This window comes from Apis florea, unplaced genomic scaffold (genome assembly GCF_048593485.1).
Source record: "Apis florea isolate Af1SG1 unplaced genomic scaffold, ASM4859348v1 contig_1794_pilon, whole genome shotgun sequence".
NCBI lineage: Eukaryota > Metazoa > Arthropoda > Insecta > Hymenoptera > Apidae > Apis > Apis florea.
Window position 1 is genome coordinate 1,486,429 of NW_028256482.1, and position 121,896 is coordinate 1,608,324.

At 23.0% G+C, this 121,896-nt stretch overlaps 1 protein-coding gene and 1 long non-coding RNA gene across 3 annotated transcripts; one reads left to right on the forward strand and one right to left on the reverse strand.

Annotated features, from left to right (window-relative positions):
• Nucleotides 1–23,802: 23,802 nt before the first annotated feature.
• On the reverse strand, nt 23,803–61,048 carry LOC147658637 (uncharacterized). Its single transcript, XR_015293497.1, has 5 exons — nt 60,778–61,048; nt 58,648–58,708; nt 26,006–26,099; nt 25,211–25,920; nt 23,803–24,862 (listed from the first exon to the last, which is right to left on the reverse strand). It is a non-coding gene; the product is annotated as an uncharacterized LOC147658637 (long non-coding RNA).
• A 7,027-nt stretch (nt 61,049–68,075) lies between these two features.
• LOC100871893 (F-box only protein 43) lies at nt 68,076–121,443 on the forward strand. Of its 2 annotated transcripts, none has more exons than XM_086912840.1 (2): nt 68,076–69,181; nt 87,287–87,552. In XM_086912840.1, the coding sequence occupies exons 1-2, from the start codon at nt 68,354–68,356 to the stop codon at nt 87,353–87,355; spliced, it is 897 nt and encodes a 298-aa protein (XP_086768966.1). In that variant the 5' UTR covers nt 68,076–68,353; the 3' UTR covers nt 87,356–87,552. The 2 variants fall into 2 exon arrangements, with proteins under 2 accessions (XP_086768966.1, XP_012343973.2); XM_012488519.3 differs by lacking the exon at nt 87,287–87,552 and adding an exon at nt 118,205–121,443 and having other exon boundaries at nt 68,137–69,181.
• The last annotated feature ends 453 nt before the right edge of the window (nt 121,444–121,896 follow it).

Sequence of the window (121,896 nt, forward strand, 5' to 3'; positions counted from 1 at the left end):
ATAAATTTTTTTGTTAAAATATTCATTGAACATATTTCAAAAATTTGTTTGTCAATATTTTCATAAATTTGTTCATTAAATTGCAATAAAAATCAAATCAGCAGATGATTTCATTAGCAATTAAATTTTTATTTTAAAAGATCTATTTCGAATATACCAAAGTATTCTTTAATCATTGCTATCGATTTTCAATAGAATTATGATATGTCATGCCATTCTAATTTCTAAATTCTAATCTTTTCTAGTTTTATCTATCCGAAAAATTTCATTAATGATATGAATAAATGAGTTTCAAATTGCATAACTTTATCTATCATGATAGTTAATACTATTTTAAATCTTAAGATTATTATAAATATATAATTGTTATTATCTCTGCCGATCTGTTATAAGAATTGTTTCAGATGATATTATAAATATATCGAAATTTTTTTGATAGAAGGAATAAATCAACTAGAACAATATAAATGATCAAATCTTCTATATAATAATATCTGTTATTTTGTTAACATACTATGCAAGAATTCCTTCTTTTTAAAGTTCGATACTCGAAAAGAAGATTTTAAATTTAAAATCATTTGATTGATATTCTAACTTTCGTTAGAGTCTACAATTAACAACGATGAAAGATCCTATCTTAATAGATATTTAAACGAACAATGAAGCCATATATTCATTATTCATTAATCGATGATATATTTTATTTATTTATTTATTTTGAAAATCTCTCTCTATCTCTAAATCATTTTTATCAAATTAAACATTTTTAAAAATTTGATGTTTTTGGATCTCAGTGATCATTTAAATAATAAATTCCTCGAAAAATAATAACAAAAGTAATCGTTTTAATTTTACATTTTAATGGAACATTATCCAAATGTCTTTTTTTTTTTGCAGGTTCAATTTTTCTGTAATTTTAATATTTTGGAAAATTCTTTGATCTATCGATTAAAATAACAATTATAAAATAATAATTGTATACCTTGTCAAATAATGCTGTATTATTATTTTATTATTATAAAATAGCATTTTTATTATTATATTTTTTATTATTATAAAATAGCATGAAATAAAAATTCTTTTTAAATATATAAAATTCATATAAAATTAATTCGTCCAAAATCCGAAAATTCTTTTAACTCTTATGCGTTATTGATAAAATGTTTGTATAATTTTAAATTTAGTTCTTGGGATTTCTTGATTCTTCTATAATTAATACATATGACAATTTATGATTTTTTTTCTTACAAGCTTCCATGTATATTAAAGACCTATAAGATATTAATATAATATTAAATCTTATTTTTTTATAAGTTTATCATTGATATATATAATGATATATATAAAATATTGTAAATTAAACATTTATTTATTTTTTTTAATTCTTTACAGAAACAATAATAGACTGAACAAACTCAAAATCATTGTGTTCATATAAAGGCATAAATGTGATAAGGCATAATGACAATATATGATTTCAATTTCTTTTAATAATTTGATATTTGAAGGTTTTTATTCTTTTTTTTTTCTCCTTTTTTTTCTTCTTAATGATTCCGATCAAAAAGTATTGGTCAAAATTAAAAGAGAAAATGATTCCTTAATGCACTAAAAAGAAGACAATATAGGCTTATGCTAATGCTTTTAACATATTTTAGTTTGATTTTTTTTTTTGCAACTTCTTTCTGAGTCATCATATCTTCATAGAAGAAATATTATTATGTAGCTTTACTTACTTACGCAATTTTGTAATTTTTTTTTAACAAATTTTAATTTGTCTATAGATTATTATGTCATATAATTGAACCAATGGTCTAGAATTTGCAGACAACAATTTTAACAGTACAAATGCCATTTTCTTTATTATTGACAAATAAATTATGATAGATAGTACATTTCTAAATTTGATTATTTCAAGAATTGATTAATAGAAGAAATTTTTCGTTGATAATTTTATATAAAATATTTTATACATATTTTTATGTTAACTTATCTGATTTTTTAATATACAAATATATTTTTATATTTTATATTTTATTATTAACTCATCTATTTTTTTTTTTCAACTGATCCAAAATTTCTGCTAAATTTTCCCATACAGGAAATATGTAGAGTTTACAGTTTATTACAATATTATTATTGTAAACAGAGTTTCATATGAATAATATTGTAATAATCTTTGAAATATCTTTCCTTAAAAAGAAAGTCTTTTCTCCTTATCAAATTGTGAAATAAATTTTATCATTTTATAAAACTTTTTGATGAATATATTAATCTTTATTTATATTTGCTCTTTCATTCATACTTACTAGGTATTCAGACTTCTTTGAATGCATAGGTTTATTGATTAATTCTTCTAGATTATTTTTTCTTCTCTGCTTTTATTGTATTGTATTTATTACTTTTATTATATTTTATAATATCTCATAATATCTTTTCTTTTTAAAAATTTGATGCCTTTGATTGCGATGACCAATGAATAATGGAATAACAGATAATAAAGGATGATTCTTCATTACACTTCAATAGAACATTATCTGAACATCTTTTTTTTCTGCAAATTCAGACCATTCGTTCATTATAAAATCTTCTAAAAATTTATATTATTTACTATATATTTATAATTCAATTCATTATTGTCAATAAAATATTTCTCTGTGATTATTGTATATTCATTGATATATTCATATATAATTGAAATTTTCAGAAATTTATTCACTCAGATATTTTCACAATTTATCATTATATCATTGTTATAATACAACAAATAGCTTCATCAGCAATTAATTTTTTCGAATATGTCAAAATATCTATTAATTGTTGCTATTTTAATAATAAAAATTATTAAAGTTTTTTATTATATTATTATTGATTGATTACAATCACTTACGAAATATTAAGATGCATTTATACATATATATTAATTAAAATACATCTGAGAAATATATGTGTATAAATGTTTCTGTCAGTTTGAAGTCAGAGAATAGAACAAAATCAATTATTTTCAATTAAGGATTAGCTATCAATAATATTTTTAGAAGAAAAAATGAAATAGTAAAAGAACAAAAGACAATTTATTGTGACGAAATCATAAAAAGGAAAGAATTTTAACTTTACAAATAATTAAGAGATCTCGAACAAAAATCAAACAGTGGATGTTCATAATGAAAAAGATCTATTTTTGCAAGAAAGCCATTGTCTGCAATTATTCCATAAACTACTTTAATAATCGATCGAATTTTAACAAAAAATTGATCATTACATTGTTTGATTATCAATTGAAGGCTTATGTTTTTAAATATAAATACATTGTATCTTCTAAATATATCTGGAAAAATATATATAGAATGATTAAAAAAGAAATCTAAGATTTTAATGGATCATTATACACTTAGAGAACTAAGAAAATTTGTTATTCAATTAATGATCCTTAAGTTCTCTAAGTATTCTTAAATTTTCATCTATTATTTACGAATAAAAGTTTGGCATGTAAGCTTTTTCACAACACATTTAATTTAAATATAGAAATTCATTCAGAAATACATTAACTTAAAATTAGTTAATACAAGATTATTATTAATATCAAAAATTATTTTATAAATATAAAGTACAAAGTTTTAGTATTTATTTAATGTCGAATATGGAATTCTTTTAAAAAAAATATTGTATTTCTTATGCAAATGACTAATTTTTATTTTTTGGTGATTATTACGATGAAAAATGGAAAAATATTTTTTCTTTATTTATCACAGTTCAAATAACATATGTATCAATAATATTTTTAAATGATTCATTTTTATTTCAACAGATTGTTAGAAAGTTACTTTTTATTCCAATTATATTTTATGAACAAAAAGAACAAAATATATTTGTTCAATCAATCAATATAGAAAATATTTTATATTATTTTATTTATAAATGATGTAACTTAAAACATAGAGCAATATTCTGGTTTACAACATAGTATTTGCATTGATTCAATATAAATTGCATAGTTTTGACAATATCCTTTTTATTAATTTATTAATATTTATTAGTAGAAGCATTATCACTAGAATAAATAATATATTTATTATCCCATCTTATAGAAATATTTACATTTTATAGAATATGTGATAAAATTAAAAAAAGTAACTTAAAATAATAATTTTCAAATGTATGTGTATAATATATAATATAAATAAACCCAATGTTGAACAATGAAATATAAATATTCTTAATAATGTTGAAGTTTTTATGGAATATAAATATATTCAATTAAATACTGTTGAATGTGAAAATGCATTTTGGCTATTAACATTGTCAATAAGAATATCTAATTTATTATTTATAGAAAACAGAAAAATAGTTCATATTTTAATTCCAAAAACTTGATCATTGTTTGTACGAGTTTCATATAATACATACATATGCTAATTCTAGATGATCATGATTTGCAATTGATAAAGAAGACAATTAGATTTCTAAAAATAGTGAAAAAAAAATTCAGAAATAAGCATTCAAAATATTTATGGATATTATGGATTTTATTATTGGTTTATTTAATTTTTCATGAGCAATTATTATATTCATATCATTTTCAATGAATACAAATTTAAAATTTCTGAATTATTCGAAGAAATTGGCATTTGATTCAATGAACCAAAATAAAAATATAATGAAAATCCTTCATTATCGATATCATTTCCAAGAAATAGAATTACAAATTTTCATAATAGCCAATTACAAATCATAATAGCTTGAAAAGTGTTGTATAATTATTATATAGCTCTGTTATAAGATAAAAGCCTAATCTTTGCAGTGAAAAATTCGATCACGATCCAAAATAACACGCAAAAGTTATTCAACTCTCAAGTTACTCAAGATATTCACTGTTTTTTTTTTTTTTTTTTTTTTTTTATCAAAAAGATATCGCCATGTATATGTTCTACAAGCTTAAATAGTGAGCAAAGAGTATTATTTAGAAATTTTAAAACGATAATAAAGTAAGAAGGAAATAAGAGGATGTGAAGAAATAATAAATGGATATTTCTTCGTTTTTTCATTGAAAATTATCCAGCAACTCCTGATGAAACATGGCATCATGCAATTTTGTTAATATATTTCCTATAATGTGATATGGCTCATTAAAATTTTGGTGGTTCAATCAAATTAAAAAAATCCTTTGAAAAGGACGAAGATTTAAAAACATATAAAATATTAAAAATATATAAGGAAATAACTATTGATTGATAATTATGAAAGATGAATTTCAAAAGTGAATTTTACAAGTTGGAGAATCACTGGAAAAAGATTATATTTTCTAGAAAGAGAAATAGAAGGAAACATTATTGTTATTGATAAAGATTAAAAGATCTTTCTCCTTAAAAAGAAAAAAAAAAGTTTGTTGAATAGACCTTGCATACGTGAGAATTGTAAGAGATGATTCAATGTGAAGAATTTTTTTTTTAAACAAAATAAAAAGTTATTGCTATTTTAAATAAATAATTTATTCGAAATTTGATATACTTTCTATGTTCGACATATGGTTTTAATATGATGGAGCAATAAATATTTGAATCAAGCATTCGATGAACAGTAAGAAAAACGAGAAAATGAATTTTTTTTATAGAAATACGTAAAAACTTTGATCTATTTGTCATTTATAAACAATCTGGTAAAATTATAATGAAAATAAAATACAATATATATAAAATTTATAATAAGAAATATTTAAAAATATAAATTGATTTATGATATGAATTTTGTATTGGAAGGAAGACACGTCAAATGTTTATTATAACAAAAAAAGTTTTTATTTCATGTATAATCTTGTATCGATAATTTTAACTTAATGTATTTCTGAATTTTTGTTTTTACATTCATACATATGAAAAAATAATTTGTTCAAATTGAACGGTTTGAGATAAATGTAAACTTGAAATTTTGTGAACCAATGTAAAATCTAAAATCATTTTCTTATTTTCATCTTATTGTTTGACCTTATCAAAACCGAGATGAAAATTTAAATGTTTAATGTATTACTATTAAAAAATTTATTTATGATATTGAATATATAAAACATAAATTATAAAAATTGATATTACATCTAAAGATTGACCTTTTATGTTGATTGAATATTTTTTATTCTTCCATAGTGACATGATATTTCTTAGTGAATATCACGAGTCATTAAAAACCTCTTTTTTTTTAATATCCCGTATATCTTCCTTTTTTATTAAACTTTATAAAAATTTACATCATTATTGCCTTTTCTATCTGTTTATCTTATTCTAATCTATATTCCTGCTGTTTTTCATTATATTAATTCTCTTATGCTTTCTATTTTTACATCTTTCATTTAAAAATTATGAAGGCATTTTAGCATTTTAGCATTCTATATTGAAAACTTGTTGCACTTTTGTTTCCAAACATACATCTTTATAGCATCTTTTGAATGCTTTACATTTTTTTGAATAAAAGGTCTTCCTTGAGAATGCTTAATACCCCATCCAAAAAAGGATTCGTCGCTGAATACTACATCATTTCAATCACATTTATTATTTTCATCAAGCATATCAGATGATCTCTATTTTTTTTTAAATCAATATTTTTTTATTAATTTATAAAATGATCATTTTGAAATTAAGTAGCATTGTTATTGATTATTTTAAAAATTTTTCTGAATCATTGAAAATTCATTATGATAGAAAAATTGATTATTTATTATGAATTACCAATCTTCGCATTTTCATCAAAATCGTCTATTTTATCAACTTATATTTTGTTTTTTTATTTGATTGTTAAGAGATTGTTTGTTTTAGCCACGATCAGTTTCTTTTCATGTTCTTTACGTATTCTTTCATAAACTAATTTAAATATTACTAATTTAAATAGATATATATATATAAATCAAATTATTATAGATATTATATAAAATTTGTTGCATAGTTATAATACAAAACTTTCAAATGCATATTCAAATGTTAAGATTATAATAAATCAGATGGTAAATAAGATAATAAGATAAATGGTGATGGAATTTGAATTTTCTCTAATTCATAATCTTCTAATTAAACAATCTCAGAGAATCAAATCAGAGAATAGAACTTGTTCTTAAAATTACATTACATTTTAACATTGATTGTATTTGTTAGGATTTTATATGAAATCTTTTAATTTTTATTATATTGATAAAAAATTTAGCATTTAAAAAAATTCTTTCATTCGATGAATTCCATCCTTGTTTTATTATATCAATTCCCATTTTATATATATATGTATATTGTTTTTATCATTTCAAATTTTTTTCAAAGCATATATACGTATTGACATTCCACTTTTTAATATTACATGTACTTTTTCTTTGATGAAATACACAAAATATCATAATTGATAATACAACAAAAGAAGATTCTATATGAAAAAAAAAAAATTGAAAAGATAGAATAAAAATTTTTCATTTTCGGATAAAATAAGACAAATTTTTAAGTACAATTAAATGATATATTTATATAAAATATTATTCCCGATTAGATACGAATGAACTATCGATTATTCTATAAAAGTAAGCAGAAAAAAAAATTTGGAATAAAATTTTATTCTTTAAATTCTTGTTTTTAAGAAAATTAAGATTAAATATATATATATATATATAGTAGAATAAAGAATTAATTAGAAATTTTCAAATAAAAAAAATTTATTTTACATTTTTTGCTTATTTTCACATATTGAATAATCAACTATCGAAAATTTGTCAAGAAATCAAGAAATAGTCAATTGCATATTTTTGATTTATTTCCTCAAATCATTTTTTTCCAATTGCAGTATTAATTTTAGATTATAAATATCTTATATATCCTCGTTCGTCAAATTCAATGTGGTCTAAATAATTCCTTTTTCATTGTGGAATAATTTACTGCCATGCTCTAACGAAATATTTGAGAGATGAAAATTTAAAATTCTTATTAATTCGTTTATTTACAATGCAAGACAGATTGAACTTTTTTAGAAATTGATTTGATCAAATTTTGATTTTAATTTTGATTTGATATATTAATTGAGATAAAATCTTATGCATGTTTATGCATTGCACATTGCATGCTTTTGTTCTCGCAATATATTTGAAAATCATAAAGTATTATATGTCAGAAATAGCATAATCAATAAGTGGTTTTGAATGATACACATATCACGGGAATGGAATTAAAATTGTAAAATTTAAGAAGAGGATAATTATACCGTCCTAAAAGATATGATTTCCGAGCTAGGGTATAGGAGATAATAGACTTTTTCTGAAGAGAAGAAAGAACCAAATGTTCCTTCCAAATATTTCAATAGAAAAAGAATCTGATATAAAAAATTTAATCGGTTGCGTTTCATTCATTATAAATTAATAATTATTTTTTGTGATTGCTTAACCACTGATAAAATTGTATTTTAATGATGATTCGAAATTCCTCATTATAAGTTTTATAAGTGCAATAAGTTGAGAAGAGACAAAATCAATACGTCATTATATTTTTTGCTCGCGCATTTAAACTTGCGATTTTCATTTTGAAAGATTGTTTGGATCCTTTTTGTTTTTTCCTCTCATTGCGTTTTATTTAATTTTAGATAAAAATTTAAATCTCATTTTCCAGATCGTTATGTGTAATTATGTTTTTTTTTTTTTTTTTCAAAATTAGTAAATGTGATGTGAAGTTTTACAATAAGAAATGTTGATACGGGAAAGATGAAATTCACAGAATAGAAGGCAATAACAGATAATTGCATAGTCATAACAAAATGATGCCCAATAATTGAAATCTCGATTATTAGGTAGTTTAATTTTTTTCTCTCTCAATTTTTTAAAATAACCTTGGATAAATCGCCATCATCTCTATTCGTACGATTGAATATTCATATTCTTTTTTCCTGATTATTTCTGGATGAATACGAATATAAATATACAATAATATAAACTTCCAACTCTCTCTATCCTCTTTCACGAGAATGCATTGGAAGATGTCCAGGAAAAGTTGTATGTAGCTGTTTTAAAGCAAAAAATAAATTTCGATATATTTTCTTTTAAGTTTTCTTGATTCTTTCTTTTTTTAAACAACTTGTTGAAGTTATCTTTATTTCTGATTAGATATTATAAAAAGTAAAATTTAATACAAATAAAGTGAATTACTTTTTGCTAATGGACTAACATTCAATATATTGACAATAAAATTGCACAAAAGTATAAGACACAATAGTGAACATAAGATAAACTAACAGAGCCAGAAGGATAAAATATTTTCAATGTGATTAATATTTGAATAACAAAGAAGAAAGAAATGCCGAACACGAAAAGTAACTCGTATAATAAATATTCAAGCAAGTTTTCGTACTTACCAAATAAAAGTAGAATGAAATTTAATAAAAATATAGATTTAAATGACATATAGCAAAATTTCACTTGTAAATTTGAATGATTTTAATAAATTTAACTATGTATAATAAATATAAATATACATAACATACATAGTAAATACAAACAAATAGTAAACTAAATAATAAACATAAATTATACACAACAAAATGAATAAAAAATAAAAATGGTTTAAAATATTTTAATGTTCACTCTCGTACGGTCCTGTATCAACTGAATATAGTTAGAAAAACTTAGTCGAAAGTATTTGCGATATAGCATAAACATTTGAAGTATCTATAATCTTAAGAGTTATTTACAAGAGTTTGTAAACATTCCTTGATAATGAATGTGACCGATATGAAAATGATTTTTGCATGATTGTATAGAAGAAAGTATATTGAGAATGTTTCAATTTATTTAAGAAACTTTGGCATTATTTAAAATTCCAAAAGATATTTCTTCTCAATTGTTAAATTATTGTATGCATTATGAATATTAATAAATAAGTTAAAAGTCATTTTATTATATTTCATTCTTATTAATTCTTTTACAAATCTGAGAAGATATTGTTTTTTTTCAATTTTCAATATAATATAATATATCATCTATTTTTTTTTTCTTCAGTGTTTCAACATATTTGTAATATTTCTTCCACGTAGATTTCTACGACAACCTTAAAATTCTATCATTTTTTGCAATTCATTAAATGATAAAGTAACATATTATTTTTTCTTACTTATTAACAATTCTATTGAATAAAGTTGACATATAATAACAAAACTTAATATAAAAAATCTATATAATTATCTATTATTTCTTAATTATTTCTAAACCAATTTATTAAATCATTTTCTCAAAAATCAATCTATTAAATAATCTTCTTGATGTATTTCGTTAATGATTTATCTACTTGTATAAATAGCATTAAGGATATTATCCACATTGGATTATAGAACATAAACATCGATTTAATATAAAATAGAATATATAGTTCAAAAGTTTCCAAATTACAACAGATATATGAAAAATATTTCATAGATTTTTTTTTAATGTTTCAGAAAAATTATTTATTAATGGATCTAAACTTATTAATAACATTGTTAGTAGATCAAAATTTAATCTAATCTTTTCTTGCTATACTATGATCAATTTTAACGTGTAGTATAATTTTGCAAAGTTTTACGAATCAAATATATCATTAAAAAAAAGTAGAAAGTTTCTATTTTTCATTTATTCAATATATTTAATTCTTACTGCAATGATATGGAGCATATAATAATTTTTAATATGAATTGACTTTACATTAAATTTAATAAAGTTAATAATTTACAAAAATAAACTTATTGATAATTCATATTTAATTTAAATTAAAATAAATATCTTGAGATGTTATATCCATCATAAAGTTAACATTTAAAAACTTTTTAATAAATTTATACAATATTTTTGTCGATCTATTGAAATATCATAGTCGATCAATTATCAATTAATTATCTGTCTACAAATTATATTTTGTCCAAAATATTTATATAACTTCAAAAGAGAATTTAAGATTTTAATGTTATTAAACATTATATTAAAACAATTAACCTTTTTTTTGTTTTTTTTTTTTTTTTTTTACATTTGAAAAATAATTTTGTTCAAGCAATACTTAAAGCATTGTGCGTTGAATCAATGTATCTATCGTTCCTTTCGTTGCACGGTCATCAATTGATCGTTTGTAATAAAAAAGTGAAAAATAAAAAGAAAATTGAAGCTTAGAATTATTCTTATGTTAAAAATATTATTAATTACGATTGATTTTTCTCCGTTAAAATATCTGTTATCGATTTCTAATCTATCACAGTGATAAAATGAAAATATTCCTTATTAAATAAATATTTTTTTTATTATTAAATTAATTATTAATTCATCATTTTCTCTTGTACTCATCTCAGGTGATTAATGTTTCAAGCAACAATGTCATCTTCTTTTACCATCGACAAAACATTGTCAACGGTCATTTGTCCGCCATGCTACTGTGATGGCATTAGATTATTCATATTGCAATGTCTGAAACTCTTTCATTATTAATGTGATGGCTCAGATATGTAATTCTTAATATCATTAAGCTATTTCTTTAGGCTAATATATTAAAATACTCATTCACATGATAATTGTACACTAAGGTAACCATGTTGCTGTGGGCATTAGATTGTTCATATTGCAATGTCTGAAATTCTTTTATTATTAATGTGATGATATGTAATTCTTAATATCATTAAGTTGTTTCTTTGGGCTAATATATTAAAATAGTTATTCGCATGGTAATTGTACACTATGATAACCCGCACGTTATCAACGATTATTACTTCCATCCTCCATCTTGCGAATATTAGACTATCCATGTTGTATATAATTCCCGAAACTTTTTGCAACAATGTGATAGCATTGAATGTAATTCTTGATATTGTTAAACGGTGCTAATTAAAAGGGTCAATTACAAAATCGATATGCAAATGAAAATAGACATGTGAATTTATTAAGTTGTCAAATTCTCAAAGTTTGAAAATGAAAAAGCTCTAGTTAGTTAAAGAAGTTCTGATTTTTGTTAAATTTATAAGGATAAGAAATCGAAAAATTGTAAATAATTTGGATGAAGCTTTGCGATAGATCATAAAGAAAATTTCATTTAAGCTTAATTCTTGCAGTTTTAAGAATTTGTATCCATTGTTCCTTGCATTAAGGATAACATGATTTTTAGAAACTCAAAGATTTATGATACGATGCACGCTATTGAAATATAGACACAATTGAAGGCTAAAAACTGTTTATAATTTATGAATTGGATTATGTTAAATTCCATATCATGCATTAGCATACGAATTTTTAAAAATGGCAATCAATCTTACTATATCGTAAACGTTTCTAATTTAATTAAGTCTAACATGTTGAATAAATTTTTTATAAAGATTATTAGGTTTATTTTATAATCCAATAATATAACTAAAATAAAAAAATTGACCACATCATATTGCAGATATTTGACAACAAAATGAATGAACTCATCATATTTGATACATGGACTGATCAGAAAAAAATCTTTTTATTTTTCAACATGTTTCTCTTAAAGAAATGAAGCTTCCTCGTATTTGAATAATAAATGTTTTTATTTTTAATAATTTTAATAAAATTATTAAAATCCTTAAAATGAAAGAAAAATCATTTCTAGAGGAGAAGTGTGAAGAAATCTGAACATTGAGATATATAGAACGTAGAATGCGCGTAATGCATATGCTGTTGTCGCTATCAAGTGAATCAAATGGAATATAAATCAAATAAAAAAAAAGATATGAATTGATCTGAATTTCCAGTAAGAAATAATGAACAATTCAAAGATGATACCGATATGATAATTTTTATACTTTATAATTTTTATATGATGATTGTGTACTTTAATTCTATTAATTCATTGAATTATTTTTTTTTAATTTAATAATTTATGATTCATTTCTTTATTCCAAATATATTATTATTTATTGTTCCTTTGTTAAAGCTTTATATTTATTTTTTAATGTTATCTATTATTTTGCATTATTTATTTTGAATCACAAATTTGATTTATTTGTCCATCTGCAAATAGCAAATATATAAGAATTAAAAGAAAAAAAATATTCAATAGCCTAGAAATTAAGCAGCACAAAAAATAAAATATAACAAAAATTGATGTAAAGCATTGCTTTTGTATTATGAAATTAGTATTGTTTTACTTATATAAATTTGATGTATATTTTTTTATGATATTATATTTATATATAATTATTTTATTATAATACATTATTTTCATTTATATTTTTATTATGATAAATAACACTCTTTTATTTCTCCTACTTGTTTTAAACTAATAATTTTTCGTTTGCTAATATTATACTTATTTATATCGTGCCATATTATTTTGCTTTCTGTTTTTGCCAATAATTCATTCACGATGAAGAAGATATTCGAAAATAATTAAAAAATTTGATCAAATTTTAATTCTTCAGATACAAAACTTTGAAGATATTTTTTTCAAAAATTAATAGATTTTGACAAATATATTTTAAAGATCACAATTTTAATATTAGAAATATATGAAATCGAAAATTTTTAAAAATACTTTATTTTATGAATTGTATTAACTCCTGTCATATTGACTCCTCTCACTATTCAATGAAAAAAGTTCATCTCCGTTTTTCCCATATAGCGCTATATTTTGCATATTATCGACATCTGATAATATTGATTTCTGTAAACCGATATTTACAATAATGTTTTGCAAACTTAATTATTGGCCATCTCGCAGTGCTCTGATTTAAAATACAATTTATCCTTTATCTAATTGTGGATGATTAAGATATTTGTTAATTTAAATAATCATTGATATGTAATATAATATATGTAAATTAATGATATTGTTACGAGCGTTGATAGTCACAGTATGGAACGAATGTTATGACCAATGAACATGAATCGCGGCACTGGAAATGACAACATCGATTTTCATTGATATCCAAAATATAGATTTAACGAAATCGATAATTCGAATACAGAGCAAAATGGACATGTTGCTCTCTGTTGCAAAAATATTATTTTGTTTAATAAATTTATTAGTTTTGTTAAAAATCTAACTTAATGAGACTTTGAATATTGCATAAATGAGATGTTTAAACTGAATGCTCAAAGGATCACTTAGTTATGAGACTGTACAATTTGTGCTTCTAATTTAATCTATATCTATCTATTGATTTAATCTGTATTCTATCTCAGCTGAATTCTAACTAATATTGGAAAACTTGATTTTTCGTTTAATCATTATCTTCCGCGAAAATACAAACTAAAAGAGAATTAAAGAAATCAATAATTGCGTTAGAAGGCGTTTTCAAGAATAAGACTTCGTGTCGCAATACATGGAGGTTAATTCTTTGCACTTGTATTTATATAAATTAAAGAAGGTTACCAATCAAATAACAAAAGTCCCTAGAATGTAATTATGGCGGTGTATCGCAAGATACATATTTGGCGCGTAAATATGATTTATAAAATGACCATCGCTGTTATCTCACTTTTGATTATTATTGAAAATCTGGAAAATATTAGCAAACTGTCTATCCGCTTATAAATTATTATTAAATCTAAATTTTTATAAGATGCTGTAGTTATTGAAAATAAAATTCAAATTGTCTGACCGCTTTAGAAATTAGTTTTAATTTTATCTGCTTTATTAAATCGCCTGAAATCACTGGCGACTTTAATATTGATCGATAACGATAATCGGATCATTTATATTATATTTTATGACTAAATTATGACTGAATATACTATAATATATATATATAACATATTAATGCTGATACATTAATCTTAATTTTATAAAGTGTCTCTGTATCATTGCACACCTATGGCTAGATGTTTGCAGAACTGTGTTCTTAAATTCGATATAATATAAGAATTTTATCTTATATAAGAGCATCATTCTGAGTCATAACAATTGCAATTGTTATTTTTTAATAACATATATTCTATCAATGTTAATATAGTCATAATCAATATTCTATTGACATATTTAAATGTATATATTTGTTCATATGTCATAATAACCCAAGTATCAATTACATGACATTTCCTACAGTAATGATATTATATCCTGAGGGATAGTCAAGATATTTCAAAGAAATCTGGATCCAACATATTTTAAGAATATTAAAATATGTCATCCTTATTTGTCACTGTTTTATATTCTATAATTTGTTTACCCCTAATTCGTTTGAAAATCTATGCAAGGGTGATATTCCTGCAAAGTTGAAACTGAAAATCATCTTAATATATTTGTCTGGATCGTCAATATTCTACATGCCACTTGATACTTCTTTAATCTTCATGTCTTCACTGTTCAAATGATCTCTTTTTACATTTATGGAAAGTGAGAATAGTAGGCCAATAGAATATTTGTGAAACATGACTTTTTTATTATATTTGGCCTCTATATCATACAATTTTGTAGTTAATTGCCACATCATATAAAAATGAAATAGTTTAGCAAAATTGCTAAACTCAAAACATTGAAAATGAAATGAAAATGAAAATGAAACTATAACTTCATAAATCAGTCTTGGTTTTTATTCCTAATAAGATATAATTTTCTATAGCAAAAGTATCTTGCGATTTTCCAGTATCCTTTTATTTATATGTTTGTATGAAGAAGTATGTTGAAAATAAGTGTCACAGAGTGACAGAGGAGCAAAAAAGTTTCTCAGTCTTGAATCATCTATCTCCATCTTTGATATTTTTGGAGATTATGCTTTAATATCATATGCTATCATATCCACGATTCTGTTCGAAATCGTGGATTTAAAAAGATTTTATTATATAAATAAAACAATTATTTTCATAATTACGAGTTTTAAATGCATCTTATCATATTGTTCTTCTCTGTCACGAATTGGTATATATATCCATGTTGACAAATAGAGCTCTAAAAAGAGCACAAAAATACGTGTAAAAATACTTTATCTCCTACTCTGATCAATCAGACTCGTATTCCTTTCATAAGATTTCTTTCCATCAGTGAACAATATCTTTTTCGATCAGTCTCTGCATTTGCCCAATCAGCTGTAAGTGCGTGTTAGTCTCAATTTTTAAATTTAAGACTTTATACATTTACAGCTTTTTTCAATAATTTATGAAATAGTATATGAATTCAATATATTTAAATTTATTATATATATATTTAAATTTATTTAAATATATTGAATTCATATACTATTTTATATATATATATATATATATATATATATGTCTTAATTATTTCAAATAACTTAAAATATTGTAGCATTGTATGAAAAAATTGTTTATACAAAAATAGAGAGATATATTACGTAATACTTATATTTTTTTTTATAGGTGGAGGCTGAAGCTTTGAAGATTTGAAAATCAACCTGGTTTTTTTTATAAATGAAATGGCATTTTTTGTATTATAAGTCGATCAAATATTGAATTGAATGAAAATGTGAATATTTTCATATTTTTTTAATTAGTTACAAAATAATTTTTAATAATATAGATTTTACTATCTGGAAAAAAAAATAGATTATCGAATTTACTTCTATACAACGCGTTTATATATCTACAGAAATTTATTATTTATTACAATCATTTTGTCATCTTATATTTATTTATTTTCAAATTAAAAAATATATTCGACATACAACACATAAATATTCATCCACTTACCGCAATCATAGAATATATATAAAAAAAAAAATTAAAAAAAAATATATTTAAAATTTAAATAAAAAATACAAAATTACTTTACTAATTAATTAATCTTTATTGATATAAAATAAAATGGTATTTTTCTAAAATTCATAAATATTGTACATAATGAAATATCATAATGTATCGAACGATTTAAATGCAAAATTATTCAAATTATTCAAATTATTATATTTATAAATTAATTAAATTATTGTTACATAAAATTAAAATTTAAAATTTCTTAATATTTAATAAAATAATACTTAGATCTAATTATAATTTCTAAACACTTTAATATTAATTTCACTAATTTCTATTAAATCTAATGATATCTTTTTTTTAATTGTTGTATAATCCGAAATAAAATGATTTAGGCTTATATTTTTATTTCTGCTTCAAAAATTGACAAATCATTTTATCGATTTGTTCTTCTAATTCTTTTTATCACGTTTTTCATGTCAAATTCTTCACATTTATATCAGTCTTTAATTTATTCATCTATCACTTCTTTATCAATCTAATCACATATAAAATCTTTAATCGGAAAAAACTGTTTTAACATTATTTATAGATTTGAGATCATAATATAATATTATTGTCTTAATTACAACATTATGAAATCAAAAATTTTAACATTTAAAAAATCAAAATAATCTTGATTTTCTATCCAAATAAATTTCTTTCAAAATTTTAAATATATTTACAAACATTGTTTAACTTCTGTTTGAAACATTTTTTCTTCAACTTTTGTAGAAACATTTAAAAAATTTTCTATCAAAAAGAAAACTGGAAAAATTTATTTTTGCACATAAATTATACGTATACATTGAAATAATATATATTTTAAAAATACTTCTAAATTATTATCAATAATTTTCAGAAAATATATCCGATGTTTCGATCATTATGATCTTTGATAGTTAATTTCTGTGTAGAAATGAGATTTAAGTATAGAAAAATAATATTTTGAAAGAAATATAAAATTTTTTTGAATATGCTATTGATTTTTTTTTGTACGATCTCATATTTACTGACAAAATGAAATTTAAACTCAATAAAAATCAATTAATAGCATATTAATGATTTATACTTTTTTGCATAATTTTATTTATATATAATAAAAATATTTGTTTCTCGCTTCTGCAGCATCTTTCGAAAATTGTCCAATAAAAAAATGACATTTTCAATAACAAGAGGTCCATCAATTAATATTTTATAAAATGTGGGACTCGTAGAATGCCAGGAATAATTTAAACATATATTTCAGTAATTTCTTTGACAGATATTTTTTTTTTTTTCATCTATTTTTTATATTCGTTTGAAATAATTTCTATAATTATAGAAATAATTTCATACGAAATATCGTTTGAAATCTATAAATTAATTTTGTATTAATTTTTATTATGATGATGATTCGAAAAAAAATATTCTGATACCTCATTCTGATATTATTCTAACATATATTTCTGTAATATCTTTGACAAATATCTTTTCTTTCTTTTTATTTATTCTATCGTTCTATCCGTTTGAAATAATTTCACATGGAATATCATTTGAAATTTATAAATTAAATTTTATAATAATTTTTATTATGACGATTCGAAAAAATATTCTACTGCTTTTTTCATTATTTCTTCAAAACAAAAATTCTGTCTGAATTTTTTCTTTTTTTTTGTTCTTTATATTCTTCTTAGTTTTTGATCTTGTTTTTTATGGCAACTTGTAAGATAGATATTTTATCCTCATTCTAATATACATTTCTACAATATCTTTGACAAATATCTTTTTTTTGTAATCTATCTTATCCATTCTACCCGTTTGAAATAATTTCATACGGGATATCATTTGAAATCTATAAATTAATTTTATAATTAATTATATAATTATCATTAAATATTTTATCCTCATTCTGATATGTAGAATAGATAAACCAAGCTCTAATGAATCAAGATTAATTTTTCTTGATTGTTGTTAAATTATTAAATTTTTTAGATGTGGTTTCGCATGTGTATTATCACAATAATAATGTATAAATATACAATAACATTGTATCAGTCATGAATAACATAATATATTTAATTGATATTAATTTATTTTTTTTAATTTTAGATTTTCTTGCTTGTACATAATTAACCTCTTCATTTATAATATTGCCCGATTCGCAACAACATTGCATGATATCCTAAACTGCTATTAATTTTTTTTTTTTTTTTTCAATTTTTCTTCCTCTTGATTAATTTATTTTTGCTTATATATAATTAACTTCTTCATTTATAATTCTTTAACAAATATTATCCGAAACTGTCAATAATATCGAGGAAAAGATTTAAGGAACAAATTAATTGTAGTGATTATCCAGAGAATTTTAAAATATATTTGCATCTAATTTATTTCGAATTATTTTATATTTTATATTTTCCATTTTCTACAAACTATTTAATATATTTTCTATGGACGATAATAAATAATATAACTATATGATTTAATAAATCGTATAAATTTATTTCAACACTAATTTATAAAATGGATAATAATGTTATTCACAGATTTTTTGTCTTTATATTTGCACAAATCACCAAGAGATTTTATTGTTCGCCCAAATTAAGATTTTTTAATTGATATTTTCTATATTGCTCTTATTTTGAATCTAATTTTATATTTTATATTTTGTTTTAAAAGTTTCTTCGTTACACACTTACAAACAATTATCTACATTTGAAATCAAATTTTATATAAAATATTTTATATTGAAACGTTCAGCGTTAGATTAATATTTTTTATTAATATTCTCAACGTTTTCACAATTATTTTAAATAATTGTTTTTGCATTATCAATTTAATATCAGAACCTTACATCAAGGAACTTATCAACACTTTGATATTCTTTCTACCATTAAAAGTGATTTAATTTTTTTTAGCAGAAACCTTGTCACATGACATATTTCTGCTTAATATAATTGTCATGTAACGTCATGTATTCTTCTCATGTGGAAATTCATCACAAGAGAATGGAATCACTTTTAATAATTCAGAGAAAGGGCAATACTGTATCTCGATATGTATTGTACACTTTGGTATTCTAAAGAGGAGGGGGGAGGGAAAAAAGGATATTGCGTATTAATTATTTTTTATTACTGAAAAACTTTCTCATCATTTACAATCATGAATGTTTCCTTGCCTTGACTAGGTTGTTTCTTATCTGGATTATCATGTATCATCTGATCAATAATTCAATTCCATTGTGCAGTCGTCATAAATATACAGTGGATTATTGCTAAATTCGTATATTATGTATAAAAATATGATTCATTTAATAAAAAATTTCACAAATATATAAGGAAGAAAAATAAGACAAATACATATTGTAAATATATCTATATTTATTATATAGTAATAATAAAATAGTAATAAAGAAAAAAATGAAAAAAAATAAATTTACCTAAATACGAAAAAAATAAAATTATAAAAATTCAGTGAAATATTTCATAGTTAAAATCGTTTATCTTTAAAAATATTGTTTAAATTAATACAAATTAATATGTTATTGTAATGAATACATTGAGTTTAATAATCAATATTATAATACTAATAATTAATATTTTGTTGGATGATTTTGATATTCTAGCATGCAATCTTTTCGATATTAATTTGATATTTATTAGTTTTTTTTTCATAAAACCAGGATCAATTTCTTTTCTATTCTTCTATTAATTTTTTTTGAATCATTTTTAATTGAAATCGTGTATTTTTTGTTGTCTTTGCTATTCTAATTTTTAATTAATTTCCAATATTTTCTATAACATCTTTATAACATTCTTTAAAATTATGACTAGAAGAACAAAATTGAGCTTGTGTTATCGATATGTAAAATTTCGAGATAATCTTTCGTTAAAATCATTACCTATGTTACTGGATTTATTCAAATTTTCTTGACATATAGAAATTTCTTTTATTAGAACCTGAATATACAAACATATCTAAAATATATATACTTAGTTTTACAATCACATGCAATGAAGAATTTTATGTCAAATCAATTGCGTTTAACGAAATAAATTGTTTAAATTATAAACGATCCTTTCTAATCCTTTCGCATAGTGATTCCAATAAGAACTGGATACAATTTTTTCTTATTTTGAGCTGTAATTAAAAGAGATTTAATTTAAAAAAAAAATAGTGCTTTTTACAATTTATTATTTCATTAAAAATATATATAACATAAAAATATGATTAAATATATACAAAATATATTTAAAAAAATGAATATTGCATTTAATTAGTATAAAATAAAAAATAAAAGATATAACATAACTTAAGATAAAGAAAAACAATTAATAAATACTTAACTTTAAAAAATGAAAAGAACAAAACAAAATTACATTTTTTTTAAATATAGACTATAACATTAAAAATATATATTAAAATTAAAAATGTGCTGTTTATCAACCTTATTAATTAATTAATAAGATAATTAACCTTATTTTTAAATTGTTTCTGTATAATTTTTTTTCTTTATCATTTCTTACTTGTTATCTTTAAACTTTAAACTAATATTAAGTAAAGATTTGAATGTTTTAATCCACATATGTAATGTTGATAATCCAGAATGATAATTTTTAATATTTATATTTTCTTTTGATGGACATTATTCATAAGTTTTGGACTTGCTTCATCATTAAATTTCTTGTTGTAAGTATATTGCAAACTTTATTGTCTATCATAATTAAGAAGAATTTATAATTTATTGTGATTTCTTTGTCAATAAATAATTTCATGGGTTTTATATTATTAATTTGATTGTGTATTTTATTTATTTCGGTTTTTATAAGATCATTTTCTTTTTAAAAATATAAATTTTATAAATCAGCAATATCTATAATGAAACATCAATGGATTATAACAAAATATATTCGATTTATTATATAATTTTATCGATATAAAAAAAATTATGAATAGAAATTCATCAATTACTTTCAACAGATTTGAATTTTTGTTTATATGTACTATGTCCTGAACTTCCATCGTAATCCTATTTGCAAATGAATTTTAATTTATTTCTTTAAATAATTTTAATCATATTATTACTGAAACTTAACAAACGATTTATTTAATGATCTACTTTGTTTGCATAATAAGTTCTGCAATTGACTTAGTTATTTTAATAGCATTAGGAGGTAAACAAATCGTTTAACTTTTAATAAACTATAATATGATGGATATTTTGTGCCTTAAGCTTAAAGACTTTTTTCTAAATTTATGTGAATGTGAAGTACTTTTGGTATCAATATATAAGCTAAAGTCTCATCAACTATCATAGATTTTTGTTTCAAATTTTTTTTTTTTAAATTCTTTATTTTTTTTGCAATAGATATTACTAATTAGATTACTAATCAGATTAGCAGTACTTTTACAATATCTTTGACTTTTTAATTTGCTATAAGTTAAGTTTTAAAGCAAAAGTTATTTTCTCAATGAAATTTTTATTTATAATTTTTGTTACTTTACATTTTTTATTTTTATATGATAATTCTTCAGAAGATTTAAAATCCTCTCTATAAATTATCAGATATGGATCTAAATAGTGATAATTTAACTCTTTTTAATGCTTTATTTTAAATTTACTTTAATTGCTACTTATTTTAACAATTTTTTTTACTAATTAAATATAGCTCTCAAACTTTGTTGTAATTTATATTTGTGGGACTTATATTTGTTTTTAACTTAAAAATAAGATATTTTAACCCCTTGCTTTATGAAGTTCCAATAGAGCACGTCATAAACAAGAATGTCGGTCACATGTCAAGCCATTTCACGCTTTGACTAAGCGTTCGAAGTTGTTCAAATCACATCATGTTTTTTGATATGAAAAATCCATGTATAAAGTACAACTAATTTTATTTTACAAGATGTTTAATAAATAATTATTATCAAATAATCATTGAATAAGAAAGATTTATTATTTTGAAATGAATAATAAATCATATAATAATATTATTTTTATTACAATTTCTAAATAAATACATATTTTAAATTATTATTAATGTCTTGATAAAATTTAGAAAAATTTTAATAATCTTCGATCGTGTAGTATTTTTTAAAGCATATTGATACATGTAATGCAACTTTACATGTTTTGCACGTTGTTTCGCTATATTTTTTATGTTTTGTACAAACTTTACTTTACTTCTTTATGTAATACTGACTGTAATCTTTGACCACATTTTCGAATGCATTGTCACTAGAATTTATTTTATCACTATCAATGTATATTTTAAAGTCATAATAAACTCAATTTTGATTCACATAATTTATAAAATTGCACATAGAATAGCGTCCCTTATATTTCATTAACGATTCATCGATAACAATGTCCTCTTTCATTGTATATAATTCTTTAAATTTTTGATTCAAAAAATTTATCACAGATTTTACTTTACATAATTTATCTGTATTGTTATCTACAAAATGCAAACATCTACTTATTTCCAGAAATCTTTTGAACGGCATCGTTTTCCTGAAAATTGCAGTTTCTATAACTCTCTTAGACCAATTCATTTGAATTGTTGGTTTTTTAACTTCAGCCATTATTATACATAATGCAAAATATATTTTGATTTTATCATAATCTACAAGAAACCAAATTTCGTCTATTTTTAATCTTTTATTTTATTGTTTATTTAATTTATCGATTCGTCTCTGTGACAACATTTTCCCAAAATATATTATCAAATATTATATTAAAAAAGTCTAATTCTTTTTTATTTTCACCTAGTTGATTTAAAGTTGCCACAGTTCTACATTTTTACTTCCTCTTTCCAAATCCATAAGTCTGATGATCTTCATCTTCTATAACCAATCGCATACGTTTTCGTAGAGGAAATAAAATATTACTATTATCACTATATAAAATATTAAAATTACTTTTTGCAATGTTAGCAAAACTTTCACTGTCATTAACATTTAATTAAATGTTAAATATTAAATATTAACGTTTAATATTCTTTTTGACGACATTTTTTTAATATTTTTTAATATTTTTCAAGTAATATCTGTACATCGAATCCCAAGAAAATTAATAAACATTTGTTGCGCGTAGTCCGTTGTATCACGTCTCTTACACGATATTGTAATAAAATAAATAAATAAAGGAGAAATATATATAAAAATCCGTTTTATTTAGATTTTGTAATTTTCAATGTATTACATCTTTTGATTATCTTTTGGATAATTTCCAGAATGCAAACTTGATTTTCTTTTGCATGTTTCACAAAAGAAATTGATCTTTCTTCTTGTATTACAATAGTGATAAAATATATAAAAAAAACAACTGAAAGATCAAAGTAAAAATGATACAAATAATGTTGAAAAAATTACATATTATCATTACAATTATATTCAATAGTTTTGCATTGCATGATGTAGTTAAAAAATCCTCAATATGTAATCTGGTTTACGAGTACATGTATTGCAGATATTCTTGTTTCATGTCTCCCCATTTTTTACTTTTCGCTTAGAACATACTAGTCCTTCTTTCCCTCATTTTGACACAAAATGTGCAATTTGCTCTTCTTTGTCCGACATTGATATTATTATATTACAAATCAATTTTTTATTTTTCAATAATAATTTTGCAATAGATGCTATTACAATAATTATTTTGATAAACATGAAATTAAATATTAAAAAATAGTAGAATGTATCACAAAAGTTGTATTCATAATTCATCTTATTTTTATAAAGCATTTTCTCTTGGAATCTAATCATGGATGCTGTTAATTTTAACCTATTCATGGAATTATGGTATATAATAATAAAATTAATTTATTACAAAATTCTATTCTAAACCGGTCAAAAGCAAAGTGTTTATATGTCAATAAACGTTTACGTTTATCACTTAATTCACAACGTTCTAAAATTTTTTTTTTATTTATTTTAGATTATAAGATTCAAAAGTTTGGAAGATTCTAAGATGTAAAATTTTGAGATTTTAAGAAGTTCTGAGATTACAAAAGTTCTAACAATTCAAACAGTTCAAATAATTCTAATTTTGAAAGAATTCTAAGGTTCAAATACTTCTGAAATTCAAAAGTTCTCTCAAAAACTCGTATTCTCTAAAACCCCTTCCATGTTCATCTCGTAGATCTTCTAAGTGAAGTAAACAAACGGCCAATAATATCATGGACCAGTCTTCTGATTGAGCGGCCAAAAAAATTCCTAGAATCAAACTAAGAGGCTATACCATTTCCAGGAAATTGAGGAATGTTTGCAACAATTCTTCTCAAATAAGATGATGCTGGTTGCCGTTGAAACTGGAATGGTTGGAAAATGGTCGTGTCAAGATCACGTTCAGACTTCAACCATACCAAAATGTTTCCAACAAATGTACAATTCCAAGAGTCTTTCAAATTCTTCTCTCAAAAACGGCATTATGGTCGCAGCATCATCCTGTACTATCCTTTAAATATTTTAACAGATACTCTCCAAATTTTTTCAAAATATTCATAATATTATATGGTTATTAAAACTATTGTTTTTTTTATTACGTTTTAATTCTTTTATTACCTTTGCAATATCGTCCACTTCAAGTTCATCTTCAATTACAATTGAATTTGTTGAGAGCGTTTTGATTACACGTTGTCGTTCGGTTTCAATGGCTTTATTTCAATTTAATGATGCAAAGTCTAGTTGAAATAATGGTGGTCTATTGTTACGAAAAAAAATAATTATTGATAAATAAGTTTTATATTAATATTGGTTGATTCTGTTCGAGATTGTTCAATTAAAGTGTCAATGATTGATAATTTTGGAAAACTAATCGAAGTTTTTTTTCATATTTTACATTTTCTTTTGCATATCCATTTCTCTCTAACTATCGTATCGAAAAAATTATCATATAATTTATTCCAAAACATAGATATGAATCATTTCATTCTAATCTTCGTAAAACTGAAGCATTTCACTGAATTTATAATATTTTCTTTTACATTCTAATTTTATTCATCCTCTGCCATGTCAGAATCACACTTCTCTTGCATATTTATGAACATTACACGTTGAAAGCAATCACTTTTAATTTGAATTTAAATAATCAATGATACGAATAAATTTTACGTTTTCAATTTCATTATTTTCATTATTCGAATAGCCCATTAAATTTGCACAATAGATTCAATCCAGACATGTTGTAAGGATTATTTCTATTTCCCTGCGTCAATTTTAAAGAAACTTCATCTGCCAAGCATCCTGGTTACACTCCTGATCTTTATCTGGATCTAAAATAGGAAATAGCATTTTCATTAGTATGGTTCTGAATTCAGTCTCACGAAATTCAGCATCAATATCCATAGTTTTCAGTACTAGATCAAAAGAAAGTTCAAAATCACCAAGAAATACATTAAGAAAGTATTTTCCTCATCAGTATTGAGTCACTAAACTGCATTTCCGCCTTACTCTGAAAACAACAGCATAAGTCATTATTATATCGACATATATCCTGAAAAAATTAAATTATATTACCATGACGTTGATCATTTCTTATTTCCAAATTTATCCAAGTTTATTATTTATTATTTATTTTGATTTATTATTAGATTTCAGCATACAGAGGCTTATTCAAGAATACGGTTGTTGAATGAACGCAATTACATCCCTCTCTCACTAAAAGTGATTCAATTCCTCTGTGACGAATTTTTAGAGAAAAATACGTGACGTCACATTATCCCCACTATGAGTGTTAAATTAAACAGAGATATGTCACATGATCAGACTTTCACCAAGCCTAAGAGCATTGAACCACTTTTAGTAATAGATGAGATAGCATATACTTATTTGTTCGATAATTTTAATATGATCATTTTGAAAACTTATCTTTAGTTAAAAAAAAATTTAAGAAAGAAAAATCGATTCTTAAGAATTTTCAGAAAAATCGAATAGTGGAAGATCGATTCCAAAGATCGAATCAAAATCGATTTTTTTATTACAATTTATAATAATTTTTATTATAATTTAACCAAAAGAATCGAATCAAAATCAAACATTTTTAATGGATTAGAAAAATAATAAGTATTTAATTTATAATTATTTAAATTAATTTTTCTTTTAATATTTACAATATTTAATATATTAATAATGTTTAGTTTATTAATTTATATATAATAATGTTTTACTTATTTTTATATTTTTTATTTTTTATATAATAATTTATGTTCTCAACATTAGTGCTAGTTTTATTGTAAAATTAAATAATAAATATATTAATATTGTGGAATCTCACAAAAAAAAATAATATGGCTAAAAGAAAATCTTTAAAATATAAATATATATTGAAGATATGGTTTTTGCGATTATCCCGAAGGAAAAAATAATATTTGGAATAAAAAAAAAAACAGTATTCAAAATCTGAAGAAGATCAATTATTATTGTATCCGGGAGAAACACGAACTTACAAAAAAATTGATAAAAAATTTTATCTTAAAAAAAAAACATAGTGCTTATTGATCCAAAATTATTAGCAGCCAAATTAAAGAAAAAATAAATTTCCCATGAAAAATTCATATAATAGTTTATATGATATTAAAAAGTAAAGATTTCAAGTGAGAAAAATGTAATAATAGAAAAATATTGATTAAAAGACTGAATATCGTTATTTGAAAAAGAAAAATATTTGAAGAAAGAGCAAAGATAGAAATAAAATAAATAAAATAAAGAGATAAAAAATAGAAATATTGTATATATCGATGAAACATGGATAGATGTAACACAATGAATGTTAATAATAATAAATAATAAATATTGGCAAAGAGGAAATAATTGTGTTAAAAATATAAACTCTATTCAAATTTATTATAATGCAAATATAAAATAAATTAATTCATTAAACAAGCTCAATTAATTTTTTTAATTTGAAATCTAATCGTAGATGCTTTTCAAATGTTCTCAACATATTCATATCTATTGCATACTTATCATAATTATCTTTTACTATGTTCTTTTAGTATCTTTTTAACAATATCTATTTCAATTTCATTTTCAATTGCAACTGAAGTACTATATAATATTAAATAATATTTTTTATTCTTCAAAGAGTTTTTGTTTGTATTTCCAAAGAATTAATTTTTAATTCATTTGTTATTCAATGTATCGCACACTGAGAAACGTTGACTATTTAAGGAAATATCATAATTATTATTATACAATTTGCTGTTGATTTAAAATTACATTGTATATCAAGAAATGCATACATATTTGCTAAGAAAACATTATTATTAAATAAATTCTTTTTCCGAAATTTCATGATTTCAACGAATTTTTTTGTCAAATGCTTTTATTTTTCATATTCAATAAGAAATTTTCTTTTAATTTTCTCACCAAAATTAAAAAACGTATTAAATCGCCAATTCACATTTGTGGATGTAAATAATAATCTTTTGTCGTAACAAAATGTCTTTTAATTCTAAATTTTAACATATTCAATATTAAATGCCAATTTTAAATACGTTTAATAATTTATAATTGGTTTATTTTTGCTTTTACATACTTTCTTAGCTTCAATTACTGTTGCAGTAATTTTTTATATTTTTTAACACATCTGTCACAGCTAGATGCAATACATGTGCACAGCATACAGATCTAATTCGATGTTTTGAAAAATCTTATTATCTTCATATTCATTAATAATTTCAAGAAATTGGAATCATTCATTTGTTCAATAATCCTCTTCCTTCTGTCATAAGTTTCGAAATGATTACAAAGAAAAATAGTTTCATCGGTGGTATGAAAGAAAATCAGTATTCTTTAAACAATACGAGATTAATGACATTCTAGCAACTACAACATTTTTTTCTTTTTCACTTACAAATATATTATTCTAATTTCGCTATTACAACAGTATCATATATATATATATATCGCTTTAAGTCTAAAAATATTACGAAAATTGCATTGATGTAATAAAATAAGAAAATCGAGAAAATTGATATATCGATTTTTTTTCATATATCATATGATGACATCATACCGATATTTCGATTTCTATGAGGGTTATGTAAGTATAACTGAAATATATGTAATATCGATTTTATATTTCGATATAAGTCCTTGACTAATTATTCTCTTATAATTCTCTTAAAGAAAATGGTTTGAAATATCAAATAAATTCGTCTATCTTGTATCCAAAGCCTTATAAGACATGATTTTATCAGTTTAACGAGCAATAATTTCCTCGTTGATTTCCGCTAACTCTTTTAGCGGAGAAAGTATCACTTTTATGAATATTGATTTTGATGAATGGCTACCCCATTCGATCGTATTAAATCGATCTTGCCGATTAAAAATGAAGGACAAATGAAACAATTTCCTCGGACTCATATGGCTCAACTACACACTCTATAAAAAAAACAGGCTAGAACCTTTTTCCAAAATGCCAGGATGCAATAAATTTTGTATGTACAATATAAAAGAATGCACGAACAAAAGAATATGCAGCAGGATATCATAGAAAAATTTGTCTTCCTAAGAAGATAAAAAGATGAAGGTTATCATCATGAAATATCGAAAAAAAAATAGAAAACAATTCATGAAATGAAAACTCGAAATATTGTACAACAGATAATTTGAAAATGGGTAAAAAAGAGGCAAAAAAGGAACAGCTTTTTCATGGATACAGGAAATGAATCTTCGTATAATTAAATACATTGGGGTACATCAGTCTCATCAATAACTAGAATTCGGAAAAAAGATTTAATTTTTAAAAAAGAAAAGGATATCAAAACTTAATGAAGAAAGGAATAATAAGAGAACAACAAATTTCTCTGTTACAATTTTACAAGTTAATAATAAGAAATGCTATTTATGAATTTTACACGATGGATAAAATCATATTCGTAATTATTAATGGTAATGCATGGAAAAATAGCAATTTTTCTAAAACATACTTTAAATTATTTGGTAACATTGATGGAAAAAATATATAGATGGAAAAAAAATAATTAAAAAAATTTTGATTAACAGGCTAAATAGCTTGACCATTTAAATATTTAAAACACATATATAATCAAAATAGAAATATAATTTACATTGGTAAGACATCAGATCGATAATACATTGAGTTTTCACAAATATTGGCAATAAAATGAAAATATAAAGATATTTTTAAAAATATATCAGTTTTCATATTGATTTATCAATATGATTCAATCAAAATCAATAGAAGAAGTTAAGATTAATTTTACAGAGTATAGATAAAAATATAAGATAGATAATATAATATGTTTCAAAAAATGGTGGCAAAACGAATATTAAGAACTTAATATTAATTAAGTTCGAATATTAATTACAAGATAGTTTGCCAAATCGATTTGTAATTGCAATATTGGAGAAAGAAACGCTTATTAAAGGTGCAGGATTAATTTTTAAATATCGGAGAACAAATTAGATTATTTAAGATTATTATGATTAAATGAATTCGAAAAATAGATAAATGAAAAATTAATATCATTGTCTATTACAATTGACTATCATTGAATATTTCATAATTATTCAATAAATAAAATTCATCCAAAAAATAAATATTTCACAAAAAAAATATGATTAATAAAAAATAATATTATTAATATAAAAATTAATATCGTATATAGATATTGTTAAAAAAATTCTCATTTCGAACATCCATAAAAAAAGTTTTTGTGCTTAATTTTATGTAAATATTAAATATTATGTCACAAATAAACAATCATTTAATGTTCAGGTCGATTCATTTTATTCGATTATTACTTTAATTGTTATGGAAAAATGATTTTTCGAACAGCATTTCGATTCGAAATAAATTATTTTATTTTTATATTGTTGTATTATTATATTATATGCGTCGAATATATTATATTCTTCATAATATATAATGCAATATATTATATAATATATATTATTAAATATTTATTATATATTCATAATTATAAATTAATTGTTTTTATTCTAAAATAAATTTTAATTTATAAATTAAATCATTGTTATAAAATTAATATAATAATAATTATTCAATATATACTTATTATAAGAAACAAAAAATCTTTGATATTATAATGCTATTTAAAAATACTCTGGATTCTATGTCTTGATAACTGATAGCTTGCAAGCTAAAATTTTTTTCTTCATTCCAGTGAAACGTGACATTATCTCTATTTGCTACAGCTATATCAAATAAAAACGTATCAAAGATCGTTTTTACAACTTTTATATCTATAATAAAAATTAAATTATATTTTAGTAGATTCAGATGGAAAAACTATAAAAAAAAGCTTTACTATTTTTTTCGTTTGATCAATTAAAATTTCTTAAAAAAATTTTTACATTTCTAATTTAATTGTAATTTTTCTAACATTTCAAAAAAAATTCAAATCCATTTAATCCAGTTTTTAAGAAGTTATTCCGTTTTAATTAGTGAACTTTACTTATACTTTTTTATATTGTATATTGTAGAGGAATTATGGAATGATGAGAGAATTAACTGATAATGGGAGTCGAAAAACGACAACGGGAAAGAAGTTGCCCAGTCTGAATTAACGCGAACTAATTCCCTCACGATGGATTATTTATATTCCCATTAATACTGTACTTTATTCCGCGTGAATAAGACTATAAATATACAATAATATAGACTCCTTCAGAGGAATATGAATATGGGAAATGTCCAGGAATAGGGAAAACGTCACATGCGACTCGTAAATGGCCAATTGTTTAATACTGATAATCAGTACATTAGTTTTTCTACTTTATTTCATTCCATATTTCTTTATATGTGCTTTGCATCGGCAAATATATTATTCACTGTTAGAAAGAACTCTCGCGGAAGAAATGTGATGTCTGATTGGTCAAAGTGGAAGCGTCTATTTTCACACGCATTTTTGTTTCTAAATTAGAAATGCAATCTGACTTTATAATTGGAAATAATTGTTTTTTTACAATAGAATTTCTTTTTTCATGACTTTGAATATTCAAGAAAAATTTTCTGTGATATCAGAAGACGACTAAACATGTGGTTTTTAAGAGCGATGGGAATAAGTAATTTCTCTTGTTTCTTTGCTGTCTCATTTTTTTTTTCAACAGTGAATAATATGTGTGACCGATGTTGACAAATAACACAATGTTAAAAATAAAAACTGCATGTGATAAATATTCCTCTTTCCTCTAATCAATTAGAATAATAAATAGTAAACAAAATTAGAGTTTTATTTTAAATATAATAAATAGTAATAATATATATATTTAATATATATTTTATATATTTTTTAACAATCAATCTTCTTACTTATTAAATTATCGTAATTGATTTGAATTTTTTTTTTAAATTTTTATTCCTTTATATATTTGATTATTTTTAATGGAACTATAGAAAGTTTTGATTTGTTTGTATTGGTAATAAATTTAAAGAATAGCACAAAAGCGTAAACTATCTTTTAAGATTTTATTTCTATTAAATTTTTAATTTGTTGCTTGTTTTTAATAAATGTAAAAGAAACATGTTAAAGAAGAAAAATTTGATTAATTTTAATATTTAAAATTTATTTTATCTACATTTATAGTTTTGTATGAGACTTGTATAATTTACAATTCTTATACACGTTTGCTACTTCTATACATTTCAGGAAATCCTAAATTTATTACATTTAATAATTACAACCCTAATTCTTTTCTATTTGGATATTTAGATAAAAATAAATATAATATGAAATAATAATTAGAACAGATATTCTAGCTCCATATTTAAAAAAATTTCAATTTTCTTTATTTTAATTCATTTCAGAATTCCTTACACTCTAATGGAAGTAATTTCCCAAAAATGTGGGAATTCGTTAACTGGAAATTCTTGAGGTAATTTCAAGCAATATTTTTCTTTGCAAAAATTTCTATTTATCTTTATTGTTTCAAGAAAATAAAAAAAAAAAAATTCGTACTTTTAATATCTTTTGTCTCTCCTTGTCTATTGTCTATTTTGCCTTATCCTTGCATCTTTCTGTGTATTTGAAAAAAAATCAAAATGCATGAAATTGATTTTTTCATGTTTTTTGAAGATGAAATTTTTGTTGGTAAAAACTATCTGAATAATAATATTCATATAACTTTCATATATGAAAGAATTTTAATTTTTTTAATAATAGAATTTTGTTTAAAACATAGATTTTTATATCATTCATATTTTTCGAGATATTTGAGCAATTTAAAACTTTTTTAAACTTGCAAAACCATTTTTAATGAAAAATTTTTTAATTTAGAAAGATGCTTAACTTATTCTTTCATTTAAACTAAAGTTTTTATTACCAAAAAATTTAAAATTAAGATGAGAACAAGTTGTAAATATATTTAAAATTAAAATTAAATATATTTTTAATTTTATATAAAAAAAAATCATATTATTTATATAATTCAATATTTCAGATTGAAATCATAAAAATGAATTTTTATGCGGATTGAATTACTCAAGCTATTTATGTATCATATTTTAAATAATTATTTTATATTTTATTTGTATTAATATGCTTACAATTCATTTTCAGATATCATAATTGACACTTCATAAAGCCAAAAAAAGGATATTGCCGACATCATGAGAAAAAAGAAAATAATCAGAGTTCAAAAGTAAACTAAATAAGTTAATTTTTATAATTTTATATATAAACATGTGGAATATTTTCATGTGTTTGTAAATTGTTTTCTCTCTGAATTGATAATGAATATGGGACATTTAATGTGGGCAAGTTAGTCATTGACAAATAAATATTTTATTTAAACAAAAGATTGATTTATTTACTAATTTTCAATCTTTTCTTTAAATAAATAATTATTAGAAATTATATTATGATTGTCAATGATTAATTTACCAGCAACAAATTTTTAATTCACTGTCTTTTGATACAGTATTTGATACAGTAAAACAAAATCACTGTTTTTGTATTTAATATATATATATGTAACATATAATAATATACATATAGTATATATGTAGTATAATATATAATATAAACATATAGTATAATAATAATATATAATATATTTAATATATAATAATATATATAATATATATAATATATTTAATTCTAAATTTCTTCCATAGTGATATTCTGTGCAATTTTCACAACATTTTCACAGGAATGTATAAACCATTTTCTATCAAAAAAAAAAAAAAAAAGAAATATATATAGAATTTTGACAATTTTTTCCAGAACATCAAATGATTAATTTATGTGATGACTGTGAATAACAACATAATGAACATCTTCAATTTTATTACTTCTATCTCTTTTATCTCCAAATTCTATTCAAACAATAATAAATTATATTACAATTATATTACAATAATTATCCAGATAAATTCATTACTATAATTATTTATTTTTTTTAATTTATTGTACAAAATCCATTGTCAGCCAACTAAAGTTGGATACGAAATACATTACTTCTTTTACTATTAAAAATATTTCTTTGCTGCGAATTTCCACGTGAAAATACATAACATCATATTATTTTCATTATTATTGTTGCACTAGCTCATCTCACGTGATCAACTGCTGCTCTGCTTTCAATCAAAACCAAGTATTACATCGTATCGTATGATGTATGCTTAATAAATCATACTCTGCTTAATATAGGCATATGGAGTATGAAATATGAAGATAATATGACGTCATATATTCTCCTTTTATTGAAATTCGTCGCAGAAGAAACAAATCATTTCTGAATCACATCAACAAATAATTCGCTCACTTCTTCTTCACTCCTATGAAGTGAAGAAAGAGGAAGAGCTAGAAAATATTGTATATATATATATTTTTGTATATTATTGTATATGTATATTCATGTCAATGCAAATGATAGGAAAATATGGAATAGTTAATAATGAAAAAATTCAAATAGTGAGAGAAGAAATTGTTTAGACTTGAAATAGATAAACTTATATTAAACCTGGGCAACTAACAAACTTCATTTGATCCCTTTCCTTTCTATTACACTCCTTGAAGAAGAATATAGAAATTAGAAATCCATATAATTTTATACATATATATTTACAATCACGTGAAAATTGGCCTGGATAATTGAAGATTCATTAACTATGTACGGCTTCTCTTCCTATCTCTAGTTCCTCTCACTTTCCATAATCCTTGAAAAGGATAGAGGGAACGATAGAAGTCTATATAATTGTATCTATAAAATCCATATAAGTGTATACATATATATTTACAATCACGTGAAAATTGGCCTGGATAATTGATAGATTCACTATGTGAAGATTCACTAATCCTTGAAAAGGATAGAGTTCTAAAGATAGAGGGAACGATAGAAGTCTATATAATTGTATCCCTAAAATCCATATAATTGTATACATATATATATTTACAATCACGTGAAAATTGGCCTGGATAATTGGAGATTCACTAATCCTTGAAAAGGATGGAGGGAACGATAGAAGTCTATCATATATTATATACATATTATCTATATAATTGTATATTCATAATCATTCATAAGGCAAAATAAGATAAAAAAATATAGAATGATTAATAATGGAGAAATAGGAATACGAATTTTAAGCCAATTATCTTATTTCTTGTTCTCGAAAAGACTCTTAGTTATTTAATCTTCCCATCAAGAGTAGATTTAATCATTACATATATATATGTACACAAGATGTCCAAAAAAAACATTGGAATATCCACAAACTAGAAATTCTTAAAATTTTCTTTCAAGCAACATTTTGCAAAAACTTTTGTTATGGTTTTGTTAACGAGTTATTAATCAAAAACACTGGCAAACAATCAATCTAGTCGAGCGACGATAAAACACGAATTTAGTCCAAGCAACATATCTCGAAAAAAATGTGTTGAATATTATATTTATTTATTTATTCATTGTTCGTGATATAATTTGATGTAATTTTTTATCAATAAAAAAATATGTTGTTATGTTACAAAATATGTTGAATTTATTCGATTAATATTCGGGAAATTATTTAGAGATATCGTGAGGACTGTTCTTCTATGATTCTTTTGAAAAGACGAAAGCGAGTTGTTACATAGCCTTAATATAAGACGAGTAGGAGAATATGGAATAGTTAATAGTGAGGAACCGACATACTAATCTAATATTAGTGTACTAAGTCATAAAACGATCACGGGGAAGAAGTTTTCCAGGTTTGGTTTATGTATATCGATTGCTGAAAAAGTCGTTCGTGATCATCCATCACGCTGCGAATTTGCACTCTGAGTGCATTAATGAAAGATGCTATTCTTTTTTTTAATATTCAAATTTAGATCGTAATATTGAGAAATTTAAAATTAATCAAATAAAATAAACGATTGTGAAAAAAATTATAGAAAGAATAGAAATTAAAAAAGGTGAAGAATAAATATAGTATTCTATTTTTCGATAGTAATTTAAAAAGTAAAATAATTTAAAAATATAAGAAGAAAGCTTTCTAATATTTAGATGACTTGAAGAAAGTACAATACAATGCACGGCATTCTTAAGTTTCATCTTTCAAATTTTATCAAAATCGTTTTTTGATAATTTTTATTTATTTATGATTAAAATTTATTTGATATACTATTAATTAAAATAGCAAAATTTAAATGAAAATTTTTGTCCTTTTGATAGAAAATTTGTGTCCTTTTATTCGACGAAGTATCAATTTAATAAAAAATATTTTAATCTTTATTCGTGTATATATAATAAATAATAAATGTATATTAATAAATAAATAAATAAATTATTTACAATTTTGAAGATTTTTAAAGAATAATATGATAAAGATAAAAGCAATTTACAAAAACATGTAAAGTTGAATAATTTTGGCAAGATGGAATATAAATTTATGATGTAAGCAGAGAAATGAAAAAATGTTTTTTTTATATATATATATATTGTTTATTATACAAATTGAATAAAAATCAGCTTCATACTGTTAATTTTTTTTGCAAGAATCTCAATAATTTGAAGAATATCTGTTCGTAATTCTAATCCAAACAAGTATGCCATTTTTAATTTATATTTATTTCGAATTTATTATGAATTGGCCAAAAATTAATTACATTTTTTTTTCAATAGATAAACACACATGCTAGAAATGTTATTAATTTCATTTTAAATCACATTCAAATTCATTATGTAATCTAAATTGACAGGCTCGAACTTGTTACAATGATATTAAAATATTTTTTATGATAAGAAGCTTATTGTGAAATTGAAAACAAACAAGAATATTCGTTGTTTCAAGGATTGGTCAAGATCAATTAATCATTACATGTATTAGATATTAAATCTGAAATTTAAAATATAATAAAAATATAAGAATAACTTATAAATTATCTGAAAATATATAAAATCAAATATTTTGACAAAATGAAATGTAAATTTGCAATAGTGTAATTGTAAGCATGAAATAGAGACATGTTCTTTCCGCTATATATTGCTTATTATATAAATTGCATGAAAAAAATCATAAAACTCTCAATAATCTGTTTAATTTCAATAACAAATATGGCTCATGTAATTCTATTCCAAACAAGTGCATCATTTCTAATTTATATTTATTCCAAATTCATTATTGGATTAATTAAATTAAAATATATTTACATTTTTTACTGATTATTCAGTTTGATTGTACAACACTGATATTTAAGAATTCATTTTTATAATTAAGAGAAAATTTACTAAAAATTGGAAATAAGAGAGTAAGAATATTGTTGTTTCAAGGATTGAATCCAAAATCAATTAATTTTGGAATTTATAGAACAGAATTAGAATATGATAATTAGAGTATAATACAAGCAACTCACAAATTATCTTAAATATATATAAAACCAATATTATTTTTACTATTTTTAAAATGAAATGAAAATTTGCAATACATATATGTAGAGAAATATTTTTTTTATAATAAAAATTTATCATAATTATAACATACATTAAATAATCTGGAATTTATATTATGACAAAAGTAATTTACAAATCATATTAAAAATATATATATAATTAAAAAGTATAATTGAAATGAAACGTAAGGAAAAAAATTTGGAAAAATGTTTTTTCCATTAAATATATTTCCTAATGTACAAATTGCATGAAAACTATACTGTATTTCATATTACTAGCTTTTGTGAAACTTTCATTAATCTGTTTAATAATTTGAACAGATATATTCATATAATTCTATTCCAAACAAAATTGCAGTTTACAATTCACTTAAAAACATATTATAAACATATAACATAAAATATATATAAAATCAAATATTTTCAAATGAAATGTAAATTTATAATGTGAATAAGAAAAAAATTTGAGAGAAATGTTTCTTCCGCTATATATACTACCTATTGTACAAATTGCATGAAAATTACAATTTTATTTTAAATCACAAATTAACGATGTAACCTGACAATTGATTGCCCAAGTTTGTTTGTATGACAATAATACTCAAGTATTTGTTTTTATGATAAAAGACTTGATAATTGAAAACAAGAGAATATTGTTATTTTCAAGAATTAAAATCGAAATCAATCATCAAATATATTAGATAATATTTTGAATATTAAATATTTTGAAATTCAGAATATAATAAAGGAATAAAAATAATTTATAAATTATCTAAAAAAAATATAAAATTAAATAATTTTGACAAAATGAAATATAAGTTTACATTACAAGCATTGAGTTTCTTCCACTTTATATATTACTTAATGTACAAATTGCATAAAAAATACTATACTAATTTTTATAAAAATTTTAATCTTTAAAAATAATAATCTCTTTGAATAATACATGTTCAAATAATTCTATTTCAATCAAGAACATTATTTTTTATTTATATCTGTTTCAAATTCATTATTGATCAAATAATTGCTATAACTTATTTTTTAAATCACAAATTCATTAAGTAATCTAATAATTGACTGCTCAAGCTTGTTTATGCAGCAGTAAATGCTGATATTCAATTGATCACATTTTTTAAAATGAGAGATTTATTTATTTGGAAACAATCAAATCATTTATTATTTCAAACATTGAAATCAAAATCGAACAATTATCAAATATTGGATAGTTCTTACAAATTTTTTACAGAATTGCAGTGACAAAAGTATAAGTAATATAAACATGGCAAAAAAAGATTTATTTTTTATTTGATTGTTTATATTTATTTAAAAATACCAAGAATAATTTATATTGATTTCCAAATTAGTAATCCTCGGTTATTTTCGTCTTTTCATGGAATTTAAATACAATATAATAATAAATATAATAAATATATATAATAAATATAATACAATGCAAAAGCAACTTACAAATTATTTGAAAAAGGATATAAAGGATATAATTTTGACAAGATGAACTGTTGCGATATAAATTTACAATATAAGTAATAATGAAGAAATGTTTCTTCCGCTATGTATATTATATAAATATTATATTATACATAAAATTAAATTCTGTGAGACTTCATGCTTATTTTAAAAAAAGAAAAAAGAATTAACAATTGTTTAATTGCCAATTTCAAAACAGAAAATCAAAAAAAATTTTTTCATTCATATCTTATTGTATTTTTTTCAAAAAAGAAAAACCGCTGAATTCGTAAAAAATTATCGACAATGAAATGAAAATTTGTTTTTCCATCTGGAAATTTGAATCACGCTAATATAACTTAATAAATTAAAAAATGAAACGCATATGTCGAATGATTATCGATGCGAAATGTAAATACATGCAGCTTGAATATGAAGCATCCATTTCAAGCATTCTTAAAAGTATAATCATCGATGATAAATTAAGCATCGAATTATTTCGCAGAATTAAATTAAATTGATCATATGTATATATCCTCAATCAAAATATCCTAGTTTATTGTTCCGCACAATAAATTATCAAATCAATGATTAATAACCAACTAGAATTGCTGCCGAACGAACACAATGTGGAATTTCTAACGAATTTATAGAGAAAAAGATATCACTGTCACGTCGAACAATATCACGTGACCAAGCGTACCTAATATGGCGGCAATGGGGATAAATGTGATGTATTTTCTTCGTATAGAAATTCGTTGCAAGGGAATTTTTAACGATAGAAGCCAGCGTACCATGATTATCCAATAACTTTGTGACCAATTATATGTGTAAATTATGTTATTCACTGCCACGTCGAACAAAAGTATATCACGTAACCAAGCATGCCTAATATGGTGGCAGTAGAGATAAATGTGATGTTACGTATTTAAAAAATAGAAATATCATATAGAAATTTGTTGCAAGAGAATTTTCAACAATAGAGGCAGCGTATCGTGATCATCCAATAATTTTGTGATTAATTATATGTGCAAATTTATGTTAGTCACTGCCACGTCGAACAAAAGTATATCACGTGACCAAGCGTGCCTAATATGGCGGCAGTGGGGATAAATGTGATGTATTTTCCTCGTATAGAAATTCGTTGCAAAGAAATTTTTACCGATAGAGGCAGCGTATCATGATCATTCAATAACTTTGTGACCAATTATATGTGTAAATTTATGTTATTCACTGCCACACCGTGATCATCCAATAATTTTGTAACCAATTATATGTGTAAATTTATATTAGATCTGAATAATGGTGGTTTTCTCCGCTCATCACATTTTGAAAGAAATTGGACTCTATATTATTGTATATTTATATTCGTATTTACACGAAACAAAAATAGGAAAATACAATGGAAGAACTGATATACTACTTACGATAGTAAGAATCGTAAAGAATGGAAGATATCATTCAAGGATGATATAATAGCACTCTAAATTGAAATATATATATATAAATGCATTCATGCAATTTTGATATAATGTAGAATAAAAGGCGCCATTTTTTGTGATTTCTCATTTAAACAGATAATCAAAATGTGTTAAAAAATTTCATTTCAATTCTCCAAATGCATGATAGCGTATCGGAAAATTCTCAGTTTAGCTATCAAGAAAAATATGATATTGAATTTAAATAGCATCCGTAATAGAAATTGCAGAAGTTATTTAAATATTGTATTAATCTAATGCAATATTAATTAAATAATATATATGATAATTTATATTATATATAATAATATAAAAATTGTATCGTTATATGTAATAATACATATTATATATAATAATACATATATAATAATAGCGATGAAATTTTTTTCAATATCCATTAAATGACTTTCTTATATAAAATAAAAAGAGATATTGATGTTAAATATGGAAATGTACATTTAGAAATTGATTATGTAATATTATCACAACGTTCTTAAAAATATTTATAATAAGATATTTCATTATTATAAAAAAAAAATATATAAAAAATATAAAAAATCTTAATGTGAAAAATATTTTAATTAATTATTTAATAAAAATAAAGAATTTCATCAAAAAAAAAATAAACATCGAATTCTTTATTTCTGTACATATATATCTGTAAACTATGTCGAATAATATCTGAAGTTATAATATAAAGCATAGCTAAATTTATTTGTTAAAAATTTATTTATTGAAAATGAAGTGTAGTTTATTAAATAACACATTGTAATTAATTAAATAATAATTGTCAAAATTTATTCAATAATTATTATTAATATTTAACACAAGATACAATGTAGTTGGATCAACAGCTGAAATGCTCTACTTATAAGAGCTATAAAAATTCAAAATTATAAAATTTATAAAAATTAATGTTACATTATTTAATTATGTATTTATAGAAATATAGCTTTTAGAAACAAACTCAGCAACTTCTTAAATATAAGATTCAGTTTCGATTTTTGATCCATACAATCCCGTAAATTGACTCTTTTTCTTCGACACAATATTATTAATAGTATTAATTTCAAAATTCTTTAATTAATATTTTTTTATGCAAAAGATATTTAATTATAAAATATTATATTACATTGTTTAAGAAATTCTTTTAATCTTTAAGAAATCATTTTATTTGAATCATGATATCAAAATTGTCTCTACTTCTATTGTTATTTAGAAAATCTTAAAGACAATTAAATCTAGAAATAAATATATAGGAAAATTTCAACATTACTTGAGAATCATTATTAAAAATTAGAAAAAAAAAAAAGTTAGCAAATTAGAATGTACATATTTATTTATTGAAAAGAATAAAACATAATGCTTGGCTATATCAATAAATCATTTCAAATTTAACGATAGAAATATAATCTATCCTTATTTCTAAAAAAAATATTATTTTTATATATATATTGACACAAAAAATAAATATTCAGTACGATAATATTATCCATAAAATCCGCAGAATTATATTATGAAATTCTAAGATTGCAAGACGAAGTTCAAAAATATCGTCCAACTTTATCAACTATTAAAAACTCGTGCAGCACTACTTATTGAAGAAAAGTAAAAATAAAAATCACAATAATTAAAATGATAATTAAAAATTTTGTCACATTCTTCTCCTCAAAGATCTAACATTGCTTTACTTCTTTAATCATTACAAGAAAAAAATTTAATAATAATGTGGTGTTTAATTTTTTTATGTAAAATTTCTTTTAATTAAAAGATCATTTTTATTCAAATGATATTAAACAATTATGTTATAAAGAAAAAATTTAATAATATATGGTGTTTAATTTTTTTATGTAAAATTTTTTTTAATCAAAAGACAAAAACTTTTCGAATGATATTAAACAATTATATTACAAGAAATAAAAAATTTAATAATATGGTGTTTAATTTTTTTATGTAAAATTTTTTTTAATCAAAAGACAAAAACTTTTCGAATGATATTAAACAATTATATTACAAGAAATAAAAAATTTAATATGGTGTTTAATTTTTTTATGTAAAATTTCTTTTAATCAAAAAACAAAAACTTTTATTCGAATGAAACAATTATATTACAAGAAATAAAAAATTTAATAATATGGTGTTTAATTTTTTTATGTAAAATTTCTTTTAATTAAAAAACAAATTTTTATTCAAATGATATTAAACAATTACATTACAAAGAAAAAACTTAATAATAATGTGGTGTTTAATTTTTTCATGTAAAACTTTTTTTCAATCATGAGATGAAAATTTTTATTCAAATAGAGGAATGAAAAAAAAATGTAAAAAATGGAAAGTATGTTTTTTTGAAACATAGCTATTTGGAGGAGTAAGCAAAAAGTTTTAAAAATGAATAAGAAGAGATATAAACATAACAGAAGAGACATAAAAATAACATGTAGAAAATAAGAAAAAAATAAGAAAAAAATAAAAGCTAAAAATAAAAGATGAGAATCAGAAAACTATTAAAGAAGAGTGAAAGAGAAAAACCAGTAAAGAGTAAATAAAAAGAGAAAAGTAAAACAAAAGAAAAGAATAATAATGAAAAAAAGAAAGAAGAAAAAATACAAAAGATAAGACTAGATTAAAATAAAAAAAATAAGGATAAGAACAATTTTATTTTAAAAAATGAAAAGAGAAAGTAACAAAAATAGTATACCTTTCTATCATTAAATATAATTCAATTCATCTATAATAATTTTTTATAATAAAAAAATACATAACATCACATTATCTCCTCTATCCTTGTTAGATACACAGGACATACGTCAAGTGATTAAATTTTTACTTGTCTAGCATCGTATCGTGTCACGTGATGTGTCTGTTTACTGTGCAATAATATAATATAACGTCAAGTATTCTTTTCATGCAAAAATTTATTACACAATATTTTATTTTTTAATGAACGATAATTATAATTATATCGATGTTGATCTTATGTTGAACTATTAATACATTCGAAATCGAACTAAAAATCAAGAGAAACTCTCAATGGCAGATACTGATTTTCTTTTTAAATACAAAAAATAATTATAAAATGGCAATAACATTCAAAATAGATGTGAATATTTACAACAATACTTGTATTGTTCATAAAAAGAAATGAGTGATTCTATTATACAAATAAAATGTAATTATTTTCAATTACAAAGTCATGTAAAAAATTACTTGTCATCATTTTCAGTAAATTTATTGCCTTTCTCTGGTATAATTAATGTATTGTTGACAAAAACGTTAGAAACAAAAATGTATAATAAATAATAAAAATATGTATTAGTCTTTCATTTTGATCGAGTCATTCCTTTGATAAATATTCTTTCCAGTGGAATTTTTTTCCAACAATGAACAATGTGCACGAAAGAAAATTCGTAGAAAATGATTTTTCTTACACATTATTTGGAAATACTTATGCGTCAATTGTCATATAGAATAGGAAATCTCTATATTGCGTCATCGTTCTCGAAAATATTAAATGAACGACGAACTTAATGTGCTTGTTTGAATTTCAGATATATCGAATTGTCTCTTATTAATCATTATATGGTGTATTATTTGTTCCACGAATATCTTATTGTAAGTTATGTTTCAAAATTTATAAAAAATTTGAATATTTATCGATGCTTGTCAATAACACAATTCAAAATATAAATTTTAAAAAGTCTCTTCTTCAAAATATTAAATATAAGTTTTATTAATTGTTATATACAATTTAATTTTATTTTAATTTTTTATTGATTAATTATTATGATAAATTTTTGGTAAATTATTATACTTTTGGTAAATTTATATAAAAATAGAAACATAATATTACACTTTGTATTCGATAAAAGTAAATTTGAAATTTTTTGAGTTCTGTCATTATGTTAACCACTATTCATTGCACTGATTTCTTCCACATTTATTATATTTAATATTAAAATCATACAGTATATTTCCTTAAGAAAGAATGCTTTCTGTTATTAAATTTATTATTGTAAAATTTTTTCTTACTTAAATTTGAATTGATGATTCAAGAAACATTTTGTCAATAAAAAAAGAACAATAAAAAAGATTAGTAAAACTTTTTTTACTTATTCAAATAATAAATTATAAAGTATATTTTCACACATAGAACAGGATTTGTTTGCTTTTTCTATTTGCATTATCTAATATAATCATATATTTTATATAGAAATATTTTTTATCTTCAAGCATTTGAATATAATTTATAAATTATATCCATAAATAAAACATGAGATAATAGATGAATTCCTTATATATCTTTTTGCTTTCTATTTATTCCACAAATAATAATAAATTTGTCAATATAATAAATAATTATGACAATTTTCAGAATATCTGAGATAGATGAAGTTTTCTTATGTTTCAGACATATGTATTTTTGATGATTAAAGATAAAGCTATTGTTATTATGAAAACTATTCTTCTTGAAGCTATGAGAACTTGTATTTTTATTGCTTTCAGAAAGAAATGAATATCAGATAATTCAAATCTATAATAAAAAGAAAATATTGAGTCTCAAATCTTCAATGATGATCTCCAATATTTTGTAAGATTATAGTTTCTTCGTTTGTATATATTGTTAATATCCACATGTTATATAACATTTTTTTCATATGTCGTCATTTGAACTTGAATAATCAATATATATTATTTTAAATTTTAAATTATTGCTTTATATGAATAAAATAATACATTGTCATTGTCAAGACCAATGAAATGCGTTTGCCATTCATGTGGAAAATATAAAAGAATATCATTGTCATCAGTGTAGAATATTGGAACACAATTATAAATTTGTGAAATTAATAATAATTGATGTTGAACTTGAGAAAGTTTTCAAGATCACAGATATTTTTCAATATGCAGCTGATTAACATCCTTCTCATTGTTTCTATTTGTGAAATTCATTTCTGAAATGATAATGTCTTGAAAATTTCATCAATCAATTGTGGAAATTTGCTTACAGATGATACTAGCAAATATATTAATAAATATTCTCTTTTTAATAAATTATTTGATAAATTAGTAATATCCATAAATAGAATTTAAAATAACGAACAAATTCTTTATTTATCTTTCTGCTTTTCATATATTTATTCCATGATAAGATTCTTCGTATAAGAAATGATCATTTTAGTATATAACAAATATCTTCTTCGCCTTAGAAAAAATATTTTTTCAAATGAAAAGTCAAAAGTTATTCTGTCTTTGGATTTAAATTTACAATTAGAATGTAGTAATCATTGTTTGAAATATTCTTGAAATTGTGACATGTTAGACTTTTTTAATAGTTTAATTTCTTGATAATACTTCATATCGATGTCAAAATTATTTGCAATTCTTTCATTAAGTGGTTGAAAATTGATATTATTACTCTTCTTTAACTTCCATTAGATATCATTTGATAAATTGTTAAAATTTGTATTTTGTGGCTATTCAACTCTTTGTTTCAATGACTTTTAATGTCAGAAGTTTCTAATGAACACGTTATAATGTTATCATCTTAATGTCATCAGTTAATCATTTTTTCACACATATTTATTGTCAATAAATTTCTTCATATGCTAATATCTATTTCCACATGCTAAATCTTCTTCATATTAAAAGTTCATTGTTTCATCGTTTTAGTAATTATAAAAAGTTATTGAAAAAAAATTTCATTGAAGATGTTTTTTAATTAGCTTCACAATAAAATCACTTATAGATATAGCAATACAATTTCATTAAAAAATATTTTTTATACATCATCTATCGTGGAACATTATGTATAATAATTATTGACAATTCTATATGTTTCATAATTTAATAGCTTTTGTAATAAATAAAAGTATTGAATTTATTTATAAAATATTGAAATTATATATTATTTGATTAACATTGTTCCATATCCTTATCCTCATATTCTTGTATTCTTTTTATCAATCAATAAAATTTTTTTTTTAACTTCAATTATTAAAATTAATATTCAAATGATCATTTTAATATATATGTATATTTCAATAATAAATAAAAAGCATTTGAAATTTGTTTTATTTATACATTTTACTGTAATGATCATATTACTTATGGACATTATTGGATTATTAATATAAATATCATTATAGATACAATTAAGATTATATGATAATTACATTATAAATAATGCATTCATTTATCAATAATTATGAATATCTTTTTTTTAAGAATATATATCATTCTTGTATTATAATTTTATCAAATTTATCATTGGTATGTCAATCGTGGATTATAATTTTTTCAACAATACCTTGATTTCATATTGTTAATATTTATTTTATCACAAATTATATCATTTCCATCATGTTCTAAGTATGAAAACAATTTAAAGTGTATCTTTTCTTCAATACATTACAATCATTATTTGTATGAATTTTTTATTTTAGTTTATAATAAATCCACGATTCTTTGCGTCTCATATAAAATAAAACTACTTTTTTTTAACAACAGATACAAATCATTGACAAATATTTCTTGAATATTACAATAATTTATATTCATATAATAATATTACAATAATTACAATAGTTCAGAAATATTATAATATTAACATTTTTGCAAAAGTACTAATTTAAAACAAAATTTTTTTTTTTTTTTAATTTGCTGTAATAATGACGTAATTCAAAAACTACAATTTTCTTGTTTTATAGAAACGATCATTTTTTTCACTTTCTTTTTACTTTTCATTAAAGTTTTTATTAAAGTGAACTTTGAAAGAACTTGGAATTTTAATATATTTTTATGTGTTTTAAAAAATATTCCATTGTTTTTTTTAAAATCATGATTTTTGTGTCATTATTGCAGCAAATTATAATGAGATTCTGTTTAACTGCTGATTCGATATAACGTGATTTTTTTGAAACTTTAAAAAAATGAAAGGCGACGAACGACGAGCTAGGCAAATTGAAAACATTGAAAAAATCCAAGAACACAAACAATAATAAGAACAAGCTATACATTCCTTCCTTTTTTTTCTCTCACAAACAACAAAATCTTGAAAATGATCCAATCGAAAAAAAGAAAAATTAGACACATTTATAAAAAAAAAAAAAATCATGAACATCTTCATTAATTCAATTAATTTAATTTGGTTTTATGGACAATGTTTTATTTCCGCGCTCTTTTTACTCGTGTATTTTCTACAAACTTTTTATAAAAATTCTAAATATTCCATGAATCGATATAACGCAGTTCTTATCATCAATTAGATGATAATAAAAAATCAAAAATTTCAAGAGATCCATAATATTCGATAATAAATAAATTTTTTGTTTATATATATATATACATATATATTTTTTATAAATTAAAATAAAAATAACTTAAAATTAAAGTAAAAGTTCCTTCTTTAACCACTATCTTTTCTTAACCTTATTTATGTATTATGTGCTAAGATGACCTTATTTAACACTTTGTCTTCTAAAAATATTTTCTTTATGTAAACGTTAATCAAGATACTATAATAAAAAAATGTTTTACAAAAATTTTCTAATGTATCATCATGAATTTTTTATTAAATCTCATGTACAATTTACTTGACAGATAAAATAATTGAGATTATGGATAACATAAATAATACAATGATATAATTCATTATTTACAAATATAATTAATAAAATTAGTTTTTTATATAAGATTAATGGATAATTGGAAAAATAAATAATAAATTTTAAAAATAAGTCTATTCTTTTGATCCTAAATCTTTATCTTAAATAAAAAAGGGTCATGACAATGTTTTACATGATATTAATTTGCCAAAATGATAAATTTTATTTCTTAATCAAACTAGATTTATTTATAATAGAGACAATTCGTAACAAAAATAGTTTATATTAAACACAAAATTCAAACAAGTGAATGAATTACAAAATTTAATTAACATTTGCTGTATTCATTTTGATGTAAATATAAAAGTAATAAAGGTGTTATTAATAGACAAATAAGTATGTTAAGCAAAAATCATTCTACTATTTAGCATAGCAATTGTTAAATATTCAAGAATTATCGTGGCTCAAACTTAATGAGTATAATATTCCCATGATAAAAGTTTTTAAACCGATTTTTACATTTATGATAATATTTTACATTTTGTTTCTCTGTCGACATTTTGTCAACAATAATAATCAAAATAAAAAAAAGGAGTAATATATGATGATTTTTAAATTTTGCTTATGATTTTTTTTTATATCACGTATTCTTAATTAAAAATTATTAAAAAAAAAAAGAAAACAATAGATGATTCAATGCAAAAAAAATTCGAAATTTCAGAAATGGAAATTTTGATCTGAAAGATGCATTTTGTGCTGGATGTATCACCAAAAAATTCTAATAATACTCAAAGTTTTAATCGATGATAACGAGACATATGTCTCAATTCGTCGTATCATCCTCACTAAATTGCAATAAATAGAAATACATCACACGACACGATATAACGCTTGGCTTTGGCGGAAGCCTAATCACCTAATATAATAGCAATAAAGATACTATATATCACGTATTCTTTTCTTATAGAAATTCAATTAAGAGAAAATGAGCTACATTTAATGATAGACGACTCTTACTGTTCATTAAAAAAGAGAATACGAGATTAAGATCAATTTTGGCGCTCTTAACCATGTGTTTAATCTCCTGAAATGACATGCTATAAAATTTATCTTGAATATTCAAAACTTTAAATAGAAGAATTTATGTAAATCTAGATCAATGACCTGTTAATATTCATCATGTCCGAATTTTCTTTTGTCCGCGTTCCTGAATACAAGCATATCACTTGGATTACTTGTGGCGAAATCTGGATGAATTCAATGGATTTTTATCCTAGAAGAGTTTCGAATACAATTTGAAGAACTGCATTGGCATTGCCCGTTTTAAAAAACAATTATAAAAAACTAATAATTTCCAAGAATAATAGAAGAGCAGAATCAAATAGATTAGCCTTTGTAAATAGTATAAATAATAATTCGTATGTAAATGTGAATAGAAATTCATGCTCTAGATGAATGACCTGTTAATATTCATCATGTCCGAATTCTCTTTTGTCCGCGTTCCTGAATACAAGCATATCACTTGGATTACTTGTGGCGAAATCTGGATGAATTCAATGGATTTTTATCCTAGAAGAGTTTCGAATACAATTTGAAGAACTGCATTGGCATTGCCCGTTTTAAAAAACAATTCTAAAAAACTAATAATTTCCAAGAATAATAGAAGAGCAGAATCAAATAGATTAGCCTTTGTAAATAGTATAAATAACAATTCGTATGTAAATGTGAATAGAAATTCATGCTCTAGATGAATGACCTGTTAATATTCATCATGTCCGAATTTTCTTTTGTCCGCGTTCCTGAATGCAAGCATATCACTTGGATTACTTGCGACGAAATCTCTACGTTTCAATGGATTTCTGTCTTAAAAAAATTTCGAATACAATTTAATGAACTGCAATGGAACGATCATTTCTTAAAGAACAATTCTAAGAATTTAAAGGATCTTCTATTAATAATTTCCAAGAATAATAAAAGAATTAAATATAGATTAGCCTTTGTAAATACCTTTGTAGCCTTGTAATAAATAATATTTCGAATATAAATGTGAATAGAAATTCATGCTCGAGATGAATGATCTGTTAACATTTCATTTCCGAATTCTCTTTTGTCCTGAATATACTTGGATTACTTGTGGCGAAATCTCTACGATTCAATGGATTTTTGTCCTAGAAGAATTTCGAATATAATTTGAAGTGTTGGCGCGAACAAATGCTTGAAATGAGATCAGGACTGAGGTCTTGATTACTCGTTAGAAGGAGTTTATTAATTTTGAATTCGTACAACATTGAATTCGTGAGCATCAACAAATCATTCTTTTCAAAGGATTTCTTAGAAACATGTAATATAATGATTTAGCCAGATGAATTCTATGCTACACAAGAGCAACAACAATTTGAAAACCGATTGAAGAAAAAATGAACAATGATAAAGAAGAAAATGATCAATTCTGAGTCATCGAAGAAAATATTAAAGAATGGATGTTAGGAGATATACTTAAAAGAAATATGTCAAATTATAATCATAATTAATAGAGATATATATCATATAAAACAATCGTGCATACGCCATAATAATTCATTTCACAATATCTCATTTTATTATATTATGTTATATTTTAAAATATATTTCAATATCTTGTAACAATAAACAATGTTTTCATCCAAAAGAAAAAAAGTAACATTCGTATTACTCAAATTTCTTATTTGAAGATCGTACGCTCTGTTTGAATTCCAGAAAATTCAGATTTTGAATAAGAATCTTACTATAAAAGCTTCGTATTAAACATAAATTCCTAATTTTTGAATGTAAATAATGAAAAAGAATAGATAGAATTCAATTTTAAGAAATTTTTAAGAAATAATAAAATATGAAGACTTATTTCAAATAATCATACTTTGTCGAGCATACATCAATTATATAACTACATAATATTATTATTAAACATTATTTCACTTTAATCTTCGTTTTTCTCTTATTTGTATGAAAATCGAGAAATTCTTGCATTGAATCAAAACTTAATGTCGTTTCAATATTTTTTTCACGAGCATTTATCTGATGACTTAAGTAATCTAGATATTGCGACTATTATAATGAACAATTGTACATCTTAATTCGGATTATCAAATAATACGGTATGCTAGTTCTTCTAGTTCTTTCCCACTAAAAAAAAGATACGAGATGTCACATTATCCAAAGTGCCAGTGCTTTAAATAATATTAGAAGTAAATCACGTGACACAATGCGATGTTTGTCATTGGCGAAAGCTTGATCACGTGACATACTTCTGTTTAATATAACAGTGGCAATAAAAATAATGTAACATGGTCTAATGTAAATCGAATCAAAAATGGACAATATTTTGTGTAATAAAGTTTTTTTATAAAAAATTACAGAATGTTACACAGAAAAAAATTTTATAGTTACTTTTTAATTAATTTAATATATCGTTGCGAATATTTGAAGATCACAATGTGACGCACTATAGTCAACGCGATTCGCGATACACGAAATGAGAGAATCGATTATCGAAAATTTCAATTAAATTTCGATTAGAAACATTTCTGATACTTTACTTTCAAAGATTATATATAACACAATAGATAAATGTTTATAGATAAATAAATAGATAGAAAATGTCATGTCTTCCTAATAATATACATATATATTTTATTCTTTGATATATAAAGTTTGCTCAATTATATATATGTGATATTCAATTCAGTAAATCCATAGGGGTATACCTTTGCCGCTCGAAGTTTATTTTATATCAATAATTTCAATTATGAAGCTATTATTACTAGCATTTTCTGTGATATATTTCTGTTTACTTCTGTTTATTAGTTTGTTCTTGCATTTTGATCTTTTCTATTCTTGAATTAATCATATGTTAGTTTACTTCTTCCAACTAATATTAACAATCTTGTATTTGTCTGATTAACAATTCTAAAAAAAATATTATTTATAGCTGGTTTTTTCTTTTGTTTTTTTCTTATATATAATACAGAGAGCACAAAATGAAAAATCTGAAGTGAATGAAAAGATAGATCATATTGCGTTATTAAGTTAAACAGTATCTTTATGTTATAACTTTATGTTATTCTAAATTAAATAGTATCATATAAACAAATGAGATTTAAGGTGAGTGCTTCGAAATAATGTTTCTTTGCATCGAAAGAACTAAAATTAAAATTAATTTTTCAACCGCGATAGTAGAATTTGTATATGCAACATGTATCAATATGAAGCAAGAAAATATATCGAACATATTCAAAGGAAAGCCTTATTGTCAATTATATTGTTAAGTACAAATTTTTTTAAAAGAAAAGAATTAAAAATTGATACTGTAACAATAAAAAGAAGAATCTCAAATTAAATTTCAAAATATTCTACAGAAATCGTTATTTCCCGAAAAACATTGGAAGAAGAAAAAGAAGATTCTATTGGATATAGAAAAATATCAAGCACGATTGAAAAATTGTAATTTTTAGTTCTCAATTCTCATTTTGGACGTGGTTTTCGAGAAGAAAATGTTTGGATTATGAATGCTTTAATTCTCCAAGATTTTTCAATACTTTAATAAGTTAAACATCCAGATATATAACTCAATTATAATATTTAGCCTACTTTCTTTGAAAATCAATACAGTTAAAAATATTTTATATGATTAACAATTCTATAATTCTTAAAGAAACATGTATAGCGCCTCTTTAAGTTATAATGAAGATCAGAAAAACTGTTTTTCTTTTGAATTTTTTTTAAACTAAGATATCTATGGTAACTTAAAGACAAAAGATTCAGAAAGAAAAAGGTGACAAAAAATTAGAACTTAGCATAAAGGATTCCAAAGATTATAATGTCAATAATATTGAGGAAATAATACACATAAAATTTTTAATTTAATTTTAATTCAATAATATTGAAAAAGATTATAAATAATATAGAAAAAGATATAAAGCATGGTTTCTTTTATAATAATTTTTATAATATGAAAATCTTTTGCTTCAATTTCATCAAGAGATGTGGTTTCTGATAAACTCTATCCACTGAGGAGAACAAACTTATACTTGCCAAACTATAGAAAGAAATAGTAATAATATATAATACAATTACGATAATTGCGGACACATATCTTTGGCAAGTATAATTAATGCATCAAAATCGAAATTTAACATCATTTCAATATTCTTTTCACAATCATTCGCCTGATAATTCAAAAATTACCATAGATATCGCGACCACTATATGAGCAATTATACAGGGATAGTACGTTACTTTAAAAAGAAGACATGACATCATATTACTTCCCACTGATATTGCTATATTAGACAGAGGCATATCACATGATGTAGGACTCGATATTAGCAAAAGTCTTATGTGAAATACCTGTGTCTAATGTAGCAATGATATAATGTAGCAATAATATAATACAGACTTTATAGAACATTTCATACAATTTGGTTGAAAGGAGTTGAAAATGTTATTATATATTATTGTATATTGCAGTTATGAAAACATTAATAGTAACGAAATTGGCACACTAATCATAAAGCAATGGTGGAAAAAAATTGTCTAATCCAGACATTGACCAGATGAAAATCCATAATGAAAAAAAATCATTAAAAATAATTTTTGAATGTGTAATTGTAACAGAATAATAAGTTATTTATATTGGATAAGAGGTTAACAAGATTGCAATTTTCCTAACAATGGAAAAAGTTTATGCAACACTTTTATAATATGAATTGATATCTCTATTGCATAAATCAATTCAGATATAACAATTAGATATAATATCAGTTTAAATATAACATAGTATGTAATAGTATAAAATATAACATTTATACACGAGTCAACTACATCCCCAGATTTGAATTCATTAGATTTTTTTTTCATATAATATAAGACTGAACAGGCGATACCCGTCTTGATCCCATCAATCCGGTGAGTCTAGAGTTTTTTCAATTCTCAATTCATAATATGAAAAAGATCTGTGGACGAGAATTATTGAGAAATATGTTACGACAATACTTATATACAAATATGTTATTTAATACACAAGAAAGAAAAATTTCAAAAAAAAATTATAATATAATATTATATTGAAGAAAATAAAAAAAGCAATACAACAAATCAACATAAAGATAACAATTATTATAATGAAGTTATTAGAGATAAGTTGATTACTAGAGATAAATAATTGATGAGGAACTGAAGTTCTAATGATTTGTTCTTAGCTTCATTATTTTACAACTGTAGAATACACCAATATGACAGATAATAAGAAAACTCAAAATGAGAAATAAGTGGAAAAAAAAATATATAAAAAGAAAAAAATTGAATTATTTGAAACACAAGATAAAATAAATATCAAAAGAACATCTATTTATAAAAAGGCAACAAATAAAAAATAAATACATAAATACAAATACAAAAAAAATTAATTTATATTTGAATTTTAAGTTTAATAAATCATAATTTGATAAGTAATATTTTAAACAATTAAAAAGGAAATATATATATATATCAGACACTTTATAAAAATATAATTTTAACCTTAGAATTTATTAAAAATATAGTACCAAAAATTTATTATCACGATAAAGAAATTAATACAAAAATGAGAATACTAAATTTGAATTTATATTAGATATTAAAAAATTTAAAGAATTTATTATTATACTATTTAAAGAATAATTTAATGGGAAAACAAAAAAATATGAAAGCTGAGTTAATGACTCCTGTGGAAAAAAGAACAACGCATAAATGGCAAATAAGAATTTTTCTTCAGAAAAAGCGAGTCTTGTAATTTTAATATGAACTATACTGAGAAATATAAGGTAATAGAAAATTAATCTTTCAAATATGTTCAACTGATAACTCATAAACTATATACGATTTTTTTTCTTAAACTCTCCTATTGAGAACATTCTTCTCTATATTTTATATTTTAGTATAGTCTATATTTTGGTATAGTCGCAGTGATGTGAAAAGAATATGGAATGGTTAATAGTAGAAAAATCGATATACTGGTGAGTACGTAGTCATGAAGAAAAAGTTGTTTAAGATATATAATTGATAGAAAAAATCAGAATGAGTATAAATAAACGTATTAATCAATAATGAGTACTAACAAGATCTCAATTTTAAAAATCTAAGATCTTAATCGTAGTATTTACAATCGAAACTTAACAATCAAATAAACTTCAATAGCATCCATTTTTATAAATTTCAATACAAAATTAAAAATTATAATAGTATGCAAATCTCATAAAATGAATTAATAGTTCGCTAACTTAATGAAAAATATTAAATGAAAATATATCTAGAAGATATCGATTAAACAGAGAGAATTTGTAAATTGAATTGCCTAGCATTTCAAAAAATGAAGACGTGTTCGAATAATAATGTGTTGTAATTAAAAATAATTAATAAGTGTACAGAAAATAAAATACTACTGATTTAAAATTTTCTGTCATAAGTCATTATTGTTCTATGCTAGATTTTATTTTTATCGAAATTCAAAATTTATTTAATTTCATTTTCCCATTTTTCATTATTTGAATTTTTTCAAATAATCAACAATATATATTTATTATTAAGAAAAAATTATATATATATATAAAACATTCTATTTATTTAAAATTGCTGACTATGATATTTTTAATTTCAGTTTAATGATTATATATAAAATATCAAAGTTTAGTATTTTCTGTATAATATTTTTAATTTTTTTTCCAGAGCACAATAATTACATATTACAATTTGATTATAATCATACGCGAAATTAAAATCAGTGTTTGTTCGCTGATTTTAACTTCTTTGTTTTTATTTTATATAAATATTCATTTTCATAAAGTACATTTTGATTTTACAAAATAAAAACAGTATTTCTTCTTCTAATAGGATAAAATAACTGATCCATCAAAGTGTGAAAATATATTTAAATAATGTGTTATAATATAACATTATTTGAGAAGTATATTATAAAATGAAAACATTAAAATAAGTATGAGAAAAATATTACTAACAAAATTAAACAAAAAAGTTAAATTAATCAAATTTATAGAAAATTAAATATCTATATAAACATAATTTAACACAATATTTATATAAATTCATTAAAGAATATAATCACGATTGATCAAAATCTATTTTTTTTTACTTCCATATATTTCCTGTTTCTTATTTATATATTATAATTTTTATATATTTTTATTATTTATTATATTTTTATAACATTATACAAATGATAGCTACAATATTGAATTAAAAATTATATAAAATATTCCATAGCTTGTTAGCTTAGCAAAAACGTTCAGAATGAAAATCGGATATATCTAGATATATATAATTAAAAGAAATATTAGATATTAATATTATAAAAAACTATAAATTGAATTCTTTGAAAAAAATAAAAATGATAATAATATGTTGTAATAAATTGTAATAAAGTTGTAAATAAATGTACAGAATTGTAAATAAAACCTCTTGGGAAATTTACATAGCTAAAATTTTAATAATTTTATTAGCGAATCTACAATGCATCGTTCTATTATTTACGTACTAAAATCTAGGAAAAGGAAGTAAAATTTTAGAAATTACCAACCAAAGATCTTGGAAAAGAAGATCGTATTTTAGAAATTATCGATCAAACAGAAAAATCTTGGAAAGGTAGATCTCATTTTAGAAATTATCGATCAAACAGGAAGGTTTCTTCCCCATATATAACGAAATATATAATGAAGACATATCAACAGAACCGATTATTAAATAGTATATATATTTAATCTATATATTATTATAATTTTAATATGTAAAACTTTTAATTAAATCATTTTAAAATCTGATGCAATGAACAACTGAGTGATATATTAATTCGAAAAAAAAAAAAAAAATAATAAGAAATATATGGTATAATGATAAATACTACCATAATATTGCAATAGATACAACATTGGCATTATAATGCACCATGAAAAGTGAATATACGATTACATATATATATTCTAATCTATGAATACAATAAAAATATCAATTACTCTCATTAAAATTTTACTAACTTATATTAAATTAAACAAATATCTTTTGTTTTTTTTACTTTTTATATATGTTATTTTTTTTATTAATAAAAATTTTTTATAAAATATTTAAAAAAATTTTAAATATTAATCAGAACAATAAAAGTCAGTTACTATCAGTAATGAAAAAATAAGAAGAATAAGCTAATTTTTATATATATATATATATATATATATATATATATATATTATATATTACTATATATTAATATATATAATAATTATTATAAGTTGTTATTTATTAATTGATCATATTATACGTTCAATTTTTAAACTGATTGTTTTCCAAATATTGTAAAGCTTCACTCTAGATACTATAAAGCTATATAAAATAATATTATACACTAATTTATCATTTTTATTTATTAATATCCATAAATAAATTATATATTAAATTTAAATTTTTAATATTTCCAGTACTGAAAATATTGATGAAAAGCTTATTAAAAGAAATAAAAATTTTATGTACATTTGTTTCTATTTATACATTAATTAATTGTAAGTTGAGAGATTACTGTCATTATAAAACATATTAAATAACGCATCAACAAAAATTTATAAAATAAGTTTGCAATCGTTTGCAAGTCTAAAATTTGTTAGACTATAGTTTTGATCATTGGATTCACATAAAATAAAAACATTTATAAAATTATTTAAATGATTGAGTTTTTATATAAAATTTAATAATAATTAATAAGTGATATAATATAATAATTAATAATATCTATATACATATTTTATATTATGGAAATATATATGTAATTTCTTTATTTTTATCTTTCTTCAATATTTCAATATTTTTTAAGCTTTCTGATAATCATTAAAAAAATTATACTAAATCATATATTGGTGAATTAAAATATTTTTTTCAAAGTTATTTTTAAAGTATAAACATAAAATATTTTTAATTTATAAACATAAATTAAATATCTAATTTTATTAAAAAAAATATATCTTTAATTTAATAACATATTATATGCTCGAACATTTAAAAATAAAAATAGAAGAGTAATTAATCCTTTAGTAATTCAATTACTCTTATTTTATTTTCTATAAAATTTAATACTATATAATACTAATATTATACTAATGATATATTCTATATTTAATTTTTTATGAAAATTATTTAATCCGATAATTTTATATATATAAATACTATTATTATAGAATATTTTTAAAATTAAAACATAATGATCAAATTTAATTTATAACTGAAAATTTGTATTATTTTCACAAATAATTATAATTTTGAATCAATCAAAATATAGTTAAAATTTATCGTAATTTTATATTTACAAAATACTTTGAAAATTAAAACTGAAATAAATAACTAATATTATATATTATATTTATTAAAAATATTAAATAGATTATTAAATATAAATATTAAATACATAATTCTTCTTATTTATTATTTTATTAAAATATTTTACAGAAATTTTATAATGAAAAATTAATCAAAATGATGGAAAGAAACTTATTATATTAGTAAGAAAAAATATATAAAAGACTTGCCTTATTTAGAGTTAAATTTGATTGAACATTAGAAATTGAAGACATCAGAATTTTTGATACCCTAAAACATAATTGCAAATTAAATAATTTAAAAAAAATATTATATTTTTTTTATATATATTTAAAATATAATATTTTAATTATAATGATCAAATAATAAAATCAAATTTTTAATATAATATAAATATAAGATAACAATATATAAACAGTGAACTAAAACATATATATTAAAACTTTATTAAAACAAATGATAAATTTAATGTTCTTATGATAGAATTAAAAATATGCTGCTTAGAAATCAAATTGAATTCTATCTAGAATGAAAAATAATAATTGATACTAATATATTTTTAATATTAAAATATTTTCCAAATTCACTTTTTAATTTAAAAATAAAGAAATATTATATATTAATTCGAAATTTATAAAGGAAGGAATAATATATAATGAATTATTGAATATGTTTATAATGTTTTTATGTTTGATTCACTTATTTAAATAAAAAATCATATTTAAAATCACATTTAATTTAAATAATTTAATATTATATGATTTTATTTTCTAATATCTTTTCAATATAGTTAAATATTAATCCAACTGATGAAAAATTTTCTTGATAAAAATTGAAAAATTCAAATACGAAAATGGTTTTTATAGAAAGTTAGATATAGAATATTTTATTTTCTAGATATATAAAAAAATCATTATTGATTATCCTTCATTATTGGACATAGCAAAATAACAATAATTTACTACATTATTACTATATTATTAATTTATTAAATTATTAATATATTAATAATATATATCATTAATATATTATTAATATTGTTATAATTATTATTTATTTTAAATACTCAATAACTAATGTAATTAAAACATTTCATCATTTAGATAAAATCATAATATGCTTTAAAATTAAATTATTAAAAATAAACAGAAGTTAGATATTTCAGTTATTAATTGATATTCCATCAATGAAATAACATATATCAATAAAATAATCAAAACAATCAATATCAATGAAACGAATATATTTATATTATTTCTTAGATAAATTAAGTTATTGAAAAAAAAAATTGTTAATTGTATAGAAAATAAATAATGATCATATATAATGAATAATAGCATTAAAAAAATTTATAAAAAATGCCTATTAATACTTTGACTTTTAAATTTATAATATATACTTACAGCTAATACTTTTAAAGATATATTTTAATTTTTCTATTTGATTATATTATTAAATTTATATTAAAAAAGAATATTTATGAGAGCATATGAAATAATAAGTTATAAATTTATCAAATCATTAATTTAATTTGTTACATAATAGAATAAAATAAAAAATATTTGTATAAAAGTTAATTTAAATGAAAAAATTTTTATATTTATTATATAATTAATATTATATTTCAAAACTCTAATTCTATAATATTTTTAAATATTATTATATTATATTATATTATATTTATTATAAACTAACTTCAATAATGTAAAAAAATAGAATAATCTATTTATAAAAAATAATTTAGAGAATTACGTATAATATTTATAGAAAAAATTTTTTTTTATTATAAAAATTTATTATAGAAAAAAACTACAAATTAGAAAAATAAATAAGGACTTATTATTTTAATATTTAATAATATATATTAATAAAATTAATAATTTCTATTAAAATATATTCAAAAAAATAAACAATATTCAATATTACAATATTCCTAATGATGACAAAAATAATAATCGCGAATATATATTTTCTTTTTTAAAAATTGTGTCTAAGTCACAATTAATATTAAAAATTATATATAAATAATTACATATGAAAAATAAAAGGATTTTTTAATATTCATATTATATATATTTTTTCATCATATATTCAAAATTATGACCTTTATTAAACATTTGCAAATAAAATTAAATTTCATCGACAATTTTACAATTTTCTAAAATTTCTAAAACATATTGTTTTTAAATAAAATTTAATTTAAACAAAATTAATAAGTACTTTTTAATTTTATAGACATTTATATATATAAATACATAATTTTATACATACATATATAAATTTATTTGTAATAATATATATAAAATATATATAAAATATAATAAATAAAAAATATTTACCTCAAATAAATTAATGATTAAAATTAATGTTATACATTTTTGCGAACACGTGCATTCACATGTATATCCATTTCTTCTTTTTAAAATTTCTAATAATCAAATATATATATAATATATTTGTATACTTCATTTAGCACATATTACATTATAAAATATATATTATATTATTATACTAAGTAACATTTTAATATAAAATCACATATGAATATTTAATATAACATAATACGAAACACACAGTTCCGCAATTCAACTATGAATAACATTTGAACTCCTATAAAATCAGTTACGTTACTATACTTACACAAACTTATACTGTTCGTTGATTGGTTACCATAGAACTTTATATGAGATATGCGCGTTATATTGCGCAGAAATCTTTTCATGATTCAGTTTGCACCATCGTTCAAAATTGCAGTATAATTTTTTTCCATTCCTAAACAAATTATTCAGTGATATTAATATTTGTTACTAGCAATACATATTATGAAGGCCTCAGGATGTATATATATTATATTATATTCTATTTTAGAATTCTTTTAGAAAAAAAGAACTATAAATAATAATCATTCTTTTTCTTGAAAATTTAATCTTCTTTTTAAAAATTTTAAACAATCTTTGAATTTAATTAATGGAATTTAAATTTTTGAATTTATTAAATGGAATTTATTATATTAATTTTTTCATAATATTAATTATGAAAGTATATAACGATATCACATCCAAAGATTAAATTATATCATATTTCTTTACAATTTTAAATAAATATTAATAAAAATTTGAATTCAACATAAGAATTTTATTTATTATATTCATTTATATAATATATAATTTTATATTCGTTTATATATTATATATATGATCGCGATACATATTTTATATGTATACATATGTGTATATATATATATGTATATATGTATATATATATGTGTGTATATATATATATACATTTTTTTTTATAATTCTTTAAATTATCGTTTCACATGCAAAAAATCATAACTCGCGACGAACAGTTTGCAAACAATAAGAGACAGCAGATAAATAGAAACAATTATTGATTATATATATTAGTAATTCGTGAAAAACTCATATATAGAAACTTATGACAAAGATTTACGAAGTGTTAATATATATATGTATATATATATATATTAATACATATATATATTTATATATGTATATTCGTAAGGTACAAGGTCGATTCTAAAGTCCAAAATAAATAAAAGTTGATATACAAAATTTTCAGTTGAAATTTACACTGATAAAATTATATGTTATAATTTTTATTATTTCTTGATGCAATTTATTCAAATTTTATCTATATAAAATATTTTTTATTTAATAATATAGAAGATCAATTGAAGACTAAAATCTCTTTTTTAATAATAATTTCTTAATTTATTATGCGATTTTTTTAAATTATTATTTCAAATTATTTAATAAATATAACCAAAAAATGAAATTTTAATATTTTTGAAAAAATATTTAAATATTTTAGTTTTCATTTTTAAACATAACCAAGATTAAATATTAATTCAAACAAATTGACAAAATGAAAAATAAATACGATTAAGAAAAACAATATATATATATATATATATATAATATTTTATTTTGTCAATTTATGCTCGAAATAATATTTAGTTTTGGTTATAATATTTAAAAGAGAAAAAATATTGAATAGATATCGAATAGATATTAAAATTTTCCTAAAATAACATATTAGATATTGAAGTTTTTGATACAAAAATACAAATTGGTTAAGTATCATGCTACGTATTAAAATTAATTTGACTAACTTTTCAAATAAATTATTAATCATAACGAATTTTGAAATGATAATAATCTCTGTTATATTTATTTATAATTATTATTTATTATTTTAAAACATAGAAATAGCATATTACTCTAACGTCCTTTGATTTAAGAATAAATATCGACAGCAAGACGAGCAACGAACAACATTGTACGAGCTAATAAAAACTACTTGTTTACATGTTAACATTGGTATATATTCGAGCACATTGGCCTAACATATAAAGAAAAAGATATCAGCATCTAAAAATATTAATTTAAAATTTAAAATTTTGATACATATCAATATCTACTATTGAGTTCAATATTTTTTAGTATTGAATCATTCTAATATTATTAATATTTAATATTAATAATAAAATAATAATATAATAAAAAATATTTTAGTATTCTAATGTATTTTCAACATTATTGAATAGCATAGAATAAGAAAGATTATAATAGTATTCTTTCTATAAAAAAAAAAGAATTGTCTAAATCAGAAATTGAACCTAAATCTTTCATGAGCTATTGTTTTTAATATTTTAAAAAAAAAATTTTCACTTATTTCAATCAGTACTGTAATCTTATCCTGCTGAACGCACAAACTGATATTAAATTTAACTTTTAAATCAAATTCATATTAAAATTTTATATGATATTTTATAAAAAATATAATGTCAGTTTTTATAAAATGTAAGAATGTTAACATTTTGATAATATCACTATCAGTTTTCTTCCTAAAATACAATTTTCTTAAAGTAAAAACATATATTGCTTAAAATGTTTTATTTCAGATGATTATTGTATGATTAATAAAATTTTGATAAATAAAATGAAAATTTTATTATAAGATTTAATAAAATAAAATAATTATAAATTTCATTGAAAGCTATGAAAAATATTTCAATCAATGTCATCACAATTCTTTAAGATAACATCATAAGTATAAAAATATAATTTTATAAATTATGTCAGAAATAAATATTTTATTAAAAATTACTTAATTTTTATATTTATCTTGCATCAAATACAATTAAATATTTGCTAAGGAAAATAATTTATTCATTATATTTATATCTATATTTAATAAATAATACATGTATATTATAAATAATATATTATAAATAATATATATGTATATTTATTATTAATAATGTTTAATAACTTTTAATATTTTTTTATTTAAAAAAATATGTCTTGCTTATATATATATATGCTTATATTTCATTATCAAAATAACATTCCACAAACAGAGTAAAAAGAATTGTATAAATCTAAAATATAATATATAAAAATTATTGTATGCTATTTTTATAATAAAAAAATATTCTAAGTGATTCTAAAATTTCTCGTTCTAATCTAGAAGAAAAAATAATCCATTAATCTCAGTTTCTGAAAAATACCAGATTTTTTAAAATATATAAACAAATATTTTATTTAAAAATAAAGTGATAAATTAAAATTAAACACACTAGAATGTTTGATTTCATTTTAAACAGTAAAAGAGAATTCTTTGAACATATAAATTATAAATATCAAATTCTTATAATAATTTGTATCTAGCTTTAAAAAATTATTTTTATAAAAAGTATTATGGAAATAATTTAATATATTTAATAATATTTTTATATTTTTATAAAATATTGTTTATTTTATAAAATTTTGTTGTGCAATATTGAACCCTTAGACATTTTTGAAGAAAAATTATTCAAAAAAAAAAATTAAAACAATTTTGATATTATAAAAATTATATATGCATTATAAAATTGATAAATCTAAAATAGCTTTGTTTCTTAAAATAAAAAATATATTTAAATAATTTTAAATTTTATAAAATGTTAATATTTAAGGCAATAATATACTGACATTTATTTAAATAAATAATATAAAAATTTATAATGTAATATATTCATTTATAAATTCATTAATACTAAAATTCAATTTATGTAAATTATATAATGAGAAAGTATAAAAAATATTATATAAATATTTATATAAGATTCATTTTTTTTTTAAATTTATATTGTTATTTATTTAATTGCAGCTTATAAAATGTAAGATTATTAATATTTATTTATATGTTATAATACATACCTCCACATATATATATATGTTTTACTTTTGATTCTGATTCTATTTTTATTAAATTTTTACCAAAAAATTTACACATGATAAAATTTGTATGAAAATTTGAATATTTCAAATAATTTAGAAGTACACGTAAGTATAGAATCTAGATAAAGAAATTTCATATTATTACAATTATAACAAAATTTATGTAAAAATTCATATCAAACTATTTAGAAGTATACATGTATATGTATAGAATGTAGACCATATGCAGACAACTAGTTATATTAATTGTACTTAAAAAATTAATTATAGAAAATGATAATATTACTATGTGTAAGGTATTAGTTACAAATATACTGATATTATCTTTTTTAATTAAAATAATCTAAGATCTCTGAATCTTAAAATAATCAAAATATACATTATTTACAATTTTATTCTATTCTTTTCAATTTTTAAATTTTCTGCTTACAAATATGACAATAATGTTTAAAAATGGAATGAAATAGTATTTATAATCGGATATATTTATGATTTTGAACAATTTATTCTTAATATTCTTTAAAATATTTTTTTCATGATAACATAGAATTTGAAAAATAAATAGGTAAATTAGTAAAATGTATTGAATTAAAAATAAAAAAAAAATGTATTGAATTTTCTATAATTTTCTATAATATATTTTGAATACAAAATAAAATATTTTTATTTTATTTGATTTGATTTAATTTTGAATTTATATCTGCACTTCTATTAATTTTTAAAAACATTATATGATGAATTTTTTAACAAAAACAAATTTTTATTTTATAATATTCTATAATAATATTTTATGTTTATTAAAAATCTAAGAAAATATGTATTTTTTAAAATTATAAAAATTATTAAGTTCATATCATAAAATTTATTTGATTAAAATTATGAAATGAATTGATTTATTGAATAAAACTTGTGTAAAAAAATTTGATATATAATATATCATATAAATTACTTTAAATATTTATTTTTTTATTTTAAATATTTGATCAGATTCAAAATGTTTTATTCATAAAACTGTAAAATAAAAATCCATAATTTTTTGATAAATAAAATAATTTTGTTTTAATAGATAATTACCTTATACATAAAAGAAAAATAAAATCATATTCATTTAATTAATATTTTCAAAAATAGAAACAAAATTGTTTTTGCATTTATTTTGTAATATATTATAATTGAGTTAATGCAAAATATTAAAAGCTTCTATGCAAAATCATTTGATATAAATGATTCCATTTAAATCTTTTATAATTTTTATAAGAAAACATATTTTAATCTGAAGTTTTATTGCTTGTATTTATAAGCAAATTTTGAAAAATGTATAGAACTTTTTCATAAATTTTATTTATAATATGAACTTGAATTTTTTTAAAAAATATTTTCATAATAAATTTTAATGGGATATATAAGAAAAAGTTCTTAAAAATAATAGTTTTAGCTTAAAATAAAAATTAAAATTTTTTTTATATTTACAATAGTAAATAAATTCTTCATCAATATAACAAATATGTAATAAATAATTTATTACATATTATATTATATTATATTATATTATATTATATTATATTATATTATAATATAATAATATTATATTATAATAATATTAAAAAATATATATCATATATTTTATTATATATAAACATATTAATAGTTATAATTATATTAATAAATTATAATAAATATAATAATGTTAATAATCTTAATAAATTATTTAGTATAAAGTATTAGTATAATGATTTTATAATTATAATATAATATATTGTAATAAAATTAATATCTATTGATTTTATTATAAATTTATTTTAATATATTTTAATAAATAATTTGTTTTTATGAAACTTTTATTTTTATTACTGATTCTAAAATATAAGAACACTTTTTAAAAAAGTTTTTATTAGAATGATAGATTTTTTTCACAAAAATTTTGTAAAAACCAATATTCTCCTAAATGAAATATACAAGAAAATTCGAAAATTAAAAAATAAAATTTTTTTAAAACTTAAAATAATTATTTATTTAGATCTTTACTTACAAAACAATCTCTTTTATTTCTTATTTGTGATTTCATACTAAAATGTAGTTTTAATTCTAACCACTATGAATGTTGTAGTCTTATTCTTCTGAATCGATAACGTTGAAAGTGACATTAAAATGATAATGATATTTTGAGACTTTTTATCCAAAAATAATATTATGAAATAAAAAAATTGTTATACATAGATTTTATTTATGCATTATATTATGTTTAGTGTTTATATAATAAATATTTATTTTTATATAAAATATTGTTAATCTTTGCTGAAAATTAAGTTTGAATTTGACTATAGATAATAGAAATATGATTACATTCCGCTTATATATCATCATATGTACATCAGTTTATAGTTATCAAAGTTATTAGATGTTGATAAAAATGGTAACACGAATAAAATTTTATTTCGATAATGTCGATAAATGATGATTTTTTGTGACTATAAGGTAACTAATAATCAATATAATTTGTCATTTCTTTTTTTTTTTATATATTATCTTTGAGAAATTAAAAATTATTTTTATGGAAAAAATTGTTTTTAAAATCTAATATTTCAATTCATTTGATTTCTTTCATTATGTATTTATTTAATATATATTTATATTTATAATATTAATATGAAACAAAACATAAACATCTTATATTGTATTAAATCTTGATTTTTTTTGTTATTTTATGCGACAAAATAAATAGAAATAAAAAATATTTAAGCTCAGCATATTAATATTTAAAATTAAATATTTCTCTCTATAGATTTTTATAAAAATGATATCAATGAATCAGATTCTATCGATTTATTGCAACGTTTTTCAAATGATATAAAAATAGAAAATATATTTATATAATGATATTAGATAATATATATGAATTAATATAATTTTTGTAAATTCATGGATTTAGATATATTATATTCAAAATAATTTTTCATATTTATTATATGAATAACATTCTTATTATACTTCTTATTATATAATAAAATATAAACTATATATACTATAATAAAACATAGAAAATGTATTATAATAAATATTACGTAATATTATAGGGCTTTTATGTAATTAATATATCATTTGTATAATGATTTTATAATTTTTAATATAAAAAAAAATTAAATATTTTATCTTATTTCACCGAAATAAGTATTAGTTAATAAAAAGAAAAAAGATAGTAAAAAAGATTTAAGATAGTAAATTTCAATTTCTGTATGCGCGCTCGAAAGAGAAACGAGAAATCAAGAGGTCTCCCCAGCAACAGAATTTAATAAGTCCAGCAACAGCCACTAGAGGTGATAGTATCGCTAACGCGGTTGAGATGTTCGAACCAATGGTAGCACTTGGCAACGAACGGCGGGATCAGTCAGGTTAGCCCATTGGTCGGGCAATCGCCAAGGGAGCTACGGTGGGACAACGGATAAACAGATTTCAAAGTTTCGAAGTGCTTGCAATGTGGTGCGTAGTAAGCCGCTGAAACGTCAACGAGGTGAAACGTATTCAAACTATTTTGTTTCGTTTCCTGTGACAAATCATAGGAAAGAAATTTAATATGTTCTTTATTCGGAAACAGTTCGTAATTGTGTTTAAGAAGAGGTAGTTCCACCGGTATTTGTTGAAACAGATTCTCTCCTTAAAAAGCACGGAGATGGATGAGGTAGAAAACGTAAATATTACCGAAACACCTCGCATCACGATAAATGCGAGCAGTCGCAATTCTCATGATAGTGTCGATAGTGGTTACTTGACTCTTCTTTCACCGCCACCATCACCGTCAGTGCCTTCATCTTCGTTTATAGCCTCCGAACCCATCGAGGAAGATGTGGAAATGAAACTAGTCATCGTGCCTCAGAGCACACCCCAGGTAACCACTTCACCTAGACGGAAGACACCACCACCACCTCCACGTATTGTTATCTCGCCGACCTGTAGAAAAGCTAGTCCCGCTATTAGTTCGGCAGACAATCAGAAATTAAGCAAGCTCTCTATCACGTATCTTGCTGCTATCAAACCAAAGAGGTTGGATTTCAGTCATCGCGTCATATCTGCTGCTTTGCATCATAGTAGAGCTACTCCAGATTACACAGGTAGAGAAACAGTGGATATATTGGCACTTCTCGGAGACAAAAGCAATCATTGGAGAATAGTTTCTAAAATATTGTCTTTCCTTGGACCTCAGGACCTTTGTTCCATTAGTATGGTGTCTAAAACATGGAGGAGAATCTGTTTCAGTGATTCTAGGGCCAATGTGAGAAGACTGACTCATATAATACTCAGACAGAATGCTAAAGAGAATTTAAAATTAATCAAAAAATCAAAAATAGAAGGAGACATTCAAAGCAGTCCTAGAAGTAGATACGCTAGAAAAGGGTACTTATTAGAAGTACAGAATCTTCTTCAAGTACAAGGAAATAAACGGCCACCTAGCAGTCCACCTGTTTCTCCAAGCAAAGTAAAATTCCACTCTTTTGTCAAGGTAAGTAAATTTTTTATTTTTTCAAATATATTTAGATAGATAGTAGTTATAACGAGATTAAGATATCAAGTATATATTATAGATATATTATAAAAAATACTGTATAAAAAAGTTTATGGAATATATTATGGAATATATTATACTTCAAAATAATATATGTTAGATATTATTACTCTAACATATAGTATATATTAAAATAAACTTTTATAATATATGATTTTTATTTTATACAAAATAAACAATAGATAAAATCAGATAAATATATTATATAATTTTAATATATAAATATATTAAAATTATTTAATGTTTTTTTCTATAGAGTTAAATACATTTTTATTATCTCTTATAAACGAATTTTTATTTTACAATTAAAAAATAAATCTAATTCTCTATAATATATATAATATTATAAAATTAAATTAAATAACTAGTTCATTAACCTATTTGTACGAACGTGAGAAAAGTATAGTTACTACATAATGTGTAATGCGCAAACGTTGCGTATTTAAACGATACACAAAGTTTCTGTCTGCGGATCGTATTCGATCCCTGTAAAGAGAGAATTATATGTTCTACACTAACAAGGGAGTTATATTCTTCTCTCTTATCATAAAACTTATCCTTAACGGTTTGAGTATTATAGCTAGACATTTGAGTATTATAGCTAAATTTTAATGATAATTTATTACATTTTTATTATTAAAAATTGAAAAAAAAATATCAGTTAAAATTTGCTACTGTATGCAGTTATTATTAATTTAGGGAAAATTTGATTATCACTTTAATTTTAGATTAAAATTTAAATTCATACAAATATTATGCGAATACTATTGTTCATTTTTAACGAGTTATAATTAAATTTTAAAAAATTTCATTCTTTGTCACATTATAGTTATTAGTAATAGAATAATACGATACAATAAAATTATATTTTAAATATATTTTTCAAATTTTATAAAAATATTTTATTCTGAAAAACTTTTCATCATTTAAATTGTTTAATTTCGTCTCTTTAATTCAAGAATTTCTATTATCTAAAATCAGCAAATAGATCGAAAATACTATTGATTTTAATATATAATGTAAATTTCTAATTTTTTATCTATATAAAAAATTTTCAATAATTCGTTTGTTTAATTAATTTATATATACACTTTAATAAAATTAAAATAATGTTAATTTTAATCTTTAATTAAAATATCCGCATATTTATCTGCGGAAATTATATTGTGGTCTGTGATATGTTATACGTGTTGTAGTTAATACGATTGTTTGCAAGTTAAAGGTATAGTAATTAGAAGTGAAAGTAAGCATATGTATATTCTAAACATATATACTTCGATCTTTTTTGAATAATAAACGATCTACATCACCTTTGCAACTTCGATTAACGAGAAAACTGTAATGTGACGAAGAGAGATATCCGATATGAAATATCGTCAGCCGTATCTAAACCTGTAATTAGGTTGCTTATATTTTTTTCTTCTTTCATCGTCATTATACCGATCTGAGGTTATGTTTTTACGAACAGAATTTTTTCAAAGAATAATTATGCGGATAGTAATCGACTAGAATCGACTCGTAGTCTAGAATTTTTTTTTTTTTAATAATCCTATGTGAAACTGTGTGGTATACATCTCAGCGGCGTAATTTGCACACGAACGAATTCGAATTAAACAACATAATTGTTTCGTTGGTGAGATCATCTGTTTGACATTGATTTATTGTAATTTCTTCTTTGAAACGCCGCTTGCTCGTCAACCGCGACGGTAGATATGTTCAACCCTGAAAAATTACCCTCTCGCAACGGATGACCTTCTTGGAACATATGTATAACAAATTTTGCATTTTTTAGGGTTAATTTGATAGCATTGAGATGCAAAGTACGTATACGCATATTTCTCAAAGTTAATTTAATCAAAGTTATTATATATGATTTATTATAATTTATATATAAAATATAAATTATGTTTTCTTTGTATAGAATATATTATTTCTAGATTTCTTCGTGTAAAAAGAATTTTATTAATATATCCATCCTAGAAATATTCAAATTTTAATAATATTTATCTAAATATACCAAATTTGTTGGTATAATAAATTTTATAATCTTTTCCTAAAATTTTTATAAATATAAATCTTTAAAAATACTTATAAATGTACTACTGGTTTCTTTTGTTCCTTATTTTTCAAACGAAGAGATTTCAATCTTAATATTCTACGGATTATATTTTATATTGGTTGCATTGTGAATACTTTACAAGTGTTCTATTGTTTCCTCACTCGTTTTTATTGCACATTTTACACGCTCAGTTATTATTGATAAAATGAAAGTGCATTTATCTTTTATTGTTTACCTTAATACATACCTGAAATATATACCTGAAAATTGTGTTATGGTCTTTTGTATGCAAACGATATATTTAGATCTATGTCTATACTACATTTTCCTTTCCATCTTCGATTCAATATTAAAATTTCAATACAAATGTATTACAATTATTGTCTCTTATATTTATTATTTATTAATTAATGAAGCAAAACGATCGAAAAAATAGAAAAGAAGTACATTAAACTTTCGTATAATATAGATCATACGTTCAATTTATTTGATATTTATTTGCTCTATTTTCTCTCTTTATACAATGTAATCTAATAATATTTTGTTCCATTATATATAAATAATAATTTTTACTTATGTGAAGTCATTTGTGAGCCTTGCTAAAAGAAATTTTTCTATTAAAATTATATTAACACAAATTATACTATTTACTAAAATAGAATGCTTGAAAAAAATTAACTTTTTTTTTTATCGACTCAGACTTCCAGATAAAAATATTCCAAATTTTAATAAAATTCCTTTCTATTTCTAATAATTTATATCTAAAATTCTTTCAACTTTAACGAATTATCAATTTAACAGCAGTTTTCTTACGAAAAATTAACAAGTTCTCAGAATAAATATAATAATATAAGAAGATAGCAAATATTACATTTTTTTTTTTTATTCATAACGAATGTGCCCATCAAATATCATTAAAAATTAAAATTAACGAATCAATAAAGAATATCTAAATAATATAATATTTTCGAATTGTCGAATTCAGGTTATGCAAACGGATCTCTCATTTATCATATTATTCCTCGTCAAAGTGCTAGGTTATTCCGTTCTAGGGGAGAGGAAGCGCATGCGGACTCGTTTCCCTTCATTCATAGGGGCGAGCGCGTTAATAATAATAACGTGTCTATTCCGTAGTTGGGAGTAATGCGCCAACTACCTGCCATTAACACCTTCAGCTTTCCCTGGTGTGTATTTCTTCTCGCTTTAAATTACGATAGCGGTAGATTAGGGAGGGGTAGACGCTTTGTTATCACTGGCGAGTAACAAAAGCTCTCGCGCATGATGGCATGCGGCACTTCAAGGTCTTTTGTGTTGCACGCATCGCGATAACAAAGTATTCATTAGCCTGTTTATCAAACGAATTACCATTTCATACCGCGAATTAATTTGTTGCAATCTTAAACGGTCATCTGACTTCACGTCAATTGGTAAATTTTTTTTTTCACGCGATCAAATATTTTTTGTCGCCCAATATTGTGATAACTATCGTATGAACGTAAATATTAATACGATATATGTTATATATATATATATATATATTACTTGTATTATGTTGCAATGTTAAAATATAAACATGAATAACATAATAATACAATGGAACGTCGGTTATTCGAAGATTCAAATGACTGATTGTTTGAATAGGATAAATAAAATGTGTATATTTAACATTATTAATTATATTCTATAGATGGAATAGATGTTCTAAAAATGATTAAGTTACTTTTTGTGATACATTATATATATATATATATTTTTTTTTTCGCATAATAAACATCTAAATTGAAAATTGTTTAATTTTTATTTTGTTTCATGACAAATTTGATTCTTTCTGACTGATTAAAATTTATGAATTATTTATTTATTTTCATAAATTATCCTCGATAAACGGTATATTATTTGATCGATATGAAAAATGAAAATCTTGTAAATAGTGATTTAAAATAGTTATATATAGTTATAATTTTATAATATAAATTTTTTCTTAACAAAGATTAATTCTAATTTACAATTTATAATTAAAGATTATTGGTTATTTTTGTTATATTCGAATGATATATTAATTCAAAAATATAACGAAAGAAAATATTCCATATATGTTTATTAATTAAAATTTTATTCGTTATTTCATGAATTACATTAATGAAAAAATAATAAATTTTAATAATCCAATGATTCGAATGTTACATCATAACAAATTAATACTAATATTATAATATCTCTCATTAATAACAATCAATTAAATTAATCGAATCGATTAATAATTTTAACCTTGCCGTTCAATGAACAAGATATATCGAATTTATTAAGCTGAACTTTGATTAATATAATTTTCAATAAAACTATAAATGTCAATAGATTCATTAGAATGTGGATGCTTATGTAAAATTTAAATATACGTATTTCAAATTTTCATTACGATTATTATAATATAGTTTATCTTTTCCTTCAAAAATCATAAAATAGACCAAAATGAATTTTATTCCGCGCCCCAAAAACTTTATCGTATCGTGTAAAACGTTAAAAGAAACAGAAAGAGATAATTACCACGATTATTTCAATAATGTCATAATGTGATTTGAATTCACGATCATATTGTCAAAAAATTATCGTTTATAATTATACAAAACTTCTATCCTTTCCTCTAATGTTTTCGTCGAGAACGACGAGATAATCGTTCTCGAAACGGGACGTAATATCGTATTAATCTATTCGAGTCTAATCGATTTTGCATAATTGACAAGAAACTGGCGCTACCGCGGCTCCCTTCCGAGTGATCCCGATCCAACCGCGAACCCCTCATATAAATATAATTCGCACATTCTCGAGGGTGGCGCGTGTTAACATTTTCATGCGAATATACACGAACTCCTCCTATATACCTTCGATAAAGTGAGCTGTGGGTCCGATATATCACGAGGGGAGAGGCTCTCCCTTTCTTTCCGCATCACAGACGCAACGAATCTTTACCTTTGGAGGGCAAGCCGACGTTAGCCCTCGGGCAAAAACCGGCCGCGGAGAACAATGCGAATATATTACAGTATTCGATGCTAAAACAAAGAGGCGAGCTACTCTTCTCTTTGTCTTTTACGAGGATTACATCGAGATGCGACACGCCAAACCACCCGTGGTTAACCGAGACTTAGTTCCACGAAAATCGCTGGCCAAACACTTTTTTTCTCTTTCACCCTCGAAAATTTCTATCTCCGGTGTAATATAACAGCACGGCCCAACGTTTCGATAGAGATGCTCGATTTGCCTTTGTAACGGAATCGGGTTAATAAATTCGGGTTATTTTATTTTATAACTACGAATGTGTATATGTGTTTATACTAGTATCGAATCAAAACGTGGCAAAAAGTTGTAGATGAAATTTTTTTTTTTTTTTTTTAAGTAAATTTTGATTAAAATATTGATTTAAAAATTGTCAATAAAATTTTTTTTTATTGTCATCATTTACTCTTTCAATCTAATTCAATGAAAGTGATGGATATTTTGTCTCGAGACAAAAAAAGAAATATTTGTTACACTGTGAATCGTTGATTCTTATCAATTTTTAATTTAAATGAGAAAAAAACATATGGATCTGCAATAGTTTCGGAATAATAGCTTGTAACATTTTATGTATCCCAGCCTGTATATGGGTAATATTCATTATATCTGGTCATATTTTAGTACTTGTGTTAGCTTAGCATTTTTTTTTTTCTGAGAACAAAAGATAGTTTGGCGAGTCGTTACGAATGCGATATTTCTACTATATTACTATCTATATACAATATATACTAATATATACAAAATACTAGGCAAATTGATTTTTCTCAAAAATCCGAAACTTAAAATGTTGAAATTTAAAATGATTATTTTTTTTTTTTCTTCTTCTTTTTTTTATTCTTAAGAACAACTTAGTTTTATCAAGGAAATTTTAACAAATTTTAATTTCTTCAATCTTTCAAATTCAATAGTTCATAATTAATAAATTATTTTTTACTCATAAAAAATTAAATATTTATTCGTTATCTAAACTTTATATATTAAATTATACAATCGAATTAAAATGAATTTAATTTAATTTGGATTATTATATAATTAAATAACAAAAAAATTGATATCACAATATTTTTGTAAATTATTTGAGGATAAAAATTTACTATTTTTATCCAGATTTTTGAGAATTATTTTTTAATATCTCTTATGATTAATTTCTTCAATTTTTTATAAAAATAAGTTACTTTTTTAAAATGTTTATTACATATAATTATTTGTATATAAATATATTTAATATATAAATTTTCGGTTATTCAGATATTTTTTTCTATTTCACATTTCTTCTAAGCAATTGAAAATTCATAGTACGTCACGCGAATACTTTGTACACTAAGTCTTTGAATAATACGAATTTAAACAACGTGGAGCAATTTATTCAAATTGCCTTTATTCTCTATGGTATAGAATAATCCATAACTCATAAATTATAATCATCAGTAGCGGTGTATAGTAAAGAAAAAAAAAAAGACGAAAGTTCACTTACTAACAAATTTCTAACAAATTCGCTGTGACCAGAAAATTGTTCTGGACGTGCTGTGTATATTGATTTATATTCTCAACACTTGATGAATAAATAGTAAGTAATGTATATGTATTTTTTTTTTTTTTTTTTTTCTTATAATTTTCTCGAATGTATTGGAATCTTCATTATTCGAACTAATGGGGAGAAGGAGAATTAATAAGAAAATATTCGGATCACAGATTTTATTTAGATGAATTATTTTGTGTTTTGAGGAAAGTAATATGTTTATTTATGATAAAATTAAGATAATAGTGTTGAACAATTTTTATTTAAAATTTATATTTTAATAAGGATTTTGTACTTTTTTATCTGTTAAAATGCAATAATATCTTGCAAATAATTTTTAATAAATATTTACAAAAAGATACCATTCATTAATTGATGATTTTTTAATATGTTGTCAAGATCATCACATTAAATACTGTTGTAAAGATTGTTTTTGGCAGCCATTGTTTATCGAAATGTTATTAATTAAACTTAACATAAAAAAAATTAAATAAATTTTTGTTTGACATCAATTAATTAATTCTAAGTTTAATTTCACCTTAAATTAAAATGAAATAAAAACTCGTATACTATTAGTTGATTTAATGGTTTGCATTGGATTTGGCTTTTTTTTTTATTCTTACCATCAATTGTTTGTAGTAATAAACCGTTACGAAGAAATATTTTTGTTTATAATTTTTTAATAAATGATGATAATAAAGTTTCCACAGGGGATCAACGATCTTTATGATCTTGACAATATAAAAAATCATCGGGATTAGAGAATCTTTTTATAAATAATTATATAATTTTTCATTTCATCTTTTTTTTAATACTAGTAATTTTGGTTCGAAAATCGAATTTCAAATTAAATTTTATCTCTATTAGTGCATATTTATATTATATATCCTATGAATGTATAATTTATAGTTCGGATAACAGAATATATCTGAGTATAATATATTTGAATATTCAGATATTCTACTGTACATAAATATATAACTGATAAACCTATATGTACAATGTATATTCTATGAAATAACGATTTCAAGTGATTTATCTTTATAGATTTCTCAGTTTCGAATCACTATACCTATAAGAGATAACATAAAAATTACTAACCTATAAACTGTAATGTAAATATAAACTGGAGGTTTATATTAGTAGCAGTGGAGAACAAAGAGTAAATTTGTATTAATGATTAAATTTTTATTACTTGACAAATAAGAAAAAAGAAGAAGAAGAACAATAATATACATTTTTATATCTGTGCCAATATTTCTTCAGTTTTCATATTATATAGGTAATTAAAGTTAAAAAAAAAAAAAAATGCTATTGTGAAATTAATTCCGTATACATATATTATTGTGTTTTTGTTTGAATAATTTTGCAAAAACAAAATATTTGAAGATAATCAATCTTATTTGATTTATTTGATAGTTTTAATGTTAATAAAATTTCTTTTTCTTTAATCTATCTTATTATTATAGTAAATATTTACAGAGAATTAGAATTTTTGATCAGTGATAAATTTTTCTCAAAAAATATATATAGATTTTTGATTACACAATGGACGTTCTTAATTCTCTTGTTTATCAAGAAATAATTACATAAATTCATTCAAAAATAATAAACTATCTAATAACTTACACAGATAATTGGATTATCTTCGACCCAGTCTTTACGAAATTAGAAAGTTTACATCTACTTTATTAATATAAATCAAATATAACTATTCAATTTTAAATTCTTATTTTGAAATTTAAAATTTTTTTTTATCAATTTGAAGGTTAATCGTGAATCATTATTTAAATATTTTATGCCGTGTTTTGGTTTCTTTCAACCTCAGGTAGCCCTTGCATGATACCATAGAAATTTCTTCTCGCGGTAAGAAATTGACATCAATCCCTTTACAATCGAGATGGTTTTAAGATATACATATTTTTTTTTTCTTTTTATTTTCGTAAGGATTCGTTACCTTAGGACCTGGGGAGATATCGTGAGAATTTTACAAAGTGTAAACCTATACCCCAGAAAGACTCGTCGCTCTCGTTTCCTCCTGTTCCAAAAAGGACATAAAAGCTTCGTTGTCTGTTCGTTGTAGATGTTCGTTGGTTAAAGAAAACGGGCAATTAAATAATTGTTTGGTCGTTGATCCGTTATGGTTGGTAAGCAATGAAACGGCTTGGAATAATCGTTTCCTTAAAGTCGCTCGAAGGACAGTTCTAGCGAAAGGAAGCAAAGAAGGAAGGAAGGAAGGAAGGAAGAAAAGAATTGTCCCATAATTAGCAACGGCTAGCGAGAGCCGTTGGACTGTTGGTCGTATAGACGAACAGTTGGCGCGGTCAATTTCCTGTCGTAAGGAAATTTCTCTCCTTTTTCCGGTGGGTGCTTTGAAATTTTAATCGGCAACATTGTTTCTTATTTTATGAATTTTGTCCGTTTTTTTCTTCGCTCGGTGGGAACGAAATTAAACGTGATTCTTATATTCAAAATCAAGTGAATAAATGAAATTGAATATTATTTTATTAATTACTATAAAAGACTATAAATTATGTATTATAATAAATATATCATAGTTCAATACGAAATTCAACTTCATAATGTGTAAAAAAAAAACTGCTCTTAACATTAATGAAACTTTGATGGAAGAAATAATCTTCAATTATAGAAATTATAATTGAATCAATATTATCTTATTAATATTAATATGATAATTGTTTTCAACTTGAAATTGAAATTTTCGAATAAATTCTTGAATTATGTTGTTGTATAAATATATACACTTGATCATAAAACTGATAAAAAAAAAAAACGATTAACTTTCGTGAATAAGCTCGTAGTTGAAAAATTAAGCGGTGTGCAGATATATTGAAATATATTGCGATGCATCGATTTAAGGGATAAATTAATGGCTCGTATAAAGCATCATTTTTCTTCTAAATATACAGTTGAATAATATTTGCACATTGCGTGAGTTATTGACTTAAACCCATCACTTGAATCGATTCATGATAGCAACGTGTTTCAAGATATATAGGGGTCTTGCGTCTTATGTTACTTGATACTAAAGCGGCTTACAAATACTGAAACATATTGCATCGACTCAAGCGATGGGTTTAAGTTAATAGTTCACACATTGAAAGTAATATAGTCATAATAGCATCGTATGAGTTATTGACTTGAACGCATCACTCGAATCGATGCATGTATCGCAATACGTTTCAATGTCTATAAACGATTTAACAATTGAAAAAAAACAATATCGAAGATTGCTTTCCGACATTTTGTAACATACATAATGGCCCACAAAATTATTCGAACATTTTTTTTTATTGTTTCGTTGATAAATGAAATTTCATGATCGTGTGAAGCACAATCAAAGTAATTTGTTATATATATTTTTTTATTAAAAATTTTTTCTCAAGAAAATTAATAAAATTGCAATCTTACAGAGTTACAGAATTATAATTTTCAATTATAGAAATTATAACGCGAAAGAAAGTTTACGGGAGTTGGTAAAAACTCGTTGATTTTTTTTTCTGAAATTTTCTGCCGGAGTGCAACGGTGCTGCAGCGCCATTATCACGTGCACATATTGACCCAGTAGTACAGAACACCTGGCCAGGTGTACGCTTCGTCTCTCTGTGCTTCATGAAGCGTAAAGTAGTGTGGTGGTAACGGTCGGGGAGAGAGATCTTTTTATACGAGTTCGAGTAAAATGGAAATCGTGAATGAGTTTCGCACACGCACCATTCAGCCTACATAGATGGTTCGCAGTTGGTATAAATTCGAAACAGTTGATATGAATTCGTTTTAATTTAGCTTCGGATATACGTATGTTTCAATTAGAAATTAGTAATTGTGTGACTAGTTTCGTGATGATTAATATTTGTCGTCGATTTTATATATATCATTTTAAGCAGTATATAAATGTTTGAAAAAAGTATATAATATTTATTCGATTTATTTAATGAAAATTAATTTACATACAATTTTTTACAATATAATAATTTACATTATTATAAACATTACATACTTATATGTATATATTTCCTTTCCTTAAAATATTTTCCATTATGTTATGTTTTCCAATATTATTTATTATTTCGGTTATAGATATTGATCGAACGAATTGTTTTATTAACAAATTTCTAAATTAAAAAAATTCGTACAAAATAATCAAAATTAAATGAATTTTATCATAATTTTAACATAGATTTTAATTTGTTTTAAAATAATTTGTTTTTTTCGTAATATATTACGAAAAATAATAAATAATACTATGCAAAATCGAAAAATATAAACTTTTAATATTAACGCTAAATGTTTCATTCATAAATATTTTTTAAAGCTCGATTCATTTTTAGATCTATATTAATCGATTTTACGAATTGTTACAATGATTCTTAAATGAATTAATATTTATTCAATTTTGATTAATTATGCGAATCGTATTTGATTTAGAAAAATTTGATTGTGAAAAATTTGCAAGATTTATATAGCGTGTTTGAGATTGACATGCAAAGGAATTATTTTAATATAAAAGTATTTCAATCTTTGTTCAATGTTCAATCAGTTGTGAATGTAAATATTGTATCGGTATTGCGAATGTTCAGATGAATTAATTTGTAAAAAATTTGCGTGTTTCGTTGGTAGTAACTAGTAACTAAGAAGTAATACAAAGAAATAATTATGCATTCATGAAATTCAAGAAGGATGCACATTTGTAAGCGAGACGTAAGCACCATCCGACACGCGGCACTGTTCCTGCAACCCAATGAAACTTCTATCGTTTACAAAAAGGATAAGTCTCGTCAAATGGTTAGAAGGGTTTCGCAGAATTCGTTGAGGATATATCAAGGGAAGTTTACACTGTCCCTATATTCACAATTCGATAACGTAAGCTTATTGCTGTTGGAACTACGATGGGAAAATGTCACAAACCATAACTGGCTCCCTAGATAGATAACACAGTTTAAAATATAAATTTTATTTCGAATAAAAATTTAAAAAAATAACCATTTTTGAAATAATTAAACATTTCGATTAATTTATTATCATTAATAAATAATAATTCAAATATTTTATCTTATTCATGATAGCTATCATTTTATAAAATGTAAATCAGAATTGTAAAAATATTTATTCTTAAAATTGTTTCTCGTTTCAATTGTTTTTGAATAATATAAATAATATGTCGATTTAAAAAGATCAATTTAAAATATTCAAAAAATTGATATTTTTGTGAAAACAACTGTAAATATGTATAAGTAATGCAAGTACTGATACAATATTAAAAATCATAATAATTGCATTAAAAACGGAAATTATTTCAGAAAATATAAACAAATTTGAATGTAAGTGTCATTATGCTTTTGTTTTATATTTTACTTGATTAAAATTTCATAGAAAATATCAAATTTATATATAAATTCGTGTATTAACAAAATTTTATACAAATTTCATATTAAATATATAAATATATATTTAAATTATTCCTGATATAAATATATATATATATATATATGATATAGAAACGAAAAAATTTATACACAAAAACACGAATTTCTTCAAACGCATGTGTATTTAACAAGCTTCGTGGAACAACACGTTTTCCATTTTTAAAATTAAGATTAACGAAAGAAGTAAGCAAATATTTCTTCAAATATAAAAAAAAGGAAAACCAATGAATCAACTCGAGAAGAATTGTTATACGTCAAATTATCGAAAAAAACGAGATTTCGCAAAATCTCCTAATTAAATGTAAAAAAAAAAAAAAAAAAAAAAAAAAAAAGAAGAAGAAAGAAAAGAAAAATTAAAAGGATCCATTGAATGTTCCGTAGTTGGCAGTCGTATGGTCGAAAGATCGATCGCTATCGGTATTGTGATCTCGGTCTCTGTTCTTTCGAGCGGTCAGTGGCGCACACGTATATATACATACATATACATACATATATATATATACACAGGATGCGGAGGATTGAGCGAGTGCAGAGCTGGAAGCGCGTTAAGGGGTGATGGCAGTAGGGCTGCGCACAGGGCTGCTGCTGGTATGCGTGTAACGAGCGGCGAGCCTCTGGTCCCACGATTCTCGGAGCAAGAGCCGCGCAAAAAGACTAGGAATGCCTCGATACCTCGATAAACGCATTAAATCGCGTGGGGAGCCATCGACTGGACGCCTGTTCCGAACCTACCCCCCTTTACTCCCCTTTCAATACAGACTTCCGTTAAAGGAGCTCGCGCGGCAACTCGTTCCCGAAAATTTCAAGAAACGTTTCTCTCTTTACCTTTACCTTCTCTCCTCCGTTTTTTCGTCACATTTTAAGATTTTTAACGCGCATCTTTTTTTTGTTTTTCAATTAAAGTAAGCAACCACTCGTCGGTACCTTTATTATCTGAAACGAGAGAATGAAGACAAAACAAAATTTCGGACGATGAAAATTAATGATGATTTTTTTTTTTTTTTTTTTTTTTTTTTTTTAATATTTTATGGAATACATATTCACCATTAATCCGTTTGTGAAAAAAAAAAAAAAAAGAATGTAGAATCAATTTTTTCGAATTGTGAAATTAATGAAAAAAAAAAGTAATAATTTCTCAGTATCTCGAATCAGGTCGATGTATAAATAAGTAAAAATTTAAAGTTATTTTTATTAGAGAAGAAAATGAATTAAAAAATTGTTTTGTTACGAATATTGAATTTTTAAACGAAAAAATTTAATTACGAAAAAATGTGATGAATAACGAATATATTAATAGAAATTCTACAAAAAGATATCTACTTTGCAAATAATTTTTAATTTCATTTTTTTTTTTTGTTTTTTAATGCGAATAATTATGGATTTCTTTATGTGATCTTATTATTATATAATGTGAACGTGAATAATTCGAATAATAAAATAATAAATTCGAATAAAATTAGTAAAGTATTAAGATAATTGAAATTCTATAATGATAATGATAAAAAATTTGGTAAATTCAAAATTAACGAATTTTTGTGTAAAAATTTTGTGTTTGTAATTTTTTTGTGAAGAAAAAGATCGGTCGTTTTTAATTCAACGAGGAAGATAGCTAATGTTAAATCAATATTAAAAGATAAAATAAAATTTTATCAGTTTCACGTCTGAGAATTGCAATTCGATGCAATCTGCAATTATAGGGCATCGACCTCTTGTGGTTTCGGGTTTCCAAGAACAAATTTCGGGAAAAAAGAATATGTCTGCGCCTCGATAAACGCAGTAAATTGCATGGGGAGGTACACCTGCACTTGATTGCTTTCGGTTCACTGCTGGCAGAAAATTTATAAAGATGCTGCAACTTTAAAAACTTTAATTTGATATTAATTAATTTCACGTTTTAGACATTCAATTTTAGATATTCAGATATTTTTAGATATTTTTCAAAGATTTTTAAATAAAATCGATTATAACATAATTTCTTTAGTTCATTCATTAATTTAATTATAACTATATAATAAATATATTTTTATTGAATTTTATAAATATTTAAATATTTGTTAAAATAATGTTAAAAATAAACGAATTTAAATAAAATTAATAATAAGATATATAGAAATTGTATAAAAAAATTCTAGATTTTTAAAAGAATAAAAGTTTTTTTAATTATCCAGTTTTTAAAAATAAATAATTCTTTCAAAAGAAAAATTACTGAATAATTCGTGCATAATTTAATTTCGTTTCCAATATTTAAAATTGTACATGTATCGTAAGAATACTAGAAGCATTAATATGATACAAAATGATTATTAAAATAGAATATTTTATTTATTTATATCGAATTTGTTATTTCAAAGTGATTTATTTTTATGTAACAAAAAGAAAAAGAATGTCAAAAATATAAATAGTTAAGAATTGTTAGTGAAATAATTGAAAATGTAAGCGATTTATAAATATATTTTTAGTAATTTCCACCTCGAAGCGACAGATGTCTTGGCATCTGCAATGGAATCACCCACAAAAAAAATGAAAAAATATCACAAAATGCACCTGCCGGCGATAAATCGTAATTCTGCAGACATTTAATAATCCGCATAGTAAAGTTTTACTTTGAAATTCTTAGCTTTAATTTAAGAACTCATATTTTTTCATTTATTTTATAATATTATTTTAATAATGCATTTTATAAATATTCAACATATCTAATAAGCATAATATCTTAAAGAAACAATTTAGCAAAGAATAACAAAAATTTTTAAAATGTATTGCTTACTAGATAATATTATTATATGATAATACTTAAAAACTACAATTTTTCATTATGCAAATTTCGCACTAAAATAGTTTCTATAATAGTTAAGTTTAGGAATTGTACGATATTATAAAAATTCAAAGATATTTTCAATTTTGAAGTATAGATGTCAAATAAGAAAAGAGCATTCTTAGTTCTTTAATTTGCAACAATATTCAGGTAGCAAACTCTGAAAGAGCTGTAGCATGACTATTGGAATACTTAAATATGCTAGTTCTTTGGAAACTTGTTGAAACAAATGAAAACTATCTTCCAATAGGATTTTATTTTTATATATATATATACAACAGTTCTTTTCAAAACATGTACAACTAAAATCAGGATTTAAAAATTCTATTATATTTAAATATTCAAGTGTTATATTGATTAACAAAAATTATATATTTCAATGGTATACTTTTTAAAAGTTTTTTTTAGAAACAAGTATTTCAAAATGTTTCTTAAACGTGAAAAATATTACAAGATATTTGATAGATTCAGATATTCATTTGCAGTAAGAATAAGAAAATGATTGATGGGAAAAATCAGAAACATAAAAGTGTTTATTTAATTTTCATTTATTTTTAATTTTTAAAATATCATTCTTATATAATAATATCATATGTTACATTAAATGTATGATAATATTATATAATTTGTATATATATTTAAAATATTTAAATATTCATATTGTCATCTGTTCAACATTCTTTTGTCATACAGTTTTCTTAAGATTTTTATTCGAATGTAACGCCATATTATATTTTATTTTTTAAATGAATGAATTTCTTCCAATATATTCTATTTTTTGTTTACAATGTAGAAAATATTATTCATATTATATTATTTATTTACATCATTTCATTATATCATTTCATTGGTATATTATTATTTTAATAATGATAATACATTTTAAAAATTAAATTCTTCAACATATAATATTGAAAAAAAATAAATTAATTGAACTTAAGTAAGTATATTTATCTGAATATAAACTTCTATCATTGAAACAAAAGTTAATAGAAAGTGAAGGGTGAATCAGTGAACTTTCATCATATAAATTATTTGTTCTCCAATGGATCTTGATAAGTAAAATTCTATCTAATCATGAGAAATAATGCATTTTCAATATATTGTAATAGCATAATATTTATCAAAACTAAAAATACACAAAAATATATTAGGAGATAAAAATTAATAATTTAATAAATTTTTAATTATTAAAAAATTTAGTGTTTATAAATAAAAAAATTATTGAAGCAGAATTAACAAATAAATGTTAAGTAAATATATATATATATTCATCATATTAAAATAGAAGATAAAAAATTTTCATATATATATATACATTTCATTTGACAGAATTTTATACTATTTTCTTCTACTCTTTACATTTTTTTAATAAAGTTTTATCCTTTTAATGTATATCATTATTCATTTATAAACTTTGAATAAGAAAAAATTAAAATTCCAATTATTTTCTGTTATCTTAACGTTATTATTGATATTTATTACATCACAATTCATATATAATCTATTATTAATGGAATATGATATCATTGCATGATATGTTTTTGAAAACGTGTATTAGAAAATAATTTTTATTATGAAAGAAATCATTTAAAGACGGATATTTATCGAAAAAAGAAAAATTTTCTAAATATAGGAAATATCTTAAAAAATATTTTTAAAAATAATTTTGTTATAATTCTATCCAACCTTTGAAATTAATTTACGTAATCTTTTTTTTTAAAATAGTATGCATAATATTGATTACATATAAACTATTGTTAATAAAGTATATAAAAGTAATTAATATTGAAAAAATTTAAATATGTTTATAATTTAATAATTTAATATTTAAGTAATTCTAATCAATCGTAATCTTATATATATCTTATATTATATTTATAATTAATTTTATTTCATTAATATCAATATTTCTTATCATCTAACTAATAAAAACTATAATTGTTATTTTAATTTTTAATTAAAATTTATTATTTTTTCTGAAGCCTATTTAATCGTTTAAAAAAAAGATAAATTATATGTAATATTTAAATATTTTTAAATATACGATATAAAACTATTTTGAATTGATTTATACGAGTAATAATTATTCAACATACCTTTACAGTAATAATAAACAATTTGTATAACAATTTTTTATACAAAAAATTACTGTATATTTTACTAAAGATTTTACTATCATTTGTCAAAGAGCTTGTCGTAATTATGCAACTGAGGCAATAGTAAAAGTGAGAAAAGATTCGAACAAGAGATTTGGCCTGGGGCGAGGGTCGACAATTTCCGGTGGAGATACGAATTGAGTTCCTACTCTAATCTCCGAGGATTTTATCTCGCGTAGTAACAAGCAGAGATCGCGTATGTTACTGCTGAAACCCTTTAACCCTTCTGTGAACAGATAGCATTAACTGCAACGTAAGGATAACTCGACATAAAAGTAACGCGTATAAATTTAGTGCATACTTCTGCAAACATCCTTTTGCGAAGACTGCGTGTACCGTGGGGCTGCATATTTATGCAACGTCTCGCAGCGATTTGTCTTTCTAATACTTCTCTTTCATGCGTTTGTTGTTAATTTTAAATAATTTATTATGAAATCATATATATATATATATTTAATTATATAATTAATATTTAATTTTTCACGTTTTATTTTTTTTTAATTTGTGCTTTCGAAGTGAATAAAAATTATTTAAAATAAAAATTTAAATGCACAAAGCGTATGTTTATAGAAGTATCTTCTTCACTCGACTTCCGCTAGTTATTGATGACGTGGCAAGCAGAGAATTCAAGAGGATAGCCAAGAGAAGAAGGATAGAAAGATAGGGATCGTTGCTACTAATCTTTAATGTAACATCTGCTTAGAATTTGAACGTAGATACATATCTTAGTTTTATAAAAATTTTTAAGTATGATCAATATTAAGTAAGATGAGAATATATTTCTATCTACGTTTATATGTTACACATAAATAACATTATAGTTTATTACTTATCATATTACTATATACTTTGTGAAAACATTGTATATAAATTTTTGTAAATTATGTTCAGATATAAAAAAGATTAATGAATGAGAAAAAAATTTTTATCAAACTTGTATCCCAAGATTAATGGTTGAATTCAAGTGCAGCTTTTTCCATAGCTTTTTTTCTCAGGTTCCTCTATCATTGATTATCCTTGAAAAAATCCAAGAGAATCGAAGAGAAAAGAAGGAAAGCCAATAACTGTTTGAGAGTGAGAAAGAGAAAAATATAGAGGGATAGAGACGCAGGAATGTACGACAGCTGCCCCTATGTTCTGTGGGTTTGCTTTTGAAACCCTGGCGACGGTCTCTAACGAAAGATAGTAATCCAATATGCTGCTTGGGGATAAGAAAAGTGCAGCTGTATCTTATTTAAATAAATTTTTTGTAAATGTAAAATTAATACATTTTTTCTTTTAATCTCACATTTGATTATTATTTAAGAATGCAATTATTAAAAATTAATTTATACACAGATCTTATAATTAATTAAACAATTTTTGATTATTTATGAACTAGTTATTAATGAAATTTGTTTTAAATTATTTTTAATGATGATCATTTTTTAATTGAAAAAAGTTTTTTCTAATATTTTGTAGTTATTTGATTTAATAAGATTTAATAATTTAAAGTTTCTTAATTTATTTAAATAGTAATATAATGGTTATTTCTAACATGACAAATTTCTTTAATATAAATTTACAAAGTTTAATTTTAAGTTGATTGTAAGTTTGCAGTGAAAATTCAATAATTACTTCTGTAAATAATTATTTGCATTAAAAGAAACAAATGATATTTTATTATTAAAGATAGTTAATATTTAACAACCATTATATTTGCTGTTTATTATTTATTACATTTAATAAATACTGGCCAATTGAAAAAGTGGTGGTTAGAAAGGCTCGACAGGGTCGAAAGAGACGAGAACTGAGCATGAAAGAGAACATAAAGAGAGAAATCTCCCCTGTTTAGAATGATAAACCTCGCCAGTGGAGCTGCAGCTGTGCTCAGAAAATGTTTTTGTCCACCATTTTCTCTTTCTCTTTTCATTTGCATCGTCACTCCACTATTCCTCTTTACATATAAACATATTCTTATCGAAAAGTTAGTTAATCCGTTTCTAATCAGTTAAGATGAATGGTTATTGTGAAACATACTTTTGTACACTATCTATTCCATATTTCGAAATATGTTATATTTTAACTAGTAAACAATAATAACTTGTTTATTTAATTACTTATTAATAATTTAATTTAATTTGTTCTATAAGATTTAACAAAATATTAACAATATATTTTTTTTGCAGAATACGTTTTTCAAAGTTTTCAGGAAACAGTTGTCAGTGTACTTTCAATGAATGTTAACAATACCAAGTTCCTTACGCGTTTTATTTCACTCGACGCACACGTGCGTGCGCATACATATCTGCGTGCTAAATAACGAAAATGCCTTGCAGATGACGAATCAATTTAAGATGAAACTGACATGGCATTTACTTTTTCGTAAGAAGTTTGTAACAATTATTACAACATATATTAATTTATACAATTTCATTTCGTATACTATCAAAATATTTTAATTTCAAAATTTATTAAATTACAATGTATATATATTTGTTTTTTGATAGGATATGTTAATGAAATTTAATTGTTTATTATACATATATATACACATCAAATTGTTGAATAATATGATCTTTATTTTTGAAAATTCAAAAGAAAGAATTCATTCATATTTTGAATTAACAAATATTAGGAATGTTAGATATTCTTGAAAAATAATTTTAACCGCATCTACGATGCAACTACAAATATCAAATATGATAAGCATGATAATATGGGGGTACAAGTTTGATAACAAGAAGTATTTTTATCATCCCATAATAAAGATTGCATTGAAAGATATAATGAGATCATTAGAAATAGATGAAAAAAAAATGTTGTTTATGAATATATAAAATATAAATATATATAATTTGCTAATATTAAAATATTAAATAAATCTGTTTTTAATACATATTTAAAATCTTTTTATAAATTTTGAAAAAGAACTTCTTTTTAAAACTTATTATCGAAAATTTTAAGAGAGCAGCGATCATTAATTTATATTATTTAAAATAATTAATAATATTTTAAGTCTTTATTTTTGATATTTTATTTTCAGTAAGATAAAAAAATGTGTTAGAAGATTTGTAAATCTGAAACAACAATTTATAGACCTATATAAAGATAAATAAAATAGATATCATTGTTGATAAATTATTATTAATATAATGACTATTTACTGATTTATGAAATACATTTATTAATATTTTAAAAAATATATAAAAATATATAATTTTATAATTTATAATTTAATTATTTTTATATCAAATCAAGTTTGTTAATAATGAATTAATAATTTTATATTACATTGAGAAAATAACGTCTGGTATATATATTTTTCATCGTGAACAATATTATTTTTTTGTTTCATATAATTCTAATTATGATAATGATTTGTGTAAATACTTAAGAATCTAAATATTTTATTTCTTTTAATTTAATAGAAATTTCTTTATGTTGGAGAAAAACGCGTGTAAGTAATAAAGAAAAATTTATTTACGATTCAAATATTATTTGTATAATTTTATCGTTGTCAGTGTGCAATAATTTCGTTGTCTCCTTGTACAAAATTTCATGTTTCTTTTCCAAGAAAGCGAAAGATCCTCTATGGAAACGTTTATCCGGTCTAGCAGGTAGAAAAAGTCTAATGCGAGTTAGCGTGCACGAGCAGAATCCGGATGGACAAGCACCGGTTAGTTCTATCGGTCGTTGCTTTTACCAGTTCGATCAATTTTGCTAGTCTCTGACGTCACTAACCATATGATTGCTGAGTCACACATGGACTCCTAAGAGCCCTTTGCATCCTGGACCAAAGCCAAGAACCTCGATTCATGTATTTCTTGTTAACCCTGCAGTTTCTAACTGGACAAGAATGAAAAGAAAAGTGAAAGTTAGATTCAACATGAAAGTTAGATTTTAAAAATCTTTGAATCTTCTTTGAATCAAAAATTTTTTATATTTTTATTCTCTTTATTCATTCGGTTTTTTTTTTGTAAAAAAATTTATATTTTATAACGAATATACAAAAAACATGCTAAAAGAAATATTTTCTAAATTCATACAATATTTCAACTTTTTTTTTTGAAAATTAGATTGATTTTCTCATAACTTGACTTTTTAATACTTTTATTGTTCCAAATTATTGTATAAACATTTCTAATTAAATCAGGCAATTCATTTTTCATTAAGATATTGCGATGTGATGTGAATGAATAAGATAAATTAAGATACCTATATATCAATATATATTATTAAATGCTTTTAGAATATACATAATACATAATTATATTTTTTTAATCATTTTTTTTTTAATTTAATATACTTTTTACTTTTTATTATTTTGATATGATATCCAATTCTTTGGCTATGAATTTTTTTTTAAACATATTGATCATTTGAAGTTTTTTCTTTTTGAAAACAATAATTTATATTATTATAAATATTTGAAGCATTTCTTTGAATGAATAGTTTCATTACTTCTTTGTATATTTTTATCTACAATTGGATGACTCGAAAAGAATCTTATGCATTTACAATATCTATGTAATAAATATGATTTACTTTATATCTAATTTGTTTTTTTCTTAATATATATACTATTTTATACTTTTTATGATATATTTGTAAAATTGTTATTATATGCTTTACTTTCTAATAATTTTAATTCAATTTTAAATGAATTCAAATGAATGGTCATGTTTTTACTATAAAATTTTTTTGAAATATTTATTCACAATATAGAATTAACATGTTAAAATAAAAACAATATAATTTGCATTTACAATAACAAACAAACATATATAAGAACAATATATAATTTACAATATAATTATAATTATAATTACATATATCTATTTATTTTTTTATTCATTCTAAGCATATTTAAAAATTATTCTAACATTTAATTATTTCTAATTCTATATTTATAGCTTGTATTTTGACTTTTTTTGACTAACGCAATAGTTTCTACTTTCTATGTAGATTTTCCTGCTTTTCTTTTCTTTGAATCCTTTATATATATATTCTCTCTTTTTCGTCTCTTTATCATCTTTCCTTACCCATACTCTTTTCCTCCAAGAGAGATTCTGTCAGCCACTCTTTCTGCGTTCGTTTATATTTCTATCTTCCTTCGACGCCCAGACCATACCCTCTCACTTTCTCGATTCAAAGTGTTTCGTCCTTCCCCTCTACCTTCTTTCTGTTTCGCTGGCATGCCTTCCGTCCTCTCCAGCCTCGTGTGTGGACGACAGGCCTCTCGCAATCCTTAAGAGCGAAAGAGAAAACGGTCCTTGTTGCTATGCAGCGGAGGAAAGAGAGAGAGGGAGGGATCCATGAGAGGGAAAGAGAAAAGGAAACCGAAACGACCAGGAGGGCGACCGCTATGATTATTATTCGCAGGCCGAATAACCAGTGCGACCCTCCGGGAAAGAAGCCGCGTGCTTCGCCGTGTGTTCGTTCTTGCTCGGCCGCTTTTTTCACTCCCTCTCATTCTCTTTCCCAAGTCTCTCTCGCTCCCGTATCCTTTCTTTCTTCCTCCTATTATTCAGTTATCGGTTGCCAATGTGTGGCCTCTTATGGGGTACACAAAATTGCAAGCATTGAAATCGCTCTAGCGATCATCCAATTTATTCGAAACTTTCGACAATTTTTGACAATTGTAATTTGTTTCTTACTATTTCATTGTCCTTTATTATATCATTATTCTTTATTGCAAATTTTATATTCACTAGTATTGAAAATTTTCCAAAATATATATATATGATATATACATTTTGATATACGAAACTTTTAATTTTAGTTACTGTTCACATAAAAAAGTAATTATTATCGTTTAACATTAATATTGCACGATTATTGGTTTTTATGTTATATAGCATAGTTAAAATTAAGAATTTAGAAGATAGTTTTTTTTCACATGTTTATTTTTATATTCAATATTATATTCAATCAAAAGAGAAATAATTATAAATATTGATTATATGATTTTGAAATATATAAATTAATTTTTATGTGATATTTTTGATCTTCGAAGGACCACCAATACTTATTTCAAATTGTAACATATCGAATTGATCTTGCTCTGTTTATATATCTTTGAAGAATAAGTTAGCGATAGAAAGATCTTGGCGATAGGAAGATAAAGATAGAATGAACAGACACGAGCTTTGAGTTGGCACATCGACCAAGCTAGACACCAGGGACCCTGATGACGTAACGTTGTTTACTTTTAAGCCTTCCCTTGGCAACAGGTCGCTTTCCATGGATCCAGGATGAAAGGATTGAAAGAGATTCTAGAAGGAGAAAGAGAGAAAGGAATTAGCACGTGATATTATTAGTAACAAATACAAGCAAAATAAACAATAATTAGTAATTATTGATGAAAATTATAAATTAACGTGATAGTATTACTATTTTATTAAATAATTAAAATTTTATTCAATTGATAAAAATTATAGATTAACATCATAATATTATTTTGAGTATTTTATATTTATTGAAAAGTTATAAAAAATAATAAAAGAAATTTGATAACAATAAGCGTTATAAAAATTTTTAAATATTAAAGAATTAATGAATGTAAGTTTAATGCTTATTTTGAAAAATTAGATATGATACTCTTGATATTTGTATGCTGATAAATGCTTGTATAAAATGGCACATTTCCAAAAGTGAAAGTTCGTTCATACATACAAACTTGTAAAAGAACTTCAATTCTTCTTAAAATTATATTTTTGTTTTATTATTTTTAACATTTGACATTTCTTTTTGATGTGTTTTTTTACTAACACTTTCAAAAATCATTTTAATTGTTTAACTGAAAATAATATTTACAAAGCAATACTTTAAAATCATTTAATGCATATAATTATAACGAAACGTTTGAAACACGTTTCACTTGAATTTTAGTTGTTATCCTTGAAAGCATTTTTCTGTATTATTTACATTAGGAGGTTTTTTAAATTCTTATGGTGCATACTTTGATCTTGATAAATTTTTTTTTTGCTTTTTTAGCAACAAGATATTTTATCCAATTAAAATCTAATAATCTGAAAGAAAAGGACAAATGTATTTTTAAATATGAAATGTTAATTAAATTTTATTTATGGACAATAGTCATTTTAAAGATTATTTTAATTACTTATTATATCAAGTTCTTTAAGTTTTAATTCAAAATTTATATAAATATTTATTGACATTTCAAAGAAATATAATTCATTTTCTTTATTATTCTGATTGAATCTATATTACCTATTACAATTTATTTAATTAAACTTTGAAATATTGATTTAATTTGAAAAAATGTAATTTTTCTTTTCACATGTATTTACAATAAATTTTACGAATAAAATTTATCGATATCTATAAAATGTTATGGTATTAAGAATTATTTCAATCCATTATATTATATATTACAAAATAAATAAATCAATAAAGAAACAAAATAAAAAATTCAAGAAATAACAGTAACACTTATAAGTAAAATTGTATTAAATATAAAGATAATATTTTCAAAACATTTAGATAAATGCAGTGTCACTTGATATTGTTTGTATTAGCACTCAGTCTCCTCTTTCTAATTTTATGCTTATAACACACGTGATACCTTTTGGTAGGGTATTACTTGGAATTAGTATATTTAAATCTATTAAATATTGCCTCAATCTTGAAAAACTTAATAATATAATAACATATATTATATCGTCTTTATTTAAGAATTGAATTTTTCATTCAAATTAATTATCGATTGTAGACAAATGAAATATAAAAAAAAAAAGAAAAAAAAATTAATTTTTCTATTATCTTAAAATATGAATTATTTTTTAATTTATTCTAATATACTTTATAATTAGTTAATAGATCATTAAAATCCATAGAACATTTTTATCCAATCGATATCTAAATTTGTCAATAAAAATTGTCAAATATCAATCACATTTTAATTTTTATAAAATATTTGCTAATTGTAACGAAAATATTTCAGGTAACAAATTAAAGTAGAATATTTCGTTTCGTATATCTTTTTTCAAAAACCGGAAGGTACCTATAATTGTACACTTAAAGCGACTTGACAGGAGACGGTGCTATTACACGACTGGTTTTATCGGAAAGGGCATATCCTTCCCGTAAGAGCGATTAACGTTCCAACGAGCGTCCATGAGACTATAAACCGATTTCTCACGGACTTCGAGTCAGCTATTCGCGTCTCTCGGATTCCAAACTCCTCCTCTACGCCTTCGGTCTTGCACGACCTAGACAACACGCGGCAACCAACTCTGTGTGTAGGATAGAATGTGCTTTGAACGTCCTTGACTTCTCCGCTTCGGTAAACCGATGTGCAGTGGATGCACCGTTGCAACGGTTTTGTTGCCTCGTTTTCCGTTACAGTTTTTGATTAATTCAATAGCACGAGGTATTTAAATCTGTTTTTCTCGGGCGCTCACGCGGAAAGAATGAAGAAGTTTTTGAATTTTTACATTACATGCATTGCAATTAATGTTATTGAACATATATATGTATATATAGTAATTCTAAATTTTTCAAAAATCTAGAATATTGAAAATGTTGATAAAATGGATTTTAGGATTTTATTCTATGATTAAAAGAAAATAATATATATAGATTTTTAGTTCCTTCGTGTATGCACGTATAATTCATCTGGAGATATAATAAGTTGTAAAGTTGGTCTAAGAAAAAATTAAAAATATTTTAATTATTACAACATTTAAAATATAATTGCAATGTATATTCATTAAATTAAAGATTTTAACAAAAGTGATTTTTATCATTCAAATTTAATTGTCGACATAAACATTCTTTATGCATTCTTTCCCAACGTAATTATAAATAAAACTCGCTAATTATGTAGCATGTAATGAATAATTAATTAAAGAAAATTTAAATTTATTTATAATAAGAATTACAAAGAGAAAAGTAATTGAAATTTAAATAAATATAACATAAATATTAACATAAAATTTTGAAGAAGTTATTCTTTTTGTTTATAATCTTTTGAATAATAATCATTATATCTGTATAATAATTTAATTTTTAATTAATTGTTTCCTTTTGGATTTGGATTTATTGTAGAATCTATATATTCATTGCAAACAATAAAACGAAAAAATTAACCGTAATATCTTACGTATATTTAATGCGATTAATGAATGTGAATGAAGTGCGATATACTGAACCACCCATTAAAGTAGTTAAGTTATTCGCTTCACGAATCGAGACCCCATAAAAGTGTTACAACGCATTTCACTACTGTACAATTATAAGGCAAGAGGCAACCATTTCGAAGATAATAGTCGTGTACGAGTTTATGTTTATGTTATACAAATTGTTCCTTGTTCTTACAAGAATACTTGTCTGCCTACTAATGAGAAACGAGAAAAATCATAGACAAATATTCAATAATCGAAATTATACCTTTATACTTTTTTTTTTTTTATATTTTTCACTTAAAATAAAACTAAAAGATTTCATTTAAAATTACTCCTTTTTGTCTTTGATGATTTTTAGATTACTCTAAATTATTATTTTTACAATCATACTTGTATCTTTTATTTTAATCCATAAATTGATTCTTTCATTTTTCTTCTTGCAATTAATTATAATTCGCCGTATCTTTCATTGTAGCCAAGTATTCTATCGTCGTAGATGTAAAATTATTCTCATTCGAGAATGAAATATTTTGTAAAAATATTTTACGAATTATTGAGGATATCTCCATTTCTGTGATAAAAAAAATATTATTAATATTATAATTATGAAAAAAAAATATTAAATATTTTACAAGACACTTTTTATAATATCATAAAAAGAAATGCAGAAACGGAATAGTGATATCCAATTGGTAAATTTAAAGTTATTTACACATAAAAATAAATTATACGCATGGTAACAGAGGAAAGGAAATAAGATGAGATACAGGGACTCCTCGTGGTTTTATCGATCAATGAACGTCCTTGCATGGCGTGAAGACAGCCAAGGTCGAATCTTGGCTTGATGCGTATTAGAAATTTTCAATTTAGTTTTATTCCATGAAATATTTTATAAAATATATTTCAATATTTTTTATTTAATTAATTTTTACATTTTAATTGTATAGAATGTCATTCATTTTTTTTATTTATGGCTGAAATTTAATAACAATTCTATTCAAAATATTTTCTTTTATCCTGTTCAATTAAAGAATTTGTAACAACAAATGCTTTCTTGCAGACAGTTTGGGAAATATAATAAAAATAAACATATATATTGATTAAAAATTATATATTAAACGTTCAAAATTATATTGTGTTTGGAACATTTTGAACTATAATGAAAAAACTTTTTCATAAACGTTTAAAAGAAAGAATAGATTTTATGCATTTGGAACAAAGAATATTTATGATTAGTAATTTTAAAACAATGTTTTTCTATTTTTTTGACACATTTTACAACTTTATAATAAAATACTCTAAAAAATGAAAGTTTTTTATTTATTTAGAATAATTAAAAAAAATTAAATTATTAATAATATTAATCTATACACCTTAAATATAACAACAATATTTTATTAATCGATTTATGCATAGATCGTATTTCTCAACATTTATCGTTTATTTATTTATTTATTGTTTATTGTCTTTAAAAAAAAAAAAAAAACGAAGGAATAAATACTATCCGTACCATAATGAATATTTCACGCCATTTGTACATACCGTGTACTCACGGTAAATAAGTTGCCGCCTTGATTGAAAAAGATAATTGAAAAGCAAGTGAAACGATCGTAAATAAAGTGTTTTGAAACTGGTCGCGTGCTCGAATACCAGATGGTAGTGTAGATAACGCGCAAATACTATTTACCTGTACAACATCATTAAAGAAAACAAGAAGTTTAGTTAATAGTTGTAATTGAGAGATGTATCGGGTAGATAGTACCGGTACTTGCAGCGCATAACTACCCAACGGTGTTAGAGTTGTGGCGCTAGTGGTAGATAAAACCGGCCGAGCTTAATCGCGTCCAGTGCTCGATAACTTTTACCTGAGTGCGCGGCTCCTTCGACATCCGGTTTGTTCGTTCATTCATCGCTTGTTTTCTCAATGGAACGTCTCTAGGTCTTGGTGTACGTAGGTAACTCGGTCAACGGGTCTTCCTTTTCTCTTTCTCTCTCTCTCTCTCTCTCACTCTCTCACTCTCTCCTCTCCGATTGATTACGCTAGGCTAACAAGATAATGCATACTGTATGCACAACAAGATTTATTAACTCGTTTAAATAAGATGCATGCGATACATAGAATGAAATTGTGTATCGCCGATCAAGATTCGTTTAAATAAAGCACGAATTTAGCGCGATTGAATTGACGGTGTAAATTGGTATGAAAAGTGAGATTAGGTTCGACTTCCAGATATGATTTTCTCAAAAATAATGCGATTTATAAATAATTGATAGTGGATCGGAAATATAGAATACAATTTTTTTTAAAATGATTCCTATCGAGAGAAACTGAAATTTGAAAATTTTCGAAAATAAATTTTAGTCAATTCTCTTCGTTTGAAATATACGAATATATATTATAATCTATGGATTGTATAAAAATAAATAAAAAATACAATAGAATTTTGTTAAGTTTTCGTTTTTAGGAAAATGAAAATAAAAAAATGAAAAAATTTATTTCATATTTTTGATATTGTTTATAAAATCATCTTTCTATATACCTTAAATACAGAATATCATTTTAATTATTGATATTTTTTTTATATAATATGTTAAATATATTATTAATAATTTTGTATTTTGATAAAGAATCTACTTGATTGAAAACAATCTGTAGAATCTGCAAATATGTATAGCTCCTTCGTAACAGCAATGTCGATATGATCTTTTTTTTTTTCAAGTTTCACACGAAACATACAAAAAATAACTCTAACGTTCCAAGTTGCAATAAAAAGTGCAAAAAAAGGTGTGTTTTGTGCTTATCGAAGGAGATGTAATTAGTGTTACCTTAGAGAACGGACCGGATCTTTCACTTCGTTGTAGGTAATGAAAGCAAAGGTGGCCCGATCTGCTAACAGGTACGAGGGCAAAGTTCACGGCTAACGACGATCCGATAATGAGGTAGAGATAAAGTTAAGGTGGGTGTTCCTTCAGTGTCAGGTTCGGAAGACCGTACCTCGTGTTAAGGTCTAGACTCGAGAGATTTACTTGTGGAACAAAGAGTGAAAGGGCAAACCAATACTGGCACAGATATAAACCGTTAACTGCATCGGTAATATTCGTTAAATAGGGATTTCAATTTTCATTTTTAATTGTTTCCTATACGAAGCCAGTCAAATCAGAATTTATGGAGGGAATTTAATTAATGTAAATAGACAAATTATAAAGCTATTATAACAAATTGTTCATAATTTCTAATTCAACTATATTACTTCGATTGAATTTTTTTTAGACAAGCTAATGGATCTATTTTTTTTAAAAGTGATTGTTAGTTTGCACATAATAATATTTTGATCGTGTAATTTAAATTTTATTTCTATATATATATATATGTTTTTCAAAAATATACTTTATTCGTGCAATTAGTTTTAAAAAAATTGAATTAAAATATCTACCAAACTAATAATTTTTAAACATATGTGATATTAATATTTTTTTTTTTTTTTTTTTTATAAAGAACGTCGAGTTGTATCGATTGATACATTAAAAAATGCATAATTCTATTTTAAAAAAAAGTTAATCTCCATATGATCTTTGCACGTTTATTTTTGAAAAAAATTAATAACATCAGAATATGCAATATTTAATGTTTATCCGAACATTTTTCATTACAAATAATAATGAGAAAATGTTTGAAAATAAAACATTCTATATACAAATATTTAAATACTTACAAGTTCAATAATTCTAGCGTTAAAATTAACTTTAAAATAGGAAAATTAGAAACACGGGTTATGACATTCGAAGGTAAATATAAAATTAAGTGGTTTAAACTGAAAGTTTACACGATAAACAATAAATTAATAGCTATAAATTCTTAATAAGATAAAGATAACGTATACTCGAGTAATTCGAAGGAACGTTTCAACCTGTTATTTATCTCTTTTGTCCCAACTCAGAACCCTCCACGTTAATTTAGATAAAGCCTATTGCAGCGGTATAAGAAGGGACGCGGCGCAAACGTTGTAAATTTTTCTTGTACGCGGTCCTTTTACTTGTCAAGTATTCTGTAAGTACAGTTCGAGGTTTATGGATTAGCAATTTACCGTCGTAAAACATAGCTCGTGTTCGGGTAAGGATTTACTGGTTATTTCGTAGCGCGAGGAGGACGTATTCACGTACTAATGCCACCTTCTATTCGTATTTCTCGTTGTTGGGTCAGGTGAGAACTCGACCCTAACGCGTACCGAGAACCGGTGAATTGTTTTGGGAACATTTACTTTGAAATTTTTACCGCTTTATTGTTGAGGCACGTTCGCCGTTCCACAGCCCTTCGCTCTTATGTTTATTCCTTGTATCAATTATATGCCTGAAACGTAATGCAAATGTTTTTAAACGTAACAATAATAAAATTTTAATTATATTTCTGTATACGTACAGTCAGTCGCAAAAGTATTCGGTACATCTTATACGAATTCAGCTCATAAGTTGTGGTATGTACGTAGCATCAAAAACAAAGAAATCTAAAACATTATTGAAATGGAATAATATAATTAGATTTAATTAGAAAATTAGAATATGTTTAATATCGCGGGAAATTGAATAGACTAAACGGAGGGTAATTAAAAAATTATTAATTAATAAATTTCTGTGTACGAAAATTTTTTTCAACAATTTTTTTTATTACATTTGTCTTTTTGTTTTAATTGTTGAAAAATGGATCTACGTTTCTTTTTTCCATTGACAAATTTCTGAATATAATTGCATAAAAAATATTCATTTCTAATCTTCTTTTTGAGAAATATTTATAAACATTGTAAATATGTAAATAATGAAAAATTATATTACATACAAAGCAATTTTTTTTATTAACCTCAGAAAAGGATAGGACAAAATCAAATCTTAAATTTCTTTTAAATATAAGTTCGTAATAATAATATACGAAATAGATGAAAATATTAATTTATAAAATATTTTGATGCTTATATATAAGTTTGATTCTTTTATATCTTATATAAAAAATATTCTCAATTAAAACTATGTACAAAAATGTATAAAAATTTAAAGATTGATTTCATGTAATTGCTATATATAATCTATTACGCTCTATATATATAAAATTTTTTTATTAAAATTAGATTTTTCAAAATATGTAAATTTTTCTGAAGATATAAATACTTTTGCGATTGATTGATACACAATTTTTGATTCCATAAGAATATTGTAAAAATATATTTTTATTTATCTTTCATCTCGTTAAAATATTTTTTATGTGTAATTCATTTTTTAAGAATTATAATATATATTTTGAAACTAAAAAAATAATTGAAAATTATTGAAAATTTAAATATAATACAAAATATATATATATATGTATAATATTATTTCTCATTGAAACATTTAAGTAGTATCAATACACGAGATAGCAATATGTGAAAGACATGTATATACTTCCACGGTACATTGCTAATACGAATGTTAAAGTTTAGAAGGGAACATTTTAACTTCAAATTTTGCTAATTACCTTAGAATATTAAGAAACCGGAAGTGAAATTTGTAAAGGTGTGAACATTAGAGCCATGAAGCATAAATGTTATATTTGCAAATGTTTCTCAGAAAAAATGTTACATCTCGATATATATATATAATAACATTTTTTTACATATATGTTATATATATATATATATATATACAGCATGATCACAAATTTCTAATGTTTGTATTTATGTTCGTACACGCTTAATTATAGAGCCGTGAAAGCATTCGAAGCATAAATGGCAGGTGTGAACCAAAGTTATGCGAATCATTTAAGGAGAAATACAAATAATAGTTTAGTTAATTCAGTTGTTAAAATATTTCCTCTCGATCGTTTAAGAATCATGTTAAAAATATTTTATGCTAATCATAAAAATTACGCGTATTTTTATATTATGAAATAATATACATTTTTAAATTTCAAAAATTTGGCTATAAATTGGCTTGGTTTATAAATTTTCTTTATAAGAAAGATGGATATGTGATTTCAAAATTTACATGATTTCAAACGATTATAGAGATCGATTTTATAAATAGAAAGTTTTAATTTTGTTTAATTTGATTATATTAATAATAAATAATTTTTTACTTAAAATTTAATAATACAATGTTAATTTTTTCAATATTTTAAAAGTTTTGTTATATGCAATTATTATAATTAAAATTTATTTCATGATTTCAATGATTTAATTTAAAAATTTTATCTATGTAATTTCATTTCATTTCTAGAAATTTTATTGAATTGTCAACTCCTCGTTTTAAATAAAAATATTGTTGACTATAGTAATTAATAGATTTATATATTTAGTCGACATGTAATATATTAATACTAAAACCTTTCGTGAAATGCGTAAAAAAATCATTATCGACAAGCCGTATTCATGTCAGGGTTTCATTGTTCTCTCTTAAGTCCTTGCTTGTATTAATCCTTTTCGTTCAGCACGACGCCCACTCACTTCCGTTCAAAATAAACATTCTTGAACGTCATGTTTGCATGTATGATTAAATTGGATTTTGTAGTAAAGATAAATCACTTTTATTCTAAAAACACAATAATTGATAATAATTGAAATTTGTTGTAATTTAATAAAGATTAATTTATAATATTTTATATTCAAATACAAAATTAACAATACATTTTCGATAAAAAAATGTTGTTCACTAAGAACAATATATTGCTACAATTTGATAATTTTTTCACATTTAAAAAATCTTTTAAAAGATTTATTTTGCATTATATTATTTTAATTGTCATTAAGATATTTAATTTTTTATATCAAAATTATACTATATTATATTTTTTATTTAATCAAGTTTGTTCTAAAATAATTAATATTATTATAGAATTAGCTATTATTATAGATAATTGTATAAAAATAGAATTGTTTTTCTATAATATATAATAATAAAATATCCGAAATAATCAGATACTTCTTAATTAATTGTATGTATTGTGTGACAAGTGAAATATTAAAGAATTAATTAAAAACATATATAAATTATATATTTGTCTATAATTTCATCATTAATGATCATTTTTTCTAATAGTAAATACTAGTAAAAAAAATAATACACGCGTTCTCAAAATCAATATATACAAATTTTGTAATACGACTATCGAAAAAACTAGTACAGATTGCGAATGATATCTTTTACATAAGATACATTAGAATACAAATGCGTCCACTTAAAAGCGTTCCGACAATGTAATACGTAATGTCGTCACATCATGAACTCTTTTTTTTATGCTATATCTGCATTAGCAGTGAGCAGAATTTCTGTAATTTATATTTCATTCATATCTCGTCTATTGAATTATTTTACATACCTAACAATAGAAATACAAATACGTGAGAAAACAAAAATTAATATCTTGTGTACACAGCTCAAAATGGTTGTTTTCATCGTGAAATCACATCTCATATTTCACGACAAAAATTGCTTCTTTATTAAACGTTATTACTCTCCATACTTTTATTCTGTTTATCCATTCAGTAATATCCTTCTTTTATTTTTTTTTTTTTTTTTTTTTTTTACACGATCTTTTTTCACGAACGAATTATATCGACCGGTTTCTCTTTTCTCAACTGTAAGACACATTATTGAAAATTGCTTCGAATTGGCGGAGCTGCACTCTTCTTTACCGGTTCGTTGACCAATAGCAAAACATTCCGTTAGGTAGCGTTCCTTCGAAGTTTGCCAATCTCTCTCTCTCTCTCTCTCTCTGGATTGCCGAAAAGGTACAGAAAAGAACTGTCGCGTCAGTGCCACCATCGAGTAGTTCTCCCCATTGCGGTCGCTCGTTGTTAACGAGCAACGAGAAAGCGACGGACGTGCTCTCCTCGCCCAAGAACCGTGGAGAAAGAGAGACAGACAGAAATAAAAGAAGAAGAGAAGATTGATATTACCGAAAGCTAGAACGACACAGACCAAAAGAGAGGGAGAGGCTGAGAGCAGGTCCTGTTGCCGGGCCCCTGTTGCTACGCGGTTATGGTGCATCGTGCTGAATTCGCAACGAGACTTTTTCGTGATATTGCGTTGAATAATGTATGTCTAATAGACGCGTGGCCCTGGTTAGCAATGATTTTGACACTACCAGACACCTTTCTATCACGAGGACGACATCTATCCATTTTGCGCAGGATGGCCTTGAACAGGTCATGTCAACCGAACAAGAGATACCATCCTGCATCCTGAACCTTGTCGCTCGCTCGATCGATCGCTAACTGCGTAGATTCGACATTCTCCGCTTCTCCTCTTTCATTTCGCCCGACCTTTCGATTGCTCTTTTCATTATATTGAGATCTTTCGATGATACAATACAAAATACAAAATCGTTGTAATGTGAAATAAAATTATTTTTAGTTTAACTTTAATTTAATTACGGAATTATTTTTTAAAAAATAATTTTTATTTTCTAACTTATGTTATACAAAGATGATTAATTAAAATGTTTCGTTGTTACAAATTATTACAAGTTATTATAAATTTTTTATTTCTATAAATGGTTTACGTATATTAATCTTATATGAATGATAATTAAAGATTTTAATTTTATGATTTTACTATTTTAGTAGATTTGTTAAATATCATGCTTTTCTTTTATAAAAAGTAAAAAATTTAATTAGGCAAAATCTCGTTTGTAATGAATACATTACAAATATAAACATGAATATATGTGACATATTAATGATATTTGTCGTAAAAAAATATGCGAATTTTTAGTCATTATATTAAGATAATATTAAGATAATAAAAATCGTGAGTTTGCAATTTTTTTTTTTTTTTTTTTTTTTGGAAATGACGTGAGAATTAAGCACCATAATGGTATGAAAAAGAAAGGAATATGTAAGTTTCGATTAATCAAAATTCCAAGAAGAGAATGACGAGACATATACAAATGATTTCATCATCAATTTTGAAAATCGAAACTAAATTAATTAATTTAATAAAACTAAATTGTTATATTGAATTCTTATTCTAAAATTTTTTAATAAATCTCTTCGAGTGTTATTGTATATTAACTATTATTTATTTGTTATGTTGATATTTTTTGTTCACTTTTGTGAAATCTTAAAATATTTATTAAATTTATAATGCACTTAAAAATTATGACTATTAATAATTGATTATAAATGATTATCATAAATATTAAAATTCTATATTCTTATTAATATTAGTTATAATATATGATAATTTTTAAAAGATTATAAAAAGATTATATATATTATCATAAATATTTTATTTTTTAATATTTTTAAAATTATGATATATTAAAGCATTAGAAGCATTAAAATAGCAAATTTTTCTGTTGATATTTTATAATTACAATTTTACTTGTTTTTAAAAATAAAAGATTATAATTAATAATATTTTACTTTTAACTTACAGTCATAAAATTATTATAGATAAACTATACTATATAATAAATAACAAAAAGTTTTTAAGATATTGAAATAAAATATTGATCATATAATTTTTTAATTATATGATATAATATGTGATATAAAGAATTTAATAAATAATTATATTGAATAAAAAAATTAAAGAAGAACAAAATCAATTGAACTCTTGTAGCCTGAATGAACGAATCAACATGGTTTTCCCGCGCGTTCACGCACGCGTCTTCCTTGAAATCTCTTCAAGGCCAAGCAGATCTTAATGAATGGTAAAGAAACGTTATTGGCAATCTATTTAGCCTTCGTGCAGTAAAAATGCAAACCAGGACAGAAAACGATACGTAACAAAATTTAATGTCAAATATTTTTATTTTGCGCATTAAAATTAAGAGAAAATTTTATAAAAAAAAAAAATGTAAAAACTATATAAAAAACAACGATTTTTATTTTACCAATCTAATCTAAATATAGTTTATATCATTGACGTACAATTTTTATTGAAAATTAAATTTCTACATTAAAACGATAAAAGAATATCTTGGCTAAATAATAAAAGAATATTTTAGAATAAATAATAAAATAAATAATCCTATTACAGGAGAGACCAAAATGTGTTGCCGTCATATAGATTATTTCAGTTCAAAAATTCTAGAAAATTAATTATGAAATAACAAAAAACAATAATAAAAAAGAAATGGCCATTAAAGTTGAAATTTCGTCTGTTGGACAATTCTACCGAAAATTGTGCGCGAAAAATTTCTTCTTCGTCATGGTCCAAGGAATACAGAGAAAGAAAAAGAGAGACAAAATGAGAAATGCGCCCTCCTCTCTCCCCGAAAAAGAAAAGAAAAACGCGCAAGCTCTTCGAGGGGGGAAAAAAAAGAAGAATATGAGAAAGAAGGAAAGAGCAAAACTCGAAGACAGAACTTTCGCGCTCTCACGTCCACGTGCTGCTGTTGTTGTTGTTATTGCTGTCCTCGTCTTCGTCGTCTGATCGCCTTTGCCATCCCCTTTCTACGCTCAATTTCTCCTCTTTTTCTTTCCTCGTAGACGTTTTTCTGTCCTCCTTCTCCGCGATGCGTTTCCTTTTCCGTTCTCTTGTTTCTGTCTCTCCTTCCAGCCTGTCCTCCTCCCCACTCCCTACCGGCTGGCGTCACGAAAGCCGCGTTGGCGTCACTGGTGGTGGGGATCCCGATTAACGGACTCTAATTGCATAGCAACAGTGAGGCCGAGATAATGATACATCTGACGTGCGCCGGCGGGCATCTGGCCCACTTTGAAACCGAACGATCCCGGGCCCATGCATGTTCACGCTGTTCCCGCGTGTTTGTGCGCGCAAACTCCTCTCGCACGCAACTCGCGTCTGGAAATTCAAGTCGCCAACTTTTGGCGCGAACCTCTCCGGGGAACCCTTCACCGATATCCCAACTTTCAACCTCTGCCCGTGCTTTCAAAATACATAGTATGTAGTATACGATGTAATATACGATGAATTTTACATCATTATTTAAGATTTAATTTTGCGAATTTTATTTTAAATTTTGCCGTCTATTTTTTTCTATCTTTAATATGTTTTTTATATAAAAAAATAATGGATATTATAATTTTTATTCGGAAAAAAGAATATTATAATTTTTTTTTATCTATTATTTTTAGCTTTAGATAATTGACTTTTTTTAATAAAAAAAATATACAAATTTATTATTATATAATTTAAAGTTAATGTATTTCTCAAGTAAAAATATATTGTTTCAGGTAATAAATTTATAATTTAAAAAGTTAAAAGAGTAAATTAATATAATAGAGAAAAATAATTTCACAAAATAATTAAAAAATGATTGTAAAAATGGATTATTTGAAATTATTTTAGTTCATTAATTAATTTAATAATAGAAATGTTACAGAATTTCTTTTTAAAAATATTCTTTTATAATAATTATAATTAATTAAATAAATACAAATTATAATAATTAATAAATCTATGTACATCTTAGATATATGATGATTGCATTTAATAATTTGATTGAATTTTGATCTTTCATAAAATACTCTGATTTTTATCACATTTTTTTGTTTATCAATTTATTCTTTATCCATTCAAGATAAATATTTTGCGCAAGTATTTTTTTCTCTCTGAAGAGAAAAAAATGGTAATCGAATTTGAGAAAAGAATACAAGATACTAAGAAAACGTCTCTTGCCCATATATCTTCGTAATCACCTTAACCGTGTTTCTTTAAAATTCTTTTATTCTTCATTTTCAAAGGACGAACATTTGGATCTTTTTTTTTTTTCTTCTTCTTAAACTCTCACACATAGATTTCTACCTGTACATTCAAAGTTATCGATGGGTATATATACCTGTCTACAGTAGTGATGTACCTTCGGTCTTTTTGTCCCGGAACCCAAGACCCTTCCTTCTGGTCGGACACTGTTTCGATTGGCCTGAAAAAATTCTTTTTCGCTTGATAGAAATCGTGCATTCGCCGAAGGACCAAACTGTATCGCGTTACCCATTCTCCGTCAATTTCTATCTATTCCAAAATGACTCATTTCATATTTATCTTGAATGATCTTTAAATGAGAGAAATTTTATTCCTATCTTAACACAAAATGAAACATTAACAAATTATGTAAAGTAAAAATTTGTAATTTCAATTTGTAATTTTGAGAATTTTTTAATCCTTTAGTTTTTTTTAATCCAGAAAGAGATTAATATTTATATAATTATTGTATAATTTCATTATGATTAAAATTATAGACATTAAAAATAATAGGAAAGAAATATCAGAATGTTTGACTCGTATATTAGTTGTTACATGGAAGTACTTGAATGATAATTGCAGAGAAAGAAATAGGAGGCAATTGTGTGCAAAGAGTAGACTGAGAATGATACATCTTGTTTGGTTTCTAAGCGCGCCTGTTTGGAATGACCCGCTCGATACAACCTCGAGTCAATCTCTTAAATTTCATCTGTCACTTTCGGCGAGAATCAGAATGTATAATTCATTAGGATTGATAGGTAATTTCTATTAATCTCTTTTTCATTAAACTGATGGGATTTTAATTATACTTTCTTCTTTGAATGAATGTTATATGAATTAAATTAAAGAATCTGTTGTAATCCATTAATCCAAAGTTTATTAATTCGCATAATACAGTAGAAATAATACCATAGGTTGAATTATAATATCTATAAGATGTAATTCATTTCTGACACACACAATTTTTTTGTGTTTTTAATATTGAAATTTTTTAATACGACTTCCAAATCTTTGTATCTTATAATAAAAATTGTAATTAATCTTATATTAAAGTAAAGTAAATGTTAAGATATTTGAAACGAAAAATATACTAGATGATAAACACTAAAAAAAAAAAAATTATTAAAAGCTATTTGTATTTTTTTATATGATAAATGATTTTTTATGTCGTAATAAGGAAATAGTATTTAAATTTTTTAAGATTCTTCAACGTGATTCAAAATATACGCCTCGATGTTTTACATGAAGACTCGTTAAACGGTCATCACTCGCTGACATTGGGCGTTCCTTTGAACGACCTTGACGTCTTTGGTATCTGGGTGAATCGATTAACTAATTATAAACGATAAAAGTAACGTACTGTGAAGGACGAGGTCAAGGTACCTGTATTGTACGTCTATTGCCTTCGATTATTTTCGAAGGTATATAACGAACTATCTTTTCTGCCATTATATGACCACTAAAAATGCGTGTGACGCCTCTATATTGTATACTCGACTAGAAGCATAGAATTATTGACGATATAAAATTTTTAATAAAAATCTGAATAATTAAATACGATATTTAAAAATTATGAAAATAAAAAATATGTATTCAAATAACATGCAAATAGAAAATAGAGAAATCGAATATATCGAAATAATTTTATTGATGCAATTCAGAAGTAAATTCTATAAAATATCTTCATATGTAGAAATTTATACAACTTCTTAGAAATTTTACGTTTTTCATTTTATTTAAAATATAAAACTTAATTATCTTATGTCGATAATTTACCATAAATAATTGTTTAGCATAAAAGAAAATAACAAAATTAATTGCATTATAATTTAGTTATTAATTGTAATTGCTACTTTTTAACAAGGAATATAATCTATAACATTTAATATTTTGATTTTATTTCATTCATATATTTCTCAATATCGAATCGTCAAAAATTTAAAAATTAAATTCAAATATATGAGAAATATATTAATATGTTAAATATGAGAATATTTATTTTTACATGCATTACGTTTAATATTACGGTTTAATATACGATTTTATACTGTATTAACTATCGAGAATAACCTAACAACAATCGAAAGCCTTATTATTTTTTTTTCCTTGGGGAAGAAAGCATTCTGTTGCAGACCCTGGGAACATCTGGTAGGCGGAACCTATATCTAAAGGGATGGTTGTTATCGAAGGTGTTGCAGATTTAATATCTTCTGCGTTCTCTTCGCTTGTCGATTATAAATTACACTTCAATTTATTTTTGAATAAATTTTTTAACACTTTAATATTAATTATAAATGTTAATTATAACATTGATGATGTTATTTTTCAAAATACATTTAAATGAATTATTATATAATTAAAGTAAAATAAAAAAAATAAATATATGTGAAGCTAATATAAGATTTTTTAATTGCAAATATAAATGATAGCAAATTGTTAGCTCTAAATTTTTCGTTTTAATTTTTCATTTTTCAATCTCTTTAAAAGCGTTTGATCAATCTTGTGATCTTATTTCATATGGAAATGAAGAGATTAAAGTATGAAATTTGATATTTGAATCATAATATTAGCATAATTTTTGTATTGGCTAAATTCAAAAAAAAAAAAAAAAAAGAAAAAAAAATAAATTCTAAATAAAATTTAAAATATAACAATTTATTATTAAATTTATTTAAAGTAAGATTTAAAAGATAAAAATTTATTATTAAGTCTATTTAAATTTAATAACTTAAAATTAATTATAAGAATTAAATTATAAAAATTGTTTTTCTACTTTAAATAATCTAATAATATCTATTTGTTCTCAAAATTATTAAATATAAAAAATTAGATAGAAATTAAAAAATATTAAATTTTTATAATTCGAGAAAAAATTGAATACATTATTAAGTTTTATATAATAAAAAAAATATTTGAATAATTCGAATGCTAAAAACTAAAGATGGCTAAAAACCTGATTTTTAGATTTGTGAAAGTCGAATCCGAAATATTTCGAGGCCTCGAAACTCAAGACTATCAAAATCAGAAATGCTTATTTCTCCCCTTTTATTTTATCAAGAATTAAAATAACAATAAATTTCAATTTCTGGAATTTTGCAAAATTTTTTACGTTTAAATAATATATAATCAATTAATATTAACAATGATCATGTTATATATATTGAATAACATTAAATTTTTATATTTTATTTTTTTCTCCATATAAACTATTGTGAATTATGAATTGATAAAATTTTATAATTAAAATGTAAAGTTTAAAATCTAAATTCAAATTCATTTATTCGTATAAATAAAAATAAAAATATCATTATAAATGATTCATATGCAAATATATACATATTTTTTATGTTATATATCTTTTGCTTATTTTATATAAACAATAAATAAATATATAAATGTATATTTTTTTGATATTATTTTTATTTGTATAATAATTGAATATTATATACAAATTTAAATTCTGAATGAAACTTTTTATTAGAATATGATATTAAAAGTTGAAAAAATTCTAGATAATTTATCTGTAGTAGAATGAATTCCAACATGATATTAAATATACATTCATTCATATCTTGTAGAAAATTTTTTTTTTTTAGTTTTTTCATTTTCCAACTTTTCCAGATAAACAATAGCAATTTCTCAGAAAATCATGAGAATTACAATATTATAATCTTACATAAAAAAATTTACATAATAAAATTATTGATATTACTGAAATTACCGAAATAATTGCATAATTTGACATATGTTTAAAATAACATGACAGATTAATTAAATATTTGAATGTATTTTACCTCTATGAAAATTCTAATCATAATAGCATTAGTTATAATACATTAGTTATTAATTATTTTTTACTTTTAAGAATTTCGAATCATCAAAATATCTATAATACATTTATTATTAATTTTATTGAGTCAACCAACAAATTTGATAGTGTGGATATTGTATTTAACAATAGTATTTCCACTCCATTTCATTTCATTTCAATAAATTCTCTGGCTTTGTTCTTCTCAATTTTTTTCCTAATTTTTGAAATTTATTCGCCAGTTCATTTCTTGTATCTTTAATTTATCATTGAATGATATTTTGCAAGTTTTTGAATTTGTTCCTCTACATATTTTATTTCTACATATTATTATCCTTAAAGTTTTATTTTGAAATTTATATATAATTTTCTTAACTTCTTTTAACACATAAGTTGGATACCAACATCCATATAATGAAATAATCGCAATTTTATTTTGTAACGAAAAAAGAGATTTATTATTCTAGAATTCGGTATATAATTTTAAAAAAAGAAGAAATTTATTGAATAACCAAGAATTTCGAAATTTCCATTCTTATCCAAACTCTTCTCTGAGTGATGGTGGTACGAAATTTGAAGCGATAAAACAATGATAGGATGAGATAAAAATCGGGATTTGTTGGAATATAGGGGTACAGATAAGAAAAAGAAATCTCGAGCAATCGTAAACTAGGAAACTTGCGTGCCAGTTGATAGGATTAACTGAACCGAGATCTAATTTGATGACGGAATCAGAGTCCGAAACTCGATACGCTCATAGTAGTACGTTTAATCGGGATATTGAATTACCGGTACACCTTAATTCGATGCGATAGGCGAAAAAACTGAAATAAATGGTCCGAAATTTTGAAAGCCTCCGGTCACGCCAATCCACAGGCGGTGGATTTCTAAAATTCGTCTCAAGACATTTTTTCGTCGTCCCTGTTTCGTGAAATCGATTGAAATCTACCGGTGAAAATACCTCGAAAGCATTTATCTTGGATGTGTGTTAATCGCAATCCATTTTAATGGAAATAGATCGTGTGTGTTCATATGTTCACGATAAGAGAGAGATATATTTTATGTGCAAATATAAACATTTACTAACGGAGATAATTCTAAATAAGTTTAGTAAATTTAGGATCACGATTAAGAAATGACTTTATCTCGGTCGAGCAACGTTATCTGGATGAAGTTTAATTAACGTTTATTAATTTTTCACGAAATATTATAAATAGAGCGTTATAAATAGAATACGAATATTTATGCATTAATTCAAAATTTGAACATGGAAATAGAAAAACTTATAGAATGGCGCATAATATGCAAAAAGACGCAAAATATATAGCACGTATTATTAAATTTGAGAAAATCTTTAATTAAACCATTTTTTCATAAAAGTATTCATAAAAGATTTTTATTTTGCATAAAAATATGCAATCTTCGAATTATTCTTATTTATATTCAATTTAAATTTGTATATCATATATATCAATTTAAGATATCATCATATCTTAAATTAATATTTATATATAAATAAATATGTAATATTATATATGTATATATGATTAATTTATGTAATTTCTGATATTTTTATTTTAAAATTTTGAGTTAAATTGTTCTAAAAAATTAAAATATTTGTAAAATAATGTATATCATATATTGATGAATGCATAAAATTTAATCTAATGTAAAGGTACATAATTAGTACATAAAGGTATATATATGATTAAAATATTATACATTTTCTACTTTGAGAAACTATAAATATTTTATAGTTAACCGATATAATTTTTATTTATAAAACCAAGGAACAAATAAGGATTTTTCAAAATCTTTTTATTGATTAGTAAATATTTAAAGATAAAATTACGCCATTTATCATATATTATTAATTCGTTAAAAATTTGTCGGGTATATCTTTGATAGAATAATTAGCATAAGAATTGGTCTCGTTTATCAAGACTGACTTCTTTGCATATACGAAACATTTATTTCCATTCTTATTTTTCACGCTTTATCTTCCATTAACAGTACAATCCTTGAGATGTTATCTTGACATCTTTATTAATTTTGCAACCCTTATCCTAGAAATCGAAATAACAAAACGATAAAAAATTTCAGAAAAATAAAATAGTTATGAAAACAAGAAAAAAAATTAATTATTCGATGTTATAAGATATATTAATTTCACTTTATTATTCGTATTCATAATATAGTTATGTACATTATGCAATATAAGAAAATATATAAATATTTTAATAGAATATTTAAAATATTGGAAATAATAAGTTATATCAATTAATGTAAAATTTATATTTTCATTTAAAAAAAAACGTATATCACTTTCATATGATTTCTATGATCATATTTGTTTACAGAAAAATATGGTAATATCACGTAATTCTTTGTACCAAATAATTTTTGTAACAATATTTTTATATTACAAAAAAGAGTATTAAAAAATACTTTGCTTTAATTTAAATATTTTTATTATAACAATGAAAAAAAACGAATTCCAAAATGTGACTGAGTTATTAAAAAAAAGAAAAAGCAATGAAAAATGGTGAAAATCATGATAATATTAATTTTTAATTTATTGAATGAAATTACAATTTATTGTGAAATTTTTTCAATTTAATAAAAAAAAAAAATTAATAAAGAAAAAGTTGAAAGAAAAAGGGGAAAAAAGTGTATATGTTGAAAAAAGCATTTAAAACGAAGTACACATCAAAGAAGATACGATGATTTTTATTCCGGAAACGTAGGATTTTTCGTTGTCTGCATTCAAAATTTTATTTTTCTGTATTGAATAGTTATTACATCCTATTTCTAACATCTTATCAAATTTTCTACTTTGTTAGCTACTCTGACGAAATGTAGTCTTGCAACCCAATATCACAGGAGAACAGTCACATTTCGACGAAAAAATAACAGGAACAGTTGCGATCAAATACAATGACACGCTTGTTTCAATATTGTAGCGTAGCGACATTTACATTCGTAGGCCAGAGTTTTATCTTGGTTCCACGAAATTGTAGGACGGTCCTTTGTATGGGTCTGTTCTCGCAGCCCTTTTTTTTTCATGGCTATCTAACTATCTACAGTAGAAAGAAATTTTTTTCAACTCGGTCAATCGGTTATATAGAATAACCGACCTCGAATAATTTATCTTCTCCCTCAGGAAGTTCAGTATCTTCAAATGTCTTATTACAACATTACATTTCAAATATTTTAATTAAAAAACAAAATACATTGATTGAAACTTCTCAAAATATTTTTGTTTAATAATAATGTTTTTTCATTATAAATAAACTTTTCTATATTATTTTTGTACGATACATTTTATTGTATATTAATAATAATTTTATTATATTGATTCAACTTATATTGATTCAGATATTACAGGTTATGATTTCTAATGAATTTCATAATTATACATTCCTTTAATCTAGTTTTGTAAAATCTGTATGTAATTTTTTTTTTATAAAATCTTATTGCAATTTCCACAACTTTTACGTTAATAATAATTATTGTGAACCAAAATTTTAGTTATTTTCTAGATTCTTAATTATTCATCTTATATTTCATTTCTTCTATTACAAAAAAGTTACTGAATTTATAATAGGTATATAGCAATATACCTAATAAATTTTTCATTATTCTTTTATCTATGCTTTTTCATTTGCACTTGTGCATATATAAAAAGTACAAATTTTCTAGTTATACGTATACGTTTCAACTCGTTTTAATTCGTTTTAATTATGTACACGTTAAATTTTGTGAATGATTGTACACTTACGAAATGTGTAATTAAGAACACATTTCGTTTTAATCTTCCTCTATATTATAACTGTCGAAAAGAATTCTACGTTTGAGTTGCAGGAAGTATGTGTAAGGGACTACACTTAGGGGAGTTACGTTACGACATAACTTTTTGTAGATATATAACTACACCACACAATGTTGCGCCAGCCGGCTGTTATATTGTGAGCAAAGGGCTTTGGGTAGAAGTGTACCCTACCATCATTTTCTACATTTTCGAGCGCGGTTGCCACAGGCGAGTAGACGCTACGACCGACAAACTCTGTTGGAAGAAAATATTACCACGCTTTCAAATTTTAATCTCATATGAACCTTTCCGTAGAATTCGTTTCCTCCAATTAGTTTCTACTATATTTTACAAAGAGCACTATCTGTCATCACTATCTGTCGATGAAGAGTAAAAATTAAAAAATACTTTTGAAATATCAACTCAAAGAAAAAATCAGTTTTCAAGTATAATTTCAAATTTGAATGTTTATTGGAATGTTGAAATTTATTTATTTTTTTTTTTTTCGTAAGATTTAATATTTTGTATTTTTCTCTTTAATAGTTTCGTTAATAAATTTTTATTGAAATTTGAATATAATCAGAAAAAGTTATAATATAAACTTTTGTTTATTTATAGTATGATTTTTCAATATTAAATGAATTTTATGATTTATGATTAAATGTTTAAATTATAAACTTTTGTATATTGTTATATTTAGAATAATTAATTTTTGATTTTTTATTTAGTTTTACTTCAATATTTCATAGAAAATCGAAATAAAATTTTATTTAAAATAAAAATAAAAAATAAGCTTGAGATATTATTTTAATTTATTTTAATTTTGTATTTTAAGTAAGTTATGAAAAGTTATTTTATTTTATTTCAATAAAAATTAAATTATTTTAAAATTATTTTTTTATATAATAAAATATTATTTTAACGATCATTTTTCAAGTATTTTACTTAAAAAATAATTTTGTTCATTAATATTTAAACGATCTGTTTAACAATTTTATGTTAACTATTATTAATACATTTATATGATATATTAAAAGTTATTGAAAATACCTTAAGTTACGCATAAAATGTCATGTAAATTATCATTAGAAAAAGAAAATTCATAGGTATAAAATAATTCATCGTATCGGATCCTTTTGTAACGAAATAAGAAGAAGATAACATCACATATGGTGATCTGTGTCTTAACCTGTGAGACCCATTCCTTTCCCGCCAGAAATTCTGGCGCCAACGTTTTGACGCTACTTTCGGATTTGTCCAGGTCGGTCGGAATCCGCTTGGTTGCTAGGCAGGGAAATTCGAATGGCACAGCTGTGAGCCGTGAATAACATTTGGCCGAAACTTGTGCGATGTTTTGTGTTGCAGTTGAAGTGGGGAAAAGGACATTCGCCTGATAACCTTCGATTTTGTCTCGCATACTCGATTGCTTAAATTTTCTCACGCATTTTCTGCTGTGCTAATTAGCAATGCACGACAGATGCTTGCCAGCTCGCTTCGACAACGTTGTTTGTTGTTCGTGACGCTATGCTGAATTCTGAACGCATGCAATCCATGCGTCTGTTTATCGTGAATGGCTTCTTGTCTTTAGAAGTTTCATTGATCATCTGTTTATTTCTTAAATTTCATTGATCATCTGTTTATTTCTTCGTTTAATCTTAGAATTTTTCGAAAAACTTAATTTTAATATTATAAATTTTGTTATATACAATATATATTTATACATAAGTATCATTTTTATATTTATATCACTTTTTTGTGCAAATAAATTATTAATTTAAATCTTTTGCTAATAAAAAGAAACAATTAATTTTATTGTTAAATTTTTATTTAATTATTTAATATCATTTAACGTTTTGCAATTAAATGAGGTTATATTATTATTTGATATAAAAATATAAGTAATTTTATATTTAATTGTTTGTAGAAGTGCATATAAATCTTTTTATTGTAATCTCTAATGAAACATTTCTTTTACTTTACGATATTACAATAAGTTATTCTGATATGAATAAAAAGTATAATATTTGATATAACTAATGCGATTCATTATTTATCTCTGTTAAAAAGACTGCAAGATATCAGTTTTGTCTTTTTTTCTAATTTATATTTTTTATAATTAAGTAAATAGGAAATGCCAGTTGTGTTATCAAAAAGTAGATAATAAGAAACATTTCAGATAATATAGCAGCAACACTAATGGATTTTTTTCACACTTAAGATTTATTTTAATTTTTTGTTTTTATTATATATATGTTAGTTTGGTAATAGATAAGCATATTTTTTTATGTATCATAATATGGAACTGTTTTTCTTGAAATAATACAATTTGTTTGTATCACAGTAGGTAAAGCAGTATGTTTTGTTATCAATCTATATCATTTTTTTAATATATTAAATAAAAATTAGGAATTTGTATTTGTAAATGAGTAATTTGTAAAATTTTGAATACATAAATAATATTGAAATTATTTAATTAGAGTTATTGATAAAAGTTAATATCAATCGAATTTTAAAGAAGGATTTAAATTTTCTTCAATATGATTTATTGTATTTTTTTCATATTGAGAATGTCTCATATTTTGATAGTTTTTATATATTTCTTATAAATTTGATATAGATTTGATTTTTGGCACATCTAAATGTTTTAAAAATAATTTCATTTAAAATTAAACTTCAAGAAATAATATAGTTTTTTTATTAGAAAGATTTTTAAATAAAAAATTACGGTGATAAATTAATATATTTTCATTTTATTAGGAAATTTTTTTATTTTATTTTTGTATGAAAAAAAAAAAATACAGAAATTTCACTGCTCTACTGTCTTATTATTTTACCGACTACAGTGTCGATAAAAAACAAATCTACTATTTCCACGAGTATTTTGAATGTTACCATCCGTAACAAATTTTATTTTTTTTATAAATCTTACTTACAGAAAAAATTCTAGTAATATAAAATTTTTAAACAACATACAATCTTTTATACAGTTTAAATTATTTAAATAAAGATTATTAACTTAATGATATATCAAAATTTTATATTATTAAAAAATTCAATAGAAATAAAAAATTTACGTACACAAAAGATAAATTTGTTTCATGAATTTATGATAATATTATATCGATAATAATATTTTTAAAGAAATTGTTTTTTATATTTCGTTATAATATATATTTTATGTTTTATCAACGAATCACAGAGAGATGATAAGATTTAACATTACTATTTCTTATAATATGAATAATAAAAAAATGAATACGATCTTTTTCTAACATAATAAACACATATCATTTTAGTAGTAAGTTTCATAATTTTTTCGAAAAAGTAAATATATAATAAAACATTTTTTTAAAGAATATTAAATGTAATAATATAAGAAATAACTGATTAAATATATAAATATGTAATTATAAATTGTTTTAATTATTTTATATGCAATTTATTATTTTATATTATTTATTATAATATTTATTATTTTTGTTAACAGGCTAGTCGTACACTCGCTCCTTGGGAACATTTGTTACCATGCCCAAAATGTTCGTTTCCTTGTCACGTGGACGGCGAGAAGAACGTAGGAACGTGTTCAAGACAAGGTTGTTCGATGGAATTTTGCACCTCCTGTTCATCAAGACCTCATACTGGTCCTTGTAAGACACCCCTGTTAGCAACGCCGACGAAGAGGAATAAACGGCTGGTTATTGGCTCGAAACAGAGCAAACGGAATCTCAGGAGATTATAAACATTTACGTTGTTATATGTCGAGAATGTTTTTGTTTTAATCTTATCACTTTTCTCGATAAAATAATTCTTCTCGATAAAATAATCTTCAAAAAAAAAAATGGAGAGAATGTCGAGAATTGTAAGAAATATAATTTCGGGATTATTTTAATTGTTATGATACGCAGTGTTTTGGAAATGTGAAATGAACATCGTTAATTTAAGTGGTTCGACCAACAAAATGGATTTTTAAATCTGTATGTTATAAAACTTTAAAAAAAAAAACTATAAGAGAAAAAAAAATTTTAATCTAATATAGTTTTAAATATATTTCATAAATGACTGTTACATTTTTACAAATAATCATTTTCATTTGTAAATTATGATTTATAAATGAAAGTGACGATTATTGATAATTTTAAAATTAAGCTGTTAAAGTTTATCGGTTTCGAACCATTTACGATGTCCGTTTAATCAGATAAGTATATGGAGGAGAGAGGAATCTTTTAGAGGAGGAAAAAATTCTCAGTACTAATTACTTTATTTATTTAAAAAAAAAAAAAAATCGAAATTTAAAAATCCTCAAGATACCTTTTTATTAATTTCATGGTGAATTGTTGGAAGGTTTATGAAAGAAACTATTATTTATTCAAATTTCTTAGAGTTCATAAATTCAAACTCAAGAAATTAAACATCATTTTTTTAAGAATCATAAATTCGCAACGTGATTGAATGTTACCTTTATACGATCAAAAGAATTTTTACGTGGCTCTTAAATTAATTGAATTGGTAGTGAAACGTTTCAACGTTTCTCTCAATATTTTGTTCAGCAAATCGAGATGAAGAGAAAGGGGCCGAAGATTGTCGATTAAGAAGACAAAAAACGCAGAAAGAGAGAAAAAGAGAAAATATGAGAAAGAATATGAGAACCAAGTCGTAAAACTTTTAAGGGCATAGGCCGACACTTTGCGTTGACCACTTTTTACCCAGTCAAACCCACCGTGTTTCACGACCTGATGAAGCTAGCAGAGAGGTTAGTTAAAAACAAAGTTGTGTCTTTTTGACCGACTGGGATCTTCTTTGTTACGCGAACGCCCTCTTATAATATTATTATAACTGTTGGGTGTTATTTACGATGTGATGTATCTAAAACTTCTAATTTCTCTTCGATTAAATCTTGATTAATTGGCACGTTTTCTGTCTGCTAATTTCTGAGTTGTGGAATTTCAAGTCACCAACTTACAATGCAATCGAATCGCGGTAAAAACATCGACTGAAATAGATCGTCGAAAGAAGAATGAACGATCATTGAATTTTAATGAAACGAAACGTTAAGTGTCGGTAGAATTTTAACGTTCGTAAAAAGGAAATTTATATTTGATCGTGTCTTGTTTTTAAAGATATATCGATTCAATGAAGGACAAAATGGTTTTTTTAATTTTAATCTCTTGACCAAGTTTCTCAATAATTTTAATTTTAATATATTATTAATGCGGACAATGCATTCTTTATTTTAATTTCTTAATTTTTATTAAGTTATGTCTGTCTCTCGTTTTATTTTATTAATATCACGAAATTTATTTGACAATAATACGAAATAAATTTAAAATGTTCAAATGTAACCATTTGTTCAAAAAAAAAAAATATTTATTTTTATTTGTTGGAAATTTCTGCTCATAGTTGAATTTTTAATATGAATGAGTTTTATCCATTGGAAATTAGTGACCACGTGTGAGCAAAATGTACCTCGTGCAATTTAAATATCGTCTTTTGTTCGTTGAATCGTAATTTCGATACATTTTCTTTTTCTCTCTTATTGGTTATTCCCCTCTTAAGGTGTGACCCTCTCTCCAAAGGGAACAAAGAAAATTTGTTTCACGTGTGTACGTATTGCTCCTAGTCTCATAAACTGCGAGATCAAAAAGAGGATTGCCATGACTCGTAGAAAGGGTCGCTCAAAAAGTATTATTGAAGTATGTCTAGCTCTATAGTAAGATAAAAGTTGTGTAAGTATGAATGGAAAGAGGAAATGTACAGTACTAGAATCTAGAGAATGTGAGTCAAGTATCGGGAGATAAAAAAGGGTGGTAATGACAAAAACTTTTTCAACGAGAATAACAATCTCTTATCAATAATATAATAATCATCCTCTTCTTATATAATAATCGAGTTCAATATGGATGATCAATGATTAATTGTGGCAAGGATTTGCTAACATTTAAACGAATCTTAGTATTGTTTTGATATTATTGATATTGATATTCAATTTTTTCAAAATTACTATTATTAAATTTAACAATAGAATCTCAGGTTATATTTCTTCCAACAGAGAGTATATTTCTTTCGTGAATAAAGTTTCTGTCAATATTGCGCCCAAGGTTTCAACATTTGAACCGGTACAAAAACGAGAATACACTTTTGTGCCATTTGTAATTTACGCCATAAGAATTGCCATAATGTATCTTGTTTTTTTTAATTAATTTTTATGCGATAGAAAAGACAGAGAGACGCGTCACGCTATAAGGATAAAATCAGGTAGATGCTTCTCTCTTTTTTTTCACATCTTAAGAGCCATACTTTATTTTTTACGTTGTTTCTAGTGTGCTAGTATGCCACGTCGATTCCGTACGTTCGTTTTAAAGTTTGAATGTCCACTTTCTTTTATTTAATTAATTTTTTTCCCGTTTCTTTTTCGTTTGAATGTTATTTTTGTACCGGTGTATGCTGGACCGCAAAAGACTGCATGTAAATAACCAGCGTATAGTAATATATTCGTGTTCGGTTAAATTTCGTGATTGATATTCATAATTTCAATTTTTAATTGATCTTTTCAAACAATGAAATGAAAATTTCTTTTATTCTCTGCGGAACCATGACATATATACTGGTAAAATATTTTCTTCATTTTATTCACTTTGTATACAATAAAAAAGAAACATGAAAACAATAAAGAAAATATTTTATTAAGAAATTGATATCTATATAAATAAAGAATTTGTTTAATTGTAATATCTTATTTTTCATTGTATCAACATTTAGAAATTTTAATCAAATAAAATTGTATTGTAACTTTCATTAGTAAAAAGAGTTTAAATATCGATTACGAAATTTATATTTTGTAAAGAAAAAAAAAAAGTTATAATATGTCTCTCTAAGCGAAAATCCAAATAATTTTTATGAAATGTCGTGAAAAGATCTGTGTTTCGTTAATTCCATGTTCAATTAATATCTTATTACTTTGGGTATGTAAATGCTCTCTATTTATTGCAGAAATATATATAAAATCTTATGCCGTGAATTTAAAAAATTCGTGGTGTGCCAAAATTATAGCTCATTATTTCAATTAGTAGAATATAGTGAATTTATTTAAAATTTTATTGATATTTAATAGTAAATTAAAATTAAAATTTTGCATTCTTTTTCATTACAGATTAAATTAATTCTGATAATTTTGAATTATAG

Excerpts from the sequence above, each read along its gene's own strand:
- LOC100871893 (XM_012488519.3), top strand. The coding sequence starts at position 68,354 with ATGGATGAGGTAGAAAACGTAAATATTACCGAAACACCTCGCATCACG. Across the intron at positions 69,182-118,204 it reads AATTCCACTCTTTTGTCAAG|GCTAGTCGTACACTCGCTCC; the intron begins GTAAGTAAATTT and ends TTTTGTTAACAG.